Source organism: Platalea leucorodia (assembly GCF_965183815.1).
Source record: "Platalea leucorodia genome assembly, chromosome: 7".
Lineage (NCBI taxonomy): Eukaryota > Metazoa > Chordata > Aves > Pelecaniformes > Threskiornithidae > Platalea > Platalea leucorodia.
In genome coordinates this window covers 57,068,186-57,190,081 of record NC_138829.1, presented here as the reverse complement: position 1 = coordinate 57,190,081, position 121,896 = coordinate 57,068,186, and the positions used below count along the sequence as shown (strand labels likewise).

Below are 121,896 nucleotides of genomic sequence, written 5' to 3'. Positions count from 1 at the left end.
AATTATTATTATTTTAATTCTCTCTGTAACCTAACACCCTATTGACTCCAAATCTCCAGATGTTGTTGTTGCAAGGGAGCGTATTATAAAGGGGGATGCAAGACTGAGATTATTACCCAAGGAACATATGTTCAACATTACAGCTAACCATATACAAACAGGAAAAATAATAAAGACATATCCTTAATCCAGAACTTTCCAAAATTTATTGAGTACCCTCAGCCTCCAACTGCCTTCACTTCTCAAGACCAAACCTGGAGACAGAAATACTACTTAGCTCCAGAAGTTTCAAAGTGAAACAGATTTCTTTTCCTTATTGTGCTGCTCTGGGGGCACAAACACTTGACGAGATTAAAAATGAAAGAACACTGGGTTAGCAGACAAACACACACACAGAATGATACTCCATAAAGCAAGCAACAGACCTAGCTCCTTCTGTCTGAACACATAAACGCACCACGTCATGTCCTGGCTCTGGTCTGTCCTGTGCCTCACGAATGCTAACGCTGACATTCTGGCACTGGCACTGCCCTGTCCGCAAACATTCAAGTCCAGAGGCCGAGAGCGAAGCGATGGGCGAGCCCCACTGCCCCAGCAGCCGGTCCAAAGGCTTGTCATGTGGCAAGGAGTTAATGCAGACCAAGGGGACTGCACATCCCTGTTGCCACTCCAAATATTGTTCACCCTCGCACAGTGAGCAAAAGATAAAGCATGCTGGTATCTTTTCTCTTCTGACATCACAGCATTAAATAGCAAAGATCTTCCACAAACACACAATGAATCCTACATAGACTACAGTATGTATAAAGCAGAAATCATGTACAACTAGCAAAAAGGATGTGGAGAATGCATTGGGGGTGAAGCGTTCAGGAGACCCAGCCTCCAGAAATCCAGCTCTTGTGCACACGTGTGCGCACACACACACAGAATCCATGACACTATGTCCCAGCACTTTGCATCTTCATCATATTGGCATCTTTTAAAAGGGTACCTGCACTGAGATATTGCCTCTTAAGGCCAGAACTGCATAGGGTCTAGGGATACAGCTGAATCTGGATAAAGTTATGAGAGAAACAGCACAAGGTTGGAGATAGCCAGTGAGAAATGCCGTACCTTGCATTTACCACCCAGGACACAGGCATGTTGTTCCTCTTATAAGGCCCAAGCTAGTGAATCAACACATTCTGTGAGTATCAGGATTCCCCCTCTAGGAGCTAAAAGTCAGGTGCTTGTTCCCTTTGGTAACATCCACCTCCTCAACCAAGACTCGCCATAGTTTGCAAAACAACAAGGCCATGCCCTGCAAATGTTTGCCAAACATCTGTGCAATTTCATCCAAATACAGGAACAGAGGGGCCACAAGCCAGAAACTCCACACTTCGCATAGCACTGTGAAAATGATTCACTGGCAGTCCATAGGCAAGCAGCAACCTTTCATTTTCTATTTAAAATTTGAGTGTAAATAAGAAAACTGAATTAATTGATAGAGATAACGATCAATATTTGTGTAATGTTCTTGAAAAACACAGCATACCAAGACAAGCACCATATTTGGCAACCATTCTGCCTTGCTCTGCTTCCACTTCCACTTCCCTGTTCTGCCTCTTTAACTGATAAGCTCTTTGCTGAGAAGGACTGCTGTCTGTCTGTCTTTGCAATGCCTGCGCTGTGAAGCTCTGCTCCCGACAGAGATGCTCAGCTTGGCACCTGCTTGAAGTATATTAACAATTTCACTATGGCTGCGTAACGAAGCTGAGTCAAAAAGCTATTGCATGTTAGCAACGCAGGCTGCACCTCTCTCTATCTACTTCTATTCTCCTTTAGAGTCACTGCCACAGTTCAGACCTTTGGTACTGAGTCATGGTGCAGCGTATCATGTTTCAATTAAGAAATGTGCGCACTTCATGTTAAAAAAGGAATGGAAGAAAATTAAGACCACAAAAAATTTCTTTCTTGAAAGGGATTAGAAATCACACCCCTCTTCTGCCAAGCCACGCTCTGAACCTACATGTGACCTCAGGGCTCGCATCCAGCTTTGCTGTGAGCAGGATGAGGTCCCCAGCACCAACCCGCAAGCCTGGGGAAAGTAGAGGCCACTGAATGCCCACACTGGCCAACTAACATACAGCTACAGCACATCTAGGTGATGGTGTGAATCCCTAACAGTACAAGCTATGAAAATTTGGTCGTTAAGGAAATGTTATGTGTCTGTCTTTCCCTTGGCTACCTTCTGCTTATAAAATAAAATGAAACAGAACAAAATGAAAAAGCCCAAGGAGCAGAACTTTTGAAGAGATAAAGCAACAGCTTTTCCCTGGGTGATAGCTCCACGTCCACTCCAGCAGTACGTTCTGCTGGCAGTACATATGATATAAACAGTATTTAAAAACTGCCTGGTAACCTCTCAGGACAGTACCTGCCCTTCACTGTCGTGTCCCCCCACACAGGGCTCTGCATTCACCCACAGAGCTGCCACCAACAACCACCACAGAAACAAAGATCTAAAAGAGTACCTTGTGCAGAAACTGCCAAGTTACTTTTCCCATCCGAGAACAGCAGAAGAGTTCATCTCTGTAACACAAGCCGAAGCCACCCCCCAGGACTGCTATCTTAGGGCTGAGCCAGCCCAGCTGCAGCTCTCTTGAAGAGCCTCAGGTGTGGCCCAGGAGTGGGGACTGAAATGAAAGCAGCTGGTTGCCTACTTCCACTCTATTGCTGAACTGCAAGTTAAACTTCATCTTCACTCTCCAAGGAACGGATAATCATTTATTACACAGTCATCTGTAGGCACGCACGCTTTCCATATTCACGGGGCATTGTCTGAGAACACCAACATGTGGGATAGACTGGGAGGCTGTTGTGGCATCCAGGCTGTAAAAGGAGACTGCAAAACCAGAATGTGATTATCTCTCGACCTCTGGCCTTCTCACTCCACTCCGGGCACAGAACTGGGTTTTATTCACCAGGGCCCACAAAGAGCTACAGAGACTAACCCACAGGTTACAAGCTCCGGAAACTGTGGGGAGCTGTAAAAGTTACTTTATAGTACTGATGTCTTCAGTGAAAGCTTTGAAGAGAGGTATCCTGCATGCTGAAGCGTGCCCTTCATGAAAACACATACCAAAGTATTTTCAATGTATAGGACTTCCTTGACCTTGTAACCTTATGCTGCTGAAGTGAGAGCTTCCTTCTGCAGAGTCCCAACTGTGATGCTCCTGTCTCCTAAATGGATGAAAGAGATAAAGGGATGAATTCACATCTTATTCTTGTGCACTGTTTCTGTCGAGCAGGCAGGGCAGTAGGTTCCTTCACCAAGTCTGTGTGACTGTAATGTTGAGAGGTACTCTCAGCTTTCCACAGTGGTTGTATGGCCCAGTAACTTCTCAACCATAGGATGCTGAGTTTCCAGCAATGTAACTTGGAATTTTGGTTCACACAAATGAAAGTTTGGCCACAGTGATTTTTGGATGGGAGGGAATACATAACCTGCTATCATTTTGAAGACACAGCGGGTGAACCAGATACGTAAGGTCTGAAATGCTGGAAAAGTATCTCCCTCCGTAGGGGAGGCAATATTGCGACGTTAAATGTACTTTGTCCCAAATGGCCTGAATCAGTAAAATCTTGTCTTTGCAGGACTCTAGCATTTCGCCCTGAGCTAACCAGCTTGTTGCCATGTGATGTGCTGAGAAGGGATCCTGGGGAAGTCAAAACTGACAGCTGCAGAATTAATACAAATATTAAAATAAGGGCAAGGGGGTCTGTGCTTCAGATGGAGTGCAGGGACATGCCTCTGACCTTTTGCAGCTGAACCTGCCTGCCCTCTTGAATTGGCAAGTAGCAGCAGTCCGCAGCCCTTCTCCAGCTCCTTACTGTAATTTATAGAACGTCTCCACTTACTGCAACCTGTCAGGCACTCAAGAACAAGTTAGGTAACAGCAACAGTTCTGCTGCTGCCAGTTTAGAAGGCAGCAGCAAGGGTGCATTAATGATTACACTCCTCTTGACGGTCAGCAGGAGGCAGGTGCCGAACTGGCCGAGACATCTTTGCCACTTTGTTAGGCGAAGACTGAATAGTGGCCCCTGTCCGTGGGAATGCCTCTCCATCTCTCCCTGACCGTGTGATTTATCTGAGCACACCATTTCCTGCAGTGCCTAAGTAAAGGAGTAAGTATGCAGAACTGCACCACGGGAATGGGTTTGGCTTGGAGAATCCTGCACAGTGACTCATGCTTCCATGAGTAAATTAAGTTCCTTAGAAAAGCAAGACGAAATCATGCATTCTGCTTAGTCCAGCTACCTAGAGTGATGATTTAGGAAGCTACTGCAAGAAATACAGTTTTCTTTAGCTTTGTATTGAGAAAATCATTGCAAGAAATACAGTTTTATACTGAATGCATAATCCATTGCTGTTGTAAGAATAACCAGCCTTTTCAGGGGAAAAGAAAAATTGGTGTAACTTGGAAGTTCTCTGTGTTGAAACATGTCAGCTAGAAAACAGCTTGCAATCAAAAACATACATCTGACAAAAGGGCATTGTGGACGTCTGGGATCTTCAGAAACTGACAGTTCCTTACACAGGTCTCCATATGTATTACCCCGGTGCACATTTGAAAATAGGCAGTAGAAACACATGTGTAAGTACCCGGAAGTGAGAATTGCATCAGCTAGCCCCTCCCCCACAATGACAGTGCAAAGAAAAAGAGGACATGGGGCAGCGAAAGCGCCGGATCTTTGTAATACCAGCGTCCTTGCCATAACATGCATGCATGGAAGCAGCCAAGGAGAGGGACCCGGAGGTGTATGGACCATGGCTAATCAGTTGTGTGCAGAGATACCTGTTAGTGCAAGCTGAAGTGAAACGCATCTTTTAGCTTTTGGTTTTCTTAGGAGATCAGGTCAAATGGTTTGATGTGGCTACACTGTCCAAATTTGAAGAACACAAAATATGGATTTTTAATGGAGTATGAACCAACTTCCTGTACCTTACCCTGGTAAGCATTTCAAAATTGCAAGAATTCTGGCTCTGGGAGCTTTTCTGATGTTGACAATTTAGCAGAGTATACCAAACTTTTGGTGCCAAGCCACTCCATTTTGGGATCCAGGCCTCTCTGGTTTAGGTAAAGAACCTCCATCGTTTTCACTTTGCTTTACGAAGCTGAAGTGTTTCATAATTAACTAAGCCCTACTGTACCACCATCAGGTTGGTAGATGAAGACCCTTCCCATTTCACAACGGAGAAATGAAGCCAGTAAAGCTGGAGGAGGTTGTTCAGGCCTCAGAATAAATCAAAGGGAAAGACAGGACTGGAACATGATGTAGCTATGTCTAGTGCCAGGTCTTTTCCTCACACACTGACATCATATGAAAGCAAAGCCCTTGATGATGTCAGAGCAAAAGCAGGACTGATCATGCTGGGAATAACACTTAGGATTTTTAGGGGCAAATTAGCCCTCAAATCTCAGGTAGAGCAGAGAGATTCCACTGACCTTTCCAGGGCCGGTCAGCATCAATGGTGGCTTTGGGTTACTGCTAACCTCCTAGCTGAGCTGTAGCTCATACAGCAAATACGTGCAGGTCATGGTTTGGTGTCATTATTCACCCCAGCAGCACCATCAGATTTGCCTTAGTCTGTCATGAGCCAGGACCTGAGCAAATGGCAAGTGTAGAAATTAAATATCACCATGTAGAACCTCTTGCATATTAGCAAAATGGAGAGAAATTTACTAACACTTGTGTTTTATTGAAAATAGTGAGACGCACGCATTGAACTCACCTTGTGTAACTGTCTCTGGACTTTATTTTTGTGATAAAGGTTTAATCGGTATCTCATAGTTTAAGGACAAACACATTGTTTAATAAGAATGTGACATTGTTTCCTTCTGTTATCAACCAAAGCCTGATAAAATGCCACCTGAGACCAGTGGAAAGGCTCCGCTTGTAACTCTTAGAATAAAAATATAAATGTTTCCACATTCAGCAACTTCTATTGCTTTATTTTTCAGGTTTAATCTGTGAAAGCTAATATGGAAAAGAGGGCAAGCAGGCTGAGGAAGGGCCAAGCTTCCCTGGAGAGACCCTGTCACATTTCAAACATTCCCATCGGTCCATCAACACCACCTCCTGCTACTGCGGTGAAAGGCAGAAGCGGAAAAAGAACAGGAAGAATAAAACTCCTTATGTACACAAGTGAGGAAACTCAGCCCCGCCCCTACAATCAAAGTCAATCACTTAAAAGAGATCAAACCCGACCTGGCCTCCATCTTCCAAGTGCAAGAAAAATGCCCTTAATTTGCTCACCCCGTTCTGTTTGTGTTGTTCTGAGCCTTCTCTGATTGAAGCTCCCTGAGGCAGAAAATCAATGTCAATCATGCCAGATGACTGCTTTCCTCCTGAGCATCTACTGCTGCTACTAAGATCACAAAGGGCACACAAAAGGGAAAATTCAGCAGTTGCAGCCTTCTTCTCAGTTTTGTAACCCAGGTGAATTAACACTGGCATATTAAAAGCTGACATTATTTTTTAACAAAATAAGTCTTCTGATCTGCTTATCATCGAGGACATGTTGGGACCAGGATGGTTTTGAAACATCCTAGTTAGCTTGCTTTGGCCTGCTCTACCAAAGGTAGGACCTCTGGTATCTGAATACCAGAGCTAAGGACGACCTGATGCCTTATGTTACAAATAAGAGAGATTTGGTCTCGGTTGTGTTCTCAGTCACGAGCAACACAAACACAAGCAAGTGAAGATTTTATTGGAACTTATACCCCGAAAAACATGTCCAATTTTATTTTGCCGGAGACATAGGATAAGAACAATTTTATAATACCAACATTCTTCTCTTAGGAGCCTTGGTCTCACCATGACGGTAGTAAAATACCACCTGCTCTACATTAGTTACATATTTTTAAAACGCTCATTAATCTGTCCAGCCAGTCTTGTCTTAGAAGCCTCTTATCTTACATTTAAACTCTTCAGAAGCAAAAATTTTTATAGGGAAAAATATTTCTTCTTCATCTTCATTCCTGTGAAATGTTCATTTTATGTCCTGCCAGATGTCTGGCACCCAAACTCTGGATGAGATGTTTAGTCCCATTCATGTAGAGCCACTGATTCCTGGGATGCAGAACTAAACTTCCTAATCCATCCTTGAGCCTTCTGATAGAACAAGATGCTCAGTGAACCCAGCATAATGCAGAACGACAGAACTACCTTATACGGTTTCCTTTTATTCTGCATTCATGCAGCATTAGGCCTACTCAGCATCTACCCGCACATTCCCTTCCTTAGCTACCAGTCTCCTCTGACATGACACATCTCACAAGCATCACTCATTCCTCAAGCAGCCGCAAGGAACAAAGCACATCTAGTTTTGCAACCGATAGGTCATGATATTTAACCTCCTTTGGTAGAGGTGCTGGTCTTTATAATAAGAACCAAAATTTTGTATTTTTCTGGCTTGTTTCATGAAATCTCCTTATTCTGTTTCAAGCATTTTATAGATGTTTTCTCACCTGTGCTTTTTGTTTCTTTTGTTTTGCCAATGGACTGTCAAAGAAATTATGAGTCTTTGGGCTACCATTCCCGTCAGATCACCACAGCAGAAGGGAATTATCACTGGGATGGTCTGTGACAAGACATTACCGTTTTTCTGCTGCGAACAGCAGCAGAAAATTCCTTCAGTTATAAAGCAGAGTTTGGTAGGTGAGTACAAGCCTTAGGTGTGATGAGATATACCCATCTTCACACAATCTGCTCTGGTCTAGCATGACCAAGGGCCATTTTTATGCTTGCACACACTGTGAGTGGGATGAGGTCGTAGAGAGATCAGGACCTCCATGACAACCGACTCATTTGTAAATTGGCTAACTCTAGTGATTAAGAGGTAAACTACGTAACGTGACTTTAGAAGAGAGAAAAGACATCCCAGACAAAAGAGAGAGGAAAGGCTGGTATGGGTAGAGGAAGACAAAAGGGTTAATTAGTAAGGAAGGCCTTCTGCCATAGCAAGGTAAGCACCTCAAAAAGGGGGTCAAGTACCTCCTGGAAGCCATGAATAGATATCGCCAAAATTAACTAGAGTTAGAATTCCAAAAGGAAACTAAGACAAACATCACAAAGGTACCACAGCTACAAGAAATTTTAAAAAATTTTAAAAAGGAAGAAAAAAGTATCACTGTAAAACAAGAATGGGAAAATAAAGGTAACCCAGCTACTCACACAAGATCAAATGCATGCTTCCCCGATTTTCATTAAGGATGGACATGTTAATCCATGGCATAAAGACAGGATGCCTAAGAGGAGGGGTAGAAGGGAGAAATGGATATAAGATAATAAATGAACAGAGCCAGCTGGTGAGCAAAACTCACAGAGTCTACTGTGCTCCCACTGGAGGAACCAGACATTCTCAATCCCAGAATCCCGACGCACAGGAAACCACAAATCCAGGTGCAAAGATTTTCAGTAAATTTACCGACTTGGAGGCATCATCACAGGACTAGGGAACAGCAAGTATTTAAGAAGTGAGGCACGGTGGAAGTGTTTTGGGCCTGTGCTTTCGATGTCTGTGCAGTTCTTCGGGAAAACTTGCAAAGGAAAGTTTAACTACAAACATGAAATTCAATGAATAAAAGGATAAAAGGTAGCACGGGCTTACTGAAAGCCAGTTTTGTGGGACAACCCTGTAGCATAGTATAAAATTGAAACTTCAGGCATCCAGGAAATAAATTTTTTTTTTTTTTTGCTCTTCGTCGGTATCCTAGCAAGAAATCAGTGAAGAGGAGAAGGACTTGGCTTTACTAAGCAACCACAGGGTGACAGGGAGCTGGCTGCGTGGCGTGACTGTGAAAAAGACAAGTGCGAGTCCAGTCATGGAATTTCCAGCCGTGACGGGAGAACATCAGTGCTCCTGTTTGAGGCATCGCTGAGCAGGCTGTCCAAAACACTCCACAGGCAGCCTCTCTCCAGAGGAAAGCATTCAAACTGGAAGAGTCCCACAGAAAGGACGTCCCAATGACGAGAGCGCAGCTTGCATCACGCAAGGCTGAAAAGGTTTAGCTCAGGTAACTTAACAAAACAATAAATGAGTGGGAATGGGATATGTAAATACACGGAAAGGGGAAGTAAACGCCAGAGAAGGACGGCTGTAACAAAAAACCAAACATCTATAGATTTAGATGGAAATTAGAAACAGGTTTCTAGCCACCAGACAAGAGGCTCCATCCGGAACTGCGGCCATAAGCCCGAACGGCTTGTGAGGAGGAGCAGCGGGCTGGCTGCTGGCGGCGGCACTGCCCGGGCGGCGAACGAGGGCAGGAACGCCTTTAACTCCCCTTAACTCCCCAGAGCTGATCGCCTCCTCGCCCGCCTCAGCTTCCCTCACGGTGCCGACCGTTGAACGTTCCCGAGCGGCCGTTAACCGGCCGAACGCTCCCGTCCGCCTCGCCTCACCGCTCCCCCCGCCCCCCGCTCCCGTACCGGCCCGCCACAACTTCCCCCTCCCCTCCACCCCGACGTGCCGGCGGGCACGTCTCCACCGCGGCGGCCCGCCCGCCTCACGTCAGCCGCCCGGCCCCTACTTAAAGCGGCGACCGCCTCCCCGCCCCGCCGTTACAGCAGCCGCCGCCGCGTTGGGTTGAGGACGCTCGGTAGGTGCGATCGCCTTCGCGGGTTGGGGGGGGGATGCGGGCGCCGCTGGCCGAAAGCCCCGCGGGGGGGGACTCGGTCGAGCGGGCGGCGCCGAGCGGACCGTAGTCCGCTCGGCGCCGCCCGCTCGACCGAGTCCCCCCCCGGCTGAGGAGCTACCGGCCACAGCCTTGGACTTCAGCCCGGCGCCGCCTTGGGTGCGGTGTGGAGAGGCACCACGCCCTGCTCGTTGGCCTTGTGCAACCGGCGTGATTTCCCCCCCCCCATTTTAGCCTGCGTGAGTTAACTTGCTTCCTCTAATCGGCGGTAAAAGGAGGGAGCTGCCTGGTGGGAAGGGTGCTGGGAGCGAGCCGGCAAAGGGCTGCGAGGATGGGCTCAGGGCTGCGTTTGAAATAGAGCGTTAATATACCGCCTCGGGTACTGGCTCTCCCCTAACCTGCTTCTTTCAGGGAAATAACGCTTTAAAAACAAAAAAAACCCTGAGTATTAAGTGTAACTGAGAAATGCTTGAGTGGGTGCTCCTCACCAGCCCTGCACGTTAAAGTTCTTACAGTGCAAAGGGTGAACTAGGCACATGGAGAGAGCGTGCACTCTGCTGGGCCACGCTTCAGGAGACTTCTGCAAATGAAGACTGACGTATCTTGGTTAACCCTTCCTAAATACGGGCACTGCTGGCTTCCTGTCCCTCCCCCCCAGCCCCACAGTCCTTACCTGCTCTGCCAACGCAGCCTGGCCTTTCCTGCTCTGAACCAGTTGCCGCCTGTTCAGCACTAACTTTAGAATCACGTTGTGTCTATGCTCGCATCCATTTGCGAGGCTGCCCCTGCCTCGGGCTCTTCAGGCAGGGCAGAAGCCGTGCTGCTGCCAGTGCAGCGTGACCTGGGAAAGCCTGGTGTCGGCTTCTGCAGGGTCCCTGGGGTGAAAGCATGGTACTCCATCATCATCGTGGCACTTCAGTACACCCGTGGGTGTCAGATCAGAACCCATATAACCAGGCTGCCATGCGGCTGGTAGCTAAAAAAATGGAGGGTGGGAGAGATCGTAACACCCGACTCTAGGCATCTTAATTGAAAACTATGCAGTTTCACTTTAAAACAAATCCATAAAGTTGACTTTGAGGATCACACTGTGCTTAAGAAGGGCTTACCTAAGTGTTGCACAACTTCAGCTTTGGAAAGGCTTCAGGGCACAGGATACCGGTTTTTCTGGGTAGGAGAATGGAAATTGCCAGACCATGCTGTGCTTAGAAGTACTAAAATGGCTTCCTTTACCTAAATGTAATATGGACGATCATCTAGAACGTTCTGCTAATGCTGCTGGAGTGCCACCCAGCTATATACTCAATGGTTCTCAGGCTGTATTTGAGGTAAAGCTGTAGCGAGCTTAAACAGTGCATTGTCATCAATAATTCAGTTTTTAATCATTTTGCTGCATACAGGCAGTACTGCCAGATGTTTTAGGCATGTGATTTATATCCATTTTCTTACCATCCTGGAATAAAGTCCCTCTTGCTGGATACAAATATTCTGGTGTCAGTAAAAGCACCAAAGCCTAGAGAAATAATCTGTTGCTTTCCTTGCAGCAGTGCACCATGTCTCTCAAGGATCAGCTCATCCACAATGTCCACAAACAGGAGCAGAGTCATGCCCACAATAAGATCAGTGTGGTTGGTGTGGGTGCAGTTGGAATGGCCTGTGCTATCAGCATCCTGATGAAGGTGAGTGTCAAGCTTGGGATGTAGCAGCACAGTTGTGACTACCTGAGGCCTAAAAGAGGACCAAAAAGTAATCTCCCTTCTTAGATAAGATGAACTTTTTTCTTTTCTTTGGGCCTGAAACGAAGCAGCAATGTTCAAGCTATTGACAGAGAACAAATAGCTGTAGTTTTTATAAACCAAGTTTATCCCAGTATCAGACAGAACATGCTCTGTGTATCATTTTGACTTAAGAGCTGCATTTACCTTTGATCGACTTCCAGAATGCATTCTAAGAACTGAGGCATCATTTTGTCTGAAGCAGAGAGTGTGATGGAATACTTCTTTGCAGCGTGGACTGGAAAAAGCGGTCCTAGACACTCTGAATGACTTGTCCTCTGCATTGCATTAATATATTTAAAATGCTGTGTTTATCAGGCTTGCTTTTCATAAACAACCTAGTTCACAGTTAAGAACAGCTATTAAATTATTCTTCATCATTGTCATGCTAAATTGTACAACTATTCCACACAGAATATGGATATGAAGAGTACAAAACTAACTCAATAAAGTGGATATCCCAGGAGACTAATTTAAGTACTCTGCTTGGGAACAAGTGAAGTGATACAGCTGAGGAAAATTGCTTAAATAGATCACTGCTTTTAAAAGAATTGTAACTTCACAGTTTATAGATTGAGTACTTTGCTCAAAGAGGCAATAAACATACTATTTAATCTTGGTCTTTTGTAGGACTTAGCTGATGAACTTGCCCTTGTTGATGTTGTGGAGGACAAGCTCAGAGGAGAGATGCTAGATCTCCAGCATGGCAGCCTCTTCCTTAGGACACCAAAGATCGTCTCTGGCAAAGGCAAGTAGTTGGCTCTAATGTGCTTGTTATTGCCAAATGGAGATAGCCACTTCAGATCTCAAACTGGTCATCCAAGTTTAGCACTTAGCCTGTCATCCTAATTGTTCGGAGGAAAGCTCGCTTCATTTCTGCTCAGCTGACGTTCAGTTTCATGCACCTTGTTAAGGCTGGTCCAGCTAGGCATCCTCTGTTCCAGAGTTCATCACTGAGTGTAGAAAAATTAATTTCTCAAGTACTCCACCTTTGAGAATTCTATTTCACAGCTAGTTAGCCCCTGAATGTGTTACTGCTCACTCCCTCACCATAAATGTCTTGCAGCTTTAAGTTTAGTGGCAACTTGACTAGGGCAAATGCTAGCCATCTCATACCTTAGTTAATGTGCAGCGCCAGTGTCCACAGGTAGTAGGTTATGAGGGCAGAGCCTTCTTCCTCTTCTACACAGCACTTGCACTGGATGCCGTCCCGACAGCTACCCCATACCCACCTGTGCCTGAGAAGTATGTAGTACCACTGCCCAATTCTCCATGTTAAGATTTTGACATGCCCTTAAAGTTGCCACTTGTGGCAATGAAGCACGGTCTTAAAAGAAAACTTAACTTCCTGTAGAAGCATAGTCTAGGGTAACGATTACCAGGAAAAATTCAGCACCCTTAACCTTGAGAACTTTAGATATCAATACTAAAAGGAGCTGAGAACTCCTGTTCTGAACCATGTATAGAAAGAGGTCATGTTTGACACAGCCTTTTGTCTGCAGATTACAGTGTCACTGCACACTCCAAGCTGGTCATTGTCACTGCTGGTGCGCGTCAGCAAGAAGGAGAGAGCCGCCTTAACTTGGTCCAGCGCAACGTGAATATCTTCAAATTCATCATTCCCAACGTTGTTAAATACAGTCCTGACTGCAAGCTGCTTATTGTCTCAAACCCAGGTTTGTCTTGTGTTGCCTTAACAAGAGGATTTATGGCTTAGAGAATAGTGTTTTCTTCAGTGAGGTGGCATTAGTATACTAATATGACCAAGCATAGGCTTTTAGAAAATACTTATGCCACATAACCACATAGCAAGAAGTGTCATCTTCCCTCTCCACACTCAGCAAGGTGGTCCTCTGAGAAATAAACCAAGCTGTCTCCAACTTGGATCTTCAGTTGCCCTTTAAGTGATCTTTAGCAAGGACACAGTAAGGGGCACTGATAGTTGCATGCGTAGCATAAACAGCCTCTCAATTCTGCCTTTAAAACAGTCATTATGTTAGCCCACTGCAGGGCCTGACACTGGGCATTACTTTATGCTCTACTCCACGTAACTAGCATGCAGATAAAATCCTTACAGATGAATGGAAGATACCATCCTAGTTATCAAACTGCTCATGAATGGCACTTGTTATCCTCCCTGTTCTGCTTACAGTGGATATTTTGACCTATGTGGCCTGGAAGATCAGTGGCTTTCCTAAGCACCGTGTTATTGGTAGTGGCTGCAATCTGGACTCCGCCCGTTTCCGCCACCTCATGGGAGAAAGACTGGGCATCCATCCTCTGAGCTGCCATGGATGGATTGTTGGAGAGCACGGAGATTCCAGTGGTAAGGGTGAAATCTGTCTGGCTGTTACACAGAACTTAAAAGCTACAGCAAAACATTGCTCAAAAAGTTTTGCACTGCAGCACCTTAAGAATGCAAGTCCTGCTTTAAGTCTTCTGCAACCTTAGATGATCTATATTTGACCTGAGTTACTCTGCTCAGAAAAGGTCATTACTGTAACCTGAGGAGGTTAAAAATTTCTAGGCTAAGTTGTTCCCATAACTCTCCATAAAAGCAAACCGAAGAAGCAAGAGAGTAAAGTTCTCTGCAAGGGACTCTCAAAGATCTGCACTAGACCTACTGGCAGTCACTCAGTTGTCTTTGCTGGCATCTCTTGATTACTTCAAGAACTATATATAGGAATTGAAGTGCAGAGGCAAGTCTAGAGGACAGGAGAAAGAGCAACTTTCTCTTTACTTAACCTCTACTTTCTCTAGCAGCACCAGAGCGGTACTGTCTGCTTCCTCACACTTGGGAGGACTCATTTGGAATAAATTCTTATTTTGAGAAAACATTGCAAAATAGTTACTGTCATTTTAGTTCATAGTGTCTACATGTTTTGCTTTAATAAAGGTATAGTCAAACATTGGGACATCACACATAAAGAAAGGTGTCTTATGTGCTCCTGGGTTCTCAGCCCGCAATTTAGATTGGCCTTGTAAGTCATACTTTATTTAAAGTCATATCTAAATCATAGTGACATGTCTGTTGCAGATTAATCCAACTAGATCTTATCTTAACTGTTAATTTGAGGAGGACAAAACTAAGTGTTCTTGTGAGATAATTAATTTATGTGCAACTCTCAGTACCTGTCTGGAGTGGAGTGAATGTTGCTGGCGTCTCCCTGAAGGCTCTTCACCCAGACTTAGGAACTGATGCAGACAAGGAGCACTGGAAGGAGATCCATAAGCAGGTGGTGGACAGGTAAATACTGGTTGTTTTTTGGGTGGTTTTTTTGTTTGTTTTTTTTTTTTTTTTTCCCCCAACATAAGAACAAATGATGAAGAGCTATAGTACCTCTGATACCTCTGAACTGCAGTATCCATGTCTGGTTTCATAAATACCGTAGTGGCCCAAAACAAATGTCAAGATGCAGACATAATAGAACTTGAAATAGTATTTTAAGGAGTAATGTAGATTTGGCAGAGTTAATTTTCATGGTTAGTGAACTTCAAATTAGGGAAGTGCTTTAACTTCCAAATTTTCAGTATAACTGCAGGGACTAGTGTTAAAATGCAAATAGAATTCTTCACTGCTGAGTTCACTTCAGTCCTGTCAGCAAGTACGTCAAGCTTCTGATGCCTCCAAATTGATTAAGGCACCTCCAAAAGCCCTTCTTACAAACTTCAAATCTTTCAGTTGATGGTACTTGTCTTTTAATGAGTAACTTTGTCTCTGCAGTGCCTATGAGGTCATCAAACTGAAGGGGTACACATCATGGGCTATTGGCCTTTCTGTGGCAGATCTAGCTGAAACCATTATGAAGAATTTGAGAAGAGTACACCCAATCTCTACAATTGTTAAGGTGAGCAGCTCCTTTCTGCTAACTTGTCTTACTGAGAACTAAAAACCTTGGGAATTCTGAAGAACAGCGATAACTTTCTAGTTTAATGCCAACTAAATTTAGTTGAGTTTTCCTGACAGGATATTCTGTAAAATACATAGACATACATGAATTCTAGCCTAACTATCCTTACCTACTTTTCAGGGCATGCATGGAATAAAAGAAGATGTCTTCCTAAGCGTTCCTTGTGTACTGGGCAATAGTGGCATCACTGATGTAGTGAAGATGATCCTAAAACCTGAGGAAGAGGACAAATTAAGGAAGAGTGCAGATACACTCTGGGGAATCCAGAAGGAACTACAGTTTTAAATCTGCCCAAGCAGTTCCCTCTTTGCAATTTAACGGGTTTAGTGGTTTGTCTTACGTTGCACTTTCCAAGTAGGTCAAATCTTTCAATGTATCTATCTCAACTAGAACACACAAAAAGCTCAAATCTGAACAAATGAGTTTCCTAAAGATAGCATTAGGAAACTATTCTAGGGTTTTCCCTGTTCAGACACCCATGTTCTTAGCCAGAGCTAGATAACCTAGTCAGTCTTGTACAGTGAAGTGGTGTGACAGAAATCCAGCATTCAAAGCAGCACTGCCTAGAAAACCCTTTGCCTTTTCCTCATCTTGTCTAATGTTGGTTCAGAACAATAAGTAACTAACTATTACACAATGTGAAACCAAAGACTATTTTCTTGCAGTTAAAGGATTGTCAAGCCAATTGACCAACCTTCTCTGCCAGCTGAATAGCTTAAATATTTCACTGTTGGTAGGTCCAAATGTATTTTCCTAACACTGCTTTGGAATTTTTGTGTATACTTTTTTTTTTCCAGAGAACCTTATTTTTGTGTACTCTATCAGCCTAGTTGTAAGTTCGTCTCCTGAGCATGTTTAAAAAATGGTTAGGTTTCTGTATGCAACAAGACAGTGACTGTCCAACTGTAGTACCAGCTCCAACACCAAATAAACCACAAACTGTTATTTTTGTCTCCTTGTTTTTCTTTCTAGGGCTTTGTCTCCAAAATGCAGCTCCACTTGCACCCATCTAAATCAAACTTCTATTTTTTTCAGTCACACCAACTCAAACTTCACCTGTGTAATAATGTTATACGTGTAGTTACTCTGTTGTAGGCTGCAGATATTTATGTAGTGAACTTTCTACTAGCCTCGAGGTACACATGACAAAACAATACCAGCAGTATTTAAATACTCAGAAGTTAAACTTGATTCCCATCTTAATGCAAAGAAACAGGCTCTACTGACATTATGTTAGGGGAGTGGAGAAACAGTGCAACAAAGGAAGCATCTTCCTTACCTGTATGCACAGAAATGCACGTTGGAAGAAATCCAACCATCACGTACGTGACATCCAGAGAAAGTCAACTTGCTGTCAAGCACAGAAAAGCATCTCTGGAATAGCAGCCACGCATAGAAACAATGACCAAAGTTACTCCTAAAGCCCACAGTAAGTTAGATAAGGATGAATTAACTGTCTTCTCTGTCATTAATATTTTAAAACATTATACCTCATTACAATGAAGAGGGAAAGGCCCTATTCTTAGCTTTTTCTAACATTAGGACACAGCATGTAGCTTCAGAATGGAAACAGATCACCCGATTAAGTCCAGGGCAGATTTTTCATATGGACTGCAGCTGGTGATACCTCAGAACAAAGTATTTTAGAATAAGCGGACAGTGCTTGTGAAGCAACTTGAGTAACAAAGGAAAAGCTGTAGCTACTGTACCGCTTTCTCTTATATCCACGTGACCAAAATAGCACCGAAAAAGAGAGCATGTAGCAATAGTGTTTTATGCAGATGACAGGAAGATGGTATGAAGCCATTTTCAAAGCCTTCAGAAGATCCACAGGACTTAGAATTTTCACCGCATGAAGTCTCACCCAGTTTTTTAATATGAACTCCAATCTCTTCAGATCCAACGGTAACATGAAAAGCCTCAAGACAAACGCTCAGTTTTAAGCCACACCGATTACGGCGCTGAGACCAAAAATCTTTGGTTTTCAAGCTAGCTTTCCTGAGGCAGCCTACAAAAACGGATGGAGGACAGCAGCATGCTGCTGAGGGGCGACAAGAGCAGCACCACGAATCCCTACAGCACTCCAGGGTGGGAGATGCTCTGTACAACGTACCCTCTTTTGCAGGCAGCGCAGTGCTTAACCACCAGGCTTGTCGATACGAGCTCTGTCACAGCTAACGCAGCCAGAACCCAGGCTTCCTGTGGCATTCTGGTGCGTAGTGTCTTCTGCCTGGCAGGTAGCATGTAGCAGCCTTTCCTTCTCCTAGCATTTTCTAGTGGAAAAATGCAATATACATCAAGGCTTCTTAAGGCACCATAAGGTAAACTCCACCATGACCGTGACCTGATGGTAGAACAGGCAAGTCAATATAACGGTTACTAAGCTCACTTCAAGAAAACAATCCTTGGATGTCAACAGCTAGGCCAAACAGCAGGGCCTTGAAATTTTGAGTTTCCAGCTTTCATTGGTCATAACAAAGGTTAGTTACACTCAAACATGAATTTTTTTCCTTCGGGACACTGAAACGTCTTCCAAATCTCAGAAGTAAATGAAAGTCTGGTTAAGCTGACACTGTATAAGCCAGACCTGTTTGTAAAGAAAGCGCATCGTACACAGTTCTGTAGAGGAAGAAAGTATGCAACAAGTTTTATTCAGCGTAAGTCCACCAGCACAAAGATTACAGGAGATAGAAAGTGCATTAATAAAAGCTAGTCTTTACCAAAAAGAAAATATATTATTGATTCAAAATATCTTACACTTGAATGATGTAATAACTTATTCTGGGCACCTACTGATTAAGAGAAATATCAAGAGAATGGCTGCTTCATAAGGAAATCTAACGTCCCAGTTAAAGTCTGAGAATTTAGTAGAGATCACTGAGTCCAGCAGTCTTTCTTGCTTTCTGCATTAATGCCCTCAGCTGGAACTGCTTGCGAGACAGAAGACGTACGTGCTGCAGAAAGAAAGAATAAGAACAGCTGGCTATTGGGAAAGTTTTGATATAATCTTAATTATATCGCAACAGAAATTTTCAAAGCATGACACATTCCATGGCCCAAACAGGATGTTAGTTTTTTGGAAACACTAAATGCATTAGTCTACTAAACAGCATTTTCTTGGCTTAAAATGATGTGCAGATGGCTACCAAATGCAATCTCTATAGTATATTTTTCGTTATTTTAATTATTAACTCTGCACATATTCTTATCAAAGAGAAAAGTAGTAATATGTACTCCAAGGTGAAGTCAGACTAATGCACTTCCTATGGGGGAGAGAACAGTTCTTTTAACGGTAGATAAACAGAACTAGCAAGCTACATAAGAAGGAAATAATATGTCTCTACATAGTGCATTGTACACTGGATGTTAAAAGCAAAGCTTAAGTGGTAACATGGGGGGAACCTCAACTGTTAGAAAAAGGAAGGACCGGTAACTCCTGTTACACAGTGGCCCCAGTACAGACTATTAACATGTCTGCACCCTAATCTTTCCAGATCCAATGTCAACATTAATTACTCTGACGTATACATTTTGTGTAGTTTTATTCCATGTTAAAAAGTATTTTTAATCTTTTCAAAATAACAACTGATCTGTTTTTATTTCATGTGCCATCACCATGCACGTAAGTTCAAAATAAAGGAAAGCTATTAGATCAGACATTATGAAAACTTTCAGCATTAAGGACAGCAAAGAAAAGGAACAAATTGTCTAAGAAGGTCTCTGCTAGAGGCGCAAAACTAGCTGGCTTTTTTTTTTTTTCCCTCTATGATTCTAACACTCCACTGGCTGCCTCGGCAGAGGCATCCATAGACTGCAAGTGAGAAGCTGTCTGAATACTCCAATCACCCTTAAAGTTAGTTTCTCCCAAATTAGGATGCAAGCCTAATGGAAAGCTTATGTTGACACTGATGCACCTGTCTAATGATAAATGACTTCCTATCTGTAATGCTTTTAAAATTGGTCTTCTATCTTAATTCTGAAAGTCCTCTTTTAAAACTGATGTTTCAACATAAAAGTATTCATGTTCTTACAGGATCCTCTTCAGTGAAGAAATCACTAACATTAATAAACTGAACAAAAGAGTTCAAAGTATTTAAACACATTTAAAAGGCACATCTTAAAAACATCCCAAGAAACTTACCTTTAAAAAGACATCTAGATCTATCACTCCACGTCTCAATGCTTCCCCAAGGTAGAAGATGGTGTCTTCAATTGCATTTTCCTCTGCATATAAGTTCAGGATCTGCTTGTAAAGCGGTGCCGTAGGAATAATCACTTCATCTATGTCATTATTTTCTGACTGATTTTCCATTTTCTCTAAGGCAGAACTGAGCTCCTCATCCTTCTTCTTGAGAAGTTCAATTTTCTTGTCAACTTCAGCCTAAGAACAATTAAGATGTTTACTTATTTCTTAGGTCTCAAGAGCTGAATGTCTTCTTGTGATACAACTGTCAAGATGAAAGATTTTCAGACAGGCCAGTTGAATCCCTACTCCTCTACTCATCTCTATGGTGATTTTTACAAAAGAAAGCACTGCCAATCTATAGATTCTGGATTCTTTCATTTTAAAAAAGTAAAGGCTGGTTTAGATAATGTCAGTCCATTACCAATTTATAACTGTAGAGAAGGCATGTTAACAGTCTTGAAGTATTTTGAAGGTGCCACATAAGGAAGAATAACCATTTAAACTAGCTAAAGATAACAAAAGCAAAGCCAAAATAATTATTTTCTTTGGTAATGTGTTTTTTGGAGTAAGTTCCCATACAAGTTTGCTGAGTACGAATCACACAAACACTTAACTGTATTGACAGGAAACAAAATATGCTGGCTTTACCCACTAATGGCAACTATAATTTAATGGCATCTGTATGAGAAGTACCTCCTTTTGCTAATTTTGAATTTGCCTCCTGATATTTTTGATGTCCCACAGCTAACACGCTGGAAGAGACTGCACACCACTGTGTTTTTCCTCATATCACTCAAAGCCGTACAGACCATTATCAAATATGATACTCTCTCCGTCCCCACTGTCTTTTTTTCCAGACTGAAGTCCTAGCTTACTTAGTCATGTCTTATATGGAAGCTGTCTGATATGCTGGATCATCCTTCTTGCCTTTGCGTCAAACATCTGCAGTTCTATTATGTCCTTTCTTTCCAAGACAGGAAAGACTAGAATTACACACTACATTGAAAGCGGGCACACCTTACTCCCAAGCAGTAACGGAAGGAGCACATGGACTAAGCAGAAGGTGTCAGGTCTTAATGAAAAACTGCAGGAATTTCTAAGCATACTGAGTAGGAGAGTCTCTTGTCTGGGAAAGGAAAAGTCTGCAGGTTATACAAGTAGGCTGTGACTAAAATCAGTGTCTCTGCACTAAGACACTGAAATGTTCTCCAGCGCTGCTGTTACACATTATTATCCAGAAACTGAGACACAATTATGAAATAATCTCACACCACTGATGTCTTTCACAGGGAGGATGGAGGAAAATAACACTGTTCCTCTACTACCGAACAATGACATTTGTAAGATACATGCAGGACAGTGCATTTTACGGTCACTGCTATTTCTGACTTGCTTCAGTCTGAACACATGCGCCTGAATTTGGAAAGAGAATATATATTTAAAAAGCAATACACTGGAAGATTTTATATTTCTATCGTCCTTAATAATGAATTAATTACATGCTTCTGTTTACTACTAGGAGTACTCAGATACCGAGCAGTGTTTCACTTCTGCTTACCACTTCTTGATCCAGGCGAGTTACCATCTCTTCCAGTTTCTGGTGTCCTTTCTTCAGGTCCTCTTCTGTCCGTTTCAAGGCATTGAGTTCAGCTTGTGCACGATCCATTTCTTCTTTCATCCGCCATCTCAGTTTATCACTGACTGCCGAAATGAGGGAAGCTCGAATGGTATCCTCACTGATAGTTCCATCTCTACTGGGTCCTGCACAAGAAAATTCACAAGCATAAAATTCACTCTATTCTGCACTGGCTTCAGTATAAAGCCGGTCTGAAAAAAAAGTGGCTATCTGGCTCTATGTACTTTAGCAATATGAGAGAGTAAAATAAACTGTTTTCCATAATAATTTTCAGAAGCAGTGAAGATAAAACACATTAAGATGCACACAAGTAAATTTAAGCGTATGCATCCATTCATTCACTTTACTATTCCCATATCCACAATCTTCCTTTAATTTAAAAATGGGCTGGCCATTTCCCCTGAAGTCTACAAATGCTGTTAGTCCGAGTCTTTAGAAGAAGAATAAATTTCTGGTAAACTCTATAGGAATTAATGGATACATGCATTCAACCACAATTAATGTAACAGTTGGCTTGAGACAGTGAATTTTCCTATAGGCACTCTATCTTGAGGCTTGCCAACTACTGGTTTGTTTGTTTTAAGATTAATAAAAATAGATGAACACTAAGCTAACAAAAATCATTTCAGTGAAAAAGGTCTTAACTGCTGCCCTTTTATATTTATGAAGATCTAATAGCAGGGTCTGTTTAAGTGATAAATTACTGGACAGTATCAAGTGATTAAGAAGCTACAATATGATGTAGCCTTTCCAATTGGTTTCACAACTATTATCATTCAGCCATCCTAGGGCAGGTATGGGAGGGCAGTGAAACAATCAGCATTAATATAGAACAGTCGTTATTGAGGTAATCTTACTTAAACAAGCAACACTTATTAAAAGATTATAAAGCAGAGAGAGAACTGCTAATCAATCATATTAGCACATGTTTTATAGATATGTTCTAGCAGACTAAAATCAGATGGCAGTCTCTTAGGTACATATTCTGTGTTGAATATGAACATAAATATGAACATATGAACATAAATATGAACATATGAATATAAAGATGATGACATACAATTTGACTGCAGGTATACTAATTTGCCAGTTTCACTTGATCCATCGTGCCCAGAAACTCAGGGTAGTGATTTTAGTAGTAGCGAAACAAACTACTAACCAATATTGTTCTAGTAGTATATAACCAGCTTCTATAAATGATCGATGTTACAGTTAAACAGCAACAGAGGCTGCTATGTAACTGAGTTACAGCAACTGAGGTTACTACCTTTTTTATTGTTTTGATTGCTAGGGACAACTTGCAATTTCAGTTTATTAAATCACATTTCGATGCAGCAACACTAGGAAATACAATAGAAGAAAATAAATTCCCTAATATATTTCATTAGTCCCTCTCCCTCTGAAGCACTAGAGGCTTTCACATTTAAGCCTGAATATTACTACTGCTTTTGCAAATCAGCCTTTCAGTGAGATTACCTAATTTCAAGAGTCTGTCACTAACACCTTTTTAAATAGAAAAGTAAATCCTTTATGTCTGTCACAGGAAGTGTTGTCTATCTGCAGACCAGGAAACTCGGGTTGCTCTAGAGAAAGTGAAGTGGCTTCTGGTTGCAGAATTGTATCCATATTTAATCACAGCCCACTTCAACCATTCTTCTATGAGAAAAACTGGAGTGCCACAGTTTCCCTATGCTTGTGCCTCACACCTTTTAGATCAGTGAAATTTCAAGTGGATTGTAACACCTACTAATAAAGCAAGAATTACAGCTGGTTTTGTGCCTAAACTTTCCAACTTTTATGGATGAAATGTAGAGATATTTGAAGTTCTGTAACTGGAAAGAAAATTTGCAAAAGGATATTTTACCAGAGTATCTTTTTATCCAGAGACAGTTATCAAAACCCTGAAGTTGTTACAGCATTACATGCATCGTATTTCCCAGTACCCTAGATCTCAAAAAATTACAAAGTGAAAAAATATTCAAGTCTCCCGTGAATCTTACATAGCTAAAGACAAAACCATTAGAATATATTTTGTTTTTCCTTCCCAAAGGTTCAGAAGTGTCTCAAGTCAGCTGAAATCCAATCAACCTCTTCACCTTTCTTACTAATCACAGGCCCTCAGAAGAAGAAAAAGTAAACAAGCAACTCAAACCATACATTAATTTTGCCATTTAAACACAATAGTTCAAAGACTGGTATTTTTAGAGTAAATTACACTAAGATAAAAAGTGATAAATATATTTTTGAATACATTATTGATAGTGCTCAATAACTAAACTACTATTAGCCAGAAATAAGATTACAATAGTTTTACTACAGTTATTCAGGAAAAGGGTGGGCTCTTTAGTGAAATTTCAGCATTACGGCATTCTTGGGGTAGGTTCGATATCTTCCTGATAATCAGCAACAATCCAGAACACAGTTTAAAAATCTAAACTCTGCCTTTAGAAACAAGCATCTGAATGGAAAAATTAGCAATTTTCTGTTAGGGCCTCATCATAATTAAAATAAAAAAAAAAATTCTATTTGGTGTGTCTGTTGGTATTGTTATACTAACAAATGCAAACCTGTTGTTGACAAGACTGCACACCACAGAATCCTTAAAACATCCAGAGGATTTTTTGGACTGCCGCTGCTAACAGAATAAGATTGCATAAATTCATATCTCTTCCCTATGCCTCTTACTCTATTCCTGTCCACAAAACCTACACCAAGCCAGCTATCTGGAAAAATAAAGCTATGCAAATGACACGAGAGAAACCATGAGAAGATGCACATCATGCTTATTAATCCACCAAATTCTTCTAAAATTAAGAAAACGACAGATTTTGATAATTACTAATATGAGCACTTTACTTACTTACATACAAATTGCACCAGAATATGTGTAATTTTCTAAAAATAAGCTAATTATTATTGGAAAAAAAGAGACTGAATTATTAATCAACTGGTGCAAAGATAGCCTTATGAAAATATTGATGTCCCAACACTTGATCTGATTTACAGTTCTGGCTTAAGCAATTCACCCTGTTGCCAGTCAACGAGATAATTTTCAATATTTGGTTAACTATCTATTAGAATCAGCAACAGAAGCTGGCAAATGGCATTATACACACAAACCCAGGAATTCATCACTGCTGCTTCTTATGAAAAGGAGTAAAGAACCGTATGTTCTACACTGCGAAGGAAAACTTGAACCAAGTCAGTCAAACTATCTGGGACAAAGAGTTTATTCACTGTTTAGGACTTCCTGTTTAAGGCAGACAATTGCAAATATACATGTTCCAAAGCAAAACAAAAAGGTCCAATTTCACTTCAAGAATAGCATTAACATGATTTCAGTTACTGTTTACTTTACATAATGAGTTATTCCCTAACACAAAGCCAGAACCAGCCATCAGTTCTACTTTTTTTTTGGGGGGATATCCCTCACTCTGGGATATTTTATACAAGACTCACTTTAACAGCAAAGTAGGACAGAGGGGAAAAAAAAATCACAATACACCTAACACAATGAAAGTTCACATAGAAGTGCCAACAGATAGGAAAAATCTTTGAATATATAAACAATCATTTTAATACAACTCAATTAGATTTTCTGTATCTTCTTAAAGAGCATGAACCCTTAGCATTTTCTGTCACTTCCATAATTAGCCCAGCTTGGGGAAGATTTTATGGCACATAGCCACTAAATCCACAGAGCACTGAAACCCTTAACCTTTACCAGGCAGAGTCTGGTTACAGAAGTGACCTTACAGAATCATCAAACTAGTAACTGCATCGGAAAGGTAATTAATGGCAGATGACTGAACAGAAAGAAAAAGCCTGAAGGACTATTTGAAAAACCAGCTATTATTGAAAACTTAAGCTACTCTGAATGAGTATTTTCATTCATTTCAAACTAAGCTCACTATAGGAAACACCTCACCACCACCCACACAAAACTCTAAAGTTGTAGCACCTGATATGCTCCTAAATAAACTATCACAATAAACCATAGCCAAACAATCTGTATAGGAAATAAACATTTGCAGTTGAAAGAAAAAAAAACACAATACTGTAAAAAAACCCAAACAGTACTGTAAATACAGTGGATGATTAAAAAGACATGTTTGCATTTCATTTGGCACAAGAGCTAAAGCGTATGACTTTTACCTAGCTGCATCAAATGAATCAGTCTAATGTTAAATTGCCACTACAAAATCTGGCATTACAACATGGTATCAGATGATCTAACTCAGGAATTGAAGAGCCTTCTCTGCTATCTGGCAGATATTCCACCTCTGTTCATCTTCACTGGGGATGAAAATGAGGGAAAGAAATGAAATAGGACATATCCATATTTTAAATTAACTCTCTACTACATAAAAGCAAAACTGGATCTGTTTGAGAAAGATGCTGCAGAAAGCCGGTGTTCCCTAGAAAGGTTCCATCACCTCCCTACATGAGAGCCAGTGGAGATCATCAGTTCTCAAGGACCAAACTACAGCCCCCCAACACTGAGTTTGAACTGCTTAAGCAGGACAGCAGCTTTCTTGCAGTGTGCATGGCAGACACATCACCTCAGAGAAGAGATGACCACTGAAACAGCCAACAACTTTCAGAAAAGCCTTTTCTAATTCAGAAGGCTGAAAGAACGTGGACACAAAGGATGGGATCAGGCACAAGAAGAATACAACATGCAACTTATTGTTGTTTCCAAATTCTGTAACGACAGAACAACTCCTCAGATATTTTAAGAGTAAAGCAGAAGCATCCATCTTCCTTTACCAAGCTGTGAACTTGCTTTGTCCCCATTTGTGTGAATGAAAATTTCAAAATACACACAGTTCTGGAGGGAAGAGTGTGTATAAATAACTGGGAGTTCACACATTAAATGAAGAACCTACAGATGCACTTTTAAATTATGGTGCAAGAGACTACAAATGATTGATACTCTGAACAAAGTCACAAAAGAGTCTACGTCCTTACCATATAACTGCTCCAAAAGGACTATCATCCAATTGGAAAGTTACTGCACCGACTTCCTACTTAACTAGATGACCTTTATCACTGGTTCCCAATCTGTTACACATACACTAAAAGTGAGGTGCAGAGCGGAAACCAAGTTAGTGCATTTTGCCAGCACAGGGCCATGGAGCAGCAGACCAGGAAAAAGATACACGTTAATACCCTAGATCTTGCTGCTGAAGTGAAGAAAGAAGGAAGTAACAAGTAGGGACCATTAAGAAGCACCAGTGAAGAGGCTGGAGAAGCAGCTCAGTAAAAATAAAGCTCATTCCAAACACATTGGAAACCTCTGCTTTAGATAGCTATGAATTTTGGAGTAAATAAAGTCAGTCCAGTAGATGATTAAATGAGGACAAAAGCATTTTTATAAACCACAACCACGAAAAGAGCAATGCAGACAATCAAAAGTCACCTACAGTTAAAGGGTAAGAAAAAAACTTAGGTAGTTACATGCAGTGTTCTTGAAAATATTCATAGAGCACACACAATGCATTGCACAAATCCAAGAATTTGTCGAGTTCCAGACTGAATAAAATATCAGGTGAAGGACATAAAATGTATTTTATTCTGCCTTTGAATAACTTTTTTAATTGAAGATCAATACTTTGGAAGGTCAGGTTAAGGACAACACATTCCTTTTTCCATTTTCTTTCTTTACATATCAGTTATAGAGGGAAGCTTCACTTGAGAGAAATCCTTTCGAAGCTACTCACCAACAGTAGTCACAGGAGGCTGAGAAGGGTAGTACTGAACACTAGTGGTTGCTGGAAATGGAACACCACCCGTATAAGGATAGTTTGGGTAGCTGCTTCGACAAAGAAAGAAATACTAACGTTACTTAATTCTTTGTAAAATATCATCCATGTATATTATCTTTATGTCACCATATTAAACGTTTGTTTACATAATAAGATGTTTAAATTGCAGGCCAAGTTATACTTTTTCCTCTTTTCCTGTTCACATTAACATCTTTCACAGTTTATATTTCTGGTATAATTTAAGAAGATACTATTTTATCTGAAACCCTGTCTAGTTATTGCCTGGTCAAGCATTTGGATCATTCCAAATTCTCTCCAATCTCTTCATCTTGCCATGCAATTTCTACCTTGCCATATGAAAACCCCAAAGTATCCAAAATAAATTATTCTAGCTACAAACTCGCAAATAGCAATTTCAATTTAATAATTTTTAATATGAGACTAGTTAACAAGATGACTGCTCAACCACTTTATGTAAACCCAAAAATGTTGTGCAAAATATGGTTGCAAGATGAAGCTCCTCCAAAAAGTCTCAGCCCTGCTCTGAAGGATGAAGGAAATATTCATTTGTTCACTGAAACAATTGCGAGATGACACATAACGTGGCAGTCTACAATACCTTTCTAAAATACATTTACTGCCAACTGAAACAAGGACTCAAATTAGTCAGTACTAGACTGACAAACAAGTGCATACAGCAGAGCATTAACCATGGCTCTAAGTAAACAAAATGGTCCAAGAAAACATGTAAAATATAAAATAAGCATATTCTGTGCCTCTCCAGATAATTGCAAATTTAATAGTTCTTAAAACCTTTCTGTTAATTCATAAATTGTATTATTTTAAAAATAGTTCTTCTATTATTCATTTTTGTACACACATTAAGAGCACTTTAAATAAACATATTCAGGAGGAAAAAACCTGCCATAAGAACTTATCAAAATCCCCATTTTTCACTTCTTAAAACATAACACCCCACCTTCCTAATGCTTACAGGTTTTTAAATTTTTTAAAATTTTTTTTATATCAAAATGTTATGTACTAGAGCAACTCCTCATAGGCTCCTAAGACAAAATCAGGACATAAGGATATTAATAATAAAAAGAATTAATTACGATGAAAAAAATGTAGGTACACACTAGGAGGCAGCAATCAGCATCTTACTATTTGCTACGACAGAACCACAAGTCTTCTGGAACAGCTTTATTCCCAACTATTACATAATATACTTAAAGAAAAAGTCTTGCTTTATATTAATAAAAAGCTTTTAAAATCACTTTGTGCCCTTCAAATTCTATTAGAGTGCTCTGAATTAAGTCCACATTTATGCTGGAGTCAAGGTTTGTATTAATCCAGCAATTGTTTTGTTCAATGTTTTGAGTTGCTAATTACCCCAAACAATACTAACAACATTAATAAAAAAACCCAAGTTGTAGAAGTACATTTCTTTCCATATTGTGTAAACACATCAACCTTATAAAAAATAATACAATATATGAGTGAAGCAAGATAACATCTGGGAGTCAGGTAATAATTTTCAGAATATATTTATCACCCAAGTATATTGTCTTTGAAGCAAGCAACACTAAGCAAGCTAAACCTTTCTCAAACTTTCTTTTGGCTATTGACAAGAATTCAGTCCTCACTTCTAAAAAAACCTGCTAACACGATAATTATACAACAAACAGACCATAAGGAAACACAACAAGACCGGATACTATTCAGTGAAACTCTCTATTATGTAAATGATGATGGTTTAAAGGGGTTCTTACCTCGGGTTTGGAGTGCTTCCTGCTGGATAGGTAGATATTCCACCTGGAATGCCCGGCACATAGGAAGCTAAATAAAATAATGATTTGGTATATTTTTACTTTTCTGAAGTTTAATACACATTAAGACCACACTAGTGAGACGTACTTATGCTGCAGTTAGATGCTTTTCAAAATATTATTGAACAATGACTACAGCGTAACACAATGAAACAACAAGAGAAGTCATTCTACAGCCAAAACCCCTCAGTAACGTGTACCCCGCATCTAACACCATCACTTCTCACAGCACTCCCAGGCCTTTCCCATGCTGCTCTTATGCAGCTTGGCAAGGGGGATACAAGCAGATGTTTGTTGTGAGTTATCTCTGTGCCAACTGACCAACGCAGCTGCTTCCCCTCAAAACACATAAAGGACTAAACTGCAGCGGACCTTCTCTCCATGCATTGACCAGTTAGAATTTCCTTTCTGTATGCAAGCACATTTTCACAAAATGCAGGCAAATTTTGCATTTCTGAAGATTCTACCTCTACCTATCAACTTTGGTTAAAATATTTTCAAGAATATTTTGTTTGGAGAGAGTATGAGAACTGTACCTGAAGTCAATTACACGTTCCTTAGAACAACTGGCTAGAACACCTGTCACTGCATATTTATTTCTTTCTTAATCATTACTTTTAACCACTACATGGATAAAAATGGATATCGATTTTAAAATCCACAACACGTAGTTGTACTAAGCAAAATGTGGATACTTAAGAAAAAGTATCTGCAGCTAGGGAACTCAAAAAACCAGCATGTTATTAAAGATGACACATCTGAAAAGCTGTCTCCATTTCTTATATAATAGCTGAAAAATGAAAATAACCTTTCCAATGTAGCCATTGTTCTCTCCTCACTAAATAACGAGTGTATCATTTAAGTACCTTCAGAGTAGCTAGACTTCACAAGAGTTGATTAGATGTTTAACAATCCAATCATGTTCTTATCCAGTAATTTCTACCATTTAGAAGTTATACTTGAAAAAAATTTTATCAGCACATATAAATGTCTAAGGCTTTAACAGTCCTAGCAATTTTAAGTTACTTCTTGGAAGTCTGACAATGCTATTATAAAAACTATGTTTCGAATATATTTGTTCCACATTTCTAGTAAATTTAGGAATCTTACATCAAATAGCCTTTTTTTTTTTAAAAGAGCCAAGCTATTTTCATCTTTGAATGCTTTCAAATGATTCAATTTTTTTAAAAGGGCTTAATTTCTTCTTAAACAGTGTATCTAGAACTTAAAAAACCCCAAACCTAAATGTCTGTAAAATAAGGAAAAACTGACTACGCTAATAAAACTAAGTAGCTATTAACAGTGCGAAAACCCTGAAACATTTCCACTAAAATTACTTCAGCTATGCTAGCACTGAGTGACTACAAGAGTACTCAAGTGTGTTTCAATCGATGGTCCTTCCTTAAGGCACAGCACAGGTCACAGTCTCTCCTAAAACTGTACTTGTACTGACACCCGCTGTTCTTGGAAAATCAGAACAGCAGAATCATCTAGTGCTCTTATAGGTAGGCTCGCGCTGGACAAGCTACAAAGTCCCAAACACTTACCTTTAGCCAACTATCTCTAATGGTCCCATTTATATTTGCTACCCCTTTTCTCACATGTTAAGAACCTAAGACCTTGTTAAAAATGATTTCCACTGGAAATTGTAATGAATAGTACTTCAGCTTTTCAGATGTAACACTATGATCTAATGAAAGCTGCATTTCGATAGAAAACAGACACAGCCTAAAAATACAGCAAAAATATTTAACCCCCAATACAGCTATTCTACCATTAACTTAATGTAGAACTGTTATAGTATCATTAAACAACCTGCAGCTAATGTGCTCCCCCTCCCCTGTTGCCCCAGTCTTTGGCTTGAGTAGGTCTACTCTACTGTTTGGGTTTTTTTTTTTTTTTGTTCCCCACCCAATGCAGAGTCTCCTTTTAGAAGAATTTCTAGGATTTTCTGTTTCTCAATTCCCCTTCTTCCCCCACCCACCTATCCCCAGTCTTTAAAATAAGATGCCTCCAAAAGTTTAAATAAATAAAAGACTTCAAAAAGTCTTGAGAATTTTTGCAAGAAAATAAGAACAAGTACTAAGTCAGAGTACCAAATCAACACAGAAGAATGAAAAAAATCACATGGCATGTTTTTTTCATATTCAGCCAGCAACTATTACAAAATAATAATAAAAAATAAAACAGGAGTGTGGGCATAAAAAACACAAGCAGTATACTAGTTGTTTTGAGGGGCTTGGAGCAGGGGTGTGTGTGGTTTTATTTGTTTGTTTGTTTGTTTTAAATACAAGCTTGATTCTTCCCTCCCTTATGAAAGTTGAAAAAACACATGCATTCTGAGAGGTGGGGGGTGTGGGTGGGTCTGTTTGGTTTTTTTAAATACAAGCTTGATTCTTCCCTCCCTTCCAAAAGTTGAAAAAAACACACACGTTCTTGCAACATAGTTCAAAAAGGTCAAGTACAGCACAGGTGAATTCATTAGCCAGCAATATAGAAAGTCATTCTAGAGTAGAATACATCATTTGATGACAAACTATGCAGAGCAACAATACACCTTGGAATATTAATGTGAGCATTTGTAGAAATTAGTAGCCATGATCACTTACTAGTTGGTGGGCCTGTTGCCTGGTATGGTGGGTAGATTGATGAAGCGGTAGGCCGAGAAAAGACTGGAGGTTCCTCACCAAACACAACAATCATGACCTGAATCAGTTCTAGCAAGTCTGACTGGGGCTGTGAGGGTAAGCAAACCACAAGTTGTTGATTTCATTAACAGTTTAACTGACTATAATAACAAAATGGTACCAATGCATCAGCTCTCAAAAGCCATCCTCTTACTTGTGGGGTTTTTAATATTTATATATATATATATATTTATGTGCATATTTAACTTCCTTTATGCATTTCTTTACAGATCCCAAACCCTGCCAGATGGTATTCAAAACAGTATAGCAAAATACAGCTGCAGTAGTGTTTACACTCAGAATAGACTAGGTAATACATGGTTCCATATCAACAGCAGGGCAATAAATGACTGAAGATGACCGTGCAATGATGGATTATAATAATTTTTTAAAACTTAAATCCACTGTCCAACATGAAGAAAGTACAGATCACTAAGTTTTCAAACATTCCAATTTCATACAGCCTATAATGTTTGCTCAGGTTCAGAATGGCTCAAAAGAAAAAATATTCTAACCTACTAAGGAGTGGCACAAACCTCCTTTAAATATAGCTAAACTAGGCTTCTCAGCTTATAACTACATTTAATATAGGCATGATTTCATTTCGCCAAAATAAGGACAAGCATCATGAATGCAGCACCAGATTAAATATCCTATTTCCAAATTTTCTTAGCTCTATAATCCACTTATTTTTACCAACCTCTCAAACTGAATGAATTCTGTATCACCTGTATCTTAGACGATCCTCTTGCTTGTGCAACACCTACATCCTGATCTGGGCAGTCATTTTCCACTGTTACCATGCAAGCGCTAAACTACCACCCATGCTTAATAAATTTATTCCAGTTAATCACCTTTTACAGAACTATGCATCTTGTACCATTCTTCTGACCTTGTCAGCACAGTTTATCTTCTTTACAAGTCCATGCTTTGGTCAAAACTTCTATGAAGCCTGCACTGCTCAATGCCTGTATTTATCGGTAAAGCAAATATATCCACATACTCGAAGCTCCAGCAAGGTCTACATAAAGAAGTCCAAGTGCGCACACAAGTCCATTTTAGTCACAGAGATTAATTTCAGCCCAGAGATGTTTCACAGAATTTATAATTTCCCTTCTGTAAATATTCTTATCCCACAGTTCTTCACATTAGTGTCCTGCCAGGGAAGGACGCCTACGCTGCACTGTTCAATCAGACCAACTGTAACTAAAGATGCAATTAACCAGACAACAGAATGCAACATCCTGAACTTTAAGACATTACAAATAATAAGCAGTTGTTTTCATTAAAAAAATGGTTTAAGGTCTCAAATAAAGACGATTATGGTTTTTGTTTAAAATGATACAACTATCTAAAGGAATTTGGAACTGAGCAATTTGAGGATTTCAAGTTCCCTATACTTACATATTTCCATTCATGCAGATAAGGAAGGTATATCTTTCCATTTGCATCAACATGCTTCCCAGTTTTTATCGTCATTGAGCTAGTGGGTTTAACAAAACAAATTGGGGGATTGAAAGGGTAGGTGTCCAGCAGCCACAAGCAAATTGGGATATTGTATGTGTTACCTAGAAAAGATATTTTGAAAGATTTTAAAAGTTACTCCAACTCTCGAACTGTCCTCTTGTATTCAGATTCATAAACAACTCCTAAGCCCAGTAAATTCAACTGCACAGTCAGAAGCTGAAGCCAAAATCTAATAGCATTCAACAAAGAGCTCACCATAAGGCTATGAACTCAACATTTTTCAGAACAATTTAACTTTGATTTACAATTATCATTTACCGCTAATACAATATCTCGTTTGTTCTACAATGCAACATTACTAGACCCTAATGTGAATTATCGTTAGCTGCAGCAATAAATGGTTTGCAACCCTCATTCAATTGAGAAGCTTGAAAAATGTGCAGTACTGAAAGAAAAGAGATGTTACAGAGCTGTACAAGACTGAAGAAGCAATGCTCAACATTAAAATTTTATTCCACAGCAAAAATAAGGAACAATTTCTTTAAAACATTATACTTTGGACAAGTAAAAGATTTCAAGAAAATAGTGATCACCAAAGTAGTGGAGTTGAACCGGGACAAATATAAATAGTTTTTCATGTAATTTGGGAAATAATGGTGGTGATGATAATAATAAATGCATACCTCTGTAAGGCACAGGAATGGTTCCACTGAGACTCATCAACTCCCTAGATGAGCCATCATTAAAAACTGAAAGGGAACAAACAGTATTTTTAAAACAAACATATTTGCTACATTAATCGCTGTTCAGGTTATACCCCACCTATTTATTAGCATAAGTTTTCAGATGTTACACATATATAAACTCAGCTTGAAAGGTTCTGCTCTTGCACATTTATGGACTAGCAAATGATTGTCTACAATCAGGTAATTTCTTATGAATAACATATTTCTGAGAAATAAATGACTAATTATTGTCAAACTACCTTCACTGCAAATAAAACTGTTTCCTCATTCAGAGACCAAGTAAAACACGTTGGAACCATACAAAGTGCAAATCATACAAATTGCTGCAAAGATAATCTGAACTCAAACTTAATTTAAAAAATAACTGTTATTTTGGGATTACAAAGAATACCTCATGCTTCCTTCAAACAAACAGGTCAGCAAGAATACTGAAAATTACTGGGCCATAGGCATTTATTACATAATCAGTAAAGGTAATTTAACCAAACAATAATATACTGAAGAGGAAGAAATGCGTAGCACTTGACTCACTGCCACATCTTAGTCTTAGTTCACAAACTGCACAGGAACCCTGACCTCAATTTACTGAGTTGCTCTATTTAGTTTTCCCATCCTTTCATTCCAATGGATTATTCTTGGCTGAATAAATCAACTTCTGATAATAAAGCTTTTATTTTCCTAATTTCACCTGAAAGCTTCTAGTCATACTTTAAATGCAGCTTATTGTGTACAATTCTTTTGGTGTTAATGTTCTGCAAAGGCAGGTAGAATGTGTTGGGACTTCAATGGGGGTATATATTTAATTATTAATATAAACTTGAAAATTATCTCAACAGCAATGTAACCATCTTCTTGCTGCTCATTTCACTGCTCCAAATAGTATCAATTATCTGTACATGGTTCTGTGCTAAGGCAGCTTAGAAAGAGTTAGGTAACACAAATGGGCTTCTTGCTACAGCTCAAAGCTATCTGGAATTCTGATCACTGTCATTATGCAAACTTGCTATTGCAACCGAAGTCCTTTCACGATTGTTTTTGATTCTCCAGTCACTGGATGAATTTTTATTTCTGTGACAGCTGCTGGCTTGCAGCTATTCAAGTTAAAACTAATTTATGTTTTCCCTGTCCGTGTCCCTTCTTAATACTTCTCAATCCAGATTTAGAATTTAGAAGGCAGAAGCCTATAAAGTCTCTGATGCTGTATTACTAATATAAACTAGTTCACAGAGGAATTCCACAGGTGACAGTTAAAAAAAGGTGATCAGAAGGAGGATGACCTCAGCAGCTCTGCTGGCTCACTATGTCTTGTGAAACCATGGCCTCAGCCTCTGGAGCTGACCCTAGATACCATCTTCATTTAACGTACTTGAATTTAGTCAGAGCCTTTAAAACAGCTAACAAACAGTGATTGTCATCGTTAATTTGCATTAGAAAACCCCTCATACCAATTTTCTATATACTTGACTACATTTTCTTCATACTCTTAAGGACTGCCACAATTACGTTTAATGAAGTATTTGTTCATTGATTTACAGTTCTTTCTAAATAGAACTCTAAAAATATCTTTATATGACAGCAAAGCTGAATTTGTAAGATACCAGCAATCTTAGGACACCAACTGATATGACATCACCGAATGATTAACTAAAAGTTAAGCTGTGAAAAATGCAACACTTCTTGGCAGGTTAGATAGGCTCAGTAATACAGAAAGGTTATTTTAGAAAATAACTGTCTGTGTTTCTAAGGAAGTACTGATGTCAAAGATTAAGAGGAGAAACTCAAATTATGTTTTCTAGTTTTAATCTCCTTTTTCCCCACAAAAACTATGAAATACATCTAAACCATCCACAATTCAATAACAAAAATTTTCTCATGCATAGACTAACCATATGAATCCATGACAGGTTTGAGGTCCTTGTACTGAGTAATAACACTGGTCGTCTCCTGTACAGTTAGGTCTCTATACTTATACTGGAAAATAAAAGAGAAAGAATGACTTCAGAAACTAAATTTTCACTGTAATTTAATTTGGTTTTATTTTATCCAATAGACTGCATTTATGAGAGTTTACACTGATATATGAACATTCTTCTCCACTCTTATTTTGGAATAATTTATTTCTCCATATTACTTAACTGAACACTGCCTACATAACTTACCAAACTTTAACAAGATGTTAAGATGCTTTTAGTCTTAAATAAGGGTCCATACATCAAGTGATCTGGGGAAGGCTCTTGCATTTTCATTCACGTTCTACCATAACCAACAGCATCTGACAGATATATGTGGATCTTAAAAACGCATCTCCGAACAAATATAGTGATGTTTTGAACGTTCCTGATATACAGCTATCTAGGATCTGAACCTCACAGATATCTTTCATCGCACTTTGAAAAGCATCACAGTATTTATCAGTCATTGATCAGTATTTTCATGCATCTTATCAACTAGAAGGCAGACATTTCAAGGCACAGTATTATCAGTAATAATACTAGTTTCACCCCTTCCTTTTATCAGGAGCAGGGAGTAACTCGCAGCACAGAAGATCTATAAAACACAGATACACTACTACAGAATTCAACAGTCTCAGAACTATAATCCACAGACAGCAAAGGAGATGCTCCTGGGCAACAGAGAGCTGGTTCACCATGTGACGCAGCTCCTTCACCTTGTAGCCATTCCTCCTGATAACTACCATTAAAAAGAAAGCTAACAATGACCCTTAACAATGCTTTCATTGTAATAAAATTAAAAAAAAAAAAAAATTACAATCTTCAGACATCTTAAGGAACATAAACAGACAGCATCCTTTCATTCAACCATGGTAGGAAGACAAAGGGCCCAACACAATGAAATGTCTGATACTCAAAGCACACAGATGTTAACATCTGAACAAATTAATTCAGACATTACCCAAGAGCAAACTGTGGTGCCACAGCTAAAGGTCACCTTTGCTCCAACAAACACTCATGAGTTGTGACGCTTAGAAACAAATTCTTTTTCCTATTATCTACAGAGATTGACTGTACAGGATGCTACTCCGGGGCATGATAACTCTTACTTAATGAGCAGAGAAGAACACACCATGCCACTTCCCATAATGCCACCTCAGTCTATGAAAAGCACCTGCGCTTTGGGGGATGCTGTGACTTAGCTTCCTGAAATGACCAAGGGCAAACCAGCCATACGGTCAGCCTGCATAACACTGGTCTGTGGGAGAGAAGAGCAAACCCTCCCGTAGGGATGCCTGCGTGTGCAGGGAGGCACCGGCAGAGAGGTCAGGCAGGCAGAGGGTCAGGGCAGCCCCTGGATGCTGTTTTGATGGGAAGGCTGCAGCAAAGCATCTCGGCCTCCTCTGGAAAGCGGGTGCAGGATTGGGAGCACGCAGGAGGGGCCTGACGGAGGAGAAACAACTTTGCTAGCATTGGAGTACATTCCTCCCTCCTTCCCTAACACCTAGCCGAAGTGAGAAACAGATAGCAGGCATTGCTGCAACATGGAGACAGAGGCCTCTGAAATTTCAGCTTGGCCAGCCAGACTGGCAGTACGTACCCACATCACTGAATGTGTTACTACAGCACGAACGAGAGCATGTCACCAGCTACTTTAAAAAAGTAAGAGGGGGTCTTTTTATAGGAACGTACCTTATGGCACAGGATATAGACTCAAGAAGATTGGCATAATCACTATTAAAAAAAGAACTGGCTTCCACTAACAGAAGCTCCTAACAAGCACAAGGATTCAGAGTCAGGATTTAACTCCACTTTTGGCACAAGTGTCTCGAGTCAGTTTAGTCAAGCAATAGATAAAATAACGCCTGCCTGCTTAGCAGACATACTGGGAGTCTGGTACACGGTGGTTGATAGGGTTGATGAAACCTAGATTTGGTTATCTGGGGTGCTTTTAAAAATTAGGTCCAACATCTGAAAATGAAAAAAAAATGTCATATGTCTCTTAAAATTAAGAAAAAGAGTATTGCTGCAAATAGTTTTTACACTGACTGATGAATAATTACTTAGAATCAGAGAATCATTTAGGTTGGAAAAGACCTTTAAGATCATCAAGTCCAACCATTAACCTAGCACTGCCAAGTCCACCACCAAACCATGTCCCTAAGCACCACATCTACCCATCTTTTAAATACCTCCAGGGATGGAGACTCAACCACTTCCCTGGGCAGCCTGTTCCAGTGCCTGACTATCCTTTCAGTGAAGAAATTTTTCCAAATATCCAATCTAAACCTCCCCTGGCACAACTTGAGGCCATTTCCTCTTGCCCTATCACTTGTCACTTGTGAGAAGACACCGACCCCCACCTCGCTACACCCTCCTTTCAGGTAGTTGTAGAGAGCCATAAGGTCTCCCCTCTGCCTCCTTTTCTCCAGACTAAACAACCCCAGCTCCCTCAGCAGCTCCTCATAGGACTTGTGCTCTAGACCCTTCACCAGCTTTGTTGCCCTTCTCTGGACACGCTCCAGCCCCTCAATGTCCTTCTTGTAGTGAGGGGCTCAAAACTGAACACAGTATTTGAGGTGCAGCCTCACCAGTGCCGAGTACAGGGGGATGGTCACGTCCCTGGTCCTGCTGGCCACACTATTCCTGATACAAGCCAGGATGCCATTGGCCTTCCTGGCCACCTGAGCACACGTCTGGCTCATATTCAGCCGGCTGTTGACCAACACCCCCAGGTCCTTTTCAGCCAGGCAGCTCTCCAGCCACTCCTCCCCAAGCCTGTAGTGTTGCATGGGGTTGTTGTGACCCAAGTGCAGGACCCGGCACTGAGCCTTGTTGAACCTCATACGATTGGCCTTGGCCCATTGATCCAGCCTGTCCAGATCCCTCAGTAAAGCCTTCCTACCCTCCAGCAGATCAACACTCCTGCCCAACTTGGTGTCATCTGCAAACCTTCTGAGGGTGCACTTGATCCCCTCGTCCAGATTGTTGATAAAGATATTAAACAGAACTGGCCTCAATACTGAGCCCTGTGGAACACCACTTGTGACCGGCCGCCAAGTGGATTTAACTCCATTCACCACCACTCTTTCGGCCCAGCCATCCAGACAGTTTTTTACCCAGCAAAGAGTGCACCTGTCCAAGCCATGAGCAGCCAGTGTCTCCAGGAGAATGCTATGGGAAACGGTGTCAAAGGCTTTACTAAAGTGCAGGTAGACAACATCCACAGCCTTTCCCTCATCCACTAAGCAGGTCACCTTGTCATAGAAGGAGATCAGGCTAGTTAAGCAGGACCTGCTTTTCATAAACCCATGTTGACTGGGCCTGATCCCCTGGTTGTCCTGTACGTGCCACGCGACGGCACTCAGGATGATCTGCTCCATAACCTTCCCCGGCAGGGGAGGTCAGACTGACAGGCCTGTGGTTCCCCGGATCCTCCTTCTGGCTCTTCTTGTAGATGGGCATCACATTTGCTAACCTCCAGTCAACCGGGACCTTCCTGGTTAGCCAGGACTGCTGAGAAATGATGGAAAGTGGCACCAGCCCCCTCAGTACCCTTGGGTGGATCCCACATGGCCCCATAGACTTGTGTGTCTAAGTGGTGTAGCAGGTTGCTAACCATTTCCCGGTGGATCATGGGGGCTTCATTCTGCTCCCCGTCCCTGTCTTGAGCTCAGGGGCCTGCTATTAAAGACTGAGGCAAAAAAGGCATTAAGTACATCACCCTTTTCCTCGTCCTTTGCCACTATGTTTCCCTCCGCATCCAATAAAGCATGAAGATTCTCCTTAGCCCTCCTTTTGTTGCTAATCTATTTATAGAAACAATTTTTATTGTCTTTTACAGCAGTAGCCAGATTAAGTTCTAGTTGGGCTTTGGCCCTTCTAATTTTCTCCCTGCATAACCTCACAACATCCTTGTAGTCCTCCTGAGTTGCCTGCCCCTTCTTCCAAAGACCATAAACTCTCTTTTTTTTTCCCCGAGTTCCAGCCAAAGCTCTCTGTTCAGCCAGGACTGTCTTCCCCACTGGTTCATCTTTCGGCACATGGGGATGGCCTGCTCATGTGCCTTTACGATTTCCTTCTTGAAGAATGTCCAGCCTTCCTGGACTCCTTTGCCCTTCAGGACTGCGTCCCTTAATAGAGATAAGCTTGTAAGATTCCAGCTACTGCCACAAGCAAAATTAAGTGCTATATCAGCTATTAATTTCAGTACTTAGATCCAGATAACTGCAGAAGATGGAAGTTCTGTATATTAAAATAACATACGAAGAAGTTTTTCCTAATGAGGATGATGGCTTTTCTAAATTTTTTTATTATTTAAATTGGAAAGTATACTCTTCTGTGCTTAATTCTGTTTTCTATTCTAAGGAGTACTAGAATATTACAAGACAATTTCCTGTGTTCATATAGTAAGTAGTTGAGCATTTCCGAGAAATGTCAAAATCTCTTTGGAAAACATAAGATCCTAGTGATTTCTACAAATGTAACTAAAGCGGATTAATTTGAATTCTTAATTTCTGATCTTTTTTTTCCTCCTCCATTCTCAGATGGCAAATGCATCCTCCTCATTTTACATAGCAGGAAACAGATCACGATGAAGCTTTTTAAGATCAGACAGCAGGTAAATACCTGAAGTTAAATTAAGTGCTTATGTTCACCCAAACTAGGGCTTAAGTCTTGTTATTTCACACACTGAACTATTCAATATGGGAAATATCACTAAGCTTCCCTCTATAGAACAGAAACCATAACTATTTTTGAAAAATAAAGTAGTAAAATAGTAACTTCATTTTTCATCAGCTATTAAGCACATTGAACTTACTCACAGAAAGTCAGATGGCATTGGGGGTATAAAATGGGCGAGTGTAGGGGAAAGAGGACACGGGACTACCTTGAATTCTGTTTCTTCTGTGGGATGGCAATAATTCATTTAGGGAAGACAGGTGTACACAAATACATACGTGATCTCATTTGCTGACACCGCGTTAGTATTCAGCACTCATTTTCAAGCTGATAAAATAATTTGCTTACGATTCCACGCAGGTGAAAGACCCTTTAATAAGGTTTCTTCAGTTTTGATCAGATCCTTGTCTTATTGTATTTCATTTTAAAATTGTGCAAATATGATGATGAAATATTGTTAAAAAAATCCCCCCAAACAAAACCATAGTTCCCCCTAAGCATTCAGCCTTAGGAGTTTTAATTTCAAGCTGCTGGACAAAGCCCAGTTTTCACCTGAAGCGTGGCACAACTACACATGGCTCTGCATGATTTAGTGATTAATGATTCACCTTCCAAGAGATTTTCTTGTTTCCTTAAACATGGGTGACAAAAAACCCCACTCTTATCCTAGTCAACGAAGCTGAACATACCGTCTACCTCCATTTAAGCAGTGAATGACACTATACAACCCAACAACCCACACCACAGGTCTGATCCGCTTCCATGCACGACAGCCTCAGCTAGGCAAATGGTTTCTATTCAGCTTTTACCGACGATATCCCAACCCAAGGTTAAAGTTTCGCAGGACTACAAATAACGAAATACTTTAGGTTTTGGCGCACCATACTCCCCTTTACAAACCAACTCAATTTACAGTCTCCAGGTGGCCGGACACAACCCTTCCATCGCTGCTTCGCCCGGCCGTCGACACGACTGCCCCCGGAGCTCCCCGCAGGCTGCCGACTGCCCGTGAGGAGGGAAACGGGCGCCGACGGCGCCCGGGGGCCAGCGCCGGGGCTGAAGGGAAGACGGGGCCCCCGCCCCGCCCCGCCCCGGCCCAGGCCAGGCGCCGCGGGCGGCCCGCAGTAGGCCGCGGCAGCCCCCCGCTCCCCTCCGCCCAGCCCCTCGCTGAGGCCGCCGCAGCAGGGCAGGCGGAGGGCAGGGGCGGCCCGCAGCCACCCAGGCGGACCGGCGGGGAGGGGAAGCGGCTCTCGGTGCCCCCGGCCGCGCCGGGGGTCTCGCTTACCTTGGCGAGCATTTTCTTGAGCTGGCTCTCGGAGACCGCCATGGCGGCCGGCCCCTCCTCCGCCCAACCGCCGCTCCCGGTGCCGCCGCCGCCGCCGCCACACACCGGCCCGGCCCGGCCTCCCCGCCCCTACATAAAAACAGGAAGCGGCCGCGCGCGCCCGCTTCCGGCGGCGACACCCGCTTCCGCCCGGCCGTGACGGCAGTTCCGGGAGAGGGCCGGGGCCGCGCACCCCGCGCCGCCTGGCAGCGCCCAGCGCCGGGGCTGCCGGGTCCCTGGGGCAGCGCTCCCCGCCCGCAGCGCCGGGGCTGCCGGGTCCCTGGGGCAGCGCTCCCCGCCCGCAGCGGCACCGGCTGGCGGCCGCTTCCCTCCCCCCCGCCTGTAGACACCCGCCCGCGGCGCCCCCCTCTAGCGGTACGTTGTGCATCAAAAATACTTCACAAAACGTCACCCGGGTTGTTTGTAGTGCAGTTTAATCCCCCAAAATACTTGTTAACAATAATTTCCCGTGAGAAGGTAAAGTGCCGTTTCCCACCACACTGATCGCGCTGCCATGCTGTGGTTATTTTTCAAAGAATACAACGCAAACACAAGAGTGACATTTCTTCTAAAGAGCCAAGATTAGTTATTTTATAACATAAGCATCAATCTAAAAGACATCCCTGGAAGAGTTGGTAGCTTTTTATGATTAAAACTATTAACCCACCCCCCCAATAAACAAAACACCTGGCCTATTCACATGGGAATAAATGCTCAACAGATCACACATAACACCTTGAAGAAGAACAATGTAAAACCGTAATTCTACACCGTTTTTTCCAAAGTAAGAGGAAAAAAAAAAAAACCCAGTGTCAAAGTCCAGCCATAGTGTTGGGTGCTTTTTAATATAGCAGCAAAGTTAATCACCTGCAGCCATCACTAATTTTGTCCTATCACTGACGACCACAAAGAAGGAAATTGAGTATTCTATGAAAAAAAAAAAAGTCTGAATTACTGAAGGTTTTTTGCCTTTCTATTTTTATCTTAATTCCGAGATCAGTATAAACACAGAATTCCTTGTAAGTCTGGCTCCTTGTGAGAGATAACCAGAAGGCACAAAGAAATAGATCTTTCGCTCTGACGCATATCCTACTTTTGCTTAGAAACTGCTTCATCAATATTTAATCAGTCACACCTCAAAATGTAAACGTGGAACGACATTCTTACGCTGCACGCAGGAGGAGCGGAGCCCATGTCTCCTCTGACTGCATCGTGATGCTGAGGTATAACCGGGATGAATACAGTCTTTTACCAGTGCAATGAATCAAGAGTTTAGAACCCCCAAAAAACCTTTACCTTAAAAACATCTGCTTTTTGGTTTATCTAAAAATCCACATCCTGCTTTTTCACCACATCCTTGGCCTCCCCCGAGGAGGGTTACAGGTTCTGTTGCCTTCTCAAGAGGCTGTATTCTCCTCAGGCTGGTGTAAAGCTTACAACATCAGCTGGCTTTGGATCAAGGCCTGAACTCGCAGATACTGCTGCATCACTTCACTGTCAGATTTTATGCTTTATTTGAAGCCCACCCCCTGCTCCTCCCTTTCAGGAAGGGCACCTGTTCCAACGCTGCACAGGGTAAGAGCGTTGCATGTATGTACCAAAAACTGCAGATGCCTTAGTGGTCTGAACCGTCCTTACAAAATAAGAGCAAGTCATGACCGGAAAGTCTCAGACATCAGTAAACATACAACAGAAATTCATATGTAATACTTCAGGTTTGAAAGATACTGCTAACATCATGCTTTTAGCTTTTGTTCCCCTTAGTAGTAAGCAGGAGTCCTTTGGCATAAGAGCATCTGTGATAGGCATGAAAGATCGAGCTATCAAACTGCATCCCCCAGTGCCCTGAAGAGCTGGAGCGTGGCCGTATTCTAGACAAGCCCCCGATGCAGCACTTAAAAGCCAGGAGGAAGAGTTCTAGTTGGCTCTACACGCTGGAGTTTCCGCAGAGCTGCGTAAGGTGCTCTCCTAGACTATGTCCTAATGAGGTGCAAAGAGGTAAGAATAGCCCAAGAATCAGGCTATAATTAGCAACAAAAAACACAGGCAAATGTCACCTGAATTTAGGTAAAACATTCTTGCACATTACCCTCCTCACTTTGGCTACCAAAAGCGCACTTTTCAAATAAGAAATTACTGTGCAGTGCAGTATTAAATAGTTTAAACAAAAATGGAGAAGGCACTTTTTAAAAGTAAAATAAAAAACCTTCTTGTTTTATATAGAAATCCATATATACCAAGCAATCCTTTCTGCCTAGCAAGTCTTCGACTTTTCTGGGCAGACACTGTGGCTTCCCTCGTGCTTGCTTACAGTTTCAGTTGCTGCTGAAGGTCATGAATTGATCCTGCACTGCTTTGCAGTTTCTCTTGCACTAGTGGATCTTCTTCTAGTTTGACCATTTCAATCACTCCATTGGTTCCAAGAATACACGGTAGACTTAAGAATACTTCACTGTTTATATTGCAGCATCCCTGAAACAACACACAAAGACAACTGTCACACAGTTACCTATTTCTGCTCTGTCTGAAGCATGGAACTACACAAAATAACTTGATTATTTTAATCAAGGAAGGTTATTCCATCATATGGCATGTTTTGTATAGGTCAAATTCCAGTTATTTTAGATCCTTTGCAATGGGTTACTGTATAGAAACTGTGAAATATTACTGTACAGATAAAAAAATCTTGAACCGTGCCACACTTGGAGGAGTTTCCCAATATAGATATATCAGACCTCTATAATGCAGGCAAAGCTTATACTACAAAACACCGTTCAACCACTTTCTTAGGTAGAACAAGCAGGGACACTTGATAGTACAGAACCAAAAGAAACTAAAAAATGCAGCCAAAGAGAGCTATCCAGGGAATATTTTTCAAGTATTGATCCCACATTCATTCTTTGAGAGACTTTATTAAACTTATATCCCTATAATTCAAGTTTACACTGTAAGATTTTGTTTATTTTTAGGATCTGTATGGCAAAATTTACATTCTGTAGTTACTCTGCAGTGTAAGACACTTGTCACTTTATATCTGCATTCAGTTCACAAACGATCAAAAACTTTACTTGAAAACGTAATGATGAAATTAGGTGTATGTCTGTACTTGATACAATAAGCAGGCTGCTCAGCTTCCCTGCACTGGGACATGCAAATCACCCTTCTGAAGCCTGTAAATATAAGTGACCAGTAAATGTTTCTACATGGGTTTTTCCCTCATATGAAATGACTTAATGCTTTAATGAAGCTTCTTAAGATAAACTTTAAACAAGATTCAGTCTACAACTTTAAGTTAAATATAGCTTCATAATATTTTCCTCAACGTAAAGTATCAAGGAGTAAAAAAGCAGCTGTTTCAAAGCTGGTCAAATAAAATACTGGCAGAAAATGCATTTTATGTTTTCATAAAAGATACTGAACTCTTTTGGCCCCTGGAAGAATCTACATTCAATACTCAGTACTTGGAAGTCGCAACACACACATTTCTCTTCATTTGCCAAATCCAGCTATTCCGGGGGAGCTGGTCAGCAACCTCAAATGTATTTTTACCTCTGGACTCCTGTATTTTTGGAATAATAATCCACTTTTAATATTGGTTTCAGATTAACACAAGAATTGATTTTTGGACTAGATTTGAAAGTTGGAAGAAAGTAACAGAAGTAGTGCTACTTCAGAACAGTTACTTTAAGTGAGATGACTGTGCTGCTAAAATTAATGGTCATATCCAGGATAAATAATATAATTCCAGTGCCAACCAAAAGATATTAATAACACATTTACCTTTGCCAGAGTGGATACAGAATGAACCTTCCTTTTATCTTTCAGTATACTGTCAGTCAAATCAGCAACTGAGAGCCCAACAGACCAGGATCTCTGACCTTTTCCCTTTAGAACTTCCATAGCTCTACATAAACCAGGAAAAGGAGAAAAAACGTGATGTTTAGATTTCAATTATCCCTATTTTGGTTTATATGTAAAAGCCAAAAGACAGATTAAGTGTACCATATCAGGTAAAGTGTACTATAAAAACATGATTCTCTGTTTTGGAAAACAACAGAAGGGAATTAAGAATTGCTTTAAAGAATTTCTTTATGTATATTTTACCCACACTAGTAACAATTCTCTCTTCTGTCAAGAGGTGTAACTGATATGTGACTAATTAAATCAGGTAAATTGATCCAAACATGTACTTTGCTTTGAAATAAACTGCTTCCACACAAGCTCTGAGAAAACCGTGCCAGAAGGCTTGTCTACTGTTTTGTTTTGTTTTTTTAAAAAAAAAAAAAAAACAAAACCACAATTGAACTGGCAGCTGTAATATTCTAGTGTATATTCCACAAAGCTTGTCATGTCCTTAGATTGCCACAGACACAATATTATTGAGAACTTCAGAAAAACAGCGGGGATATACACATATATGAAAGTGAGTGACACTCACACCTACAATTTCCTATAAAATCAATGTGTGAGCATTTTAGAGCAAAATTCCTCCTCTTCATAAAGAGCTGAAGGAAAAAACTCTGCAAACACCAAGGGCCTAAACATGAAGAAAAAAATTCTAAGATTACAACGGCATTACCTGTTAGCCACCTTTTCCCTTGAGTTACAAGCAGCCATTGCTTCTGTTTGATTCGCAACTAAGTTACAACTGGTCCACCATGGTACTAAATAGAAACATCCAACATTTAAATACATATCTAAACAGTGACTAAAATAGGTACCAGATAAGGTGGGGAGAAGAAAAAAAAAGTAAAAAAAAAAATTCAAGCTTTCCAAACTTTCCTCCCCCAACAACAACCCACACGTAGTTGATGACCTTCTAACATTCCCTGCACTGCCGAAATAAACTCTATAGTAGCACCTGGCCAGAGACACTTGCTTAAAAATGAAGTAATATGTAATAATTCTTACATTAGCAGTAACCATATATTATACCACATTTCCTTCCTCTTTCTGTACCTCTAACATATATTGTTATACCAAATAAAAAGCATTTGAGGTTGTATTTTCTTTTTTTTTATTTTTATTTTTATTGTGACAAATGTCAAATACTTCTGCTACCACTCCAGGTCTACAGTCTGGGGCACACACCAAAACTGTATTATTTAGAACCATTATTATGAAAATCTACCACCCTGCTCATGATTACCTTCATTATTTTTCTCAATTATTCCTTCATTACTCAACTACTTAAGCACTGCCAGGAGACTATATACTCATAGTCATAATGAAGTATCACTTTACCTTTGTCTTCCCCTTGTTCACCAATAATCCAAGCATTTTTTGCCAGCACCTCTGCTTTCAAAAGGTTTGTCAGTATATACTGAAATCTCTCAGTATCTAGGTTGGCACCTACTCCAATAACTCTGCTTTTGGGAAACGCACTCAGCTTCCATGACACATATGTCATTACTTCAACTATATATGAAAGAAAAATATGTTGACAATGAAGGACCACTCAAAATTCAACACAACGGCAAACTACAAATCACAATTACAAAAAAACTCAGGACCAAGTGGTTTACTTTAGAAAAGGTATAAGCATGTAAGAACATATCAGTAGTTTATTTCAACCTAAACCACCAAACGAAGTGGGGAGGAGGTGAAGAAAATTCACAGCCCAAGTACAGTTTTAAGAGAAGTCAAGTGAAACTTCAGAATGAGTCACCATGCTTCCCTCGACCAAAAATCTCACATGCTTCTAAATTTAATTCAGCCAGTGCTTTATTTTTTTTCCTTTGGCAAGCGTTCTCTTCTTCATTTCCACAGCTCTAAATGATAGGAAGGGTAAGAAGCACTTGAGAAACAGAAAAGGGCTGTCATCAGTGCATTTACAGGACAGAGGCTCACGCATACTGCTCTCCCTTTTAAGTAGTGTTTTTGCTCTGTCTTAGTTCTCAGTATCACTGACCCAACAGATTTAAAAACTTTCCACCACAACATAGCTGCGATATTTACTATCAACACTACATTATGTATATTAGTAGTCTGTGAGTCTGATCACATGGCACATAACACACATGCATCTATCCTTACTGCACAGGAGAAACGTATACATAAAACTCACAACTGACAAGACAACAGCCAATGGATGCTAATCTTGTAGATACAGTCAGGTGGAAACTACATACAGAAACATACAGAAATACATACCTTTTATACAAAACAAAGTATACTATTTTCTTTTATCTTGGTAATAGTAAAGAAAAAACCCTCAAAGACAGTGTCCTGCTCAAAGCTGAAAAGGAAAACATCTTTCAGAGTAGCAAAAATTTTTGACTAAGTGGGCGTATTCAGCAGTAATGTACTTTTAAAACAGGCCAAAGAGAAAGCCAGCTGAGGGACAGAACATTAGGCTAAGTACCAACGTACCTGGATGAGAAGCAACAAGCAGAACAGTGTTCTGACTGTAGTGTGATATTGCTGGGATAATTCCTCTGAACAAATCCACGTTGCTTTGTATGACATCAAGATAAGTCTGAGCATTACCCAGAAAATTAACTGTAAGTACCACAACTTTTGAATCAGCTGAAGCAGAAAAATCTGAAAATATAAAGAAAATACGTTTTGAAAATTTATGTCATTCTATCAAGTTTTGGATGCAAAACAAAGAGCTGTCCTAAAGGCTGAACTGCAGCATCCAGCTTAGTTATGGATTCTTCCCCTCCTGTCTCCCCCTGTATCCCCCAATGTGGAATCTGAGGCACTTCCACAGCACCTGTAAAACACAGCTCTCCCACAGAACTACTTTTCCTGTTTCATAGTTGGCAAACACAGAAGGCAGACTGCAATTTGTCCAAGGTTACAGACCAGAGACCAGAAAACATCTAGATGGGGTTGACAGATAAGCTTTTCCAAGTTTTCTTGGCAAGAGAGAGAAAAAAATACATCCATGAAAAAGCTCCTTCATTTTTATTCCTGTTTTTAAAGAAGGGGAAAGACTTTTACTGCTTTATCTGAGGCTTCTATAATTTTTGATCTTATAGCTCAACCAACAACATGTAGATAACCATAAAAGTGTTCCAAAAGTCTATTTATTAACTCAAGTAAAAGACATGTATTTATTAGCCCAAGGAAACATACAACTACATTTGCTGCAGAAATTCGTAAGTCAAAGCTGCCTTGAACGGGTAACTCTGAATATCTGAGTACCATACAGGTGATCAGCTTAGACACAGAAACAAGGTAATTTGACTGTCACACCACTTCTGGAACCAGCTGAAGCCAAAGCAGAGGCCTAGCGCACTGACAAATTGGAAGTGTACTAAGGAGGATATAACTAATACCAGCTTGCCCCAAACCTAGATATAAGCATACTGAAATAACAGGTGACAGTGTATAAGCATTTTGTAATACTGTAACACTGCTAATAGCATAGCCAGCAACAACATACAAGCTTTTTGTACCACAGCTACATGTAAATATGTAATAGGTAACCACAAAGGCACAGAGATTTGTGGAACAGTTGCATAACCAGGGTTCAGGAAAAAATGTGCTAGCAGTAAAACCTGCAAGATAAGATCAAAGGATGTAGAGCAGGCAATGTTGGGTACAGAATAAGCAGATAAGATGCCCGGCGGAACCAGAACAAGTCGCTGTCCCTGAAATAAGATAAATTACATCAGAAGCACAAGAAAACCCCCCATTTCATCTTGCAGGGGGCGCAAGGAACATCAAACCACCACAGACAAGCAAGGAAGAATAGGAAAGTTGCTCAATACAGTTCCAGCTTCCCCTGTGGAAGAGCTTTCGAGCCGCATCACCTCAACCTCTGCAACAAAGACCATCACCACTAATTATGGAGACATGTCATTGACTCTGTTGAATTGTACACTCACAGCTAATTAAGGACAAGACTGTTAAGAACAAATTGTTTGAATATGCAGTGATAATGATGAAGAACTAACTATTGGCCATGTGCATGTCTAATGAACATCAACCTAGGAAAGCAGTAGTTTGAAACTTACCTTTATTTATCAGCCATTTAAACACTGCTCTCACAGCTATCTCTAATTCTCTAACATACATATATTTTTTTCCCCCTTCCTTCCCTCTCTCCACCTATGACACTGAAGTACCAGCTTGGCTTCTCTCTATTTCTGCACGAGTCCAATTTCAGCATTAGCCTCTTACCCTGGAAGTACAGACTCGCACACCTCTACCTCTATAAAGAGAATGAAAAAAGCCTGAAATAAAAAAGATGGAAGCTTTGCTGAACCTTCCCTTCCCAATTTTGCCCTGAAAAGATGAAGAAAAGCAAGAAGCTATGAAAAGATAACATCTTTCTAAAAATATGGCCTATATGCCGGAGCATCCATATCTCCCCAGGTGTCCTGCTCTCATTAAAACGAGCACAATCACACACCGTACAGTACTCGCTCCCATTCCAGCAACAACATCTAGTACCTTTGCTGATCTCCACATTTGGCAGAGCAAAGATCTCCAAGTCCATGGTCCCTCCTTTTGCTGCACCTTCAGAAAGATCCAAAAGAACCACCTTGTCTGCAGCACCCTGTATGAATAAAGATAATGCAGATCAACAATAAACCAAATCAAAACTTGTTCTTGTGGGGGTGAGGAATAACAAAAAGTATTCCTCCAGTTCCAGTGTTTGTTCTACTGTGTATAAAACAAACAAAATTACTGACCAAAATTACTGTCAAATCACAAGAAAAAGAATTTAGTGAGTTTAATTGAAAAATGACTCATTACAAAACAAACGAGTAAAAAACTCACAAAACCACCTCTGGAAAGTTACAAATGTTGAGGTTACTATTGTCTCTGAGCATATAGCTGTAGTGAAGTACAGACTTATCCTTTTCCAGGGGACTAGGAGATCCCAACTCTAAGAGGCCACCGCTCAGGCAAGAATCCTTAGTTAACTAAGGATTTTCAAAGTAAGTGAATCCAATATTCAACCCTTTGTATTTAAAAAGCTGACTGAGAAAACAAGGCAGAAACTAACACTTCTGTGTGTCCATAAGTTAACTGAAGAGGCAAACGACATAAGCAGTGACATGGCTATTAAAACTGTTGAGTTATTTCTATGTGTCAGACACTAAGAACTAGGTTGGAAGCCTCTCTATTAATCAGGCCTGTTGCTATTTATAATAATTATGTACCTTTGCTGCAACTGCTAGCACACATGCAATGCCAAGATCTCCAGCTCCAACAACAGTAACTTTGTTAAAACATCCTTCATTTTTACCTCCACCAATTTTACTCTTTGATTTCACGTCAGTCTCTCCTACAATTAAAAGAAAACCACAAACTTAAGGGCTGGTCCATATTGTATCAATACAAGCATTGCTACTTTGAGATCACGGTTGTGCCAGAGCTAAACCAAATTACATAAACTTCTTCAAAATAGCGGTCGAGCCTGACCACAGAAAATTCATCACAATTTGCAAGGTATAAAACACAAATATTCCTCTCTGGATAGGAATGCTTTTTCACTAAGTAGAAAATATGAGTATAACAACATCAAGAAGCAAGACAATAAGACCATACAAACAATACTCCCTTTGCTACTGTTATAGGTGTGAATATATGCCATGGTCATAAAATTCGTAAAATATTTCGTATTTCCAAGAGACATGCAAAATGGAATTTGATTAAAATACAAAGATCTGAGGTTCTTTAGCCAATGCTACTGGTAACACAACGATTCTCATTCTGAGTATAATGCAGAGAGATTAGTAACAGAAACATTAAGATTGATTGATTGATTAGAAACGTGTACTGTGTGCAGACACATACGTGTGCTCACAAGCATGTAGGTGTACACAATTACCAGAAGAATCAGTAGAAAAGGGTTAAAGGGAGAGGTTTGCACTAGTTGCCACAGATCACCATCTGTGATTTCACTAAAAGAAGGAAGAAGAAAAGACTGACCTGAAGAAAATGAGTCAGGATGAAGAACAACAGGACTGGAGCCATAAAATACCCAGATAAGGGAAACATGAGAACCATGAAATTCAGGAATTTTGCCCAAGACTTACAACGGGTCAGATAAAGTAATGAGGCAAAAATGCCAAATAGCATCCACTCCCGAAGGGTATAAAAGACAAGTCCGAAATCAGCTTGTCACCACTGAACAAGAAGAACCCAAGAGACATGATGTGGGCTCAACAGCCAGCACTCCTTGTCCTCAGTGTTGCACACCAGTGACTGTGGTCAGACGGGTCTCAGGGCTTGCGACTGTGGATGTGAGAGTGTGAGCGAATGAGATCTGAGAGAATGAATGACTGTGATTGGGTAAAAACAACTTGTTTATAATAAAATCAGATTTCCCTTCCACAAGATCTCACACTTTTGCTGCAGTAAATTCCAACAAATGAGTAGTACCAAGTCTACAGCATTTTCAGTCTTTTAGGTTTAAACGCAAACACCGAAAATGAGCTGCCTATTCAAATAAAGAGAATCTGAGCTCTTGGTTCAAAAAGAGGCACTTTTGATTATACAGAGAAATATTGTCCACCAAACGCTGTGGACATGCAAACACCAAAAATTCAGATATTAGAATTGTGTAGGCATCTTTGTGATATCAAGTAACAACAATAAATAAAACAGATATGATGTAAGAACATTACAAACAAATAAATGAAAACATCCACACCTTCAGTAATCTTTGCAATGTAGGAGAGAAGTTCCGATTGCCTGGCTGCATCAGAAGATGACAGTGAATACAAAGGGAGCTCTTCCTCAAATTTTGCAATCATTTCCTTGATTAATCCAATGACAGTTGATTTAGGCTGAAATATAGCAATACAGAAGACAAAACGGTTGACTAGCTATTTTAGATGGTACCAGCTGTAAACTGCAGTGTTTCATAGAGAACCATAGCTATACAAAATTTAATCAAATTATAAATATTGACACCCTTAACACTTACATGAACACTTAAGGTAAAGAAAAGCCTGGGAATTTCTGTATCAATAATGAAAAATATATCCTATCCATTTCAGAAAACTAGCATTCATTAAATCATTTTTACTGGCCTGGCAGTCATACTTAAGTAAGTTACTTAATACAGTGCATAAAATAATTTAGCAACAGCGTTGGCTTTTGAATCTCTATGCTGATGTTTCAGAGTTCTGCTGAGACACACCCAAAAGGTAGGAACTTCCACTGAATTTTCTTGAGGGATACTCAGTTGGTCTAGTATCATTATTCATTACTCACAGCAACAAAGGAAAAAGCATCAAAGGGTGCACATGAGGCTTATGTGGAAGTCAGCTTTTTCGTTCAGCTTAATATAATTTTCCTTACAGTCACTTATAACTTCCTTTACAATTGCTTCAGACAGTTTGAAAGCTGTAATTTCAAGAGACATAACATTCTGCTTCTCTTTGCATAATCATTACATATTTAAGATTAACAAAAAATGCAGAAAACAAAAAGCCCCAAACCCTACCCACTCCTCTCCACATGATACCATGCTTTGCTCCCAAATACTTTCCTCCCCTGTCAGCCACTCCACCTCTTACATGGCTCCAGTTCTGCAGGTAGGGCAAATAAATCCTGCCACGAGCATCAACGTGCTTTCCCACTGAAATGCCCATGTTCACAGTCGGCTTCAAGAAGCAAATGGGGGGAGCAAAGGGATGAGAATCCAGAATCCACAGATGAATAGGTATGTTATAGGAATTACCTGTTCAACACAAAACAAAAGCCATTGCTAACTTCTGCATGAAGAAGAGGCACCAAAAACCAGGCGTGTGCGCATGTGATTCACACTTCATAATAACAAAGAAAAAAAAAAAAGCCTGACAGATCATTTTCTAGATTCACACTGGAAAGTATTTATGTTACTTAGGCTAGTTAATAAAAGCAGACTTGTCTGGTTCAACTTGAAGTGCTACTGATTGTGTCTTTCTTAACATAAAGCTTTGTTGTTGTTTTGTTTCCCAGGGTATTCTATCGGCCAACGTGTCCCCTTTTCCGGGCAAAGCAGTCTCTTACAGGTACCCATTTCATACTTATTTTAGGACTCAACAACTGATGCGAAGAGGCATCTATTAAGAGCTTTACCTCAGACTTCAAAGGCTTTATGTTAAAAGTAAAAAATTACCTACTAGTTATTTTTGGACACTGCCTATATAAGCATAGGGCTTGCAGAATTCACGCAACCTCCATGAGAACCAAAGAGTTTGCCTACGCAGTGTCAAACTATGTGATTTTTTTTAATAGTTAATTGACTTATCTAATACCACCTTATTTCAGCATATATGAGTGTATGAAGGCACTTGTTTATGCAGTAGAAGTGGCTTCTGCCAATTCATGCAAAATCCTTTATAGCCACCTTTAAAGAAGCTGCACAGTATATTGTAAAGAGGCAATACCCAACACATTTTACAGTTAGATTCATAACCGGTAAGGAAATCATATTTTACTTCTCTTACCATATTTCACTGGAACAGTACCACTAAAATTCAGCAGGTCCTTCTGGGATCCATCCTTGAAGGCTGAAATTAAAAATATTATTTTAAAAAAATAATAACAATAAATCCTTTTGAATCTGGCATGGCAATCCCATCCACAACTACGAATATACAATATTACTTCTTCTTCAGAAATCAAATACATTGCTCCTGAAAGAACCAAGGCTAAAATGTTACTAAGGTCCCCCCTCTCCCTTTGAGTAATTCCTTAACGGAATCTTAATGAAAATTGCATTGGTACAACTAAGCACATAATCAGTCAAAATCCCTTGTCCTGGTTAATTCAGGTGCTGTAGGAACTTTCAGTCAGGCTGAGAGCTTCTGGAAGTTATACTTGATAAGCTAAAGACCTCAAAATGCTTTCAGTACAGTCATGGGATATGGGAAAAATGCTGTTACATATAAAGAATTTAAAAGAACATCAATCTTCTATAATTACTAACAAGTTAAAATAAAATGAAACTTAGTGAATGAGTCACTTAGGTTTTTATATGTATGTATTCTTGGAAGAACTTTCAAAAATAGTCACAAGGCATGAGAAATTTTACTGCAAGTCAAAATAAAGATAGGAACACAACTGAAAGATATTCACACTATTTAGATTCTATTATACACAGTCTGAATCTATGGCATGTAAGAATCAGAATTAGTTCAAAGTAACGGTATCACCTACTGTATGTGTTCATGGAGAATGTGAAGTTTGGGTAGGTCTTGCTAACATTCTTTAGTTCTTCTATGGTCAGGTCTCTGAACTTATACTGTGAAGGCAGGAGGAAAAAAAAAAAAATCAGAAAAAATTGTTTCATTTCAAAGGCTGCTTCTTTCGTTACCAGAAATAGGGAGAAGGAACAAAGAGAAAGTAGGAATACAAGAAGGGGAAGGTAATAATTACTTGTAGGATTATAAATAGTTTTGGTGTGAAAGAAATTACCAAAAAATTTGACACAAAAAAAAAGCTTTAAATGTATTGCAGGTCTGCTGCTGCTACATTAGAACTCAAATTCTTAACATCACTCCTTATATACCATTCCTTCCCCTTTACAGCTGCGTGAGCTGAGGCTTAATAAAATTTGGTCTCCTCTGCACACAGTAATTAAAAACAATATAAAAATAAATCTCTTCGAAAAAAGAAGTTGTCTTATTACTGACACAGTTAATACTAAAAACTCAGATCCAACTGCACGTATTTTAGAAGAGTTTCATAAGATATCAATTTCCACAAACAAACGTGTAAGTAATTAGCCTTTGGGAAATTTGTTCCATGTTTAAGCTCTCCTTGAGAGCTGGGAAAATTCAAACAAAAAAAAGGCACCCCTCTTCCCCACCTGCAGAAAACCTGCCCACAGATTAGCAGAAGTACCGATGCTTGAAATGTGAGTTGAAAGTAATTACCAGCAAGAATGAATTACTGCTACTTCATTTAGACTGTCCCCAGCCAGTCTGATACCTGAATTTCCAAGAGATTTGCATCCTCCCACATCTTAAAGTTATGAAGAATATTTTCCATTTCCTAGAGTAGAGCATCTGCTTCTCATTTTAGGAAGTCTGGAGTTGTCCTGGAACCCTCGCCTAAGCAAATACAACTGCGGCCTGACAACGGCTTACAGACCTGCTCACTGCGCTGGAATACGTGTCACAAAGTAGTAGCTAAAATCTACCGTCTCTTCAGTAAGGCACCCACCAGGAACAGCAGCAATACTACAGCTACGTGGACGGTACGACTATTTTCTGCTTTGTACAAGAAAACACAAAGCTGCTGAAAAGAAACACCTTTTAGTCAGCGACACCTTCTCCACATTCAATCTTACAGGATACTGCAAAGTCAAGCGCAAAAAAAAAAAATTATAATGAAAGGCGCTCAAATTAGGAATGCCTACACAACTTAAATTTAACACGTTTTCAGAAGTGTTGATACACCTGGTTGTGAAAGCAAAGCCATCTTTCCCCAGCTGACCCCCTTCTTATTCGTCACGCAAAACGAGGCATTCCTATTAAATATTTTGTTCTTTTCTAAAGATCGGAAGATTCATGAAGTGAGTCAGATACAGACCTTTCTCACTTTGCACCTGAGATTATTTGGCATGCCCAGAATTTAAACACGCATACCTCACTTTCTCATACGGAAACTAAAACGTCTTTACCTCAGCGGGGTGCTGGAAAAACAAATCGCTGTTTCTAAACCGCGGAGACACCGACGCAGGGATCGCCACGAAAAACCCCCCGGGAAACGGGCGGCTCCCCGCGCAGGCAGCCACCGCACGCGTCCCCGCGTCCCCAGCCCCGGAGCACGGTCACGCGTGGCTCCGCTGCACAAGGCGATGCAAACCCTGCACCGAGCCGGACACAAGTCTTTCACGAGCCGTGAGCACGAAATTCAGGAGGGCACCGCGCTGCCTGCGGGGAGCGGGAGGGTGCCCGAGCGGCGCAGCTCCTCAGCTCTGCCCTTCCCCTCCCCGCACCTCAGGTTTTGACCCGCGGAACTTCTGCCGGCGGCGGGCCGCCGGGCACGGCGTCTCTCCCGCCGCCCGCCCGCAGCCGCCCGCTCCGCCCCCTCCTGCCTCGGGCGAGCCGCTCCGTCCACAGAATCAGAGAATCGTTAAGGTTGGGAAAGACCCTTAAGATCAGCGAGTCCAACCGCTAACCTAGCGCTGCCACGTCCACCACTGAACCATGTCCCTAAGCACCACATCTACCCGTCTTTTAAACACCTCCAGGGATGGGGACTCAACCCCTTCCCTGGGCAGCCTGGTCCAGTGCCTGACCACCCCTTCGGTGAAGAAGCTTTTCCTAATACCCAACCTAAACCTCCCCAGGCGCAGCCTGAGGCCGTTTCCTCTCGTCCTATCGCTTGTTACTGAGGAGAAGAGACCGACCCTCTCTCCACCCCGCCTAAAAAATCGGCGTTTTCCACCACCCTCCCTCCGCGGCGGCGGCTCAGCGGCCGGAGGGGCCGGGGGGCGCGCACCTTGCCCAGCTGTTTCCTCAGCGCCTCCTCCGCGAACGCCATGGCGGCGGCGGCGGCGGCGGCGGCGGGCGGGCGGGCCGCCTCCCAGCAGCACTTGCGCGTGGCGCCCGCCTTCTCCCTCGGGCTGCTGCCGGCCCTGAGGGCGGCTGCCGCCCTCTGGGCGTTCTGCGGGGCAGCCGTAGGAAAAAAAAATAAAACCCACACCAAAAAGTCCTTTTTCAATTTTCCTTCTAATGGATCTGCGAGCGGGAGATCAAGTAAACGCTTCGGTACGTTACTGCCACAGGTGAATGCAAAGATCTGTCGGCTGGGTGCCATTTCCACCCGTCATGGTATACACCAACCTGCCAGCCAGGCCACAGCCTCTAAAAAAGGGTGAAATCTGTGGGAAAAAAACCCCAAACCTCACAGCTGTCCGGGAACCCACGTACACGCGTTCTTCGAGACGAGGCGAGGATATGCCACACGTGGCACTCGTAGCCGGAGAGCAGGGGTCTTGCGGGTTCCCGACACCCCGCTCCTGGGGCACCCGCTTGGCCGTCGCGGATCCTGGAGCATGCCTGCCGTGTCCTGCACTGCAGGAACGGAATCTGCAGGAAAACACGACGGACCGTTCTCAGCTACCATCCTCCTTTCCTTTCGATGTCTTCTCTCACTAAGCTAACATGAATTTTGAATGTAGTCTGGCTGTGTGCAATAACAGAGAAGCAATCTCAGATGTAAGACCATACATAGGTAGTATAAGGATGCGGGGATTTCTTCCCTCTGTGTTGACAGTATCACAACTGATTTGCAACTTTATGGAGTTACAAGTATATAAAAAAAAATCTGGAATGAACTTCTTTCCCTGCATTAATCTACCTTTTATTTTTTTAAGCCTCCCTACCACACAGTAAAGATACCAGAAAACTGCCTTTTGGAAAGTGGGCCGTGCAAGTCTGGTGGCCAATTCAGTGGAAAACACAGTGGGTTCAGCTAGGTAAATGGAGACAAATGGCAGTCCTATCCCCATAACCTACCAGAAAACTGCCAGATCGTAACAGAACAGACCAAACATGATAGTAACGCATTTCTACAAGGAGTAAGATCTCCTCAAGAAAGCTCATACAATTCTTTCCTCCCTCGGTGATGTGAGGCCTGAGGCAGAGAGTAACCAAGAGCACAGGTTGTTGTTGGTACAGCCATAGCAGAAAATAATTAGGTTTAGAACAACCTTTATCAAGTTTTTCCATCATACATATTATTTACTGATGCCACTCTGTTTCTGTGCTGAAATTGCTGTCTGTGAGTTAATGAATGACCTTACAATTTCAGTGTTCAGTTCGAAGAATACCACAGCCTCAAAGGAAAGCCAGAAAACTGCACCACTTGAGATCAGTCCATCAAGAATTGGCATTGCAGATTCCAGCCCGTGCTACACATCATTTGCCCAGCAAGCACAGTACCTCTTTGGTAATGAAGTTCTGCAAACAATTGTACAATAGTCATTATCTTTTGGGTGTTGTTTGTTTTGTGAATAATACTGAAGAAATACTGTGAGGCAAGTTCAAAACAGATCTGCATGCCTGCAAAGACGTTAGCTGTTTTATGCAAAAGAAGGTCATAATACCACTAGCAGAACTCCTAAAAGAACACTTTTAGATTTCAAACTGTTTCTGCACACTCCACTAACAAGGCAGAACCTGAGATGTGCTTTTTTCAAGCAGCAGCACAGGCTCTCTGCCAGAAGAAGTTGCTGTAGTTCAGCAGACTTCCAATAACGTACACACACCGAGGATCTGCTTTCTGGCCCTCTGAGCTTTCTCAATGAATCATCATCTGATTATGTTAAAATATTGCTTATTAAGACATGATGTTCTCCATATCAGAGGCTGATGTATAATGTAGAGCAGATGATACTTTCATTTCCAACTGTCCACATTCAATACAACTAAGTTTCAGGAAGGAGATATTAACAGACAGCTTAAAGAAGAGAGACTGACGTTCTCTTTTTCTGTGATAGGATGCTAGGACCATTATATATTGGTCTTTCTTGCACTTGAGAATCCCAGCTAGGTGGATTCACAACAACATCTTGTATCCAGGGTTGTGAAAGCCTGTCCAGAAGCAGAAACCATAGCTTGACATTTAGGAGGACAGTGTCCCATGGCTGCAGCAGCAGTGGGAGTGGTGGAATAGCCAGGCTGGCACTCAGCCCCTAGCAAATGACAGCTGGGGCTTTGTGAACCTCAGGGCGAGGGGGAAGGGGGTATGGGACCTCCTGAGTGGGTGAGACATAGGGTAGGATGCCAAACTCACCATGGACTGGCTCTCTGTGAATAGGAGATATGGTGCAGACTGCCTTTCCTCCTTCCTGGTAGACTCACTTTGCTTGGTCCTACCCTTCCTCGAGGCCCATCTTTGTGCAGAAGCTGCTGACCTCCAGGAGAGCGTTTGCAGGGCAGGACACATGGAACAGCAGCAGCAACCCGGTACATCACCTCCAAGCCCCCGGCCCTACTTTGCACTGTACACGCGAGGCCGGCAGCGTCCTAGGTGCTGTGTCCCTAACCCCACCGGCCCAGAGAAGCCCCTGCCCTGAAAAGGGGAGGGAGGAAGTTTGTCTCGGGGGCTGTCACCAGTATCGCCTTGCACACTGCATTCTCTGGGGTGGCGGACGCTGTGGTGGAGACCCTCTGTAAAGAGGGGGAAGTATTCTGGGCAACCTAGGGTTTGTGGTAGGAGGAATAGGAGATTAAAGCTTTACTGGGACCCCGAGAGGTCTGGCCTGGGACACATGCAATGGCAGCTGCCTTCACCCTAGCCTCCTACAGACTGTGTGGCTACATGCTTTTTTGGAGGGTGGAAACACAGTGAACCCTGTGATGAGCCGTTACAGAATGGTCTGCATGAGCATTTTTCTAAACCCTTTTAAGAGACAATTTGAAAATCGTTTTATTTCACAAAGGTCCTAGCACAGACTAATGTTTGCGAATACAGCATTCCTTCTAAGTTTTTAATCTCAAGCATTTAAATTTTTAATTTCTCCCTATTTCACAGTAAAAACAGCTAGGGAAGTCTGATAGGTATTTACAGTTATTAGTAGATTAGGTGTTTAGAAACACTTTTAAAAATGTCTATGTGCATATGTAACTGAAATAATCATAGAAACCAGGACAGTAACAACCTACCCTTGGTAGTGACACACCACTATCGTCTCAAGAATGAGTGGTAATACTGTTTCTGTGCAAGGCTTAGAGGTCACCCTTGGCTAAGCCTGCACCCAAACTACAGATCCAAATTTCTTAGTACTCAATGTTCAAACTCTTCTTTAAATTCAGAGCTGTGTCTGTGCCCTCTGACTCAAAATCTGCTGTAAACGTTATTTGCAGTGAATCTGATCTGAATCTGAATTCTCTCAGTGCCAGGAGGCACACAAGGCACGAACATCGTTCTTCCACTTCGATCGGTCTGCGGCTGCGTGCTCTGGAGTCCCAAGGGCCACAGCACAGTCTTCTGTTGGTTTTTTCCTCAAGACACGACCGATCCAGTTCCATCTCCTCCTCCTCACTTCATTACTGATTTTCTCCATCTCTGAGTTGATGCTCGTCGTTTCTGCAACTTTTTATTTTTTTTCCGGGGGGAGGTAGTTGGCCTCCTGCCCAACCCCCATGACTTGGAGGGCCAGTGGTTTTTCTGTCAGGGTGGCCTTCCCTTAGGCTGCGTTGGTTCGCGGCACCTTCTTCAATTTTATCCGGTGCACCCTCCAGAGAGGGATCCCCTATCCACCACCCAGGGGACGCGCCTTCTAGCCGTGCAGCCCCAGCCGAAGGATTTGCAGTGAATAACTCTGTATTAAATTAACAGATCCTAATGCCAACTAATCTCTAGGTAATTAAATATCTTGCTAGCAGGCTAACGTTCTGCCCACACAGGACACAGCCTCGCTACCCCACGTAGCACCCTGTACCGGTCCTCTGATTGTTCCTCTCCCCCCAGCACTTGATCTCTACCTTTCATTACTAAAGTTCCTTCTGTATTTCAGTTTCTGAAGCTAGCTCTCGACTCCCCTAGCCCAGCACCTCCCAAGCATTAAGCAAGAAGGAAGGCAGCAGTACAAATGTAATTTCTGAAGGTATTTTCTGCTGGTTATTTACTTCATCTGTGTATGTTTACACACTCGCTTCAATCAGCCAAAGTAGTATGAGGCAGGCCAGAAGCACTCAGGGTAGCGCTGAAGTTGAATACGGCCAGGTGGAGAGATACCGATAGCTCCATGAGCAACGAGGGTGTTCTGTTAAATGCAGTCTTGAAGATAAACACACCTTGCCTTACACCATCCGTGGGTGGCTGCAAGACAGTAATGAGATGTCCTTTACTGGAGATACTCAATTTTAATCTGCTACAAAAAGGTTCGTTCTTTTATTCTGTTTGTCTATTGGACAGAGTTTTGACTAACATCTCTTTCATTTACTGTCAATTCTAAGTTTATATGATTTTTAAAGGTAAAAATGTGAAACTTACCTTTCAGGATCACGTCATATTATCAAACACTGTCTCTGCTCTAGAAGAGCTTTCAAATGCATATCAACTTTGAACACAAATTATCCGGTAAAGCCAGCGTGACTGGTAATGCTGTGCTCTTCCAAATGAGGCCATAGCATTTTGCATATATTCTTACCAAACAAGCTACAGAAAATTCCCCAAACTGGCATTTATGGAGCAATACATCCAACGCTTATTTTATTACAACTCCTTTCTCCATAAAAGCTTTCCCTATGCATTCAAAAACATAGCATTTTGCCAGCAGTTTGAGTCCTCTTACTGACTGAGATGTTTTCTTTGAGACTTGGTAGAAAAGACAAGATGGTTAATTGCACAGAAAATCGGCTGCAGTTTCTCAGATGCTAAGGGAGAGGGCAAAATAAAATGACAGTCTCGTGCAGCACAGAGCTAGTTCTATGGCATGTGGCTTTTGACTTTTATTCAGCTCCACACAAGAGGAAAATGGCGTAATTTTTACTGTCTTAAACTTTCATACTCTAAATACTAGTGTCATTCTTCTGCTTACCTGGGGGCATCTTGTATCTCTAGGTATGCTAGCTTAGAGAAAAGCCAAGGGAAAGGGTTCTCAATAATGTGAAACTACAATTTGGGAAGCATTGCAAAGAATTTTCTCAAGTGGGGAAAATCATGCAATACTACAAGTTGTCCAAATTAAGAGTAATGTAGTGGAAATTACGAGTTGAACTTATAAATATTAAAAGCTATGGGCAAAATTTGCACTTCTGAAATACGCTTGAGTGATCATCACAGATAATGAAGTTTGGGGAGTAAATGAAGACCAACTGCAACACAAGTGGCAGGAGCAAGTTTCCTCACAAAACCCAAACCGGCTTCAGCTCTGGAAATATCATGAGCAAGAGCATTATTTATCTCAGTGTTTACCTTTGTTCTGAACAACCGGTAAGTCACCTGTCTGTCTGAACTACACTGTGACCATTTAATACATCATAACATCAGTTTAAAAGCACCATCCAACGAGGGCTGGGTTTAAACCAGCCGTTTTGAAGTACATCAGACCTCATTGCCAACTGCATACAGCAGCAAATAGTCTTCCACAAAATAGTTAATTTTTCCTGCAAGTTTCAGCATCTCTCACACTGCTCATAAACAAGGCTCCCCATAGCCCTGGGCCACATCACACACTATATGCTGCCATCACCGCGTTCCCTTTGTACAGGCAGCTAGCAAACAGAAGCCAGGTTAATAAATGGCTTGCTGGTTCACTCATTTTGGCTGGGGGAAGAGGGTTGTTAACGACAGTGCGTCACTCTGCCTGAACTCTGAAGATTCACCTTATGTGACCAGGCTGCCTGTCCATGCATTTATTGTCACATTTGACACCACTGGAGAGGTCTCAAAACCAGACTTCCTGCACATTCTGTATAAATCAAGAACCCGATAAAGTGGATTGACTTATGTTAGTGCCCCTCCTGTGCAAAAATAATGATAAGCAAAGTCCATTATCAATTGCAGAGGAGCAGGTCATTCAACAGGTGTAGTGCTCTAACATATACACCACTTCTTTGTCTGGACAAATCTCATGACATACTGGATATGTTGAGGGACCACAAAGTATTTATGCAACACAAGAGCTGGGGAAAAAAAAAAGCTGGCAGGGAGGAGAATTGCTGTGATAGGGAGCTGAGGACAGACACATAACAAATATCATGTATCCTTAGCTGTATCATTCAAGGAAGCTAGTTACGTCTCATGAAGTCGTCCACAGAAGAGGTTAAATACATTGAGAAGTACATGTAAGGCACTCAAAAACATCCTTTTACACTCAGTGTGTGCATAAGTATGCTCTCATAGTTATTCTGAGTGCACTATAAAACCTGGAGCACTACACTCAAGTGTTTTTCAAGTAAGAATCAAGCCCATTCCTTTAACAAGAAAAAAAAAAAAACACCGAAGCTCTTGATTCTCTTTAAATTGTCAATTGCTGTCAACTTTCATGTGCGTAGTGTACATCAGATACTTGCCTTTCCTCAACTGAGGAATGTTGAGAAACTGGGCAGAAGTTGCATCCAGCATACAAAAAATGTGTAAATTTGTCAGTGCAGGGGAAAAGGATGTAGGCAAAACCCAAGACTCCCATGAAGAACTGAACAGAGGAAATCCCCAAATTAAGCACAAGGTGGTTTGGGAAAACAAAACCATTCATCAGTTGTGGACAGAGAAATTAGGACTCAACTGGTGACATGTTTCATTACTTCAGGAACGTCTTCTGTCTTTAATTCCCTCCCACATAGTATGTTAAGGATGGTATGTCAAAGGCTTTTTGGATCCCTAGGCTCGTGGAAAAATAAATAAATGTTTCCATATGCAGTTCAAGTGGTAAGAAAAGGCTATTTATGGGATGACTAAACTGCAGTTCTGTCCTGTGGAACTAAAATGTTATTTCAAATAAATTACAACTGAAAACTGCCCTCAAATGAGGGAAACCTGTAATTATTTTTTTCCAAACCTGAGTAAAATAATTCTATTGCTTCCAGAGAAGTACAGCTTTACTGGCTGGATTAAGATAATAACTCAGTTTAGAATTGAGTTATTATCTCCACCTGAACAGAATGTATTTGCTTTGAAATAAGGACTGATTACAGCTATTAAGATACATTAAAAATCTCAAGGGAATCGCATACAAGGTAATTCCAAACAAGGTAAGATTTCATACCTTCAAAACAAGGTACCTGTAGGACACTGATTCAGTGCTAATTTGCAATATGATTAAAAAAAAAATATTTCTTTTTAAGCACAAGAGTGTGCAAGCATTGCTTTTTCAAAGGAAAGGCAGATGGGCTCGCTTTGATGTGTATTCATTTATCTGTTTGGAAGTGGGCTGCAGCACTAGCTGGTCAGAACAGTCACTGGTATTTACCTCCACCTGTGGAAGCAGTAAACCGTTCCGTAGCAGACAGCAATCGAGGAGGTTCAGATTCTTCCCCTGGGAATAAGAGAATCCGAGGAAGGTGCTGCTTATGAAAGTGCAGGATGAAACACCACACTCCAAATGAAAGATATTAAAGGCAACTGGCACACGTGTATATTATCATTCTAAAATAAATGTGTCACAAATGGGTGATTTAGAACGCTTAAGGAATCACCAACAAAGGTATTAGCAAAAGTGGTTTTAATATGGTGATGTAAAAGTGCAACTGAGGAAAGGAAAGGAAAAGATCACTCTATTAATTACTGCATGGAAGAAGCATACAAAGGAAAGCTGAGCTACACTTGAGTTAGAATGATTCAGAGAGGCTGGAAATACGAAGGGTAAGGAAGACCCTCTTGTTGAGTCACGAGCTTCAGAAAGGACCCCCTTGCTTCCGAAACTCCTTCCTCAGAGAGGAGTCTAGGTGCAGCTGGATCCAATCCTAGTCTCCGACTTGGTCAACGGTGTATGTCTAAGGGATTGTACATGCAAAGTTTACAGAATGTGCCATTAGCATCAATTCAGCATGCAAAGTTACCATACTACAAGGTTATGCGCGCTATCGGTCGCTTACCAACGATCTGTTGTTGTAAAAGGTCTCTCTGCCTCGAGGAGCAGCCTTGAGAGGTGTCCCAGCCCAAGGGGAGATCACCGCCATGCAGCCATGCTGCCTGGCAGGGAGAGCCCCAAGAAGGCTCACCGAGGCTGTCATATTTATAGGATAAAGTGGTTGGCTTGTAGTCAAATTACATGTGATAGAAGAGGTATGCAGGAGGCTCCTTGTACCCACAACTTTCTTTGTTCCTTGATAAATGAGTCTTGGAAAAGCCACCCGCTATTCATGTGTCAACCGCATGATCGGTGTTCCAAGCTCATATGCATCAATGCTCACGGTGCCGCTCTGCTCCTTTGTGGGTTTTCAGAGAGCAGATTGAAACTAGAGGAGTTCCCAGCCCGACTATGGCTCAGGCCTTTACCTCTTCCGGAGCCTGCACCAAACCACCGCCAGCCTGGTCAGGGGGTCGAGTGTATCTGTCACACCTGGCTGTAATTTTATTGAATGCTTGCTTTCATCCGGAGGTTTAGGTGGAATATCAGGGCCGTCTTTTGTAAAGAATACTTGGCTCCCAGGGCTCCCAGTGAGCCCATATCGATTATTCAGTTGATGAAGTACTTCGGAGAGTCGAGTATCCCACTGGGTCTCCTGTGGCTTAAGGCTCCTTTTTAATAAGCCATTAGCTCTTTCAACCATCCCATTTGATTGAAAGTAGTAGGGGGTATGGAATACCCACTCTATTTCCTCCTGTTTTGTCCATGCTTGTACTTCCTTGCTGGAAAAATGTGAGCCATTGTCACTTTGGATGAAATCGGGGGTTGGTAGGCTTGAGAACAAAGAGGATGCATTCTCTCAGCTTGTTAACTGCTTGGACTAAAGACAAAAGTCCCGTTTCCATTCAGAATACCTCTGTTCTGTCCCTTTAAATGCAGTCGAGCTAAACATAAGAGGTTTTTTCGGCCCACTCCGCCCAGTCTGGAATAGATTGCATGAAGTACCATGTTCTGCAAAACCCCATCCTGCTATAATAGGGTCGTGGGGGAGTACTGGCCCCAGGGACTGATATGTCTTTAATTCCTGTATGAGAGTTTTGACTGCCTCTTCATGCTCTGTGTTCTACTCCCGTAGCTTTCCCTTTCGTAAAAGTGAATAGAGTGGGCGAGCAATGATAGGCAATCCAGGTACATGTTTTCTCCAGTACCCTAAAGTACCTAGAGGTTGTAATTCCTTCCTAGATTGGGGCATCTGCAATTGTTCTATTTTACTTCGGGTGTCCGGTGGGATTGCTGCACTGCCTGCAATCCACCAGGTACCTAAAAATTTTACTTCTCTACTCAGTCCCTGACATTTTTGGGGTGGAATTTCAGCTTCTGCTTTATGTAGTGTTTGCCACACTGCTGCTGTCGCTTCCCCCACCTTTTCAGGGGAGGTCCTTCCAATTATATATCATCTATTTATTGGTACAGTTTCACATCTTGAGGGAGTGAGACTGACTGTAAGAGTTCAGCAAGCGCAGCGTGAGCAATTGTAGGTGAAGGTTTATACCCCTGTGGGAGTCTGTTAAAGGTGTATTGTATACCTTCCCAAGTAAAAGCAAATTTCTCTTTATCCTTCTCCTGAAAGGGGACCATAAAGAACTTACCCTTCACATCTAGCACTGCCACCCATGGGTGTCCGGCTGCTTGTAACGTGGCTGTTAAAGTTGCAATATTAAGTACTGCAGCCATTAGCAGAGCTGTGTTGGCATTTAAGCACCGATAATCAATTGCCAGACACCATCTCCCATCCAGCTTTCAGAATGGGAGAAACTAAGAAAGCTCTCACAGAGACCGTCTTCCTAATCCTACTCTAAATACAGGTCTGCAGTTCCGGTAGTATGTTCTTGATACCATATGGGTGAATTATACTGGGAGTGGGTTCTGGAAATAATGTCCCGCTTTTCTAAGTCTGCTATTCCTTCAGAAATCCTGTTCCGTGCCGCAGCAGAAATCGGGTACTGCGGTACATTAGTAACCTTTGAATCGAGGAGCGCAGGGGCAGCGCGGAGTACACACACTGTAGCCTCCTGATTTTTATCAGGGTCTGGGTTAATATTTGAACCGAAGGACTGCACACTGCTGCCCAGCAGCACCAGATTCGGCCATTCAAAACATCAAAACCCAGAATATTTTCATTGTGATCTTTGATTGCAAAGCAAGTAGACAACACAGGCTTCTCACCTGGGAGCCATAGATTAACTTTCATGGTTTGGCAAATAGCGCTTGCCCTGTTCACTCCAGTAATATTAACTCTTTGCCATCCAGGTTGGACACCCAGCATCCCGGCATCCTGTTGTGTTAATATTGAAATGTGTGCTCCCATATCTATTAAAAACTTCACCAATTGTCCTTGAGGACCGACTGGAATTAAAATGTATGGGCCGTCATCACTTACCCACTGATCCACTTTCCGGACAGGCAGGCCCAGTTGCCTTCTGGACATTACTTGTTTTTTCCTTCATGTTCTGCAGTTCCTGCTTAAGGGAGAGGAAGGGGTTGTCTCCCTTTCTGGGGACTGGCCAGGAGAAGTTGTGAAATACACTTCTTCCTTTCACCATTCTCTTGTTTCTGGAATGCTTCAATCAGCCTCAAGACAATGCCAGTAGGCTGACCTTGAATCGCAGCTCTGGGAATGCCTAGTGCTAACGCTTTCTTCCACAGTTCATTTCTCCTTTCTCAGGATTCTGCCTGAGGGTCTTTATGTGAAGTTTGAGGATCCTTAGGTATATTTTCCCTTGGCTGACTCCTGGTCCCTGTGGGGGTGCTTTTACTGGTCTCACTCGATGTTCTCCTGTTCAGGGCCTTGGGTCTGATTTTTTGGTCAACACGTGGTCCCACCCCATTTCACGGGCATGGTTTAAAATGTCATGCACTAATTCTGCCCAGGTAGCGAGCTGGTTGCGGGGATCATTTTCACCTAATCCCTCATTGTGTTCTATGTTTCTTTTCATTTCATCCCACTTTGCAATTAAGTAGGGTTTAAGAATTGCCGAGGCTCCTCTAAGTAGTGGTTTTAGCATCACATAATCAATTGTAGCAGATATTGGGATATCACTGGGTTCTCATGCATGGCTTGAATGCAGGCAGCTTCTGTGATGGCTGCAGAGAGCTTGTTAAGAGATCTTATGGGGATTATGGAGGGATCACCTTGTTCTGTAGCATCTGTTCCTCCAGCCCAATAAGCTCTCCTGCTAGTAATAGAATGGGATGCGTCTGCCAGGTTGGGTCCTAAATTTAAGAGAACTCCTAGACCCTAAAAGCCATTCACTTCGTCTCCCGTCAGCAGTATTTGGTCACCGCCACTCAGGCAGACTCACCACAACTACCCTCATTTCCGTTTCACCCAGCTTCCTGCCGTATTTTTCTTGTGAATTTGCCAGATGTAACAGATCCCAGGGAGCGGTTCGTACGGTGTATCGTGGAGCACCACCCCGGGGTCCTTCGGATTGTTCTGCTTTAATAATGGGTCTGCCTTCATATTCAGCAAGATTTGAAGAAAACAGAGTCATCAGCTCCTGAGTTACTATTATTGGGGTTACCCCGTATGTTCCCATCCCATTCTTCTAGGGATGCAATTAATTTTCTAATCTATACAGTGTCAGAGGAATGAGGAGCATGCATAAGCATGATTTCGATCCTTTCTTCTAGTTTTCGTTCTTTCTCCTTTTCCTCCTGTAACTGTTTCTGCAGCTGGTCAGTTTTCAAAGACAGTACTAACTCAGCTGCCTTTCTGCCTTCTATTTCTTCTTTTAGGTCCTGCTCTCTTTTATTGTTATTCTTCTTAAACTGATGAGCAGCTTCTAAACAAGTACCTAGCATTTTGCAAATAATTCCTTTCCCTTTCCCATCTTTTATATGCCCTTGGGCTATATTTAGCTGTTTTTCCATAGCTTCCCAATCATGCCAATTATCACAAGTCCATTCTGAGAATTTGGGACTCTTCCTTATTCCATGCTTTCGTAAGTAATCAGTGATACTACTTGCCACCCTGCCGACTACGCCAATTTGTCATGAATGGCTCTGATTTAGAACACTTAAGGAATCATTGACAAATGTATTAGCAAAAGTGGGCTTATACGATGTTGTAAGAGATCGATGGCAAGGTTCACTATTAATTACTGCGTGGAAGAAGCATGCAAAGGAAAGCTGAGCTACACTTGAGTTAGAATGATTGAGAGAGGCCGGAGATGCAAAGAGTAAGGAAGACCCTCTTGTTGAGTCACGAGCTTCAGAAAGGACCCCCTTGCTTCCAAAACGCCTGATGGAGCTTAGGTGCAGCTAGGTCCAATCCTAGTCTCTGACTTGGTCAACGGTGTATGTCTAAGGGATTGTACATGCAAAGTTTACAGAATGTCTCATTAGCATCAATTCAGCATGCAATCAAAGTTACCAAGACAAAATCAAAGTTACCATACTACAAGGTTACGCGCGCTATCGGTCGCTTACCAAAGATCTGTCGTTGGTAAAAGGTCTCTCTGCCTCGAGGAGCAGCCTTGAGAGGTGTCCCAGCGCAAGGGGAGATCACCGCCATGCAGCCACGCTGCCTAGCAGGGAGAGCCCCAAGAAGGCTCACCGAGGCTGTCATATTTATAGGATAAAGTGGTTGGCTTGTAGTCAAATTACATGTGATAGAAGAGGTATGCAGGAGGCTCCTTGTACCCACAACTTTCTTTGTTCCTTGATAAAGGAGTCGCTTTGCTCCTTTGTGGGTTTTCAGAGAGCAGATTGAAACTAGAGGAGTTCCCAGCCTGGCTACAGCTCAGGGCTTTGTCTCTTCTGGAGCCTGCACCAAACCACCGCCAGCCTGGTCTAGGGGTTGAGCACATCCATTGCAACATGTACCTCCGAATATACATTGTCACAAGCCTAAACTGCGGGAGACGCCAATGATTTTCGCATCTTTTCTGAATGCTTAAGTGACTCCATTATTTTTTCATACATTCTTGCTGGCTGCAAGAGAACAAGAGAACCATTCTTGGAGAACGTTCAGCCTAACGCTGTTGTATGTGACAGCTCAGAGGAAACCAGCAGAAAAGAATTCTGAAAAATCTTCCATAAAGCAAAGCAATGAGAAATAGCAGTAAAATGTTTAATGCCTGTAATTTATTGTATACATACTCTGCAAAACTTATATGCATTTGGTGTGTGCAAAAGTATACACTTTCTTGACAGCACCAGAAAACAGTTAAGCTATGTACGAGTTTTTAACCTGATTTGTCACATTGTGTAAAAAGACATTGTGCACAAATGACATCCCCGAAGAAGAAAAAAAATTGGCTAAAACTATAAGCACCCTTATTTACACACTACCACTTTAATATTGCATCACACCCACTCACCAAAATAAATAGAAGTACATTCATCACAATTTAAACACCAGTCTCTCCATATATTTATTTTCTTTCTGACATGTTTTGGTCTCCAGAAATACGCTATATCTAGAAATATGCATCAGCTACTAGATTATGTTACAAAATGCAAAAAAAATAGAAAATTAGTTTTCCTGGACAATATTTTGGGCTTTACACAAAAATAAATCCAGATTTCCCATAGAGATCTCATATACTTCTTGAAAGATTTTTATTTTAAAGCACAGCACAGAGTTGCACACTAAGGCTTCCTGTGATATGCAAAACCCTGGCCTCCAAAAGACATCACTGTAAAGTGAGATACAGCTCAAGTGTTAATACAAGACATTTTTAAAAAGTAGTCATCAATAGAAAGTGCCCTTCATTTGATTTAGCATTAGCAGTAAAGAAGTAGCTACTGTAATTGTGCAATCAAAGCCAGACCTGGAAGGGTTTTATGATAAGTATGTCCGTTCACACTATCAAGTTTAAGGATATAGAATCTGAGATAGCAGAAACCAACCAACCTTTTTATACTCCTACATTCTTTTTTTTTTTTTTTGACACAATTTAGTAAAAAAGGCACATTGTCAAACAGTGACTTAAAAATCTAAAAACCAAACCAGAATTTCATTAAATACAATTAAATCATTAGCTTAACATCAGATCTTCATAAACCAATATGAGCATTCTTCCAGTTTTTCTTGACCTCAAATTCAGATGCACTTTGGATTAGATTAATACTATTAATCTGGCAAACAGTAAACATGGTTTTGGATACAAGGTCAGGAATTAAAACCCCTCAAATTTAGTTCCTTCCTAGCCAATTTACAAATATGCAGCAAATGCAAACACATTAAACCCCAAGCATTTGTACAAAATTTGAAAACCATTAGCATCCCATGCCAATTATGAGAAAGTACTTCTTGACTGTAAAATTACAAATGTGTCCTTGAATAATTTTTCATATGAAATAGACAAAATGTAAGCAATGATCACTGTGCGAAGAGACAGTTATACAGTGTCTTAGGGAGGCTAGCAGTGTACATTCCAGTCACCATCTAAAAGACAAAATGACAAAGTGCTTTACAGATTAAGAAATTTAACTGATCTTGCATGGTTAAATGATCAGAAAGTGGTGAAATAATCAGGCTTTATTTAACCTATATTTATCCGAAATGCAGATTTAATTCCCAACTGAACCAATTTTGAATTAATATATCTCTTTTGCTTCAGAAGAGACTTTTTTCCCAACCAGGCAGGAAGCTGCAGCTGATATAGCTGTTTGGGTTGACAGACCTAGAGCCTTTCTCCAGCTAAAAAGAAGTAAAAAAAAAACACGGTAACTTGATCATGGTCCCAGTGTTCATTGCCTTGAATGGATAATTCTAGGAATGACAACAGAAAATTTTAGATGGTCCCAATGAAGCAGAGTGAATACAACACACTTCTAGATGAGCAGCGAGGTTAAACTATCTTGCACAGTCTCAAGTGCATACACTGAGAAACAGTTTTTGTTAGTTACTATAGAAAGTTAAAAATACAGAGGAGCCACGATGGTATCTTCATCTGGGCTCCCTGGCAGCTAATACTGAATTAGTTTATAGAATCTATCCCAATAGCTTACTCATGTCAGTGTTTTACTGAGGCAGTGAAATGCTACACCATTGACAGAAAACATCTTAAAAAGGCAAATCTGTTTTTTCTTACATTAAGAGTCAGATGTTTAAACTCCAGCAGCTTCCAAGATTGTTCCTTACAGGTTGCTATCTGAACTGCTTCCTCAAAGCAGCACTGTTAAGAACAGCACCTGATAGGAAAGGTTCCTCTGTCGTTTTTCTACAAGGTAATTTTTCCTTTTTACTCCTTTACTTCCCCCACCCACCCCCAACAAACACCCAAAGCCCTTTTTGTACTTTTCCAAGTACTTCTAGCATTAAAACATAACAGCCTCAGCAGCTGAAGCCAGAGGTACTATCAATAGAGTCCTGGAGCTTGAGGCAAAGCTAAGTAGTGATACTGGTGAGCTTTGAAGGGCAACCTGGGGAAATCAAAGTAGATGCAACACCAGATTTGAGCTTCAGACTCTCAGTCCAACTCCTGTAGACTTACATGAACCCTGTGCCGATTGTAAACAAATTCAGTTACTGAAAGAAACAGTCTTTAAGTGCATAGTTAGAAATAATGTGCAAATATGGGCATTAAGGTAAGTAACTGAACTAACTCTCCTGCTATATGTAACATTTTAGATTTTTGGTTTGATGAGATTAATCACAAGTATTAACTAGTTAACATGAAGTTGTTAATACTGAAGAGCTGCAAATACATTCTAACAAAACTTAATTCTGGTGTGCTTTCTAAATAGTAAAGCTAATTAGATAAATGACTGCTTCACATTTTAAATCATTTAACACATCGGATGTTTAATGCAAGAAAAAACATGTGTACCGTACACAATTTGTAGAAGCAGCAGAAGCTGTTAAACAAATGTGAAGATTTACAGGGCAGGAAAAGAATTCCTAAGCATACACTTGAGCCCAAAAGCACAAGTTACATACAAACACCAGAAATTCCTGTTTTCAGGGTGTGTATTTATCATACTGAATTAGATTGGCATTGGAATTCCAGACACAGCAAAAGCCAACATAATCTTTTGGCCATATCAATAACTGCACAATTTGCAAATGACACACACTTTTCTGTTTAGAAATAACGAGGTTCAAATTATTTTTACAGGTCCTCAAATGAGAAAATATGCAGCACTTTATTGCTTTCAACATCTGTGGCAACAGCTGAATTTACACCCAAGCTGCTTCTGTACAGAAGATGACATTTCAATACTTTGAGGCTCAAGCTGGGAGACAGAGTAGGATATAAAGCAATTTGTCTAAGTCTCAGGAAATATCAGGGAACAAGAATGCTATTCCTTTCTTTCAAGTGAATGCAAAATTGGTTTACTGGTATATGGGCCCACACAGTTCCGAGTCAGTGCATAGCTAGTCAATATTTCTGCTGGCATCTTGAACTGGTTTAATCAATGGAAACATCTATTAATTTTATTCCATTTAATAATATGCATTAGTGCATTAATTTTTTCATAAAAAACCAACCCTGGCAAGTATTAAAAATAAATATCTTATTTAGGTCAAACTAAAGCCTTGCTTTTCAGTACTTTAATCGCTTTAAATATTCTTTTGCCCTCTAACAAGCAAATGGAAACTGAAGTAGAATAAGAGATGTATGGAGGCAGAGGGTAGCAGAAACATGAATGAAGTCAACACCATAAGTCAGTTAACGTGTCCTCAGCTTCTTAGACTGTCTCTTGCGTTTTAATTCTTCTTCTTCCCGTCTCAATTCTTCTAAATCCTCCTGAACACCGAGCCTCAAGCTGCCAAATAAGATGAAATCCTTTACACACTGCTACTCAAGAAACATGAAATTTGACTTCTACCCCTCCCCCATGAAAAGCAATCCTAAAATTATTATGCTGCTTTTAGCAAAAATTTTAGATCAGTTCAACAATCATAAATTTTCTTTAATTATAGCAAGAACACAGCTTTAAGAAAAGAAATCAAGATTTTATCATTAGATTAGAATCAAATATTTTGAGGGAAAAATTATTTAAAACTTTTGTTAAAAAAAAAGATTGTGAAAAAAACTGATTTTAATATGAAAGTTCATTTTTATTCCCAAAAAGAAGCTGCTGAAACACATCCATCAATTCTTGCCAATTTAACTCTTACATAGAAGCCATAGCAGGACTGACTCATCAGCTTCTGAGAGCCACCTAAACCTTTTACATTGGCAAGGGAGAGAATGGATATGTCAAACAGTAGAGAAGCAAAAGCTTTTGCTGCGACTTCCTGGCTTGAGGCACCATTCCGGTAGCCACAAGCACAACACTGCCCCACCCTCGGCCCCTCTAGCTGCCGTGACTCTGGTGAACAGGCCATGGAAGAGACTCTGCTAATACAGCATGTTTTAACTACGTCCCTGCATAATTTCTTCAGCTTCCTAGAAGTCTGTATGTTGAAAGCGATACTTAAAACAGTATCTCCAATCACTGATCTCCTCTTCAATAAATACGGGCTGGATAGTCTTGCTAGTTTGATACTAGGAATGGGTGTGGCAAAGTTACCATTTTGTGATCAGCTACTGCCTCATTTGCAGCCCTACCAAGTGCATTTGTACATCCATAGTTCATTATGAAGCAACATAAGGCAGTGTGGCATGCACCTCAGTGCAAATGGTTCAACCGCATGACAATGAAGATTCAACTGTTCTGGGCTAAACTGCTCCAGTACAGGCTCTAAAATGGATTTTATGCCTAAACAAGCATAGCAAAGTCATCTGAAATTCAGGAGACTGCAGTCATCCAAATTAAGAATAGAAACAAACATATCAAGGATCTGTGTGATAAAACTCTGGCTTGAAGCATCATTTTTCATTTCAACTTAGAACTTAACAACTGTAATTTTAGTGGGCTTGCTTGGTTAGAAAAAGTTCCTCATTTCAAGGGTCACAATGCTTTTAACCACACACTCAGTGAAACATAGCTGAGCACTGAAAACAGTTAAACTCAATTTTACTCAAGTTTCTTATCTCCCCTTCTTTTATGCTAGCATGTGTAGTTAAAAGTTAGCCAGGTATTCAACTCTGCAAAACCTCACTCTAGGCCTTCAACAGAGAATTCAGCGAATAGCAATATCACTGTAAAATTCCAGTTGTTTCCTCTAACTCTATTTAACAGACTATAGCTTTGCATGAGCTGTAGCTGTTCCCCAGGAGCAAAGAGGAATAAGGACACTCGCTGTAACTTCAAAAAGATGCAAGTTTCCAATGCTCAAGGCACCTTCCGAATAATATATATATATATATATAACTTCCCACTTTCTATTGAGTTTAAATCCATGCATACCTCCTAGCTTCTTCTTTCTGTTGCTCTCTCCAGCTGCTCTCCATATAACGTAAGGCATAATCACTTTCATCTTTGTATCTGGAAAGTAAATATTGGTTTTCAGTACACTACAAAGCCATGATAACATACAGTTGAGTTATGAATTCACATACCTTCTTAGAAAGAATAATTACCTTGCCATAAACAGATTTTAATGTTTTGAAAGAATTTAAGTTACAAGCCTTTAAAATGCTTGCTTTCTTATACCTTATTGTCAGACAAGAGGGAAGTATTTAAATAAGCCAAATAAGAGCCTTCATTTTCCAGCAGTTCCTAGTCATACCGAGTTAGATCCTCTTGCAGAACAGCTAACACTATTGCATTTAGCAGTTCATACTCAGGCAGCTACATTTGATGAATTCTAAAATACTGCAGACTGCTATAGAAAGCATTTTAACATCCAAAAACAGGAAAGAGTTGCTGGGAATTACACAGGTGAGACACTGAAGCAGCCGTGTTGTTTTCCAACTACGTCCTATTGCATCAAATTTTATTGCTCCCCAGAAGAGCATGGCAGGCAGTGTGAAAATTCAAGGTCCCTTCTGCACAGAAGAGCTCTAATGCTCGTTAAATTTCTGCAATGCAAAACCATTTTTAGAGACCAGCACTTCCCCTATTTCTAAAACATTTTTATTTGTTGAACTATATTAATTTCTGTTGTTCCGTTGCTTGTTCTGCAGTATCTTAAAATTGACATTTTTCTTACCTTTTCCGGTCATAGCCAAATATTTCCCGAATATGTTTTGATATTTCTTCTTGGGGTTCCCCTTCATCTTCAATGAAATCATCCATTTCAGAGTCATATTCATCATCATCATCATCTTCTATTTGTCTCTTGTAACTAATAGGTGGTCTTCCAAGACCTAAATGACACAGGAATGAAAAAATCATTAATAACATTAACATTAATTTAACAGTACCTCTCCTTGCTATACCTTAGGCACAACCATTTTACAGCTCCAGGCTTCAAGGTGGAAAACTTCTGCCTCAAGTTAACTAGCAATTCTCAGAAACTCAGTAAAAGGAAATACTTCCTCGAAGTTGTGCTATAGAAGATTACATATCAGTACCACCAACTGCATCTTGAGGAAACTACCAGACAGAAGTCTATGTTCTTGTTCAGGGTTTTCTAGGCACTTATTTGCTAGAGTCCATGCTGCTTGTTTCTGTTCAGAAATAAATTTTTAGAACTGCTTGCTTACTGATATGGTGAATTCGCCAAAACACTTAAATATCAGGCCACAGGTTTGCTGTGTCATTTTAATTTTCATGTACCACTTCAAACATCTGTTATTTAAGACACTATGAAATGTTAAAGACTAAGCCTAATCAAGCAATGCAGGAAGTGAATCCTTCAATTCTTTTCCTTCTAACAGCATTTGTATACCAACATCCATCACAGGCTGCTTAGTTTTCCTTCATGTTTTTCTTCACACCCCAGGCCTGTATTTCAGGGAATGTGAGCATAGATAAAAATAAAGCAGAAAAAAAGCATTCTACTGTTAAACGCACTCCTTAAAAGGCAAATACGGTATTTTGACCAAGTCTTCCGAATTCCATCTATAATTGTCAAAGACCCTCAGTGACCTCAACTCAGACATATACAAAAAAATACAAAACAAATAACTAAGTGAAAAAATTATTTGCTCTAGAACTTCATACCTTGGGGATGAAACACAGGTCTATGCCCTTGAGAAGACCTCATTCCATTTATCTGTCCATTGCTAGGTCTCGTGACTAGGTTTTTAGAAGAAATAGTTTCTGATACAACAGTACACTTGGGTTTTACAGTTGTGCCCAAGCTGCTGCCTGGTCGCCCAGGTCCTGCGCTTGGGCTGATGCCTGGTCTTCCCGGTCCTGTTCCCAAGCTGCTGCCTGGTCGCTTGGCTCCTGTGCTTGGACTGATTCCTGGCCTTCCTGGTCCTGTTCCCAAGCTGCTGCCTGGTCGCCCAGGTCCAGTACTTGCGCTGACTCCTGGCCTTCCTGGTCCTGTTCCCAAGCTGCTGCCTGGTCGCCCAGGTCCAGTACTTGCGCTGACTCCTGGCCTTCCTGGTCCTGTACCCGTGCCGCTGCCTGGGCGACCAGGTCCTGCGTTTGTGCTGATGCCTGGCCTTCCTGGTCCAGTGCCCAAGCTGCTGCCTGGTCGCCCAAGTCCCATGCTTGAGCTGCTGCCTGGTCGCCCAGGTCCTGTGCTTGAGCTGCCAGCCGGCCTTCCAGGTCCCATGCCTGCACCACCACCCAGTCGCCCAGGTCCTGGGCTTGAGCTGCTGCCTGGCCTTCCAGGTCCCGTGGCTGAGCCACTGCCCAGTCGCCCAGGTCCTGGGCTTAAGCCACTTCCTGGCCTTCCAGGTCCCACACCAGAATTGCTGCTCGATCGCCCAGGTCCTGTACTTGAACCTCCACCTGGATGTCCAGGTCCTCCTTTTCCTAAGCTGCTGCCTGATCGTTTCGCATTGGAGTTGATTCCATGCTGAAGGGCTGCAGCATTTCCTGATTTTGTATGGGCAGACTTCTTCAGGCTGGATTCTTTAGCAGATGGTAGCCTCTGAGCCCCATTGGCTGCTGGTTTTGAGGGTGGCACATGAGAGCTTGAGCCAGACTTTCCAATACCATTGACAGGTAATTTACTATGACCACTACCAGTAGAGCTTTTTAAGGAGCCATTCTGTGAGTTTTTTTCCATTTGATCAAATCTGGAGGAAGATGATGACCGTGAGTGTTTTTCAGTCAATGCTGGTGCTTTGGATTTCTTATCAGTACCGCTCATAGAAGATGACAGACTACCTTTTGGTGTGGAATGTTTATCTACTGAGCTTTTGTTAAGTTTTGCATTTACAGATTCCTTCTGAGAAGTAATTTTTTTTGAAGAACTGCATATCCCTGTATTCTTTATCTCCTTCTCACTTTTCTTATGCATTTCTACTCTCTTGTTTTTGCGTCCTAAATACTCCCTCTCTCTCAATTCTTCTGCTGTTCTGGGTCTCTCTTCTACCTTTTTCACTGCTTTTATTTCCACTGGTTCATATTGTTTTTTTTCAGCAAGCCTTAAGAGCTCTGCGAAGTTCAGAGGTGCTGGTGCACTTTTGGGAGGCGCCTTTGGTTTCACTGCAACTTTGGATGGTTTCTCTTCATATTCTTCTTGCTCATGCTCAGATTCAGTCTGACTGTATTCGAGTTGCTCAGTTTCATCTTCTGTTGCATACTCAGCCTCTGGGGCCTGAGCAACATTCTCACAAGTCCTCCTCTTTTTAGGCTTCTCTTCAACAGGAACACCATTATAGCCATAAAAATTATCCTTTGTTCGTGAGGCCATAGCTCTTGCCTTTCTGTCATGTTTCAGTTCAATACGTCTAGCCAAGAGTTCTTCTTTCTTTCTTCTTTCTTCCAGTGCTGTAAGAGAAAACCAGGAGAAAGATATGCAAAAGCACTACTTTATTTCAATTTCTTCCAAACTGATAAACTATTTAGGACAGTAGTTTAAGGATATCTGGCTAACAGCTATTCAAAACAGACCAGAAAGCGATCAGAGGTCCGCCAACAGGGCAAGCTAACCCACCTGAATCAGCTACACTGACAAAGGCAAACAATTAAGTCAAATGCTGCTATTGCAAAACCCACTAAGGTGAGTCAACCAAAGCAGCGCTCTGGAATGCTATGCAAACTAAGGAGAATTACTGTGTGAGGAGGTACAGGACTTAAGGGATCTCTGGGTAATGGAAGGAGTTCTGAGACTGACCAAGAGAATTTTGAGACTGTACAGAATTTACTATCAGATGCTTAAGGGAAGATTAAGGGAAGATGAGGAAAGGGAGGGAATCAAAGAGTATTGGGGGGGATAAGAATTGGAAAACAGGCTGAGTGTGTGTGTAGAGGGGTGTAGGGGAGAGAAAGAAGCAGTCAGCCATAGATAAGCAAGCTGCTGGTCACTACATTTGTCTGGTAGAGCCCTGTGCACCATCTCCACAGTCTGTCCTATATTCTTACTGAACTATTTTTATATATTTTCTGCATAAGTATGATCTCTACCTTGAGGCTGTGTGTGATCGGCTGACAAAATTCAGGCTGAACTAGCTGGTGAATAGGATGAGAGGTCTGAATGCCAGATACTGGAGAGACCAAGGGAGTAGAGGCCAAATACCAGAAAGACTCAGAAAAAGCATCGATTTCTAGAAAATGGATTGGGCTACTCATGCTGTGGGTGCCTGTAAAGGTACCATTCCCTGCCTACGTTATTCTATTGCCAAGGGCTGTGACTGTACAGAGTGCGAGTGCATGCATGCTTATGTGGAATTCATGGTCAGTCTTGCTTCTGGTTGGACCTGGCAGCAGGGATAAGGAGGAGGCTCGTGACTGGCCCAGGAGAGGAGGAATACTCTGGGCCATCCAGCCCATCAGATTTCATTACCTTTAACAAAACATTAACACCAGGAGCAATGCAGTATTAGTTTATTCCACAGGCTATTTGAAGGCAATATAATACAGTGGAAAAACTGTGGCTCAAACAAAGCCTCTGCCATACAAATTTAAAATTCAGACTGTATTGATACACTAGATTAAGACACAACAGGAACTCTTACCATTTCTTCCACACAGATAAAGCTTTTCAAAGTTAAGTTACCAGAAGTCCAGATGGTTTCTTGCAATATCTCTTCACTTTAACCACTTCTTGATCTCCACAGTAAATGCTAGTGTAGCTGATTAATATTCAATTCCTTATGCAAACATCCCTAGTCCTCACTTAGTCCTGGCTTTCCCTGAGCGTCAGTTATGTGCATAAATTCCAGAAACAGATATATAGCTGTATTTGCAAGAGCTTTGAATAAGGTAACAGTCTCAAAAAGTCAATGAAAGTTTCCCCATAGGAAATATTTTGGACTGTTACCTTTTTTTCTTTTTTCTTCTTCTTGCCGTCTGAGAAATGCTTGCACTGCTGCAGACTCTACACCCTTGACTTTTGGAACCTTTTTGGGAGGACCAACAGCCAAACTGTACCTTTTCTGCAAAGAACAAAGAAATACATCAGAAAAGTTAAGAAATGTAAAAATATTAAAGTTTTTAAAACTGAGGAGTTGTGTAACACTCATGTACTTGACTTTAAGCACAGAGATGGTACAGAATAAACAATGAATTCCCACTGAAGCTGAGAGTTGTGACGGATACACTTGACTCCTAGCTGTACATTGGTTCAGACTAAGGAGCAGCAGGTCTCGTGTCCTTGGGGTGAACTCGCGAGCTAGAAAGCCCCTGGCTCATGTACAAGGGAGTGAGGGTGTCTTGAAAAATATTTTGAAAGGTGGTTTTGAAACCCAAAAGTGCAAGATAACCAAAGTACAGAACAAGATACCAGAGCTAAAACAAAGACATCTATCTTGTCTATACTGTTGACTATACTTCACTCTATAAATACTACCATCAGGCTGGTCCCAGTTTAAGCTCTCCCTGAACTGTAGCTGGACTGCATGCCAGGTGACTTTCCCCTTGAGCAGGCACACCTCTCAAGGTCAGAGATTCCTTACCCGAGACTGAGAGTTCCTTCCTTACCCAAGGCAGAGAGATCCCTTACCCGCGATAGATCCTCATTAAGTGACTGATAGCATGCTGAATTAATACTATGAAACATTACTAATCCGTGTAGCTACTCAATATTATTATAAACATTGTACGGATAATTCCATTAGACATAAGCCATTGATCAAGTCCAAGACTAAGATTGGATCCAGCCACACCGAGGCTCCAAAAGGAGTTTAGAAAGCAATGGTGTCCACTCTGAACCACATGACTCAACAGGAGGGCCCTCCTTACTCTTTGCATCTCCGGTCTCCATGTGAATCATTCTAACTTGACTGTAACCCAATTTTCCTTTGTATATTTCTTCCATGCAGTAATTAATAAGGTGACCCTTGCCATCAAACTTCTTGAACCTTGTCAAACCATTGTTACAACTTTGTTAAATTCCATTGAACTTACTGAACTCTGTCAAATTATAATTTTATCTCAATAAAATATATTGCTGCTTCTCTCTTTTGAGGTGCATTTCACTCATCCATGACAAGAGCGCACTCCGCTTTCTGAAGGAATGAACAGGGAACCGGAAGACAGGTAAGGAAACCAAGAGAAATGAGTAAAATGCACTAGACTGAGAAGGAATGCAACAGCTGCATTAGTAAGGGAATAAAAGTATTTCAGTTCAGCCTTAGTCTTTGACTAAGCAGGAAACAAAAGCAGACTACAGCCCAAGCTGCCAGAGTCTGTTCAGTTCCGGACTGCAGGTTTACAGGTCCATTAGGGCTTTCAGCTTTTTGAGGAACACTCATTTCAGTTTCAGGTTATCTTACTCAGTGAAAATAAATAAATCAACACAAAAAAAGGAATTACTCCAAAAGTAAGTTGGAACTGACTTCAATAGCATAATAAGTAGGTTGATCTAAAACCAGTGGTATTGATTTTAGTTCCTGCTGCAGTGATCTTAAACAGAAGACTATTGTACATCAAGGAGTTAGTGATCTGCATACCAGTTGACCTGAATAGGTGCAGGCCTGCACTCTACTTACCACTTGAGACGACTGGATAAACTCAGCAGACTAATTGTGACAGAATATGGAGCCCCCATTTGGCACCTGGCAATTATACCACTTGCATGTGGTGTAATTTGCCTGGAGAAGAGAAGGCTCGAGGGAGATGACCTTATTGCGGCCTTTCAGTACTTAAAGAGGGCTTATAAGAAAGATAGGGACAGACTTTTTAGTAGGGCCTGTAACAATAGGATGGGGGTAGTGGTTTTAAACTGAAAGAGGGTAGATTCAGACTAGATATAAGGAAGAAATGTTTTACAATGAGGGTGGTGAAACAGTGGAACAGGTTGCCCAGAGAGGTTGTAGATGCCCCACCCCTGGAAACAGTCACGGTCAGGTTGGATGGGGCTCTGAGCAACCTGAACTAGTTGAAGATGTTCTTACTCACGGCAGGGGATTGAACTAGGTGAGCTTTAAAGGTCCCTTCCAACCCAAACCATTCTATCATTCTATGTCTCATCATACCTTGAAGCAAAGCAGCATGTTTTCATATAACATCCTTTTACTTGGCAGTGGAAGTGATAGAGGTGTTTTCTTCCAAGAACATCCTATAAAAGCTCTCAAGACTACAATGCTGGTGATCCTCACCATAGACAGGATTTGCACAGGTTGCTATGCCTTAGCCATCTGTCCAGTGCTGTACAACTCGGGGTTCCAGCAGCTGAACAGATGTAAAGTTATCTATGCTATCCCCTTTTTTCCTTCTCCTGTTATCTCCAATAAATGTTATTTTAATCAATATGTTAAGAGTCCCAGTGCCTTTCTTACTGGGATCTATAACAAACACTTGCACTAGTGTGCTACACCTGTTCAGACATTACCTTTCATAAATGTACCAATTATCTGATTGGGCTTTAGAATGATAAAATGGAAAGAAACAGACTTTTTTGATCTTCCCACAAACAGACTAGAGAAGATAAACAAAGCAATGAGAAGGACAGAGACACTTACAAAGATAAATACAACAGAAGCCAGTTAAACACAGAAGCAGATAGAAAGCAGAAGAATACGTTTAGAAAAAAAACCCACAACTCTATTTGAGGTTTGAGGGTTTTTTTGGATTTCAGTAGTAAGCCAATAAATTATAACCTAAACCAACATCATCCACATGGAAAGTTAGGATGCTCACCGAATGAGAGTTGTGAAATACAGTTCCAAACAAAAACGATATCACTAATAAAAAAGCCACACAAGTCAGTATTCCCATAAATATCTTCCTATCCTCATATAGCCTCATGAAACTTCACTAAAAAAATTAAATTAAAATATCTGATAAAAATACCTACATCCAAATGCTTTAGAAGCAACAATCAGGCAAGCTAGTAGCATAACTCTATAGATTTCAATATCACCCAATGGAAGCCTTCCTTCTAATTTCTAATTCATTGAAACAGCAGCACATGAATAGATCCTTGGATTACTTTCATTACTAACATGCAAACCCATACATTATCTTGTATACACATGCACTAAGAAGCAAGGTTCAGAGACTCATTTCTAAAACGCAGCCAGAACTGGCTCCAAGAAGGGCAGCTACAATAACAGTATTTGTAGTCACCTTTAGTAATTTCTGAAATTACTAAAACAAAAGTATAAAGATACACCATCCATGTACATTGCAGTAGTAAAACCTGATATGTTGCCTCATCACATTAAAGACCTACTACGGTCAAGCTCATTTACCAAGATTCACCTCTGCACAAGAGAGTTTACCACAATCTGAAAACTGATTTTGTAAATCCTTATCACGTAGAGAAGCTCCAATTCTGATCAATTTTTGGTTCTTACAATTTAAATCATTAGAATTGATCACCATAGCTAGGACTATTTAAAGGATAAGAAGATAGCTGGAGCTCAGCCTCTCTCTTCTGGGAAGCTGAGGTCCTTCCCTCCCCAGCTTTTGTGTTTACACCAAAAGTATTCCAAGATATAACTGTTCAGGAAACCTGAACCACAATGCAGTACTGCCTCTCAATTTTTGCTTACATGTAGCCCATGACTCAGTGGCCCAAAGTAATCTAGCACGATCCATCTAGATGGGGAGGAGTGGCTGGAGAGCTGCCTGGCGGAAAAGGACCTGGGCATGTTGGTTGACAGCCACCTGAACATGAGCCAGCAGTGTGCTCAGGTGGCCAAGAGGGCCAATGGCATCCTGGCTTGTATCAGGAATAGTGTGGCCAGCAGGACCAGGGAGGTGATAGTGCCCCTGTACTCGGCACTGGTGAGGCCGCACCTCAAGTGCTGTGTTCAGTTTTGGGCCCCTCACTACAAGAAGGGCATTGAGGTGCTGGAGCGCATCCAGAGGAGGGCAACGAAGCTGGTGAAGGGTCTGAAGCACAAGTCATACAAGGAGCGGCTGAGGGAGCTGGGGTTGTTTAGTCTGGAGAAAAGGAGGCAGAGGGGAGACCTTATTGCTCTCTACAACTACCTGAAAGGAGGGTGTAGCGAGGTGGGGGTCGGTGTCTTCTTCCCAGTAACAAGCGATAGGACAAGAGCAAACGGCCTCAAGCTGCGCCAGTGGAAGTTTAGGTTGGATATTTGGAAAAACTTCTTCACCGAAAGGGCAGTCAGGCATTGGACCAGGCTGCCCAGGGAAGTGGTTGAGTCTCCATCCCTGGAGGTATTTAAAAGACGGGTAGACGTGGTGCTTGAGGACATGGTTTAGTGGTGGACTTGGCAGTGATAGGTTAATGGTTGGACTCGCTGATCTTAAGGGTCTTTTCCAACCTAAATGATTCTATGATTCTAAATTGGAACAGATAGAGAAGCACAGCAATCCACACATTATCAGTGAAAATCCTTTCAGAAAAAGGTTGATGCAAATTAGTATCTTAGGAACAATCTGAGGTACTCTGCAGTGTACTCATATTAGTATAATGTCTACAGAAATTATCTTACTCCCAAACCTAAACATGTCATCTTTTGCCATTGGTAACCTAATTTGGCAGAACTTGGTTTAATTATTCAATTTCTGCACAGTTTTTAAAAACAGGCAAAACAAATCATTTTCGAAACTGAGGATACAGTTGGACTCAATCTTAAGCATCTTTTCCAACCTAAATGATTCCATGATTCTGAAAGAGTTTTAGGCCTAAGGAGCACCTTTCAAAACTGCTAAACGGCAGGGACAAATGTAGATTGAGCTATCCTGTTAGGAAGCCCTATAAAGAATTAAAGTGATGGGAAAGCAGTTTTCAGGCTTTGTTTTGCTGCACTACAACCAACAGTCCTATCCAGGAGCAGGTTTGTAAAGCAGCTTGACAGACATGCTGTTTTCTCACTGCCACTAATGTGGGAAATTGTGCAAAATTCAAGATTTAAAAGTCTTCCTATCAGTAGCATTTCTTGATATTGACTAACAACTGAAAACATAGCTAAACAATTCATAAATTAATACCCATTTTCTGTATTGTGAATCATTACTGTTGTTGCTAAAAGTTTTGTTCACCTTCATGTACAAATAGCATAAAATAACCAGCTTAAGTTTTGTCTTTTTAAAAGCACTGAACCATGCACATGTTCCACAAGCACTGATAAAGTATTTTACTTACATTGCAAATGAACATCAGATTCCAGGTAAACCACAGAAAATAAGCCAGGGCATGTCACTACTTTATTATCCAAGCAGCAGCTGCACTATTCTGGCTTTTTGTAGCTATTGCCAAGTTGGTTAAATTGGAGAAACATAAATGGGTAGCCTTTATGAGAGAGCCGGTCAAGCTGTTCCCAGAACCCAGCACTACTCAAGTTGTAAACACTGATTATCTCTCAGGGTGGAACCTAGTGACAGCTCTAACTGTATACTGCTGAGATGCACAGAGTGGGCACTGCTTTACCCAAAGGAAAAAGTAAAGGCTGTGGAAGTGCCTTTCTTCAACTGTGTATCCTCAAGAAATAACAAGTCTTTTCCTACCAGTGAGTAGTATTTCTCCTGAGGTTCCTCATTTTTTACCTTCTGCAAACCTTGCCATAACTACCTACCCAATAACTGGCTCTCCCTGAATCTGACCAGTGGTACTTGAAGAGTATGGTGGAAAGGCCATTACAGTGCAAAGTCTTATTTGTTTTCCACTTACAGCCAAAATAAACTGTTTCAGTCGACTATCCAGCATACAGCTACATGACCGACGAAGAAGCAGACTTCTCTTAAAAGTATAGCTCAACACAAAAAGGCGAATTAAAAAAGATTGGTATTAATATGGCAAATATAAAAACCGCCACCAAGCTGTATGTGCCTATACATTCACACATACACATACTGACTTGTGAGAAATATTTATCTGATATAGTTTATATACACATAAACAAGTCATCCATCCCTTAGATGCAGAGTGCCAGTGTCTAATAGCCAGCCTTGGCCAGCAGGCAAGCTCCAGGTCACAAGTTTAACTGTGTAATCTGCAACCAAGGTTTTGCTCTTAAATCACTGACTTTTAAAATGTGGCACACGATCCTGATACAGTTACAGCTGTTTTGATGTCAGCCTTCAAGTGCCAAATCTTGGACTGTAAAACAGATTTTATTAAATTATTGTAAGCTTTGTGGCATCCAAATGAAGCCCCAGAAGGTCTAGACCAAATACTAGACCCAGACACAAGCAACAGAAGTAGTATTGCCTTTAACAAGGATCAATATTTACACAGGTAGCAATGCACGATATGAATGATCAATTCTGCAAAACCTGATTCTCAAGTAGAGCACCTGTGCAACTAATCATTTTTGCTATGGGCTTGCACACGCAATGTAAAGACAATTCTACTTGTGCTATCCAGTATGGGCAACTTGCAGAGGTTCTCACAGGGTAGGGTTTTTTTGTTTGCTTGTTTTTCACTAGCAAGTTGTGACCCCTGTACAATGTTACACCACTCCTCCTGTTCTTCCTTACCATCCACCCAAACACGTAGCCTTCTCCAATGGGAAGTCCCCATTTCCCCCTAGGTATTCTTCAGGGTATAACTTTCTGATATCATCACTAATGGTTCATTCACCCAGTTCAGCCACACATATATCCTTGTTTGTGTCACTCCTCTTGCAATGCTAGTTCCTCAAAAGGCAGCTTTCCAAATTGATAAGTGGTCATTTGCGTTAACTGCCATAGGGCCTCTGCTATGATCCTGCGCTTGTACTTCCAAGGCCTCTGCTACAGTCTTAGCTCTGTCCACTCTGCAGACACCACGCTGGGGTTACCAGCGGCTCACGCTGCAGTTAGACTTTCTTAGAATACATGCATGTAATGCTTTCTCAACTACTGTTATCAATATCTAGTTGCGACAAAGTAAATGGTAGTTACCAAGCAGGCTTAAATTTGTTTGATTCTCTTCAGGTTCTAACAACCCCTACCAAGAGAAAGGCTTTACTGAGAAGAGTATTTTAACTATCAGCTTATACTGTTCTCATCTCCCAAAACCAATTTAACAGGGTCATACATTTTACTCCTAAAAATGCAAAAATCCTTCTCTTAAGATTTTGCAACTGCTGTCACAGCACCCAAGCTGAACCATTAGCTGAAAAAATGCAGAAATGTCTTCTGTTAAATGTTGCTTCACACAGTAAAAAAAAAAAAATAAAAAGCATACTTTATGCTTTCCTTTATGGAGTGGTACTGTGATCCTCATTTTCATCTCCTTATGCAAAAAAAGAGACCAGAAATAGGAAAAGCTGAAAGTTTTACACATTTTAGTCAGTGTTTGCAAGCGCCTGGAACTTAACTATCAAGTTCAGTCAGTTGAGAGTAAAAGCCCTCCTCACCCCTTCACAACTTTTTACATTGCATATCTTGCAGTTCTCCTCCTGTGGATGCTGATATAATACAAAGCATTTCTAGGCCCTGTTTTGAGACAAGTTTTAACCACATAAGTGCATGCATGACGATCGAATAGGAGTCTGATTCTCCGACAGCACTCTGTACTTCACATCCCTTCTCCATATTTCCCTTGCAGGGCTTCTCTTGCCTACGGGCAAACATTTAGTGTGTAGATTACAATTTCATGGGCAGGCTCTGTGTAACACACAGGGTCCTCTGAACAAACTCTGGGATTTTGCTGCCGCTTGACTTCACCAATACTTAATTTCTGGTAGCTGCGTGTATCTGCCAACTTCACTGGAGGCTAAGTAAGTAAGTAAGGATTCATGGTCACTATGTATCAGTCTGACTTAAAATGAGACTTCAGCAAGTGCTGACGTGGATGAGAAGCTGTTTCAGTTTTGGGTCACCTCTTTGTGGTTAAATGCTATTCTGTATCGGATTTGTTGTAAGTTCTGTACACCAAGATTAATCCTCAGTTAAAAGGAGTAGGGAGCTATATGAGGTCACTTCTAATAAACTATTAATGACAATAGAAACAAGGTGAAATAAAAGAATGACTTGGTTCCAACTATGCTCCGTGTTTTTTAAAAAGACTGCAATACAATTTCATATTTTTAGGAATATCTTCCAGACAAACATTTCAAAGTGCTTCACCACATCCATTATGTCACATAACACTTGTGGTACAACGGAGTATACCAATTTCACCAAAAAGAAAAGAGTGACATAGAAAATATTTAAATCTTACTGAAAACAACATTAAATCTCATAACTGGTATCATGTCTAATCAAAGCAAGATCACACTGGAAATCTAATGAACTGCTAATATGAACACATGTAACAAGATATATACACACAATACTGAAGCCCCTATGGAATATTATGTGAGAAAAACTGGGGCTCTTTTCAGCAACTGCTATAAAGATTATTAGCAACACATCACTAATACACTATACACTAGTTCATATATGTACTGTTCTATTTAGAAACAAAACCTGATGCAACTAATAGGGCACTGAAAGGCTGATTTCAGCAATGTTCCTTTTGAATCTGGATTTCCATAGGGAGATGAACAAGCAGATCCATTTTTACAGGGACATGATGCAATACCTGTTTTATGCAGGTCCTCTTTTACAATCCAAGACCATATAAATAGAGTTTTTCTATAGTTCCTGCTTTTGAGATATATATACTACTTGTGCATGTTACTCTATTTTTCATTACAATAGGCATGGGATATTTAGTTTAGTGCACTGTAAAGTTTAAAATAAACTTCTCAAAGGGAAATTCAGGGGATGTGCTGATTAATGCAGGAACTAAAATTTCTGGAAACTGTTAACTTTACATATCAGTAAATTTGGTAATTAGTCTGTATGGTATTTTTAATAAAAATATTTAAGATTAATTATCTTCTTACATGAACATATTTTACGTACTAGCTTTAATCTAGTGGAGTTACTTCGATGTCCATCAATCAGAAAACCTCCACAGGCCCTCTTTTGAAGCCTAACAGCTGCAGGTAACCTCAAGCAGTGCCAAGTGCAGCTCCACTTTTGCTCAGAGACTAAGGCCAAATTTACAGGTAAAAGCTGCACCACTAATGTGCTAGAACAGCAGGAAACCAAACTGCTTCAGCTATAGACTGAATTGCACTCTCACTCCCCGAGTTAATGAGGTAAGCAAATCCTAATCCTGCCTTTTCTAAAAAGAGTAAAAAACCCTCATCCATTGCACAACGAGTAAGATGGATTGCCTTCCTCCACCATCACATCTGCAACAGAGAACATGGCAGATATTTCATCAATTCATCACCATGGTTTATGACTACTTGTGACAAAAACTAGTGGTACAGTACATTAAAGCTGCATGAGAAAACTAAGAAGATAAAAAGAAGTTTTAAACATCTAAAGTAAGAACTACAACAGCCAATGACAATTTAGTGGAACAGCTTGTTTTAAGGGTTATAAAACAGGCATTTAAATACCTTAAACTATTTATATATTTGATATTTTCATATTTGTGTTACAAACCATATTTTTATGTAAAGTCAGAGACAAACTAAATCAGGCTAAATATTAAAGAATACATTTTACAAGATTTTTTAACCAAGATGGAATCTGACAAATTATGCATATCTTACCATATGGTTCATCCATATTATCAACTGGTCACAATATTAGTGAACACTAATAAAGTTTTATTAGTGATATAGAGAGCCTCAATTCTTGAGCAGTGTCAGAACTAAAGAGTATGCTTTTCCTACAGCTTATGCTAAAAACAACTGCCCCTCTCATTTACAGTAGTGTAAGTAAGCTCATCATAGAAACACAGAACTCTGGCATTCAGTTAAAGACCAGGCAGGAAAAGTGTTTCCCTAGCAAGTGGCTACCAAAGAGAAAATATTTTTTATCCAAATAAGCATACATGACTCATTATTTGGGTCCTGCCAAAGGAATGAAACCCAGTATACTAATGTACCAAAAGGCCACAGGCCCTTCCTACTGCCAGACTTCATTCTGCCAACTAAGTGGGTTATTTCATACTGAATCAACATAAAACTGATAGTTTGAGTTAAAATACAAACTGCTGAAATACAGACTTCAGAATAACATTCATAATAGACCAAACACCTTTCACCCATCATCCCCATACAGCTGTTGCAGGCTGTTCCTTAGCAATGGATACAAAGGTATTGGACAACGCAGCACATTCATCCAAAACTTGTCATTCTTTGTCTCCGAGCCGCATTTGAGACGTGGCAGACTTCTGTTTTCAGAGCAAACAAAAGGACTTACCCGACTTTTAACCAAAACCACTGCCTTCCCCTGCACCACCGTTTTTGCTCTCAGGATCTCGGTATTTTTGGCGACCAGAAGGCGCAAACCCCGGCTGCCCCTTCCCAGCTCCAAGCGTGCCGGGACACGTTGACAGAAGGAGCCCCGCTTCGCCCCCCTGCACACAGACGCTTCTCCAGCCCTCAAAAGCGAGCACCTCCGGACGGCGAGGCGAAAGGCCCGGCCTCGGGCCGGCCGGGCAGGCTCCGCGAGTGCCAGCCGGGCCCGTAAAGCGGCTTCCTCGGGCGGGCGCCCAGGCGGGGGCCGCGGCGAGGGGCACAGGCCCGGGCCAGACCCTCGACGCCGCGTGAGGGGAGCGCGGGGCCCCCGCACGACCCGACCCGGCCCAGCCCCGGGCCGCCGGGAACCGCCCCCCCGGGGGCCTCTAGAGCGCGGGCAGCCGGGGGGCCGCCGCCCCAACGGCTGTAACGGTCACCGTGCCCCGGCCCTGCGCTTCTCCCCCCCCACCCCCGCCGCCAAGTCCCAGCGCCCCCGAGCTCACCGGCACCGAGTTCAGCCCCTGCTGCTCCGAGGCCATCACGAGAATATTGTGGAAATCCATGGCTGGCTCGGGGACGCGGCGGGTGAGGCAGCCGCCCCGCTCCTGCCCGCTCCCCTCCGCGCCCGGCAGAGGCGACGCCGGCCGCCTGCCCCCGCCCGCCGCCCGCCCCGCCGCGCCGCTCGGCCCCGCTCCGCTCGCTTCCGGCCGCCGCCGCCTACCCTTTATATCACCTCGCCTCGCGCCGGCGTCACACCGCCGCGCGTCACTTCCCCTGTGACGAGCGCCTCGCCTCAGGAAACGCGTCCGCGGCGGGCGGAGGGGCGGGGCGGCTCCCCGTCAGCCCCGGGCCGTGGCGGGGCCCCGCGCCGCGGCCGGGGCGGCCTAATAAGGGCCGCCGGGGCCGCCCCCGCCCCGCCCGCAGCCCTCCGCCAGCAGCTGGCGCCGCCGCGGGGCCGATGCCTGGTTCTGTCCGCTCGGGCTGCCCCGCCGCGCCGTGCCGCGCCTCAGGCTCACCCAAACACCTCGTCGGCCCCCCGGCCTTCACACACGGGCGCCTCCACAGATCGACGTCAATTATTTTTTTTTTTTTTCCAATAGCAGCTCTCGCTGCCTCGGTGGCGGTGAGGTTTGTGGGGTTCTGAAGGGGAGCAGCTGTTGGGGGCGAGGGGGGGCTGCTCCGAGGCGCTCCCCGGCCCCCCCCGCCCCGCTGGCATTCCGGGCCGGCCAGCGCCGGCTGCAGCTCGGCTGCTGCGGGGAGGGCGGCCAAGCAGGAATCCTCTCGCAAGGGAGGAACACGGATTGAGTTTCCGTTGGCTCATCAAGGCTTGAAAAACGGTGCTTGGCTTCTTCTAGTGATGTCACATTTCCAGCAGCAGTGCACCCCTGGCCGCGTGAATGCCACCTGATAAAACAGGGCTCCCAGGAGCAATGCTGACCTTCGGAGCGGCCAAACAAAACGTTCTCTGTGTGTTCAAATATTTTTCCAAGTCTCCGGCAACCTGGAAAATTGTGCAAGAACAGCAGCTGACTGAAGACTTCCCTTGCTTTGGTTGTCAGCTCTTTTCCTATTACTGTTATCTGAGATCCATCTGACACAAATTCCTCTGCTCCACACTGCTTTTTGTAGAAACCTGGGCACTAAAAGCAAGCTGCTTTTTCTTCATTTTATCCTTCTTTAGCATAAATTCTTCTTTAACATTGATATTACTTGAGCACTCTTCACTTTCAGTTCCTCCAGGTTCCTGCCTTTTCCAGTCTCCCTTTGCCTCTTCGCTGCCCTCACTTTATTTTTACCGTATCTGAAATTCCTTTCTGGGTGTAGCTGTGAGCCACATTGCAGCATGATGTGAAGACACCCAGCGTGGCCCTAACTGAGGGGAGGAACAGGACAATTTATTTGAGTGAGGCACTGCACCAGTTAACTCGCGGGGCTTTTGTAGTTCTTGAACTGCAAGAGATCTGAAGTTGTTTCTGTAATGCTCGCTCTGGTATCTCTGCATGGCTCTGTGCAAGAGGAGACACTCCTGATCTCCCACCGCTTTGTCTTGGGCCACAGTCCTGATTTAACCCCTTGTCCTGTAAGAACTTATATCTTTCTCTCTCTTCCCCTTTTAATTCTCATCTCCATAAGACACTGCACTGACTTTTTACTTCTGACTCAGACCTAGATCACCTTTTCTGGTTTCCACCCTCTTTATATTATTACTTTCTTTAAATTTTCAGTTTAAGTATTTTTTAAGACTTTCTAGTCAGTCTCTCTTCACAGGCAGTGAGTGGTCCACCAATTTTTCCCTCATTTTTGGCATTCTGTTACACCCCGTGGTACTGTCAAGAAGGATATGATGCCATTTTCTGTAGTCTTATCTGCCACCCCATCGCTGCTGCGGTGCTTCTTTAATCAGAATTTCCCTGCTCCATCTTGAATTTCTTGTATCTCCACTGCTCCGTTCCTTGAGACGCCTTTTAGTATGACTCAGATTCCTGTGTAACAACAACAACGTTGACAGAGCGATGATTGTTGCTCTTTGGCTTTTATGTTTGCTTACTTCGGTCTGTGTTAGAGTTGGCAGAAATACTTGGCTAAATGCAGTCTTTACTCTGCAATCCTGAAGATGAGCGGAGAAAATCTCTCCCTGCATCTAAAAGAGGAGTTATGCCCAGGCCAGGGGATGGCATTGCAGTGGTTTGTTGCATGCCACTTTTTGGAAACCTTTAACCACAGTTGTTACCTTTTCCTGTATACGACAATACTGTGATATCACATATCCTTCAGCAGGGGATTTACGTCTGTGTTAGGGCCAATGGGAGACGTAATAGCACTGTGTAAATGTAAGCTGCAGGCATTTTATAGGGCAGTAGCAAACAACCCTGAGCTGCGTCAGGATTCTCAGATTGCACCCATGGCCCTTAAACCCAGATCTAGCATATGTGACACGTCAGCGCGATGCCTTGATGTGGTCCGGTCTCTTTTCCTGGCAGATGTGCAACAACAGATGGGAACCTCCGTGACCTGTATGCCTACAGCTCTGGCCTGCCCGTGTCTTAGATCACTTCCCGAATTGTGTTCGCTCTTCATAATCTTTTCATACGTTTGCGATGTGATGAACTTATCCAGACTAAGCTTGCCAGGGTTCCCAAGTACAGCTGGTCTGTCAGCAACAAGAGAAGAAACAGCGTTTGTACCTTTAAGCCAAACTGATATTTCTGTTAAATAAAAACCAAGACAAAAAATGTTTTTTCCTCTTTTTGTAACTCTCTGATCTGTCTCATTCTGTGCATGTTTAATCTCAAACTTGCTTCGAAAGAATTGTAAAAGTCAGTGAATTTAAATGTACATCTTCCAGAAAACCAAAATAACTTCTCTCAAATCTCCCAAGAACCTGTAATTCCTGCCTCTGAAAAAGCTCAGATTGATTTATTCTTTTTGTATATACCTTTTTAGGCAAGAACTTGGTTAAGTTTTATTTTTATTAAATATCTTCACATTAAGAAATTACTTGGGACTAGAACTGTTCAGAAAAGACTTATAAAACAATATTCCACCAGAAAGTGTCTTCATTGCAAGTTTTTAATCAGCTGTACTCAACAAGAGTTTTTCACTCCAGCCATGCACACTTCAGGCATGTGACTGATCCTATTAACTTTAAGTTAAGTGTGTTTGAGTGTTTAAAGGATTAGTGTCTTAATCACAGGCCATCTGCAGAGGTCAAATATCAAAGGCTGTTCAGAGGCTGAGTTTTAGCATTTTCTGAATGAGTAAGATTTGTGTGAGTTTTCCTTTCCCCTTTTCATCCAACATCCTTTCTGCAGTAAGGTAAATGGGTGTTCAGTATGGCCTTTATTAAATGAACTGGATGGCCCTAATGTCCAACAGATGGGTCTCTAGGTCACGAGCTCTTTAGACATTAGCAGAGCTGGCAGTGTGTGCTCAGTGTGTGCCTTGGACTTGGAAAACACAGGTTTGAACAAATCAAGTTTGCATAGCATGGTGCCAGCCTACTTTATAGCTGCTTCTGATTTGAATTATTAACCACTAAGATTTTTTTTTTTCCAAATGATATATTAAAGAGAAATAGAAAGCAAGAGTCTCAGGATGATAATTAGCTGGTATTGACAATGTATAATTCAGACATCTAACTTAGGTATCTAAGTTACGACCTTTGGCTCCAAACAGGAATATCAGAAAAATGGGGATGGCAATTGTCTCTTTCCTCCCGCCCAAAAACCAGGATCAATTATATTTAGGTATATAAATGCGCGACAGCATGTCCTTTGAATCACTTTCGTTCCCCCGACTAATTTGCCAAGTTCATTGAGATCCTAGCCCCAGCCTCCAACACTTCTTGCCCCTCCCAGCCAGCGGGGTTGCTGAGCAAGTTGTCTGTTCTGCCATCCAAATTATTTAATGAAAATATCAAATTGGTGCTATGGAGATACTCCTGCAGAATTCTGCTTGATGCATCCAGCCAAGTTAACAACGTGATCTTGCTAAATATTCTCTGGGCCCCGCTTACACTCAGTTGTGTACTCATCCATTTGTGTTTTTCTGTGACTTGCTTGTGAGACAGATGGTCATGTGAGACAGTGTTAGAACTCTTTCTAAGACCAAGATATCCGGCATCTGTGGCTTTTCTGCTATACAGAGGAGCAGTTTCCTAATCAGAGCTGGAAATGAGCTTGTTTGACATGATTTATTCTAGACAAAGTAATCTCACTGATACTAATTTCTTTTCTAGGTACTTAAATGTGTCAATGGAGGGAGAGGTTTAACTGGAGCAGCTCGTTGGTCGCGGAAGGGGTACAGCTTCCTAACACAGGAATGCAAGCTAGACAAACTAAATTCAGAGAGTGTGAATTAAAATTATCAGTCATCTGAAATGCATATATTTCAAATCCAGAGCAATCACAAAATATCACTTTCACATTGTTGTACACTGGGGACAGGAACAAACTTAAGATGACAAGAAAAAACCTTCCCTAGTCTTTAAAAGTGATTTCAAGTAACTGCCTTGCATTTTTCAGGACAATTTTCAGCTTCATAATTTAAACAAAGACTAGGAAACTTTCTGGTCCAGAGATAAGTGCAAACAAATACATTTGTACCCCACCAAGCAGTTAGCCGACTCCTGTGAGTATTCAGTGCACCCTGAAGAGAACTGTATGACAAGGGTGAAGAACTGGGCCCTGTGGATCACCCATCAGGTGATGAAAATACAAATATCTTCATGAAAAAAAAACACAAAATGAACAAAAAGTAGGTCTGCCAGAAAGTGAGGGTAATGGTACTGAATAACACCAGCTGGTGGAATGCTGTGTTTGCAAAGTGTTCTCTTAACCAGAGAAGAAAGAAGATTAAGAATGGGGGAAAAAAAAAAGAAAATACTTATATTTAATTTAGCTTTTTAGCTTATTCAATAGTTTAGTTAGCTGAAGTATCTTGAAAGTGCCTGTTGCTTAAAATGTCAAAAATCCAAAAAGATAAGTATATGCAAAATAGACAAAAACCCCCTCTCTATAATATGTGGTATAAGGAAATATAGACAGTAGGTCGAACTGTTTAAGCAAGCAACATATTAATAAGAATTATGAGAATAAGATGCAAAGAAAGGATTGGTTTATAAGAATAACCTGCTTTCCAAAGTTGCTGAAAAGAAGGCAATGAAAAAACCCCACCATCACGTAAATGTGAAAAAGCAGTATTTAAACATTGACCAACAGCCATAGCGCCCAGATATTACTGACATTGAACAACACATGGACGACAGACTGCAAAGCAATAAGGGCTTTCCTCCGTGACGGGATTAGGCTGATTTGGATTGCTGGAGAAACATCAGCCTCTGGGGAGAGCAGCCCAGATAAGAAAACCTGGACGGAGAGACAGCTGCCCCAATTCAGCGAGCCCTTTCCAGCAGATCCATCACTCAGTGCTGGCAAGCTCTCTGCCCTAGAAAGCGCTCTGAACCAGACCCCTGTCTGCACTTCATCCGAGCTCCCAGCTAAGAGCCTAAGTATTTGCATGGAATATAAACGCTGAGAAAATGGTATTTCAGGTGCATAGAAAGCAATAGCTAGCGCTATTGAGCAGCTGTGAGCGCACACATGTACATACAGAGCTATACGTATACGTGCCGGCTGTATAGTCACTTTGACGAGGAGTCCCTCTCCGTCCCCGGGCGGCATCCCCAGGAGGATGCACTGCAGTGTCACTGCCGGCCGCTCTTCTGCACGCCAGCTCATCTGCCCGGTAACAGCAGTTTGTACCCTCTGCCTGGCAGCAAAGAAATAAATAAGCTGTAAGAATCGAGAGCAACGCTAGAAACGACAAAGCTGAAGTTGGGACATTGAGGCGCTCCCCCATGGGAGTCGCTGCCGGGGCTTTGACTCCCTGTTGGCGTCCCGCGGTTGCGGTTGGGTTTGTGACAGCAGATGGCGGTCGCGCCTGCAGCACCGCAGCAGCCGGAGCCCGCCCTGCGCCGGGATCTTGCACCGCAGCAGCAGCAGCAGCCGGAGCCCGCCCTGCGCGGGGACCCTGCACCGCAGCAGCAGCAGCAGCCCGCCCTGCGCTGGGGTCTTGCACCGCAGCAGCAGCAGCAGCCCGCCCTGCGCGGGGACCCTGCACCGCAGCAGCAGCAGCAGCCCGCCCTGCGCGGGGACCCTGCACCGCAGCAGCAGCAGCAGCCCGCCCTGCGCTGGGGTCTTGCACCGCAGCAGCAGCAGCAGCCCGCCCTGCGCGGGGACCCTGCACCGCAGCAGCAGCAGCCCGCCCTGCGCGGGGACCCTGCACCGCAGCAGCAGCAGCAGCCCGCCCTGCGCTGGGGTCTTGCACCGCAGCAGCAGCAGCAGCCCGCCCTGCGCGGGGACCCTGCACCGCAGCAGCAGCAGCAGCCCGCCCTGCGCTGGGGTCTTGCACCGCAGCAGCAGCAGCAGCCCGCCCTGCGCGGGGACGCTGCACCGCAGCATGTTCAGGCAAGCATCTCCGACCCTTTCCCGGTGCCAGCCGTTGTTGTGCACGTTGGCTGCTCCTCAGGCGCTTCTGTACACAACATCTTCTGCACCGAAAGGCTCAGCAGAGCCCCCCCGGCCCGAGCCTTCCAGGAGATCTTTCCACAGAATGCTGCTGAGAGATAAGTAAACAACAAAAAGAGCATACCAAAGGTTTATCTATGTTACTGAAAGTATTCGAAGCTCTTCATAATCATACGTGCCTGCGAAGCTGAGAAATGTGTGTTTGCCACATGCGGTTGCAGATGGTTGTGGCATCTGAAGCAGATCGAATGAATTGTACATTTTCTCATATTGCTCTAGAGCCAAAGCATCTTCTTTTCAAACACTTAGAGAAATATTTGGATTTATTTCCCAAACAGTGCTGAGAGCCTGATTTGAAGACCTACTTTGTTTTTTGGGGCTGTGGCATTTCTGAAAGTTAGGCTCCCAGCTGTTTTTACAGATCTCTACTATATTACACATGAAAAAAAACCCAACATAATAAGCTGCCAAATGAAAGCAACCAAAAATGAACTGTTTCTTGAAACTCTGCTCCTCTACCTATTGCACCTCTTCATCGCATCCTCTCCCTGCCTTGAAGAAGCTCACACCCAGACTATCAAGTGCTCCCCATCCTCCAAGATTAACAAATCCAATCTCTTTTGCGTACTATCAGGGAACAAGCTCCAGAATCAAGGGCACAAAAAAGCCTGCACCTCCCTATCAGATCAGAGTTATCTTGAGTGTTTCCTTCGCTTATGTTCAGCTAATGTAGCAAAGTTCAATGCAAAACCACATAGAAGGGGAAGTTTATTTTATTTTAAAATGATCTCACACATACTTTCTCTCACAGACTGTTCTCACTCCTTCTTTTGTGTGTATGAGGACGGAGATGCGTGTGGCCATGTAGCCTTGACAGGACTCTCTGTGGTGCAAGCCAGGAGCCGAGGGTGACCCAGCACGGGCGGTGCCTTCACTGACTGGGTGCTGTCCCTAAACATGGCACGCAGACCTGGAGATTGATAACAGGGTCCATCAACAGTCCCAAAGAAGGCAAAGTCCAGGGGCCATCCAGAAGTAGCAGGAGATGGGACCAGAGATGAGGCTTGACACAAGGCTGCAGCATAGGTCCAAGGTCCACCTAGGAGACACGGCTGGAGACAAGCTATCTCCAGTACAGATCTGAGGTTCATCTAGCAGTCAGGGCTGGAGAAAAACTGCCTCCAACATGTCTGAGATCCCCAGGCCAGGAGGCAGCCCTTGGTTTTCCAGACCCGGGTGCCTTCAGTAGCTGCACATACCATTCCTTTGCCCCTTCGTGTTGTTTCTTGATGATTTCACACTTGTACGTTGCCATTCGTACCTCATCCATACCAACCTTAATGTATCTATGTCAAATCCCTATGGGTCTACTGTCACGTTAGAGGAGAAGTCTTTACCTGGTGGCCAGGTTGTAAACAACTGAATGCAAACTAATACTTTAGTCATCATCAGGAAGCTAATCAAAAGCTAGTGCAGGCTGAAAACAGCAGCGTCAGATGTTACCTGTGTGAAACAGAATGTAGCAAACAGGCTGCCACCTCCTACATAAGCTCCGTCTTTCGAGTGTAGCCCCCATATTGAGCACTTCACAGTAGTGTAATCTCACATGCAATTTTCTCAGCATGGTTCTCTGCAGTGATAAACTGTATTTACCATGCAGTTAGCATAGTCAAAAATCAAGAGTGTTATATTTAAAACTAATAAAATAAATTCTTGATTATCATCTTCTGGTAAGTTTGGCTTTGCGCAGTGTGCTGAGCCTCAGTGCAGGGATTGTGGACTTGGAAATAAAGAACATAAGGTCATTTGGAGCAATGTCATTTCTGTTAAGCAAATGTAAGTGTATATTCATTCCAATATATGCTCAGCAAATCATTTGGTTTCACATAGTTAAGCTTTTATGCAATTGCTTGTTAGCTGAAGTTCTTTCAACCTACATTCTGCAGATTTATCTCAGATTTCCTAGAAGGAGGTTGTAATTTGTGGAGCATACTGTACTCATTTGGTGTAACTTTGAGAAATAAAGAATGTGCGGCATTGCAATGAATGATACTATAATTTCTGACTTTCCTTCAACAAAATGATCTTATTAACAGTTCTACATTGAAATAGACCACCATTTTATCCCTGACACAAAAATTTAAGGGAAAAGCAATCCATTTTGTCAGAGCATACCTTGGCAAATCTAATTCCATTCCAATAAATGAGCAGTGCAAAGAGGATTGGAGCTTACTATGAAATACCAAAATAAAGGTCAGATTTATAGCAAGCATAAATCAACATTCTTGCATGGCTTAAGTGGATTTATGCCCATTTATACTAGGCAAGAATCTGGCTCATTACCACTGGATGAACTACAAATAGAGCGTCAAGCAGGAGTTTGAGTTTTGACACTTATTTCCTTGGCTTGTTAGCTTAAATCAGATTCTAAATATTTTGAAGACTTTGTGTTCACCATAACTGAGGAGGAAGTTGGTCTGGAAGTTGGTTAAATTCCCTCCCTTGAAAGTAAGCTTTTCAAACAAGGTCTGTGCAGCGTTATTAAACAGCTTGAGCAGAAGAAATTGTTGTCAGCTTTTCCAATCCATACATTTCAGGTTTTGAAATGTAGCCTTTAGGGCAATACAAATAACACAAAATCAGTTGATCGATTTGCCAAGGTTGTGATGATTTGGTGGTGCTCAACAGGAGATGATTTGGTGTTATGGACTCATTCCCCTTGAAGCACTCTCCTCCAGATAGCGCCGTGTGAATATTTAAAAAGCATGCAGCACACAGAAGCTGAGCAAAGTGCAGTACAGGGAGGAGCAAGCCCATGCTAGGATCTGTGCAGAATTGCAGGAGAGTCTGAATAATCATCTCACAGGGTTTTATATTCGACATGGTTGCATCAAGCTTTTCTTGGAGCAGGCGTCCTGCAAGCGTTTGTGGATGACCTAAGCCAGCGCAGCTGCTGAGAGAAGAAACCTCTGCTTTGCCTGCATCGCTGGCTTTTCCATCGCCCCTTATTTGTGCTGGCATCAGGATTTGTACAATTGCACAATGAAGCTGACCAGGAACCATTCAGCTGGAAGCAAACCTAACAACAACAAGTTAGTTCCCCTAAGGCCACGCTTTCAGCAGTGCAGCCAGACTGTTGTTCATTGAACTCTGCTCTCCCAGTGGGCTGGAGAAGGAGGTTAAGGTCACTGCTCTGCAGAAGGACGACTGCTTGCCATTTTCCCTGTTAAATGGGCTCAAGTGCAGCTGGAACAGTGGATTCCAGTCCCGAAACACTGACTCCTTGGCCCTCAGCAAGGCTGGGGGGGGGGGGGGGGGGGGAACGACGACATCCAGGAGAGAAGCCTGGGCCATGGGGAACGTCCCTGTTGGGCAAAAATGGGGGAGGTCATAGATCAAGCACTTCACCTATGGGATCTCTGCCTTGAGACCAGCAAAGGTCTGAGAGACTGCAAAGTCAGATCTGGTTTGTGAAACCCAAAAACTGCTCACAGATTTTTTTCCCCTGGCTATCAATTGATGAATAATGAATGCTTTTATGCTGTGCCATTCTCTGTCCATTTCCTTTGCTGTTACTAAAGTTGTCTGACTTAGAGAGGTTTTCTCCTCTCAGCTTGGTGTCTGTAGCCAGATCCTCTAGCAAAGTCAAAATCCTGGGTATCATTCACTACCACAGAAAGTGAAAAATCCCAGTGTTTACTGCATATTGCTAAGAAGAGTGAAGACAACCTCTGAAAAAACACCATTATTTGAACAGGAAGGTCCTTTTTAACTAGCAAATATGTTCAAAGGTATTTTTACTGAAGCATTTGAAAAAAAACATGCATATTTAGGAGCAGAATAGCCTAGTTGCAGAATTGTGCTATTATATCTCAGAAACTTCAAGGCAGGTCTGTGGCTGGAAGGGAAACTATGCAGAGAAGCAGCAGACAGTGCAAGAAGCCGTGTTGATGAGCAGGCAGGAACACCCTCCCGGGGATCCCTTGCCCACCTGATCTGTCTTTTAGATGAATCACGAAGCAGAGGCCATTTCCACTTACAGATGTCAAATCTCTCTTACTATTTCCCACGATCGTAGGAGTTTTAGCCTTCATGTCTGTCTCAGCTAAATGCTGCTCTTAGTAATTCTGTTTCCCTTGTATAAATTCCCTGGCAGTTTTCGGTTCAGTTAGTTAAATAAACCATCATTTCCTGCCTCAAATGTTAACTATTGTGGCCCAGGGTTCCCTAAGGGTCTTGCTGCCTTTAGATCAGCTGCTTCACAATCTGAGCACATTCTCCTCCTTTTTAAAGCATTTTCTCTGCTTTTTTTACATGAGAACTTCCCCTGTACAGGAAATCCAGGCTTTAACAGTAAAGATAATAGGCAAGTCATTTTCTTCAGCATCAGAGGGATTGCAGGAAGCAGGGCAGCTATGGCGCTGAATTGTAGATTCAGCAAGATTCAGTTGATGTCTCTCAAAAGAGATATCCTTTGGTTGGGGTTTCAGTTATGAGTCGAGACCTGTACTCTCTTACTGGTAGTTGGAGGCCTCCACTGTGTTAGAACATCTTTTTGGCCTGTATTCCCAGGCTGCCTCCCTGTGTGGGTTCCTGCACTTCTACTTTTTTATAAATAACCCTGAAACCTTCTGAAGACATCTTTGGACTTTCCTCTACAGGTGAGGAGGTCAGTGCTCCTTTATCAGGCAGACTGCTGACCCAACAACAAGGTGCAAATAGCTGCAGATTTTGAGGCTGCAGGTACAATTTTAACTCTTTCCTGAGAATTAGCATGCTAGAGGTGGAGAATCAATACCCTCCTTTCTGGTAAATAATATCCGAGATGGCAGTCTCGTATACGTTGCAAATGCTACTTAGCATTCGCTTAATAAATGCCACTTCCTCCTGAAGATGCTGCCGCGTTTGAGCAGTGGAATGAAGGATACTGATCCCTGTTGGGTCCAGCGCTAGAGAAATGCAGCGTCTGACATATAGACTTTTCACTCTTAAGAAACCTCCCGATTTACCAGTTCAGTAGTGGATGGTTTAGCTGGTCTGCAGGTCCCCTCCTGCCAGCCAGTCTCCCCATCTCCATTCAGAACCACACAACACTTCTGCTGGGACCAAAGGCCACAGATTTGTTTGCATGTTTTGAAATACGATATAAGCAGGCAGCATTAGTCAGAACACTGATGATGACTCTTACCTAATGCAACAGTAATACTGCATGCCAGAAGCAGTAGTATCTCTTTCTTAAACAGGGGAACACTGGACTCTTGAACATTTTTCCAAATGCCCAGATATATGAAGATCCCAGACAAAGGCTCCCCTATGGAGGGACCTGCAGAGCGCTTAGGGCCCTGGCTATGAAGCTGGGCAGCTCTCCACCTTTCTGGTAAGGTAAGGAGGTCTCCTGCCCTCAGAGAACTCACCAGGCTTGGGTGTTATAAGGATGGCCTCTGCCTGCTACTTACCTCCAGGTCCTTTCTATGTGAACGGTTTTTGTGACGAGCACAGCGCAGACAAATTGCGATGGCTTGTTTATACAGTCACACATTCAAAATTAAAGGTCAAATCCCAAGGTCCTTAGAGAAGCAAAGCTCTTAGCCAAGTGTGTGTTTCACAACCTAGGCGACATTGGGTAACCAGTTTGTTGGTGGGAGACCTCACTGATTTCTGTAGAGTTATCTGAATAATACCTGGATTAAATCATATCATTGTCAAGGCCTCTGTCAGGTGCAAAAAAGACGACCTTCCTGATATCTGCCCAGTGTAAACTCTTGTCCTAAAATTTTCCCAAAGCCTATACAAAAGAGCAAGCCATTGGGTCTTCTAATTTATGCTTTTTGAACCCAAAGCAGCAAGAACCTCCTGATGTGCAGAGCAGAGCAACTTAACAGGGCCGGGGAGCTCTCTCGTGCTGGCCATGCCCTCTCCTGCACTGCTCAGCAGCGCTCGTGGGGAAGGGAGCTGTTGCTCTTTCTTTGCTGACCTCTAGAAGAATTTGGTTTTCTCTACCTCAAGAGAAACTGCCTTTACCTAGTTGTCTTCAATTTTATGTTACCTCCTAGCAGTTGTCATGTAATACATGAGCTGCTGTGATATTAAAGAAAACAAAACGCAGTAATGGCAGCATCTTTCTTTCCAAGTTTGAGTGTTTACAGAAAGTTTGCTGCTTCTTGAATCTTCTATGTCAAAAAAACCCACTAAAACTCACTTAGAAGCCCTATCACTTTTGCGGTGTAGGGGAAAAGATTTGAAGCAAACATGTCTATGTAAATGCTGACATTGCTGTATAAATGAACATTATAAAATCAAAACTTGGTACCAGTTTTACTGGCATTTAAGTTCAAACCTGTATGGTTTGGGAGCCTCTGCTTGAGAAGTGCCTGTAAATACTTAGGAAAAAGGTTTATCTTTACTTGGAATAAAAGGAAAAGTTTACAACCTTGCTTTGTGGCGCAGAAATCTGTTTCTGGAGCTAAAACTGCGGTATGGAATTGCTATTGACATCTCTTCTCATTCATCTATTTGCCTGAAATTTGGGGGACAAAATCTCTTTCAACCAAGCTGGGCCATGTTCAAGCCTTTGCTGATAGTGTCCGGGGCAAATTCACAGCTCTGACATTTAATGAGCACAACTGATGGCTCTGAGGAGTTTGACTAGCTGCCAAATGGATATGTCTGTGTATCCCATCAGTGACCTTCATATCTCATTTGGATTTTTTTTTTCCTGATCTTTGTTAAATTGATTTTTGGCCAATTTGTTTGGCAATTTTGCTGAAGCACTGCAAAGTGGTCACGAGACAGGAACAATGCTAAGCAACCAGATGTCAAAAGACTGGAGCAATAAGAAAGTGTATTTGTTTTTTGCTGTTTAAACATGATTTACCAGCTGGGAAACTATCTTGCATGTTATACTGCAGTTCCATTAAACTAGTCCAGAGCACAAACACATCACATAATGTGGTCTTAACAAACACGCCTCACGCAAATACCCCTGCATGCAGGAAGTGATATGGCAGGAATGGCTTAGGCGACAGTCGATGGAGGCACAGACAGGAACGAAGGGCTGTCTAGGAGAAATGGGATATTGTGTCAGATATGTCATATCTAGATAAGGCTACATTTTCCCCATAGGTGCGGGGTCTCCATCCAGCTGTCAGCAGCTGCTCTGAGATCCTGTGGGATCACTGGAGCACTGGCAGAGCCAGAGCTGGGATGAAGAGAGAGATGAGAAAAGTGCCAGGAAAGAAGGGCTGAAGAAAGCACGTCAGCTGGTCACCTGCAGTATTGCACGAATGCCAAATTTGTGCCATAAGCACAAAATTAAAGACCCTAAATACAAAATTAAGAGCCTAAATACAGGCAGCTAAAAACCTGAAGTCCTGCCGTGGTGGATCATGACAGATATGGCATTGCTCATGTCTTGAATTGCAGAGCCTAGCCCTTCTTGTGATGTTTGTCCTGCCACACTGGTGGGCTGCCAGACAGTGTCGCTCCGTTGGCCTCCCCTCCAGCAGCAAGGAAATTTCTGCCTCTCCCCCAGTGACGAGGAGGATGGTAACTGTCAGAGAGGAAGGAAACACAGGCTACCTGCTGCACTGCTGTTGATTTTACCAATGAAGTTACTTCGACAAGTAACTTCAGGTAGGCACCACTTGAAAAAACTGAGAGAAGACCATTAATGGCAGAGATCTCTGCTGCCTCCTCACCCTACTGGCTGGCGTCCTTCCTGTTTATAAATGTTGCCTTTCCTTGCACAAACCCAAACTTTTATTCTTTTCCTATGAAAGTCTCTTTTCCTGATCTGAGAAAGAGAACAATGCCAAGCAGAACGGGATAAATTGCATCATTAGGTGGTATAACGTCACCCAGACCCTTGCTTGCCAGTCATGAAACTGCTCCTAGTTGCAATATCAGAAAGTAGCGTCTGAGGGAGCGGGTCCTATTAATTGGCTCTGCTTTGGCCTCTCCTGTGTCTACTTTGACACATGTGCAAGATTAAACACCTCCACCCCCACTATTTTAGCCCTTCCCTGGCTTCCTCCAGCCTTATCCCCACCTCTTGTAGCTGTCCTGCCCCTCTTGGCCCAACATCCTGGCTTAGTGGCTGCTCTCCGGCCCCAGCCAGGCCACCTCTTCAGCTCAGTTACCCAGAGGAGAGCAGCAGGGAGTGGGCAAAACATTGGCTCTGCCACTGCCAGCCAAGCTGGAAAGGTCCCAGGCTGCTCCCAGAGCTGCTCCCAGAGCACTGATGCACTGCCCTCTGCTCAGGGCGCCCATTGCAGACCTCGCTTGGAGCTCCCCTGGCCCAGCAAGGTGGGCCAAACCCTGTATAACAGGGCCCCGGGTTCAAGAGCTTAGGTGAAGTTACTTCCACCATCATTGAGTTAATAGCTCTTCTTCAGAGCTGTTTTATACCTGATGATCTGAAAATTTTAAGGATAAAAATGACCACTGCTCACTGTTGGGAAGGGGAGAATTTTTACTTTCCTTTGTAAGATTTATTTCTAGGCTTGTGACTTCGCAAGAAAAAAATCCATCAAAATTGCATCGTTCTGATTCCCATCACACCCTTTTCTTTCTTTTGTCTTGATTTTAGAGGCTGCTATTTTAATAACTGTTTGCAGTTGAAATCAATGCCATGCAACACTGAAAAGACTGAAATCGTAGCTTTCCCAAGGGAAAACATTTCCCCACCCATCCCTATGGGACAGGGCAGCGTTCAGCCCTGTGTCTGTTCAGCAGCTCAGGATGCCTCTTGGACATGCTGTTTTCATCTTGTCTCCTTCCCCATGTTACTCTGGCCACGGTAATTCACAATGACGTGCCTCCAAATACACCAATCTGCCTAAGTGTAGGGACTCCAAGGAGCTGAGGTACAGGGGAACACAGTGGTTAGACACTGCTGTATGCATTACGTTATTGCGGTTTATTTTTAGCAGCTGTGGGCACTGTGCATTGTGACCCTAAGTCACCTCTGAACTTATAGTCACAAAAATGAAACTGAAAAACAAATTAATTGGATCCACAGACTGGCCAAAAAGGAATCCTGTCTCAATATTTATAGAACAAATAAACATAAACAACTGTAAAAATATCTTTTTGTTCTCTTTGGTTAAACACAGACCTCTGCTGCTGATCTTTTGGCTGTATAGTAAACGTCCCAGCGTCCGTGCTGTGCATAATTGTTGCTAGGACTTCGTGTTTTTTTAGGTCAGCGCCACAAAAATGTTATGGCTATTATGAAGTGCAAGTGCTGACTGCCAGGTTTTGCACCTATTCTTTTGGGCCTGAATCTTTTTTTCACTTGCATCATTTTTACTTCAGTGTACCTGTGCTGAAATGAGTTGCTTGAGCATAGTTGCTCCTGATTTGGATCAGCGAAAGTCAGAGGGGCATCAGTCCACTCACACTCTGTTTTCTTGGCCAGTTTGAAAGAGACTCAACCCAAATGGACATATTTCTCTGGTTGGTGGAGCGACGCGGTTTCTTATCTCACACAGGTTGCTTTGTTAGCTTCGTTCTCCACTGTCTGTGCATGCAGAGGGGTTTTTCACAAGTTTGCTATTTGATTTTATGTTTTCTCATGCCCAATCTCTCTGACTGCCTTTGCTTTTCAGTTACTGTTTCTCAAAATGGCTCCAACAACCCTGTTTTGCCATCTCAGAGGAAAGCACAGTTGCATTATTGTACTGAGCGAATGCATTTTCTCATACATGTAGCTGAATGTGAGATTATTTAAATATCTTAAACACTCTCCTAATTGGAATAATAACATGCTAGGAATGGGAGTACGAGGAGAATTTATATTCAGACTCCTGAATTTCAGTGAATGAGTAATCAACACTCCATCACTTCCTACAAGCTTAAACATTTTTTTTAAGCAAATGGTTACTGTAAAAACACCATTTGACTGCATTAAAACAAACAAACAAATGGAAACCCAAAAATGGGTATTTCTTGTGATCTTTAGATCATGGGAAAGCTTTGTGGACCCCTTAGCAAAGGAGAAGCTGACTTGAAATGCTGACGGCTGGCTGGCGCCTCAGGGCTGCCCCACCAGCCCCTGCCCCGTGCCCGTCCCAGCCATCCTGTCTCTCCTCACCTTGTGCTATCCTGGCGCTGGTGTCAACACCAGCACTCGAAAGCCCGTGCTCTGAGCCAAATCGGGGCAGGGGGGAGTGGGTGATTTGGGTTAAAAAATAACCCAGCAAAATATGTTTGCTTGTCTCTGTGTGTGCATGTTTGAAAGCGGGCTCAGTTTCCCCGTGTGATTCATGGAAAGGCTGTACCAAGGTCTGTGCTGGCACGAGGGCAGGCAGGAGCAAGGAGGGAAATGGAGCAACCCCCGGAGCTGGGAAGGAAAATATCGCTAACCGATACTGCTGCCAAATATTGTATCTTCTGAAGCCACTGCCTTAGTAGTGCCTGCAGCCTGTACCTTAGCAAGGCTGTCCCATCTTTTCGTCTTCGCTTACAGCCTTATTCTTATCAACAGGTCGGTCATCCTCTTGGTCAGTTTATTGCTATAAAGTAAATTATATGCAGTTATTCAAAAGTCAGTGTATAGTGGCCTAATCTAATCTAATAATTTTTATATACAAAATCTCATTTTCCTGTCATCATATTCACAATAATTACATCAAGGCTTTTGAACATTTAACTAAAAAAGCCTTTAAGCAGTTCTGAGTGATTAAGCTTTGTTGCCACTATTCTCTTTTGCATCCTCCAGTACTATGCTTTTCTTTTTATTGTTTCTTTCCTGCAAATTGTTTCTGTAATTAATTTTATTGGACTTGATCTGAAGCCCATGGAGGTGAATGCACAGACTTTCATTAACTTGAACAGGCTGCAGATCAGACCTCCTATAAATGCTTTAAGAGGCATGGGTCAAGGACTTGACATGAAGAACATCTGTTTTACTGTATGTTTCTATTGTTATTTCAGTTAGCTTCATCAAACTAATGATATTGATGCAGAAATGCAAACTCTTATAGGCACAACACTGGAAAGTAAAAGTCTATACTACATTTATTACAACAGTACTTGGAAATGCCAACCCCAGCACAGGTTGCACTGTGCCTCACTCATGCACCCAGCAAGAGACAGATGGTGAGGGACAAACAGGTGGTTTGTGGCAGAATTGAGACTTAAATCCAGATAACATAAGTGCAGGTTTAGTGCCTGTCCTCCTCCCTGCTCCCATCTATGCCTCTCGTTCTGCTGAGGCGCAACAGCACATGTACTTGTACAAGTGCAATATTCTCTAATCATTTCCTTGTCTGATAATGTTACAGGAGGCAGAACATTAATCCAAAAGGAAGGACTGACCTTGGCTGTTTCTATCAACCCCAGTGCTGTTTGTTTGCACAGCAGCAATTATGGACTCTGCCACTGACAGCAATGAATAAGTCTTTCCAGCGTTCCCCTGATAAGAAGCCTCTTTGCAAGACGTCACGCATACATGTCTCACGGGGCTCAAAGTTTCCTAATCCTTTTGCCACTCTACTTTTCAGAATTATCAGATGCACTGCAATATCCAGCCTTGGAGGAGAGAGGACTTTTGCTGAAGGGACTTTTGCTGCCCGGTTTATATGGTCCTGCTAGAAAGCAGCCATCCCTGACCGAGCGTAGTAAAAACATAAAAATTCCAGCTCAAGTTGAAGTAAATCCTTGTTCCCATTAATTACTCAAAACAAAACATAAGTGTTAGCACGCTGTCCCTGCTGGAAAGTATACCATGCTCTCATGTAACTACAAAGTTAGCCTTAACTGCTAGAAGAGCTGTATTTTTTCACAGCAGCAGCATGAACACATGAGTTATCATGAGATGAAAAGCAGGCACTTAGCAGTGTACCCTGAAGTCAGCAGTTCTGGACAGACGTATGAGCTGATCTCAGCACGTTTACTTCACAGCAAAACCACATTGTCATTTTCTGAATGTTTCCACCTCAGGAAAACAAATGTACATTAACTATCTAGAAGTTTTAAAAACTAAAAAAGCTTTACAAATCTTTTAAACCTATTTTTAGCAATGAAGACAAGTTTCAAATCTCTTCTTTAAGCTTCTCAAACATCTGTAATTTGCCTCTTGATCTAAATCCAGATTCAGTTATTTATGCTGGATTTATTGTCCATTATGCTTTGGCCACTTGCTGAGCCTGTCTCAGAGGCTACATGGACTCTGGTGACAAACAGAGCTTCCTTTGTGCCAAACAGGAAAAATTTAAAACTATTTATCTGATACTGCAATACTGATAACAGTGCAGAGAAGCACTTTGGACTTCTCCTAAAGGGTATGCTGATCTTCATTATCTTCTATTTGCATTTCTTTTTGCCCTGTGGAAGAAAGATTAGGAGAAAGCCAATCTCTGTGCTTAGCAGAAATACTGAAGATGATAACTGCAAGGACACATTATTTACTTGATCAATAAGAGTGACTTTGGAGTGCAGTCTAACATGCTTTCTGAATAATTGTCTTAGACTTCAGTTCCTAAATGCTGTCTAACTCTCAACTGCCAAAATAGGGATTTTTAAATGACTTGCCTCCTACCGCTGGTTAGTAATAGGGACAGGAATTTGTAGGCACCATCCAGACCTTCCTCTGTAAAATAATTTTTATTCTTTAGCTAAAAATCTTCAATAGTCTAAATAAAAATTCTAGTTTCATAGAATCATAGAATCGTTAAGGTTGGAAAAGACCCTTAAGATCATCAAGTCCAACCATTAACCTAGCACTGCCAAGTCCACCACTAAACCATGTCCCTAAGCACCACGTCCACCTGTCTTTTAAATACCTCCAGGGATGGAGACTCAACCACTTCCCTGGGCAGCCTGGTCCAATGCCTGACTGCCCTTTCGGTGAAGAAGTTTTTCCAAATATCCAACCTAAACTTCCACTGGCGCAGCTTGAGGCTGTTTGCTCTTGTCCTGTCACTTGTTACTGGGAAGAAGACACCGACCCCCACCTCGCTACACCCTCCTTTGAGGTAGTTGTAGAGAGCAATAAGGTCTCCCCTCTGCCTCCTTTTCTCCAGACTAAACAACCCCAGCTCCCTCAGCCGCTCCTTGTATGACTTGTGCTTCAGACCCTTCACCAGCTTCGTTGCCCTCCTCTGGATGCGCTCCAGCACCTCAATGTCCTTCTTGTAGTGAGGGGCCCAAAACTGAACACAGCACTTGAGGTGCGGCCTCACCAGTGCCGAGTACAGGTGCACTATCACCTCCCTGGTCCTGCTGGCCACACTATTCCTGATACAAGCCAGGATGCCATTGGCCTTGCTGGCCACCTGAGCACACTGCTGGCTCATGATCACCTGGCTGTCGACCAATACCCCCAGGTCCTTTTCTGCCAGGCAGCTCTCCAGCCACTCCTCCCCAAGCCTGTAGTGTTGCATGGGGTTGTTGTGACCCAAGTGCAGGACCCGGCACTGAGCCTTGTTGAACCTCATACAATTGGCCCATTGACCCAGCCTGTCCAGGTCCCTCTGTAGGGCCTTCCTACCCTTCAGCACATCAACACTTCCACCCAGCATGGTGTGATCTGCAAACTTACTGAGGGTGCACTCAATCCCCTCATCCAGATCATCAATAAATACATTGAACAGGACCGGTCCCAATACTGAGCCCTGGGGAACACCACTTGTGACCGGCTGCCAACTGGATTTGACTCCATTCACCACCAGAGTTAACCATCTCAATCTTGCATAAGGTGAGGCACAGGACAAGCAAAGGGCAACTAAGGTCACACAGATTGGTTATGGTCCAGTGAGCAAGGTAAAACTGTTGTATTCTTTCCTAAAACCAAGTGCTTGTTAAAAAGCAGTCTTCTGGTAAGGCAGTCAGAGACAGCCATCCCAAGAAGGCAACCACTGGTAACAAGATTCTCATGTTTCTCAGGGCCTGAAATTGTTTGCCAAAGAAAGACATCAGTTAATATCAGCTTTGCCTACTTCTGATCTTATTTCTAATGTTCCTCTGTATTTTGCCCACAGGCAAATGTCTGAAGCTTTGACATTTTTAAGGTATACCTGTGGAGGAGCTGAAAGAAGTCCCAAATAAGCTTAAAATATTTCCATACTTGCAAGAACAAAAATAATGATTGAATTACCTCGCATCCTCGTGTTCCTGGAACAGAGCCTTTATGGGGGCAAACATGAGCTTGCTGTCCTTCCTCTCCCCAATGCCCCGGGAGTGTGAGGTGGGTTGGGAGGCAGCCTAGGAGCCTCGTTGTGCCAGCCTGATGCTACTGCACTGCTGCTTAACCTAAAATCTCCTCTTGCCTTCACTCTCTGCTCTTGGCAGCTGTGGTAAAACCTCAGTGCACCAGGTGAAAAGGATTGGCACCAGCGCCAGGGTCTCCCCCTCCCATCAGGACACTCATGCCCTCTATTTGCAGCATTTGTCCTCCCTGTGCAGATGGGGGAAACACAAATGCTAAAGTACTTTGAAGTCTAATGGCTCGGTAGCATATTGAAAAGTTAAAAAAAAACCACTAAGGGTGGCAGGGGAAAATCATTGTCTTTGAGGCTGCTATCACAAATATTTATGGTAAAGAAATGCTGGCCCAAATTCAAGGCTATACCTTCCAGCTTAGCAACTTAAAACAGGTGAAGCACAGCAGCAGTGTGGCTGAAACATGAGCTCCTCCCAAGTTTGTCCACTGCCACATCTAGGACATTCATAGACAGAAAAGTACCATTCCAGGTAAGAGGGAAATGCTAGTAGCTCTCCTAAGCTACTCTTCAGTCTCTCCTTTCCTGATACTTTGGCACACTGGTAGTTTCTGAGAGGAGCTGGATGTGGATCCTGCCTCGCTTCTGTTTTCTGAAGATGCTTCTGATGAGAATGAGCAATGAGCGTCGCTGCGGATGGCTGTGTGGGTGCATTTGCTTGTTGAAAACTGCCACCATCCAGTTCTGGCTGGAGGAGACTGGAGCAACGATGCTGGGAGCAGAAGTTCGCAGGCTGGTACATGGCATGACCAGCAATGCTGAACTGCACTGTTGGCAAAGTGCCCAGGGCCTGACAGCATCCCCAGGAAAAGAGAAAACCCTAAGGGAGAGAAATTAAAACAGACCAAAAATAAATGCAAGCTGAAGGGGCCTGCAAAATGGGCTGGTAGCTATTAGCTTGTGCCTCTGGTCTAAGGGTTCCTGGGGGGCACCTGAGGCTGAGAAAGCCCTTCCCACCACTGGCTTCATCCTCTCCAGCAGTCCCCAACCATGTCATACAGGTTCCTGCTTGCCCCTGGAGGTGGTGCATTGGGCTTGGACAAGGGGCAACCTCTGACATTTGGGCTGGCAATCGCCCATGCACTCCAGAGAAGGGTCTGTACCATAATTCTGCACATGGGCAGGCGCCTCGTTGAAGTGGCATCTTCCCAGGTGGACTCACTCATGGTTCTCTCCAGGCTTCATGCAGGTTCTTTGCAGAGCTATGGGCTCCATGGCAAGATGCTGACACAGCAAGTGGAAAGGGACGGTGAAAAGGCTTGAGGGGTCCAAGCAGTCCAGCATGGCCACATGATAACGGAGCAGCATTAGGTTTGTTGGAAAAAGCAAGCCCAACTGCTTACTTCTACTGGTTTTACTGAGTCAGTATCGTATGGGGCTGTAATGTTTCTGTTCCTCCATTTCTGTCTCCTAAACATGAATTTATTGTTTCAGGATGTGATGAGGGAGTGGGGTTTGGGTGCTGAAATTTCAGAGAGAGAAGGAAGCACTGTGCCTTGTCTTTCCAGCTCTTTATAATTACTTGGCTTTCTGGGTCTTCCCTGCGGGAGTCTTCACTTCCTTCTGCCAATTGTATATGGAAATGAATTACTCTGAATCACATCCTGGACCGTGGCACCTGCTAATGAGGTGTCTGTAAGGGCTGCAAGTGGGGTATGCCCTACGTAGGGCTTCCTGAACTCATCCCAGAAAGGTAGTTAATTGAGAATTTCCTCTAGTGCCAAAGTTCACTCCAAAACCTCCCTCCCTCCTTTGTCCACCTCAGGCTGCTCATTGTTCCCCTCCTGGACTTCTCCAGCCCTTCGTTTTTTCTTTTTAACTCAACAGAGACCCACAGAGAGTTACATGGGCACAATGATGAAATCAGGAAAGGAGCAGGAATGGCAGGGAGAGAAGTGCCTGTCCTCCCTGAGCCTCTGCAAAGGGCTTTTAGGTTCCAGTGATGCCTCCAGGGCTGAAAATACAGGTTGCATGTGCTTTGCGATTCCCAGGTGACAGGGTTATTGTCAAGATTCAGGTGTGATTCTCTAATGCTGAGCAGTGACGCATAAATACTTGCCATTAAAATGAGGGCTGTGCCACCAGGTCTAGTCTGGGACCAGCACTCACATGCAGGTCTCTTTTTGCAGTGAGAGGCCTAAAATGCCAGGTTTTTTTTTTCGCAGCTGGCTCGCTGAAGCCAAGCATGACCTATCCAGAGCATCATGAACACAGCTAAGTCTGAACTGTAGGCTCCAAGACAAAGCCATTTTCAATAAGGACCTTTTTATAGCCCACACATGAAAAGAAAAACCCTTTTGGTTACCCTCATCTCTGCTGGGTTTGAATTATACTGTGAAAAGCCCGGCACCCAGGTATGGCAAGCACATAGCCAAGGGAAAGCCCCCCCATACTGTTGTCCTGTTCCTTCAATAACCGCACAGTAGTGTTTGCTCTCATATCTAAGCTTTGGCAAGACTGTAGAGAACAAAGTAATTTAAAGAAACGTCTCCTGAATTTGTTTAACACTCTCAGATAAACCTGTCTGAGCTGTACACAATTTTGTTGCATACCCTGTGGCTGTCCCCGGTGGGCCATGTAACGGCAGGAGGGACAGACCGCACTGTGTTACTGTCATACTGGTTTTGGTTCCTCTCGAGCTATTTTGGGGGTCTTCCCTGCTGACTTAACAGCTCTCGTGGTTTCTGCCCATATCTGTGGAAGAATCAGCTGCTGATTCAGCTGTGGCTCTCTCATGAAGGGGAACCTGAGTTTGGGTTTTGAGGAGGCCAGGCCAGCCTCCAGGAGCCTTCCCCTCTTCCCAGGGGAACCTCAGAGCCAGGGATGAAGACAAAACACAAGTTTTGGTTTCAATTCACTTTTTTAAACTAGTGCCTTTTCAAAAACCAGTTTCCATAGTGACACAGAACTGTGGCACCATTGTGAAAGTCCAGAAAGCCCAGGCCGGGTGCTAGCCAGAAATTCAGCAGTGCAGCCAGCTCCAGAGCAGCCTGCCCCCAGCCCCTGCTGCGTTCACAGAGGGGCTTTGCTTCAAATGCCTTTCCTGCCCACCAGCCACACTTTTAGCTGCCTGTGGGCTGTACAACCCCTGAGCACTACAGCTTCACTTAATCACAGGTAAAATGATGGATATGCTCTCTGGCTTGTGTTTTAGTTAGGTTTAGCTGTATTCAAGCTCACTTTGCTATAAAGGGAAAAGCCAGATTTGAAGACAGCTTTCAAGCATTGTTTCCTGATGCAGACTGCTGTAAAAAAACAAAACGTGCTCATGATCATCCAGTGAGTCAGCAGAGGAGCCCGGCTGAAAGCCCAGGTCCTGTTTAATTCTTATTTACTAGAACGCGCTGCCTCCCTCCTTCCCTCTTGCCATTTGTCGTACGGGGTACTTCCACCCATGCATATAATCCGGACCTTCCGAAAGGGCCTAGGGAATCTCACACAATCATGTTTTCCTTCTGGTCCTTGCCATAACACATAAGAAGCATGCCAGAGCAGCTCAGAACATCTGCCGGGTTCAGCTCAGAGCCAGGCAGTGGAGGTTTGCAGGTGATGGACGCCCTCACTTACTCAAAGTGCTCGTTTGCCCTCATCCTTTGTTATCTGCTGGATTATGTTGCAGTCCGTAGTATGCAAAGAAATACAACCCCAGCACTCTTACAGGTCAAGTCTCGGCTAAAATTACAGGTACCTGTCAAGTGCTCATGTTACTTGTAGCTTTCAGGTAATGTGCATTACGCATGTGTAAGAGGTACAAACAGCACAACCACCACCAAGTGTGGCTGTGCTATTTGTACAAATCTCAGGAACCCTTTCAGTAGCTCTGGCACTTCTGTCTTTCCTCAGGAATACCCAAGGCCATGGACACCAGTGAGGGTCTCTGTGGGCTGTGGAGCCATTTGGTGTGCGCACTGCTTTTCAGCAGACCCAGCCAACCTGACGGGGACAAGGACACCTGCCCAAGGGGCACAGGGACATAATGGCCCCAACGGGTACTGCTGTGCATGCAGCGATTCCAAACCAGAAAGGAGCTGCAGCATGGAGCCGGGCAAGGCTCTTCTGGCACCAAAGGCAGGGCACCAGCTCGACTCAAAGCGTACACAGGCCACCTCCTCCAGCCCCAAACCAGGCACCACCCCATTCATTCATGATAAACTCACATTTTTCTTAAATATTTTACAATCATTATTCCCTTCCTACTCCTCCTATTTTTGCCCGCATATCCATGCAACACTTTTGCAGATGAGATCACATGCAAGAAAACAGAATGAGATTGGTAACAAACGTAGTTTTTGTCAGAGAAGACTGTTTGGCATGTTGTTTCCTGTTAAACCATTGGAAATGGTATACCCAAACAAAAAATTGTCCTTCTGGTGCAAGATTTTAACTCAAATGAAGAAGGCCACGTTCTATAGGAAAGAAAGCAGAGAGGCATATTTAGACCAGTTCTTATAACAGTATTTCTAATGTAAGGGTAGAAATACTGCACCAGACTAAGGGTTCGTCTATCCTAAGGCTGACAGCAGCTAACTGCTCAGAAGAGGCCAAGAAGCTAGACATATGTGCTTTGTATATTCCCAGCCTCCAGCAACCAGCAGCTCAGGGATTTAATGAGACAGAGGTGAAACTGTGTATATATTGCCAGGACAAGCTGAATAAAATAAGAACTATGTATGTCTTGAAAATTAATCGTTAGGATTCACCAAAACTCGAGAAGTGCACCACTCTGACTGTCTTATGATTGTGAGCGAAGGCACCGTCTTGGGGAGGTATTTCCTGCAAGAGACGAAATTTTCCCTTGCTTCCTTGAGACCTCTGAGTGACCCTACTGAATTGTTAAAATTCCATTAGAAAGTGGCTGCTGGGAACATGTGCAATAAATAGCTGCTAAGATCAATGGCAGTCTTGCTGATTTAAAATCAATGTATTGCTTGCTGACAGTGCTGGCAGTGTTTTCCTCTGGGAAATGTAACAGTGATTGGCTTTAAATAAACATAGTGGTAAAAAAATTTATCTGAACTCATTAGTGACTCAGACTGATTTTAGAGTAATTTAGACAATGCCTGTTGCCCACAGACAAGACTTCAAGGTTACCAGTGACTTTGGATACTGCAATTTATGGTGGGCCACTGGAAAATATCATAGAACAGAGCAGAACTTCTGAAAATGCTCTCTGAAAAATAGGTACTTAAGGTACCTAGACCATCCATCGAAAGCCACCGGTCACTTTTGAAAACCTGAGATGAACAACATCAGGTTACTACAGCTCTAATGACCACCATGCACCTTTTCCAGGCCAATTCCTTGCTCCCCTCCCAGCTTCTGGCTGGCCCTCATCCCATGTGACACCATGCATTCATAACGGGTATAAGCCCACCAGAACCTAAAATGCCAACAAAAGTTGGTCCCATCCACCAGCCACCAGCACTTAGGTTTGGGTTGGGCTGGGATCCACTCCCTCTTCTTCCTTAAAGCTTCTCCCTCATCATGAGTACAATTTTTCTGCCAGGTGCTCAGCTAGATTGCTTTAATGAAAATAGATATTAAAGCATTTGCCCTACCTATATTCTGTTTTGTAATCTAACCATTTAATTGTGTCACATTCTTTCCCTACAAATCATCTGATGATGTTTCCCAGAACAAGCCTTCAGGTCTTTTCATGCATGTTGTAACACTCCAGCTATTACCACCTCCTGGTTGTAAAGAAGTATACCAAGAAATCATTAGTGAACTGATCACTAGATAAATCAGAGCTTTTTTTGGTGGGTTTCTAACCTGGGAAATAGGGCACCTGAGTGAGGAACAGAAATTGTAACCACATCAGAACTTTTATTTGAGGTAGGCTGTTCCGGATTTTTTAGTTTATTAAGAACTTCTATTGAACCCTTCTCAATTTCTTTTAACTTGTTACATGTTACATGCAATAGCTTTAAAGGATAGTACAGATATATAAAATTGTTGGGTAACAAACAGGACAAGTTGGAAGCCACTGTGCAGCTAGAAAGATATGATCTAATCGCTATCACTGAAACGTGGTGGGACGAATCACACAACTGGAGCTCTGCAGTCGATGGCTATAAACTGTTCAGAAGGGACAGGCAAAAACGGAGGGGCAGGGGGGTTGCCCTTCATGTAAAAAAAATGGACTGAATGCACAGAACTGCCCTTGAAAAACAGCGATGAACAGGTTGAGAGCTTATGAGTAAAAATTAGGGGTCAGGGATAAAGGAGCTGAACAGAGCTGCCAGCTCTTTAAGGACATTTTTCTTAGAGCACAAGAGCTCTCAGTTCCTACGTGGAATCTACAGGCTGGGCGACGAAGGTATGAGAAGAGCTGGACGTGAGCCAGCACTGGGCGCTCACAGCCCAGAAAGCCAACCGTGTGCTGGGCTGCATAAAAAGCAGCGTGGTCGAGGGAGGTGATTCTGCCCCTCTACACCACCCCGGTGAGACCCCACCCTGAGCACTGCATCCAGCTCTGGAGTACCCAGCACAGGAAAGACGTGGACCTGTTGGAAGGCGTCCAGAGGAGGGCCACAAAAATGATCAGACGGATGGAACACCTATGAGAAAAGGCTGAGAGAGCTGGAGTTGTTCAGGTCACGAGGGCGGTGAGGCACGGGAGCAGGTTGCCCAGAGAAGGCGTGGGTGCCCCATCCCTGGAAGTGTTCAAGGGCAGGCTGGCTGGGGCTTTGAGCAACCTGATCTAGTGAAGGGGACCTGTCAGCCTCACCTCTGTGCCTGGGAGGATCACGGAACAGAGCCTCCTAGAAGCCACGGCACGAGGAGGAGAGGGAGGTGATTCGAGAAGACAGCCAGCATGGCTTCACCAAGGGCAAGTCTTGCCTGACCAACCTAGCGGCCTTCTGCGGTGGAGTGACTACCTCAGCGGACGAGGGAAGAGCTACGGATGTCATCTAGCTGGACTTCTGTAAGGCCTTTGGCACGGTCCTCCACAACCTCCCTCAGGCTGAGAGAGTCGGGGCTGTTCAGCCTGGAGAAGAGAAGGCTCCGGGGAGACGACCTTATTGCGGCCTTTCAATACCTAAAGAGGGCTTACAAGGAAGACGGGGACAGACTTTTTAGTAGGGCCTGTAGCGACAGGACAGGGGGTGGCGGTTTTAAGCTGGAAGAGGGTAGATTCAGACTAGATACAAGGAAGAAATGTTTTACGATGAGGGTGATGAAAGAGTGGCACGGGTTGCCCAGAGAGGTCGTAGATGTTTCCACCCCTGGCAACAGTCAAGGCCAGGTTGGACGGGGCTCTGAGCAACCTGGTCTAGTTGAAGATGCCCCTACTCATTGCAGGAGGGGCTGGACTAGGTGACCTTTAAAGGTCCCTTCCAACCCCAACCGTTCTACGATTCTGCGATCCTGTGCTTCAGTATAGTGCATCAAGCTTCAGTTGCTTCAGGTTGCAAAAAGCCAGGCTGATTCAGAGAAGTCTGGAGGACGAGATCTTGCTATTTGAAGGGGAATCTGCAAGTTGACATACACCTTGCCCAAGGAAAGACAAGAAGGGCTCTGTCATCGCTGAAAAAGGGAAGAGCAGTGGAGTCAAGTCTTCCTCCAAAGAACTCTTAAATGCCCCCTGAAAGGTTCAGCTCATCCTGCTTGGTTAGATTATAATAAGCTTTTGGGGGAAGTTAATTTCTTCAGCTTTGTGTGATACCATCCTATAACTACCTTTGTAAAAAAGGTCAGTATCCCTGAATTGTTCAGGAATCCGTCAGGGGCACTGTCCTCTGCTACCGAGGTGCCCAAATCGTACTAAAGCAAGGCTTGTGCAACACCTTGTTTGTTCGAGTGAAAGCGCATTTTCTAGCTCTGTTTCCCAGTCTGTCTCGTCTTTAACAGGTAGAGGCACAGCAGCTTTTGGAGGGCAAACGCAATAGTCCTGCTGTCATCTACTAGGCAGTAGCTTTGGAAGCTCCTTTTCTAGTAAGACCGTTCACGTTCAATCACGTGCGCGTCCCCGGATGCAGAGGGCCAAATGCCCTTCCAGAGGGCTGCACCAAGTGCCCGTCTCGATCCCTTTGCGGGACCCCCGGGCCCCCGGCAACACCCTTGCCGCCATCTTGTCCAGGGGAGCCCAGGCACGGGCTGAGGAGGGGGCTGGAGGCCAGGCACGCGAGGGGAGGTGGAGGGCAGTGCCTGTGCCCGAGGGGCAGCAGAAGGGCACAGGGAAGCGATCCCCCAGAAAGGGGCCCTCAGCGCCCCCGACCCTCCTCCTTTTCCCACGTGAGGCCATCTTTCGGGCCACAGGCCCCCCAACTCCCAGAACAGCCATATTTGGCCACGTGCATCCCCGTCACAATGGCCTCCGGATGTCACAAGCCACCTCGCTGCCGTTTGTTCCGGACTCTATAAAGACAGGGCAGCTGGCCCACAGTCCACTGAGCTTCGAAGCCCTCGGGTTCCAAGCATGGCTGGAAACAAGAGGCCCAAGAGCAAAGCGCGTGGCTGCCCATCTTTGCGTGGGGGGAGAGAAGACGCCTGGCTGCAGCAAACGCAGAGGAAGAGGAGGCGGCTTCAGACGGGGGGCACCATCAGCCACATCTACCATGTGGCTGACAGCGTGGAGCCCATGGAGGTGGATCCACCCGCAGATGAAGAAGAACCGATGGAAGTGGATCCACCTGCAGCACGGCTCCCCTGGCACCACTACACCGTGCCAGGGCTCCCCTGCGTGACGCCACGGCACCGGCGTCGCAGGAGCGCCCGGCATCGCAGGAGTGCTCGGCGTCGCAGGAACGCCCGGCGTAGCCGCCGCACCTGCCGTTAGCTGGCAGGCCCAGCCTCCGCGCCTGGCCGTCCTGCCGGCGCACCCGTTCCAGCTCCCGGCATCGCCAATTCTTGTGGCGATCGCCGCGGGTGGCGTGAGCCCTTCTTTCCCATCGCCCATCTCCTCCCCCTATTTAAAAGACCCACACAAACTGCCAATAAACCAAGAAAATAACAGTAAAAATGCTTTCCTCCTCTCTTGTTTGGTACTTTGGCAACGGCGTCTGGCCTCCTCTGTCCCCTCCTGGTCTCCCCGGCCCAGGAAAGGCACTGATGCGTGGGGTGTGGGCCCAGCCCAGGGCCTTCGAGCTGGTGAGGGGCCGGGGCACACGGCACACAGGGGCGGGCTGAGGGAACGGCCTCCGTTCACGAGGGCGGTGAGGCACGGGAGCAGGTTGCCCAGAGAAGGCGTGGGTGCCCCATCCCTGGAAGTGTTCAAGGGCAGGCTGGCTGGGGCTTTGAGCAACCCGATCTAGTGAAGGGGACCTGTCAGCCTCACCTCTGTGCCTGGGAGGATCACGGAACAGAGCCTCCTAGAAGCCACGGCACGAGGAGGAGAGGGAGGTGATTCGAGAAGACAGCCAGCATGGCTTCACCAAGGGCAAGTCTTGCCTGACCAACCTAGCGGCCTTCTGCGGTGGAGTGACTACCTCAGCGGACGAGGGAAGAGCTACGGATGTCATCTAGCTGGACTTCTGTAAGGCCTTTGGCACGGTCCTCCACAACCTCCCTCAGGCTGAGAGAGTCGGGGCTGTTCAGCCTGGAGAAGAGAAGGCTCCGGGGAGACGACCTTATTGCGGCCTTTCAATACCTAAAGAGGGCTTACAAGGAAGACGGGGACAGACTTTTTAGTAGGGCCTGTAGCGACAGGACAGGGGGTGGCGGTTTTAAGCTGGAAGAGGGTAGATTCAGACTAGATACAAGGAAGAAATGTTTTACGATGAGGGTGATGAAAGAGTGGCACGGGTTGCCCAGAGAGGTCGTAGATGTTTCCACCCCTGGCAACAGTCAAGGCCAGGTTGGACGGGGCTCTGAGCAACCTGGTCTAGTTGAAGATGCCCCTACTCATTGCAGGAGGGGCTGGACTAGGTGACCTTTAAAGGTCCCTTCCAACCCCAACCGTTCTACGATTCTGCGATCCTGTGCTTCAGTATAGTGCATCAAGCTTCAGTTGCTTCAGGTTGCAAAAAGCCAGGCTGATTCAGAGAAGTCTGGAGGACGAGAT

General features: G+C 42.8%; 4 protein-coding genes across 10 annotated transcripts; 1 reads left to right on the top strand and 3 right to left on the bottom strand.

Annotated features, from left to right (window-relative positions):
• Positions 1-9,580: 9,580 nt before the first annotated feature.
• LDHA (lactate dehydrogenase A) lies at positions 9,581-16,314 on the top strand. Its single transcript, XM_082317009.1, has 8 exons — positions 9,581-9,647; positions 11,228-11,362; positions 12,089-12,206; positions 12,961-13,134; positions 13,611-13,784; positions 14,588-14,705; positions 15,183-15,306; positions 15,490-16,314. Exons 2-8 carry the CDS (start codon positions 11,237-11,239, stop codon positions 15,652-15,654), a joined length of 999 nt encoding a protein of 332 aa, XP_082173135.1. The 5' UTR covers positions 9,581-9,647; positions 11,228-11,236; the 3' UTR covers positions 15,655-16,314.
• A 1,674-nt stretch (positions 16,315-17,988) lies between these two features.
• TSG101 (tumor susceptibility 101) lies at positions 17,989-41,745 on the bottom strand. 2 transcript variants are annotated; one of them, XM_082317729.1, is made up of 10 exons: positions 41,609-41,745; positions 35,575-35,659; positions 33,626-33,691; positions 32,880-33,043; positions 31,398-31,524; positions 28,732-28,798; positions 26,915-27,009; positions 21,114-21,316; positions 19,511-19,750; positions 17,989-18,323 (listed from the first exon to the last, which is right to left on the bottom strand). In XM_082317729.1, the coding sequence occupies exons 1-10, from the start codon at positions 41,648-41,650 to the stop codon at positions 18,234-18,236; spliced, it is 1,179 nt and encodes a 392-aa protein (XP_082173855.1). In that variant the 5' UTR covers positions 41,651-41,745; the 3' UTR covers positions 17,989-18,233. The 2 variants fall into 2 exon arrangements, with proteins under 2 accessions (XP_082173855.1, XP_082173856.1); XM_082317730.1 differs by having other exon boundaries at positions 17,991-18,323; positions 26,915-27,006.
• Positions 41,746-42,105: 360 nt separating this feature from the next.
• UEVLD (UEV and lactate/malate dehyrogenase domains) lies at positions 42,106-67,963 on the bottom strand. 4 transcript variants are annotated; one of them, XM_082317824.1, is made up of 12 exons: positions 67,519-67,963; positions 54,764-54,848; positions 54,052-54,114; positions 53,137-53,300; positions 52,266-52,401; positions 50,770-50,894; positions 50,054-50,159; positions 48,020-48,190; positions 46,892-47,065; positions 46,227-46,311; positions 45,428-45,551; positions 42,106-44,119 (listed from the first exon to the last, which is right to left on the bottom strand). In XM_082317824.1, exons 1-12 carry the CDS (start codon positions 67,564-67,566, stop codon positions 43,955-43,957), a joined length of 1,446 nt encoding a protein of 481 aa, XP_082173950.1. In that variant the 5' UTR covers positions 67,567-67,963; the 3' UTR covers positions 42,106-43,954. The 4 variants fall into 4 exon arrangements, with proteins under 4 accessions (XP_082173950.1, XP_082173949.1, XP_082173951.1 ...); XM_082317823.1 differs by lacking the exon at positions 67,519-67,963 and adding an exon at positions 59,354-59,765; XM_082317825.1 differs by lacking the exon at positions 67,519-67,963 and adding an exon at positions 57,056-57,099.
• Positions 67,964-68,063: 100 nt separating this feature from the next.
• SPTY2D1 (SPT2 chromatin protein domain containing 1) lies at positions 68,064-91,304 on the bottom strand. 3 transcript variants are annotated; one of them, XR_014228780.1, is made up of 8 exons: positions 91,144-91,304; positions 80,311-80,425; positions 77,091-78,818; positions 76,135-76,291; positions 75,390-75,467; positions 73,753-73,859; positions 69,570-70,073; positions 68,064-69,443 (listed from the first exon to the last, which is right to left on the bottom strand). XR_014228780.1 is itself a non-coding variant. In XM_082317822.1 (7 exons), the coding sequence occupies exons 1-6, from the start codon at positions 91,201-91,203 to the stop codon at positions 73,763-73,765; spliced, it is 2,235 nt and encodes a 744-aa protein (XP_082173948.1). In that variant the 5' UTR covers positions 91,204-91,304; the 3' UTR covers positions 70,192-70,581; positions 73,753-73,762. The 3 variants fall into 3 exon arrangements, 1 of the variants encoding a protein (XP_082173948.1); XR_014228781.1 differs by having other exon boundaries at positions 68,064-68,595; XM_082317822.1 differs by lacking the exons at positions 68,064-69,443; positions 69,570-70,073 and adding an exon at positions 70,192-70,581.
• Positions 91,305-121,896: the final 30,592 nt, after the last annotated feature.

Excerpts from the sequence above, each read along its gene's own strand:
- UEVLD (XM_082317823.1), bottom strand. The coding sequence starts at position 59,506 with ATGTGTCCTGCCCTGCAAACGCTCTCCTGGAGGTCAGCAGCTTCTGCA. Across the intron at positions 46,312-46,891 it reads TGAACAAGGGGAAGACAAAG|TACCATGGTGGACCAGTTGT; the intron begins GTAAAGTGATAC and ends GTTTCTATTTAG. Across the intron at positions 45,552-46,226 it reads AGGGAAAAGGTGGCTAACAG|AGCTATGGAAGTTCTAAAGG; the intron begins GTAATGCCGTTG and ends TGGTTTATGTAG.
- TSG101 (XM_082317729.1), bottom strand. The coding sequence starts at position 41,650 with ATGGCGGTCTCCGAGAGCCAGCTCAAGAAAATGCTCGCCAAG. Across the intron at positions 28,799-31,397 it reads GGCAACAGGCCCACCAACTA|CTTCCTATGTGCCGGGCATT; the intron begins GTAAGTGATCAT and ends TATTTTATTTAG. Across the intron at positions 21,317-26,914 it reads GCCTCCTGTGACTACTGTTG|GACCCAGTAGAGATGGAACT; the intron begins GTGAGTAGCTTC and ends TTTCTTGTGCAG.
- LDHA (XM_082317009.1), top strand. The coding sequence starts at position 11,237 with ATGTCTCTCAAGGATCAGCTCATCCACAATGTCCACAAACAGGAGCAG. Across the intron at positions 11,363-12,088 it reads CTATCAGCATCCTGATGAAG|GACTTAGCTGATGAACTTGC; the intron begins GTGAGTGTCAAG and ends GGTCTTTTGTAG. Across the intron at positions 13,135-13,610 it reads GCTTATTGTCTCAAACCCAG|TGGATATTTTGACCTATGTG; the intron begins GTTTGTCTTGTG and ends TTCTGCTTACAG.
- SPTY2D1 (XM_082317822.1), bottom strand. The coding sequence starts at position 91,203 with ATGGATTTCCACAATATTCTCGTGATGGCCTCGGAGCAGCAGGGGCTG. Across the intron at positions 76,292-77,090 it reads ACCTGTGTTTCATCCCCAAG|GTCTTGGAAGACCACCTATT; the intron begins GTATGAAGTTCT and ends TGTGTCATTTAG. Across the intron at positions 73,860-75,389 it reads CAGAAAGAAGAAGCTAGGAG|CTTGAGGCTCGGTGTTCAGG; the intron begins GTATGCATGGAT and ends CTTATTTGGCAG.